The sequence below is a fragment of the Camellia sinensis genome, chromosome 9, assembly GCF_055761805.1.
Source record: "Camellia sinensis isolate YWXY chromosome 9, ASM5576180v1, whole genome shotgun sequence".
Taxonomy (NCBI): domain Eukaryota; kingdom Viridiplantae; phylum Streptophyta; class Magnoliopsida; order Ericales; family Theaceae; genus Camellia; species Camellia sinensis.
In genome coordinates, this window is record NC_138969.1 from 165,441,306 (window position 1) to 165,585,484 (window position 144,179).

The window sequence follows — 144,179 nt, forward strand, 5'->3', positions numbered from 1 at the left end:
ATGATCCTGGACACATATATGTATATATGTCTGAAATGATTGTCTGGTGTGAGTTATTATATACATAAAAAAAAGTTTTTGTTATGGCATGTACGCACAGCTCATTGGACAATCTTTGCATTTTGCTTCCACACTTTAGCCCCTTATTATTAAATATGATTTGATTTCTGTTTGAGAACGTAGGTAATCTCATCATTACTGGTCGGTTATGATCCTAATCCATAGGAACAGGTTCGGGTCATGACAGAGTGGTATTAGAGCTTGAGTTAATAACTCACACACTTGTCCAAATGAGCAATAGATTGTCTAGAAAAGACTTAAGTTGCATTCATGTGATAAATATATACTCGAATGCATTAAGAATATGCTGAAGTGTTCTGGAATATGTGACAATGTGATATATGAACTGTTGCCTATCTGCATATGTGTGCTCTTTCTACCTATGGATATTGTGTACATTGTTTTTGTATGAAATGTAATGCAAGTCTCATCAGATAATGGCGGGAACAAGAGTCGATGAGATAGAGGAATCCTCTACTGCTAGAATGAATAAAATTAAAATGTTGACACAAGACATGGCAGAAACATTGAGGCAACAATAGTGGCAACAACCGCCACCCCCACCTCCAGTACAGCCTGTGCAAGATTTGCAAAATGATGATCGAACAATAGTTCTTACCAAGGAGTTTAAAAAGATAAAACCGCCGTCATTCCCCAAGGGAGTGGACCCATTGTAGGCAAAGGCTTGGGTCCTCGACATAGAAAAGCTATTTGAAGTATTTCCATGCCTTGAAGCACAAAAGGTACAGTTGGCAACAATTACGCTTGAAGACGATGCGAGGAGGTGGTGGATGTTAATTCGTGATAATAACAAAGGAATTGATTGGGCTCGGTTTTTGGAGATCTTCTACGACAAATACTTTCCGCAATTTTCCTGTGATAGAAAAGTGGTTAAATTTGAGATGCTTAAACAAGGCAATTTTTTAAACAAAAGTTTCAAAAAATATAGAAATAAATTTTAGGGACATTGTAACGCCCTAAAAAATATAGATGTTGAACAACTCTCTATAATTCTCATTAAACATGCAGGAGCTTAAATAATCATAAACATGAGTTCCAAAGCATGTGAACGAAAAGAAAACAATATCTAAATCAACACAAACTAATGCCTTAAAGGTTATAAATTTCCAAGGCCTTGCCCGGTTACAACAAAAGTGGAACATAAGTCCAATACACAAAAGCCCAAGGCTATACGAGAGAAAATAAAAAAAATAAATAAAATAAATAAACAAATAACAAAACGAGCATTTAGCTCCAAGGTCCTCTCAAGTTGTCTCCTTGGCAGAGACATACCATCAACACTTGAAAAATTGTTTCTACATAGGATGAGCATAAAGCCCAATAAAGATAACTTAATGACATGTATGATAGTTAACAATGCCATATGGTGAATGCATATGAATGTTATGCCCAAAAGCATGAGTTTTATCCATTTGAAATGATGCCATGCGAGAGTCCAAAACCACATCCCAAACACCTCTTTTGAATCAGAAACCAGGATAGTACATACAATGTCGTAAGCACTACCAAAGGCACTTTATCGACTCTTGATCGGAAGGAACGCATCCAATCGCATGAGTCATTAACCATAACGACACCCCCTTATATAGATTCACTATCATATTTACCCCTTTCTCAAAACAAAATCATTTCAAAAACATAATGTTTGAAGTTCACAATTTCATGATATGATTCCATGAGATGCATAATTAATAAATTGTTTAATTACCTAAACGGCATGCAATTTCTAACACATAGCAATGATATCCTCTGCCGATAGCCAAAACAATTATCTCTAAATTTAGAGCATAACAACAATGATATTAAAATCCAACATGATATAAAAATCCAAAATCTCCATGATTTCCCAAATCTCAACGATTCCCAATAAACAACACCCATTAACGTTGTATTTGGTTGCGGGATTTGAAAAAGGAAAGGGAAAAGGTGGGTGAAATTAGGTGAAATATAAGTATATTTTATTCACATTTCACCTACATTTTCCCTTTCCCTTTCCCTTTCCAAATTCCTTTCTAAATCTCCCAATCAAATGCAGTGTAAGAGTCTCATGAATCTCAACATTTCAAAACCAATTTCCCAAAAAGTAATATAGTTTTCCCAACAAGCTCAATATTTCAAAAAAAGTAATCAATACCCATCGTTTCCAAAGATTGCACAAATCTTTCCAACCAAACCTCTTTTCAAAAGCTTCAAAATCAAACTATATTTTCATAGGAAAGTTGGGGTTTCTTTCTCAAAATATCATTTTCTTCCGAAACTACGTCACAAGTTAACGAAAAGAACATTTATTCACTAACAAACAAAACCCAAGAGAAAACCTCCTTTTTATGCACTAATACATAACTTAAATCAGACCATAGTGTGCGTGTTGATTTTTGACCTCACAACCAAATCAGATCTCTTCGTCGAGATCCTTGAAACTTAGTTGTAGAGCACATAGAAGAATAGAGAAGCCCAATACCTGCACGTAGGAAGACAAACCCCAATGGCTCGTGTACCAGGGGTACTCCGATGATCAAGTCAATCAACTTATCTCACAAGATATCAGCACAAGTAAACAACTCTCAATTAAAGTGTACCTCAGACCCATGAGAGTGCCTTACTTTTATAGTTAGTAGTGCCCATGCCCCCTAGAAGTATCACTTCATAGGATTCTATCCTTTGCAAGGATATCATCTATCTTGGACACTTCTTATTCAGATTAGAATGAACTCCCCTTAGAGTCTCATTCCTATCCAAACAGAGATCCTGAAACCATCTAGGATTCTTGTCTTCCATTCTAATATCTCAGACTCCGATATGATCATATTATATCTCGGTAACTTGGTCCACCCACAAGGCACCACGGCTAGGGCTATGCAAAATACTGCCAAAGCCTCCAACACTGTCGAAACTGCACTGAACCGAGCCGAACAGTGCTTTTTTTTTTTCTTTGTTCTGGCGGGCCGAGTTGGGCGGGTGGAGATTCTGGTTGTGGTAAGTCGGCACTGTCATGACCCAAACCCGCCCATATGGATTAAGGTCATAACCAGCCAGTAACCAAGAGATTACTTACGGCCCCAAACGATACTTAATTATATCTCAATAGAGTTAAGGGGCCAAAACGGAAGCAACCTTAAAAGTTTTGTCCATAGAGCTGTGCTTACATGGCACATCATAACATTTCACATATATTCGTTAATAACCTACATCAAAAGGAAGTTAACATATAAGTTTTACAGAATAGGATCATTGAAGTCATAGTCAGCCGAACCAAAAGTTTATGTACATGGTGATCTAACATTTTCACCAAAGTAACAAAAGAAAGACAAAAGAAACAACCAAGTCTCGTGCGTGAGACGTTTGGGCTGACTCCACAAAACCTTGACCTTTCTCACATAACTTCACTGAGACTGGGTTTGAACATCTTTTTGCTCACCTACATACTCATGAATGAGAGTAAGCGAAAGCCCAATGAATAATATCAAATAGAGAAGGTACATGAATGAAATTCGAAATAGATATACATATATCAGACGGCCTTGGGCCCATTTATGGTTCTATCTAGTACATTAGACGGCCTCAAGCCCGAACATATCAAATAGCCTCTGGCCCACTTTGTCCTTAACAGACGGCCTCGGGCCCAATTCATTCATGTCAAACAGCCCTTGGCCCAATCAATCATGTCCGACGGCCTTTGGCCCAATCATTCATGTCCGACGACCTTTGGCCCAATCATTCATGTCCAACAGACTTTGGCCCAAGCAATCATGTCCAACGGCCTTTGACCCAATCATTCATGTCCGATGGCCTTTGGCACAAACAATCATGTCCAACGGCCTTTGGCCCAATCATTCATGTCAAACAGCCTTTGGCCCAGTCAATCATATCCGACAGCCTTTGGCCCAACCAATGGCATAACGAATATTTGTCCATAATTCAAATTGACAAACTTATGAAACTCAAATAGGAGTAAGTATTTGGACAAATAGCATACTTCAAAATATCTTTACCAAGATAGTACCCACAGTGTTCTGCCAGTGGATTCGTCCTTGTGCTCGACCCTACATAAATCATAACACATATTGGATCACAAATAATTCAATCCGTTCTTTATTCATTCACTCCCCTTAAGCCTCTTTCTTATCTTCTTAATCCATTCACAATGCTCAATGCATGCCTAAGAGTGCTTAGAAATGAAAGAGAACAGAAAATAAAACACAAAACATCCTTTCAAAATTTCAGAAACAGGTCTCCCCTCTCGAGCGCAACTTTCGCCGCTCGAGCGGACCCCTTTGGTCTGTAAAAGTACTGGTTGCCTCATTTTTATGCTCGAGCGTGACATCGGACGCTCGAGCTGAGAGTCAAAACACGTGGTTGGGCGCTCGAGCGTAACTCTCCCCCACTCGAGCAAACATCAATGTCTGCAAAACTTCTGGAAACTAACATTTCACGCTCGAGCGGCGCTTTTCCCGCTCGAGCGGACATGCCATATTCTGGAATTTCCAGAACTATTCTTGAAGCTCAAACTTGCATTCAAATTGATGCAACTTGCATGTTGTGATCCATAACTCACTTTTACATCTTCTAGCATGATACAAACACTATATTTACAACATTATGAAACTTAATTCCCATGAATCAATCACAAGAATACGCAAATTATATCAAACTTATTCCCAACACATCAAATTCATGCAACCAAAACTCATACCTCTATGAATTGTGCTTGCATGTGGAATATAACTTCCATTCTCAACTCAACTGATGCAAATGATGATCAAGGCATGAATCTTCACCAAAATTCAACATGGATCATACGTTTCATGCTCAAATACACAAATTTATAGCAATCTTTTACATGCATGCCTATAATGACTTCAAATTCACCAAATTCAACTCAATTCATGCCCTTGATTATAAATTGTCTTTGAGTTCACATAATTACAACTCAAGCTCATGATTTAATGTCTAATTACTCACCTATAAGCTCCAATCTTCTAATTTATAGTTAATTCTTTAGTTAATCTTCAAGATCTCCAAGCTTCTTGATCAATTCTCTAACTTGAGCTCTTTCTCTCTCTATAATCGGCACTCTCTCTCTCTCTAGAGTGCAATCTCAACAAATATGAGTTCATAAGAGAGGAATTAAGTGTATATAAGCCTATTTATAGGCTTAGCTAATCAAATTGGTTAAGGCTAAGTACTTGAGCCTAATTTAATCGATCTGAATCTAATTATTTTGATTCGAATAACTTTTCAATTAAATTTCACCGTAGGCTCTAAAAATTACGTCAATCACAATGGCGTAGTCAATTTCAGTTTCTGATGCCTCTATGGCCTTCAATTTAAATTCTAAAGCAAAAAATCAAACAGATTTGCCTACGGTGAACAGATAGAAATACCAAAAATACATATAATCATGTAATTATCACTCAAAACCATATCAAGCATATAATTACAATCATAATTAAGATCAATTAGCATAACACGGAACAGGGTTATCACAATCTTCCCCCCTTTAGGAAGTTTGGTCCTCCAAACTTATTTTATCCTCGTCTGGAAACAAATGTGGATAACGTAGTCACATCTCATCCTATTTTTCCCATGTAGCGTCTGTCTCATAGTGTTCCTTCCATTCTACTTTCACCATCAGGACGGACTTGCTTCCCAACTGTTTCACTTGCCGGTCAATGATTCGTTCCGGCCATTCTGTGTATTCTATATTTTCATTAAGAGTTACCCAATGTTAATCGATCACATGAAACGGATCTCGAAGATTACCCCTCAACATTGATACGTGAAATACATTATGAATTTGTTTAAATCCTGGCGGTAAAGCAACTGTATAAGCAACAGGACCAAGTTTTTCTAGAATTTGAAATGGCCCAATATAATGGGGCGACAATTTTCCTTTCTTACCGAATCTTACTTGGCCCTTCATTGGAGTCACGTGAATAAACACATGGTCACCAACCTCATACTCAAGAGGTCTTTTTCGAACATCCGCATAATTCTTTTGCCGACTCTGAGCTGTCTTGAGCCTTTGCTGAGAAGTGTCTTGCACAATATCAGGCCCAAGTAAAGCTCTAACCCCGACTTCTGTCCAACAAATTGGTGATCTACACTTTCTACCATACAAAGCCTCGTATGGTGCCATACCGATGCTGGAGTGGAAGTTGTTATTGTATGCAAACTCTGCTAGTGGCAAATAATCTTCCCAACTCCCTTGAAAATCCAAGGCACGCGTTCTTAGCATATCCTCCAAGGTCTGTATTGTCCGTTCTGATTGCCCATCTGTCTGTGGGTGGAATGCGATACTAAACCTCAATTCTGTTCCCAAAGCTCTTTGTAAACTTTTCCACAACCTAGATACAAATTTCAGATCTCTATCCGAGACAATAGATACCGAAACTCCGTGTAAACGAACAATCTCATCAACATATATGGTAGCCAGTCTATAATCATCAAATGTAATTCTAACAGGCAGAAAATGTGCAGAGTTAGTCAGTCTATCAACTACAACCCAAATAGAATCCATACCTCGAGGAGTTCGAGGTAGACCAACAACGAAATCCATGGTTACATGCTCATATTTCCATTTCGGAATAGGATGAGGTTGAAGTAGACCGCCTGATTTCTGATGTTCAACTTTAATTTGCTGGCACTGAAGGCACTTGGATACATGCTCTATAATTTCTTTCTTCATTCTGGGCCACCAATAGCTCTACTTCAACTCCCGATACATTTTGTTATTACCGAGATGCATAGCAAATACTGACTTATGAGCTTCATCGAGAATCCTCCTCTTTAGCTCGGAAATGTTTAGAACGCACAATCTCTCTTGGAATTTCAGCACCTCATTTACCACACTATATCTCAGTCTCAAATTCATTTCAAATTCATCAACTATCTTTTTAAGGAATTCATCCTCCCTCTGTTTCTGTTTATTCTCATTAATGATTGCTGGTTTGGCTAAAATGGTGGCTATCAATTTGCCCTATTCACACAATACCACTTCAATTCCGAACTTCTCAAAATCTTGCAAGATCTCTTTCTGTTCAGTAAGTAAACAAGCCAAACTCCCCATCGATTTTCTGCTCAAGGCATCAGCAACTGTATTGGCTTTCCTAGGGTGATATCAAATCTGAAGGTCGTAGTCTTTTATCAGTTCAAGCCACCTTCTCTGTCGCATATTCAACTCTTTCTGAGTGACGAAGTACTTTAGACTCTTATGATCTATGTAAACCTCACATTTTGCCCCATACAAGTAATGCCGCCAAATTTTTAGAGCAAACACAACTGCGGCTAATTCCAGGTCATGTGTTGGGTAGTTCTTCTCATGTGGCCTCAACTGTCGAGAGGCATAGGCAATCACCTTTCCATTCTGCATTAATACACAATCCAAACCTTTATAAGATGCATCACTAAAAATTACAAAGTTTTTCGTACCTGTGGGCAATGTCAACACTGCTGCAGCGGTCAGTCTCGTTTTCAGTTCATGAAAGGCAGATTTTCTTTCGTCATTCTACTCAAATGGTTGTCCTTTGCGTATCAGTTGCGTAAGCGGCACAGCTATTTTCGAAAAGTCCTTCACAGAGCTTCTGTAGTACCCAGCCAAGCCCATGAAACTACAAACTTCTGTTACATTAGTCGGTGTAGGCCAATTCACAATTGCCTCTATCTTCTGCGGGTCCACTGAAATCCTATCTCTGTTGATGACATGCCCTAAGCAAATAACTCCATCCAACCAAAATTCATATTTCTTTAGTTTAGAAAATAATTTCTTTTCTTTAAGTGTTTGCAAGACAGTTCTCAAGTGGTATTCGTATTTAAGTCTACTCTTTGAATATATCAAGATATCATCAGTAAAAAGCACAACAAATTCATGAAGGTAAGTCTTAAAGATTCAGTTCATTAGGTCCATAAATGCTACAGGAGCATTAGTCACCCCAAATAGCATAACAAGAAATTCATAATGGCCATACCTTGTCTGAAACACAATTTTTTCAACATCTTCTGCTTTTACTTTCAACTGGTGGTACCCGGATCTTAAATCAATTTTCGAAAACACTTGTGATCCCTGCAACTGGTCAAACAAAACATCAATGCGAGGTAAGGGAAATTTATTCTTTATTGTCACCTTGTTCAATTCTCGGTAGTCAATACACAAGCGTAAGGTTTCGTCTTTCTTTTTCACAAACAACACCGGTGCACCCCAAGGCGAAGTATTAGGTCGAATAAACCTTTTGTCAAGTAGGTCATGCAATTGTTCTTTCAATTCTTTCATTTCAGCAGTAGCCATTCTATAGGGAGTTTTAGAAATTGGCTGAGTGTCTGGCATAACCTCAATAGTAAACTCTATCTCCCTATCTACCAATTCCCCTAGCAACTCATCTGAAAATACGTCGGGAAATTCACTAACAATAGGAATACTACTCAATTGAACATTCACACTTTGTTCAGATAGCACACAACACAAGTAACCCTGGCACCCTTTCTTGATTAATTTACATGCTTTCATTGCCGATATCAAGTAAGGTGGAGGCACTACCCCATTACCCACAAACACAATTTCTTTCTGTTCTGGTGGTTTAAATACAACCCGTTTCGTTACACAATCAATGGTGGCACAATATATAGTTAACCAATCCATGCCCAGAATTATATCAAAATGTCTGAAGTCCAAGGGTAATAAATCTACATATAGAATAGCATTCCCAATACGCATGTCACAAAATCGATATATGGATGTACACAACACAGATTCCCTGGATAGAGCAGATACACATAGCAAATATGGCAATGATTCTAGAGGTCTACTCAGTCTAGATGCAAATGCACAAGTTATGAAAGAGTGTGTTGATCTGGAGTCAATTAATACAAAAGCATCTTGATTGCCTATAGACATAGTACCTGAGACAACGGCTTCGGCATTCCGTGTATCGCTCAAAACAAGCACAAAAACTCTCCCTTGCCTCACGGTATCTCCAGTGGTAGCAGGTCTTGTAGCATTTCCCGGTTTTGGGATCGATGTAGTTGAGCTAGTAGCTAACTTTCCACTATTCTGATTGCAATCTCTAGCTATATGCCCAGTTTTACCACATTTAAAACAAGCTCCTGACACATGGTAACAAACTTCGAGATGCCTTTTACTACAAATATTGCACATTGGAGATGTATCTCGGGAAGTATTCGAACTACTTGAGGAGCCCGTATTCTGCTTCTTTAAAAATCTCTTCTGCAAAAAGAAGCCCTATCTTTTACTATCTTTCCAGTCAATTATTGATTTGGCCTGTCTGGCTATGTTAGCTTATGATATTATGGCTCGGTCCAGCACCCCAATATAGGTTTCCAGCTTAAGACCATTCACCCTCTCTAAGATATCATCCCGAAGTCCACCTTCAAAATGCCTCGCTTTCTTGTAGTCGATATCGACCGCATGTGGTGCAAATTTGGCCAACTCAGGGAACTTGGCCTTATACTCAGCTACTGTCATGCTATTTTGTTTAAGTTCCATAAACTCCGGCACCTTTCTATCATGGACACACTATGGAAAGTATTTGTCGTAGAAAATGAAAATCTCCAAAAATCGTGCCTAACCAATATCTTTATGATCCTCACGCATTAACATCCACCATCTTCTTGCCTCATCTTCGAGAGTAAAAGTGGCTAGAAGTACCTTCTGTGTTTCTAGACAAGGAAACACTTCAAACAGTTTCTCTATGCCGAGGGCCCATGCTTCAGCCTTTAGTGGATCAAATCCCCCATGAAACTGTGGTAGTTTCATTTTCTTAAACTCTTTGGTGACAGCTATTATTCGGTCATCATTCTGATGGTCTTGAACAGGTGGCACTGGATAAGGAGGCGAAGGATGTGGTTGTTGCCACTGTTGTTGCCACTGTTGTTGTTGCCACAATGTTTCTACCATTTATTGAATCAATCTTTCCATCTTATCCATTCTGGCAGTAGAAAACTCCTCTATCTCATCACCTCTTGTTCTCACCATCATATTAGACTTGCATTATTCTTTATACAAAAGGTTCACAAGTATGCATATACCAAAGAGCATACATATTCAAATAATTCGCAATGCATGTAAATCACAATATATAGCATATAATCATTCATCTTGAAGCAGTTAAGCATGTTCTCGATACTTTCAAATTCATACTCATCACATGAATGCATCCTACATCTTTTCCAGATGCTTATTGCTCTTTTGGACAAGTGTGTGAGTTATTAACTCGTGCTCTAATACCACTCTGTCATGACCCAAACCCGCCCTTATGGATTAAGGTTATAACCGACCAGTAACCAAGAGATTACCTATGGCCTCAAACGATACTTAATTATATCTCAACAGTGTTAAGGGGCCAAAACGAAAACAACCTTAAAACTTTTGTCTATAGAGTTGTGCTTACATGGCACATCATAACATTTCACATATATTCGTTAATAACCCACATCAAAAGGAAGTTAACATATAAGTTTTACACAACAGGATCATTGAAGTCATAGTCAGCGAAACCAAAAGTTTATGTACATAGTGATCTAACATTTTCACCAAAGTAACAAAAGAAACAACCAAGCCTCATGCGTGAGACGTTTGGGCTAACTCCACAAAACCTTGACTTTTCTCATATAACTTCACCGAGGCTAGGTTTGAACATCTCTTTGCTCACCTACATACATATGAATGAGAGTGAGTGAAAGCCTAGTGAATAATATCAAATAAAGAAGGTACATGAATGAAATTCGAAACAGATATACATATATCAGACGGCCTTGGGGCCATTTATGGTTCTATCTAGTACATTAGACGACTTCAAGCCCAAACATATCGAACGGCCTCTGGCCTACTTTGTCCTTAACAGATGGCCTCAGGCCCAATTCATTCATGTCAAACGGTCTTTGGCCCAATAAATCATGTCCAACGGCCTTTGGTCCAATCATTCATGTCTGACGGCCTTTGGCCCAAACAATCATGTCCAACGGCCTTTGGCCCAATCATTCATGTCTGATGGCCTTTGGCCCAATCATTCATGTCCAACGGCCTTTGGCCCAATCATTCATGTGAAAAAGCCTTTGGCCCAGTCAATCATCTCCGACAGCCTTTGGCCCAACCAATGGCATAACGAACAATTTCCATAATTCAAATTGACAAACTTATGAAACTCAAATAGGAGTTAGTAATTGGACAAATAGCATACTTCAAAATATCTTTACTAAGATATTACTCACAATGTTCTACCGGTGGATTCGTCCTTGTGCTCGACCCTACATAAATCATAACACATATTGTGTCACAAACAATTGAATCCATTCTTTATTCATTCACTCCCCTTAGGCCTCTTTCTTATCTTCTTAATCCATTCACAATGCTCAATGCATGCCTAAGAGTGCTTACAAATGAAAGAGAATGGAAAATGAAACACAAAACATCCTTTCAAAATTTCAGAAACAGGGCTCCCCGCTTGAGCGCAACTTTCGCGGCTCGAGCGGCCCCCTTTGGTCTGCAAAAGTACTAGTTGCCTCATTTTTATGCTCGAGCGTGACATCGGACACTCAAGCTGAGACTCCAAACACGTGGCTAGGCGCTCGAGCGTAACTCTCCCCCACTCGAGCAAACATCAATGTCTGCAAATCTTTTGGGAACAAACATTTCACGCTTGAGCGGCGCTTTTCCCGCTCGAGCAGACATGCCAAATTCTGGAATTTCCAGAACTGTTCTTGAAGCTCAAACTTGCATTCAAATTGATGCAACTTGCATGTTGTGATCCATAACTCACTTTTACATCTTCTAGCATGATACAAACACTATATTTACAACATTATGAAACTTAATTCCCATGGATCAATCACAAGCATACTCAAATTATATCAAACTTATTCCCAACACATGAAATTCATGCAACCAAAACTCATACCTCTATGAATTATGCTTGCATGTGGAATATAACTTCCATTCTCAACTCAAATGATGCAAATGATAATCAAGGCATGAATCTTCACCAAAATTCAACATGGATCATATGTTTCATGCTCAAATACACAAATTTATAGCTATCTTTTACATGCATGCCTATTGTAGACGTCCTCGAACGCCCCCGGGAGGGTGAGTCCCGTTTTGTTCATTTGGGGTCACTACAGCTCAGGATTCTCAAATTGTCACGGTTCTAAATCTGAACCAAAGAGTCCAAATCCGGCAAATCGTTTTGAGAAAACAGATTTTTGAAAGAAGTGCCAAACATGGACTGCTTTGCCAGATACAGAGTCGCCACCTAAATATTTTATTTTGGGAAATTTAGGAAACCCTGACTTGTTGCCTAAGGCCACATGTCCGTCATCACCAAAGTTACCTCGGCTCGGGAACTTGGGTACGATTGGGGAAGGTCACTTCGTGAGCACCCCCGCTCGCCCGATCAAAGATCGGCCTCTACTAACCATGATATCTATTTTTGAAAACATTATGTGTTCTTATTCCGGTTATTAGCCTAGATTACTATGTGATGCGCGCAGCGTACAAGTATAGTCTGGATTGCCTGAATTGGAACAAAACATTTCATGTTTGTTTATTTAAAAATGGTTTGATGGTGCTACCCGCAAGTAGGCTAAGACGTGGATTTGCCACCCTCAGGTGGGCTTAGAAAACATGATTTTGCCACTATCTAGTGGGCTTTAAAACACACATTTGATGAATTGTTCCAATTCAAATAACCCAACCTTCACCCACAGGCATTCAGGTAGTTATATCACATAAGCATATAGCCTCATGGTAAGCATGCTATTCATGGCAGTCACTCACATGCATGCAAGGATGCTAAAGCATAAAACTTACCGAGTACTCCAAGCCAAAACAGAAACTAATTAGAAATCCATGCATGATCCTAATTATACGGAAATGCCTAATGCAACACATGCAAAAATGCAACTATAGCAGGCTCGGCTATTCTAAACATGGCATATGAAATGCTACAGCTAACATGTATTCAACTTGGAATTGAAAATACAATGCAGTTAGTATGATGCGCCGAGCCCGGTGCATGCAAAACAGATGAATGAATGCAAACATGCTATCATACTGTATGCTAATTGAAACATGCCCTAATCTAACCATCATAAGCTGGTAAATAAAATGGAGAAAGACGTGGGGTTGGAAGACATGCATCCCACACACGCACACTTATTACAGTTGTGCCCTCGCTCGGAGGGTCCGAATAAAATAATATACAATCCCAAATGAATAAATAATACACTCCCGAATAAATACAAAAAATCCTAATTAATTTACAAATTTAACTAAGAAAATAATAAAACTGGCATGCAAGCCAGGGACTGCCTTGACTCCTCTCCGGATGATGAATGATGCATGCTCGGGTTGCCTTTGCACGGAAATCCACTGCGATGCCCCAATTAGCCTCTGTTTTGCAATGATTTCTTGGAAAACGCGCCAAGCCCCGGAAGACTGTTGATTCTTGATTTGCTGTAACAGAGAGCAGGAAAAGGGGCATGGCAATGTATTTTCACAAATGTATGCATGCCTCGATCCTCGTGCCACCAATCACGCATCTCGATGCATGATGGCCGAGGAGTCGAATTGTGCAACTTAATATAGAATGAATGCACATGAAAACAAAACAAAACCTAGACTCCATCATGGATAATCCGGAGTGTCGGCGACTGGGAATTGAGACACGTTCCGTCACTCGAAGTACGAAACGTACCTCGTTTCCCATGTTCAGGCTAACTCCTATCCCAAGCACAATGCAATATGCATGACATGCATGAATGCAACTAATATACAACCTAGCATGCGCAATGCTATGAAATGGCATACACGATGCACGAGATAACATGGCATACACAATGCGCTAACATACGGCCTAGCATACACAATGCTATGAAATGAAATGGCATACACAATGCATAATGGACTTACACCAACATGAGTGGACCTCAGCCGCACTCACATAGGAGGCCATTAGATGAAAATGAGACAACTCAAGATGCGTGCACGCATGCACGCAAACCGAGGACCGACCCTAAGGCACCAAATGCCACTCTAACAAGACATGGCAAGGCATGAAATATGATATGCAAACATGCAAATTTCAGAAGCGAAATATGATTCAAAAAAACCCCGAATCATGGAAACATGGCACCCGATGCATGAAATGGTACCCGAAATGCAAAATTAGGCATACGCAATGACCTATAGCTATACAAAGCATGCATTATTTGTACATGACATGTGAAGACAGGTTCAAGCCAGTCCCAAAACAAGCATGTTTCCAGTTTATAGAAAAGCCAAACAATGAACACAAATGGGGCAAAACTAGCATGCAAAAATGGCCCTAAATGTGAGATAAAGAAGCAAGTCACAGCTGCTGACCCCAAAAAAGAGAGGGCCCTTAAACAAACATGAAGAGGGGCCCAAAACATGATATTTTCCAGTTCGTGGACAGACCCAAAACATTGTACAAGAATGCTCAAAATGCTATGCAAAATAAGGCCAAAAAGAGAGTTATAACACAAAGTATAAAAAGGATGCCTCAAAAAGTAAAATATCCTTAATTAAACATGAATAAGGGGTCAAAATAAGACCATTTCCAGTTCGGATTAGAGTCCAAAAACAGAAGCACAAGAGGCTAATAAATCATGCAAAAATGGAGCCAAAAAAGGGATATAAAGGCAAGTAGAAGATAGAAGCCTCAAACAGTAATGAGCCCTTCAACAATGTTTAATAAGGGCTCAAAATAAGCCCTTTTACAGTTTATGACATGCCTCAAAACAGTTTATACATAGGTCAAAAATACTACACAAGAAGATGGCATACAAGGGAGATAATGAAGCAAGTGCAACAAGGAGACCTCAAACAGGTAAATACCCTTAAACAAACATGAAAAATAGCTCAAAATAAGCCTAGTTCCAGTTAGGGTCGGAACCCAAAACAGCAAGCAAGTATGGCTTATAAACAAATCAAGAAAAGGCTAGAAAAGGGAAAAAGGAAGCTCACCCTTGAAGACTATGCCTTTGGCAACTTTTGGATCAAAATGCAGCACTCTTAGGCTCTGGAGAACACCCTCAAACTGATGGAATGGAGGATGGAAGGGTGGGGCTATGGGTTGATGAAGAAAGGGGTGTAGGACTTGAAAGGTTTTGAGCTTGGAATAGAGAGGGAGAGAGATATAATGCAAGAGGCTTGGAGGCAAATTTTTTCACCCTAAACATGCAGCTGGAGGGCCTGCTATATAGGGAAAAGAGGGGGGAAAAAGGAGGGGAAAAATGGAGGGAAATGAATCAAGTTTCCCCCCAAAAGGCCAAACCCTCGGACATAAGGCCTAGAGGAAAACAAAATTCACTTCTAGGACACACTTGGGGAGGGGGTTATGGCCGGCTAGCTAAAAAGGGTAAAAACGTCATTTCACCAGCTAGGTGGCCGGCCTGCTAGATTTTCTGGCCGGCCAGCTACTTTCAAGACAAAAAAATGGGCTTCCGGAAAGAAAAGTGGCCGGTGGGTGATTGGGAAGTCCAATGGTGACCATTCAAGTGTCCAAATTGAAGCCTGGAAGTTATCTTTCCAATGGCGCAAACCTTGCATTAAAATTCCTCCTGTGGAAAAAGTTATGCCAGTTTCCGTGAAGCCGCGCAGATTCGGTCTCAACCGATGTGATGCCCTACTTCAATCAACTGTATCTCCCTCGTCCGGAATTGGATTTAGGAGATTCTTGAGTGAAAAATGAAGCCCCAGAAGTATTATTTCCAACGGTGGTGGCCTCATAGCTTGATTCCAAGTGTGCAAATGAATAGGCCCGATTTGGTGAGGGCTACTCGACTCTTTCTTAACGGTTCATGCCCATTTTCTCCCCCAACTGGATTTCTTCCCTCTTCTCCTCTTTTCTTCAAATTCAAACCCCTAAGCAAGGTGTTTTGAAAGATTATTTCAAAGATTTCATCTCTCTTTCGTTCTTTTCCACTTTGCCCTTGCTCGATTTACCGAAAAACGCAACATTTGACAAAATGCGAGCCTCGGAACATCGTAAAAACTTTATTTCAAAAACGTTTTGAAAGAGAGGGTTTTACGGCTAAAATATTTTGATCAAGATTGGTTTGGTCCAAAAAGGGGTATGAAGTTGAGCTTTGACTCTCTCCTTGCTGAAGAAATTGAACCTTTGCCCTGCACATCTTCCAAAATCATCAGTCGCGTCCGAGTCTTAAAGGCGGTCAAAAATGGGGTGTCTACACCTATAATGACTTCAAATTCACCAAATTCAACTCAATTCATGCCCTTGATTACAAATTATCTTTGAGTTCACATAATTACACCTCAAGCTCATGATTTCATGTCCAATTACTCACCTATGAGCTCCAATCTTCTAATTTATAGTTAATTCTTTTGTTAATCTTCAAGATCTCCAAGCTTCTTGATCAATTCTCTAACTTGAGCTCCCTATCTCTCTATAATCAGCACACACACTCTCTCTAGAGTGTAATCTCAGCAAATATGAGTTCATAAGAGAGGAATTGAGTGTATATAAGCCTATTTACATGCTTGGCTAATCAAATTGATTAAGACTAAGTACTTGAGCCTAATTTAATCGTTTTGAATCTAATTATTTTGATCCGAATAACTTTTCAATTAAATTTCACCGTAGGCTCTAAAAATTATGCCAATTACAATGGCGTAGTTAATTCTGGTTTCTGATGTCTCTACGACCTTCAATTTAAATTCTAAAGCAGAAAATCAAACAGATTTTCCTATGGTGAACAGATAGAAATACCAAAAAATACATATAATCATGTAATTATCACTCAAAACCATATCAAGCATATAATTACAATCATAATTAAAATCAATTAGCATAACATGGAACAGGATTATCACAGGCGCGGTTGGCGGTTCCAAATGGTCAACCCACTGGTCTAACCGAACCGACCTACCAGTATATATATATAACAACTTAGCAAGCTACCAAACTAATTGTAAATACTTCACATACACAATCAATTCCCAACTAAACCTAATTCACACCACAAAACATCTCATTCAACTCTCTGTCTCTCTCTTGCTGCTCCTGTGACAACCCCATTCTATGTTATGCCGTTAATCTTTAATTACACTTGTGATTATGTGCTTAGTATGTGATTATATGCATATTTGAATTTATATCTTTCCATTGTAGAGAAATATGTTTGGTATTCTATAATAAAATGAAATTGAGGGCCGTAGAGGAGACAGAGACCAAAATTGATTGTACCTTTGCGATTAGTATAATTTTTGAAGCCTATGGTGAAGTTTATTTAAAAATTGATTCAAATCAAATTGATTAGATTAAATTGATTAAACTTAAGTAAGATTGCTTGGTCTTAATCAAGTTTAATTAGCCTGGGCTAATCACCCACTATATATATGATAAGATTAGTGCTTAGGCTCATACAATTGAGCTTTTCTTCATCAATGTGTTGAGATTATACACTGCACACACACACACACACACACACACACACACACACACATACACACAGAGGCGCAAGAACTTGAAGAAATTGACTTGGAGATTGAAGATTTGGTAAGCTAGGCTGAAGAACTTGCTAGGATTGGAAGAATTAAAGGCTCTAAGTAAGTGATTGAACTCTAAATTCACGAACTTAAGTCATATAAATGTGACTTCAAGAAGGATGTGTAGTTAAGTAAGTGATTTGAGCAAAGATTGCAGGAATTGCGATCAACTTGGACATGCATGCATGGATTTGTGTTGATTCTTCATTTTTTAGCATAAGCCTTGTAAATTATGATGAATTGGAAATTATATCTTACATGCATGCATGAATTATCAGGTTTTAGTGTCATGACCCGAACCCGCCCCTATGGATTAGGATCATAACCGGCCGGTAATCGTGAGATTACCTACGGCCTCAGATAGAAATCAAGTCATAGTTAATAATAGGGACCCAAAGATACGGAAGCAGAACTTCTAAAGATTGTCCAATGAGATGTGCATACATGGTATAACAAAAACTTTTCTCATTTATGCTATAACTCACACCATTCAAACATTCAGAGTATTTAAATACATATATCCAGGATCATTCTAAATTTAGTCTTAACAAAAACCAAGGTTCTACACAAACTTGGTCACATATGACCACAAAAGAACAAAAGGAAAAACAAAACAAAAGTAAGGCCTCTTGCGTGAGGCGACTTTGGTTGACTTCTAAAAACTGGGTACTCCTGCATACTTTCACTAAGGCTGGGGTGGGACATCCCTTTGCTCACCTACATACATATAAATTAAGAGTGAAAATATACTTCCAATGTCGTATTTGAATAAAATTAACACCGATCTTCGTAAAACAAAATCAAATATTCTTCAAATAAAATAAATAAAAAATATATATGTTAAATAAAATAAAATAAAATAAACTTCAAATTTAGTATTGCCATGGTAAATAATTTAAAAGGACAAAATGATCTTTTGATAAGTTATCATTCTTCATAATTTTTAAATTAAACATGAGATTCACTAAAACAGTCATTTTCAAATATCTAATCCTATGAGAATACAAACATGAGACACATATTATCTCTAACCAAATAATCTAGGGATTATATATCACATGACTATTAACCTATTGCATTATAATCCCCCCCCCCTTATCTAGTCCATCCAAACAAACATGACTTAAAAGCAATGGGCAAATTACATCGATGGTCCCTATATTTTGTGTCATTCCAGTTCCTATAATTTTAATTAGCTCGATTTTGACCTTAATTTTAGAGTTTGTGTCAATTTGGTCCATTTGATAACACCACCAATTATGATTTTTGAAAGAAAATAGTCATTGAGTTTGTAAAAATTAACTTACTGAGTTAAACAAATTTATAATTTTACCTACAAATTATAATCAATTGGGCCAATTGAGATAAAATCATAAATTCATGGTCAAAATGAAATTAATTGAAATTATATGGACTCAAATGATATAAGAGCATCTGTAGTGGACTAGTTAGAGCACCCACTAATGTTAGATGTTAATATTGAAGCTAGTCAATGTGATTTTGGTTAGGGAAATTAGTGAAACATCTCTCTCCAACTTTTGATAATAGGAGAGGTCCAATATGTTTTTTTGATTTATTTATTAGTTAAGGTCCCTCAATAATATTATTAGAGAAATTTCAACTCGCCACAGAGAAATTTCAAATTTCTCTGTGAAATTTCTCTTTACCAAAATTTCTCTGTGAAAATGTTGAGGGACCCCAACTACTATGAAAAATTGCATGTCATTTATCTTATACAATCTTAATATCAGAGACCTTAATCTAAAAATCCCATTTTTGTTCTCACAGTGGAGCTGTTAATGATAATTGGGCGAATTACACTAACAATTCCTGTAGTTTGAGGATTTTGACACTTTGGTCCCTGATTTTTCAATTATGATACATTTAAACCTGAATTTTGAATTTTGCTCCACACAAAGACAATCAAAGATGTTTCCTTTGCAAATGGTCCATTTCAGATGTCGAGTAGTTTTTTAATCTTCACAACAAAGCCAGTGTAGATGTTTTAGGAATGAACTTACTATTACAATTGTTGATGGCCAGTAACATCTCAGATGTTGAGATGATTATTTTTATTTTTTATTTTTTTTTTCCAATTTCATGTACATAGGGACTTTCCATTGTAAACCACTCGCATCAAGTGGTTCACTGATAGACCTATCCACAACTATTTTTGGTGTTCTGTTAGCGCTTATTGAACAAACAATTACAATTCAAATCTTTGTGTGAACACTTCTATTTTAAGATTTTTTTTTTCTTAATCTGGAATTTACTTGGTGTTGAATGAGGGTTCGTAAACATATTGGAAAAAATCATTGATCTTATTAGTTGAATGACTTTCAGTACCACCACACCCTTCCAACTCAGGTTCATATAGTATTTATTTAGCAGTGTCCACTTAATAATTTTTCATTTTTAATTTTTCATTTTTAAAGCCAATCAGAAATTAGGTAATTGATTTGATACAGAAGATGGGTGAATAAAAAAAAAATGTGAACTGTCATCTGCATTGACATTGCATAGTATTGCAACTAACTCACACTCCAAACACAGATCTAGACTATCAAAAATTAAAAACTATGATGGATTTAAAATACAAGTGCACGAGAAATTTGTTTTTTCTGGTCAATTCTTCATGTTCATCCTTAACTAATGACAGCTGACTTCAGCATGAATTCAACTCATGCCTTCGGTGACAACTGATAAAATTGTAAAGAAGCAGAGAACTTGAGTTTAAACTAATATAGTTTTCCAAGTTTATGAATTAGATTACACGGTAACACTAAAATGCAATCTCGTTATAAGACCTTAATTTAAACAGAAAATGTATATAATCACATGTTGAATTATCTGTATTGATGTCTCAGATATCAGTTGACTTATTATTAATATTTTTTTTTTGGTTAGGTAATCAACTCACTTTAATACTTCAATAGAGTGGAAATAATTTTTTGTGGAGGAAACTTCATTCCCCCCCTTCGGCCCAAAACTATACCCCACTGATTAATTTCACACCCTAACATTTGATATTTTCAATTTGCTCACTACAATCACATTTAAATGGAAAAAATTAAAATAAAATTACATTTTTACCCCAAATTTCAAATTATAGATTCAAACTCACCCTTTATATTCTCATCTCTCACCCAAACTACCCTCTCTCCTCTCTCAACCAAACAACCATCACCACCACCGACACCTTCTATTAGTTAACGGAAGCTAACAACCATCAGCCCTCACGTCATCTTCCTCCTTCTAATGGCTGTCATCACCCAGCGACCCTCCGGTAGCTTGCAGCAGTGACGTTGCCAGATTGCTTCAATTTTTTCTTTCGTCAACTCATTTGTGGTTTTTCTCTCTAAACCCTTCTCTGTCTACAATTCACGCACAATGGACACATCATTTGCAACCTCTAAAACCCTTGTGATGTGTTTTGTCCTTGAAGACTTCTTCTAGGTTTGGTTTATATATTTATTTTGCTAGGTCTTTAACAATTAGCAATTCAATTTAACAATTAACCACACATGCAAGCTTACCCATCATCAAATAACTCAATTTAACAATTCCTTTATCAGAGAAGAAAAATGTTATCAAATAACTCAATTAATGCCTTTATTGTTGTGAGCTCACATAACCAGGTCTCTCTCTCTCTCTCTCAGTTTAAAGATTTGATCTAGATTTGGGTAGGGTGGTAGAGGGAAGTAAGGGGTCGTCGATGTTTGGAAAGGATGGAGGAGGGGTGGTGGTAGTGGTAGCGTAGAAGGGAACCAAAAGGGTTAGGTCAGGGCTATGGTAGCTAGTATAGTGAAGGATGGTCTTGGGGTAGTGAAGAGGGGTTGGGACAACAAAAAGGGGGTGACTAGGGGCAGAAAGGGAGGATTAGGGGAGGGGTTGAAGTAGTGGAAGGAAAAGATGGGCTAGTCGACTGCAGTGGTAGCCAGCAGAGTTATGGAGGTGCAGAGAGGGAAAATGGTGAGCTTGGGTGGGATGTGAGAATTAAAAGGGTGAGTTTGGATCTAAATTTGAAATTTGAGACCAACATGTCATTTTTTTAACTTTTTCAATAGAAATTTAACAGTAGGGGGAAAATTAATCACAACTTAAATAGGTTAGGGCTAAATTGACAACATTAAAAGTTCAGGTGTGAAATTGATCAGCGAGGTACAATTTGGAGGAGGTTTTGGGGAGGAAGGGAATAGAATTTCCTTTATTTTGTGAGGTTGGCAAAAGAATAATCTAAGTTGGAATCTAGAAGTACCTACCCTAGCTAGATATTTGAAGAAATGAAATTGACTTTGTCACATGGAATCACCCAAATTACATTTCTTCCATCAATAGGTCAAAATTAATTTCAGCATGACATTTTAGTAATTAAGCTAGCTTTGGAGATGCTACTATAGGAAGTATTTTATGTAACCGGAATATTATGTGATTGAGTTGACATGATATATTTTTTACTTCTCGTTTGCTATGTGATAAAAAGTAATGCTATAGTTTGATCTAGTTGAACACTCACTATCTTAGACTGAGAACGAATGACTATGTGGTGTACTCATTGTCCATTTCATGCTTATGGTTTCTCAATTAATTTGTTGGTGTAAACCATATTTCAATAATTCCAAGAGGTCGGTTAAGCCATAAAAACTTGATAAAAACATGCACGATCTGGAGTTCAAATCTCCCAAAGAGTCACTAGATATTTGTTTGGTCGTTAACTTCAAGCCTCTAAGGATTTGTTCTCAATCCTCTAGATACAAGATAACTGGGGTCCATTTGAGCTAGGGTGAACAAGAGATACCCTGAATTAAAAATAAAATAAAACTTATTTTCAATTTGTTTAAGTGATTCAAACCTACATAAAAATGCGATTCAGATATATAGTTACTGATGTCAAATCATTCTAATTTTTTGTATGAGTATTCTACCTAACAAGTCTTAAAAAATTAACAGTTTGAATTATCGAGGTCAGCTCCAGAATAAACCTATTAAGTTGAAATGCTCTTTCAAGTTGAATGGTGAGAGAATCCATTCCCAAATCATAAATACATTGATTATGTGAATGGATGGAAACTAATAGATTGTAGTTTCAACTTGACCATGAGGATTTATTCAATGTGAAAAAATATAACTCAAATGTTGCCATGTTTTAGAGAGGAAGATTCATTTTCCATTTAACATCATTTAAATGATGTAAAATAAAGGGCACTCGGTTTAAAAGTCCAAAATTAGATTTTATTTGTCTAACGATTCATGCATTAAAACATTATGTCCATAAGGATAAGGCTTTATCATATGACCAAACTACCCTCATATATATACATATTATATCTGCATATCCCAAACCAAACCAAACCCACCACTCTCTCTCTCTCTCTCTCTCTCTCTCTCTCTCTCTCTCGCTTTTTCTCTTTCTCTCTCCCCTCGATCTCCACTCGAGAGCAAGCATAACGAGGCTTCGTTGAGCGAAACTACACCATCGATTATGCTTCGTCATTGAGTTCACCGCCGTCAAGTTCGTCTTCATCGTCGTTTGTACAAACAAGGATTGCTCGGGTTCTTAGATTTCAATTAAAAGAGTTACAGTTCCATGCTAGAGCTTTGAACCTAGTTTCTTCAAGGTAAAATCTATGGTGATGGGGCTTTAAAGTGGTTGTATGTTTTTTTAAGTGATTGTAAAATCTATAAGTGGAGTTTTAGTTTTTTGTTTTTAGGCGAATCGACAATGAGCTTCATCTGGCGCATCGTCGCCATGTCTCATAACAAGGTCATAAGCACAGTTGATCTAGAGTCACTACTGCTAGATCTGGTATTCCAATCACCCAATACCTTCGAATAGAGTCCAAATCACATCTAGGGCTACAAAACTCGCCTCACCAAGCTCCTCTAAAACCAAACCTTCCAAATTTGCACCACCAACACCCTGGTCGTCTGCTTCGCCAATGCCGCCGTCATTGGTGGTGGTGGTTTCAAGTTTGGAGGTTTGAATTGGAGAGAGATTAGGGTTAGTCTTAGGTCATGATATGAAACTTTACCTCCAGGTAATGCTACACTCATGGCATCAGATTCAATGGCAATTTTATCAGCCAAACCCTTCATCCTACGAGGTTCTTTATGTATCTATGTATGAGTGGTGAAATCAATAAAACTACTAAGACATATATATATATATGTATGCATAAGTGTGTGGTGAAATCAATAAAACTAGCTAGGCATACATATGTCTATGTGGGAGCTATGTTCAGCCCATGATTATATTATAAGGTGATGGGAGAATGACAACTAGGAATTCAACCTCCAGTGTCTTGGTGCCTGCCCCCATCGGTAACATGATCTTTCCCAGAGGGTATCTGAGCCATAAGGTTGAGCCGAGTGTATCAGGGAAGTCAACTCCACTAGGTTAGATGAATACGGATTGTCCTTTCTTTTAATAAAATCTTTTAAGAAAAATATGATAGGGAGATGGGCCCTAACAGAGTAATGATAGAAGGCTAGGTTGCGTGGAGAAAAGATCAAGAAGAATAATGATATAAAAGAAAGAGGGAAGCCCAAGAAGGAGGTATGTGCAAAAACACATGAACCTCAAGAAACAAGAAAACACCAACCTTTCTACAGAGACTAACTTATTCGTAGAAGTGCTAATTTTGGCACCACCATTCGGAGTTTTATTTCTATTTCAGGTGGCAGAAGGGAGGATTATCCAAAAGCTTGTTTGGATCAGAGGAGTATTCTATATCTTGTGGGAGCCCAATGGGTATCCATCACATATCGCTCCGTGAGGAAATCACACTCCACTACTTAAGTTGACTAACTCCTTCAAATTAGCACAAGGCCTTTTCCTAAGAGAAGAACAAAGATGTGAGGGTACGCCCAAAGTAGAGAATATTGTGCCAATGGGGGGTTGATTGCTTCATTTGGTGCCATCTGTGAGAACTCCCTTCTCAAGAAACCAGTCAACTAGGGACCTAACTAGGAGCTTGATGGGTGTCCATCCCACATCGCTCCGTGAGGAAACCACACTCCACTACATAAGTTAACTAACTCCTTCAAATTAGCACAAAGCATGTTCCTAAGAGAAGAACAAAGTCGTGAGGGTACACCCAAAGCGGACAATATTGTGCTAATGCGGGGCTGGCTGCTTCATTTGGCGTTGTCTATGGGAACTCCACTCTCAGGAAGCTAGTCAACTGGGGACCTATGTGGGAGCTCAATGGGTGTCCATCCCACATCGCTCCATGAGAAAACCACACTCTATTACATCAGTTGACTAACTTCTTCAAATTAGCACAAGGCCTTTTCCTAAGGGAAGAACAAAGCCATGAGGGTACGCCTAAAGCGGACAATATTGTGCTAATACGGGGTTGGCTGTGTAGTTTCCTCATAGAGTGATGTGGAATGGACACCCAATGGGCTCCCACATAGGTCCCTAGTTGAATGGCTTCTTGAGAAGGGAGTTCCCATAGACGGCAGCAAATGAAGAAGCCAATCTCTCATTAGCACAATATTGTCCACATTGGGCGTACCGTTACGGCTTTGTTTTTCCCTTAGGAAAACGCCTTGGCAATATGACGTATGGAAGGATCATGCTTGTCCTCTGAATCTGAATCATCGTCTCTCTTTTTTCGTCACGATGCTCTTACGGAGGATTTCCCCCATCTAACGAGCTAGATGCGTCTACTCGGCCTTGCTTTCTGGATTTTTCCCATAAGGAATCTGACGTACTACTACCGTGCCTCTGAGGTTGACGTTGTCGACTCTTTTACACTTTTGTGATCGACCAGGCTCACGGGGAGGTGGTGTAGCTCGACTTTTTCACGCCCCTTTTCAGAAGTTTGATAGAAACCCTACACTTCAAACTCCCATGGTTCTGAACCTAATCTCATAAGTGCAATGTGAGATTGATAAACACCAAAGAGTCCAAATCAGGCAAATCGTTTTGGAAAATTAATTTTGAATCAAGAATGCCAAAATTGGGCTGCTTTCCCAGATACAAAGTCGCCACTTAAATATTTTGTTTTGAGGAAATTTAGGAAACCCATGACTTGTGCCAAAGGCCACGTGTCTGTCATCACTAAGATTGTCTTGGCTCAGGAACTTAGGTACGAGAGGGGAAGGTCATGAATTGAGCACCCTCGCTCACCCGATCAAAGATCGGCCTCTACTAATCATGATATGATTTTTATCAACATTATATGCTCTTGTTCCAGTTTATTAGGGTAGCATTTACTATGTAATGCGCACACAAAAGGTATAAACTAGTTTGCCCGAATTGGAACAATTCAATTTCATGTTTGCTTTTCGAAAAAGGTTTGATTTTGCCACTTAACAAAGTGGGCTTAAAGTTTGTGAATTTGCCACTTGACAAAGTGGGCTTAAACGTACGTTCATGAAATCATTCCAATTCAAGTAACAAGCCTTCATCCACAGGCATTCAAACAGTTTAACAAGTAAGCACTTAGCCTCATGGCAAGTATGCTAATCATGGAAGTCACTCACACTCATGCAATTATGCTAAAGCACTAAAAACTTACTTAGTACTCCAGGCTAAGATAAAACAAAAGAGTTAGAAAAATATGCATGATACCTAACTATACAAGATGGCTAATGCAACACATGCAAAAATGCAACTAAAATAGGCTCGGCTACTTAACATGTTATTTGCAACAATTTCACAGCATGCGTTCAAACACGTATTCAATGAGGTAATAAACGATAATGCAAGTTTGAATGATGAATCGAGCCTCAATGTATGCAAGACAAATGAGTGGATGAAAACATGCGATATGTTAATTGAAACGTGATGCCCCTAATCTAACCATCAAAGGCGAATAAATAAAATGGAGAAAGTCGTGGGGTTAGAAGACATACACATTATTACAACATTGATGCCCTCGCACAGGAGGGTCTGAATGAATAAACCAGCTAAGCTAAACTACTTAACTAATTATTACTAACCAAATGAAATTAACTAGCTATCTAAGCTAATTAAATAGTACAACAATTAAATAATCAATTACGCTAAGCCAATTGATTAAATAACAATAATGAACTAATTTAATTAACTACTTTAAGCTAATTAAATAACTACAATACGAAACCAATTAGCTAACTATATTAACTAATTAATTACAAAGCAACTAATTAAACTTGTTAACTAATTAATTACAACATGAATTAACTATGGCTAACTAATCAATTAAACTAATTAACTAGTCCCGGGAACGAGGGAGGCCCAATGCATGCTCGGTTTCCACCAGAAGAACGTCCACTGTTTGCTCCCGAAAGCCTCTGTTGCATAACCATTGCACTGGTTTTCCTCTTCCAGATCAACTTTGATCTGCTTCATAAACATTCTGCTCAAAATTCACTGGTGGCCGGTAGGCCAGAAGTGGTGGCCAGCCGGCCACCACTAGGGGCTTGCCATCCAACAGTGATGGCCTGCCAGCCAAAAATAGTGGCCGGCCGACCACTAATGATGCACCACTTCTTGCTACAACAGAGAGCAAACAGAAGGTATTCTCACATGTTGTTTGTACTGTGTATCCCTCCTTATCATCAACACAAGCTCAAAGCGAGTGATAAACTTGGTTTAAAGATCATCAATCAAGCAATTTCATTGCATGATGGCTAAATAACCAAGCTGTACAAGTTTAATCAATGCACAAACAAGACTCACAACCTTCACCCTATCACACATGATCGAGGGCAATGGTGACCTTAGAAAAGTTGGCACATTTCATCACTTTGAGTATGAAATGCCCCAATTTTCCTTGTGTTTAAATTAATGTCTAATTGAACACACCAAAATACAACCAAATTCTTAACTTGCACAATTTTAGTTTCCATTTTTGTTTACCCATTTTAACTTACCAATCATTCTTTAAAAAATTAAGTCCATTGATGAGAAGTCCTATAAAGAGAAGGAAGTGTCAAATAACGGGTAGTTTAAGACAAGAGAGAGGTGTCATGCCGTTGATAATGAACCCCCAAAAGAGGATTGAACCATTAAGCATGGACCTCGATCTCAAGCTTAAACAATCCTAAGGTTGAAACAACCCTCAAAGAAAACAAAGAGTCAAGAAATGAGGGAGGTTGTACAGATTATGCTTGCTGAAATTGAAGGACTAAAACAATGCAATCAACTCAAAAAAGTGGTGTCCAAAGGCCTAAAACACCAAGCTTGTGAGGACACTTACACTAGAAGCACGTAAAACAAAACTCAAATGATTTAAACAGCCAAAAACACAGACAAAACAGTCCAAAACAGAGGTTAAAACATACTGGAATTAAGCTATAAAAGGCTAGAAAAATAAGCTAACACATAGAGCTAACTAGGCTAGCAAACCAGGCACAAGGAGGGGAGGCTAACCCCTCCAAATTTGGGCTTCAAAACATGATTTTCACCACTGAAATTACTCTAAAATTTAGTGTTCAAAAGCCCAAAAAAAGATAGTTTGAAACTGGGAAACAAAAGTAGAAAGGCCTTACAAATAAGGAAGAAGGAAGGGTGAACCACCCCTACCTTTAAATGGCCTAAAGCCACCAATTTCAGCCCACAAAAACAAAGTTTTTATAGCCCAAAATTAGTGGGAAAAAGATAGAAAAACAAGTATGCAAAGTAAGGTAAAAAGGCAAGTGTTATACCTCTTGAAGCAAAGATCAATTTTAGACAACAATTCAAGCCAAAACCAACTTCAAGAGCTCCAAGAAGGCCTCAAGGAACCTTAGCTCAAAGATGAACAACTTTGGTTAAGGAGGAGTAGGCAAAAGTGTAGTGTATGTAGGCTAATATGCACAAATTTGTGAGAGAGAGAGAAATGTAAAGAAAGAGAGAGATATATATATATATATATAATTTTTGTTCCAAAAATTCTAACCCTCAAAAATGGGGGAGGAGAACCCCTATATATAGAAAAACATGCATTTGGCTGAGATATATCCCTCCAAACACGTGTAGGGAGATGCCGCCAATTGTGGTAACAGTTGGAACAGTTGTCAACAAAATATCTGAAAGAAGACACTGATGGTCGACAGGCCACTAATGTGGCCGATAGGCCACCAATAATGGCAGGCAGGCCACACCATTGGCCGGCAAGGCACAAGGGTGGCTAGCAACCCACAAAAGGTGGCTGGCAAACCACTAGAGAAGGTCTGCAGGTCCTAGGGTCTTGAGGTTTGAAGCACTAAGGTTTTGGTCCAAAACAAGGCATTGAATGGATAGGGTTTAAAGGCTCAAAGATAAGGCATTCCGGCGAAGACTTCGGGCACTAAAACGAGCACATGCAGTCATAATCATCGAGTGCACAAGCGATGACGTCCAAGTGTTGAGGTCGGTCAAAAATGGGGTGTCTACAGGTTGTAATTATTGGACTTTACCAACTCCTGACGCAGGTGCTCGTTTTCCACTGCCATGTCTTTGAGACGCTATTCACTACATTGCATCTGACTCATCAATGTTTGCATTGCATCCTTTGTGGATGTTAAAGGCTGAAATGAGGCTAGTGGGTCAAACTTCAAAGACCGCCTTGCGGGGGTTTCTTCTGGGCATAAAATTGCTCCTGGTGTAGTATTTTCGACTCCGATGACTGGAGGGTCTTGGTTTGGGCTCGCCATGGATGAGTTTGATTATTCCCACAGATGGCGCCAAATGAAGCAGCCAACTCCCCATTAACACAATATTTTCCGCTTTGAGCATACCCTCACGACTTTGTTCTTCCCTTACGAAAATGCCTTGTGCAAATTTGAAGAAGTTAGTCAACTTATATAGTGTAGCGTGGTTTCCTCACGGAGAGATGTGGAATGGACACCCATTGGGCTCCCACATATGTCGCTAGTTGACTGGCTTTTTGAGAAGGGAGTTCCCACAGACGGCGCCAAATAAAGCAACTAACCCCACATTAGCACAATATTGTCCGCTTTGGGCGTACCCTTTTGGCTTTGTTATTCCCTTAGGAAAAGACCTTGGGCTAATTTGAAGAAGTTAGTCAACTTATGTAGTGGAGTGTGGTTTCCTTACGAAGTGTAGCGACCCTAAACTTTCTTCAGTCATTATTTATTATTATTAATTTTAAACCTAAAATAAATTCATAGTGATGAAGGTCTTTAATTTAGAGGTAAGATTTATTATTAAATATATATATATGTAAGGGACAAATTAGTTAGTATATTTTGATCTAGTAATAGTGGTATTTTACTTAAATTAATTGAGAGAGAAAATAAAATAAAAGATAATAATAATTTAGAGACTTTTTATTTAAATACATATATAGAAACCCTAGGTTGCCTATACAATTTATAGTAGCAATAGCAGCCACAGAAAAAAATAAATAAACAAATAAATAAATAAAATTTTAAAAAAAAGTGATCTAAGAGAGAGAGAGAGAGAGAGAGAGAGAGAGAGAGGTGTTGGAAAAAAAGGGTTAGGGTTTTGTTTTGGTGGCTTCATTAACTCTCCAAGTATTTCCTTGATCTTCAAAAAATAATTGTGAGCGCAAAACCCACTTTCCTTGATTTATGTTCATTTTGTTGTTATTATTTATTTATTTTTATTTATTTGATGTTGGTTTGATATTGTATTTACATGAAGATGATGGATTGATTTTATTTATTTTAGTTAGTTCTGTATGCAAGGTTTAGGGTTTTTATATATATTTATTTTATGGATGTAATCACACTCATGGATATATTAAATTAAAATAAACTAGGAACCCATAGATAAATTCTGAATACTCCACCACGGCTCCATGAATTGTTGTTTTATTTGAGTGCTAGTGAGAAAAGGTTTGTAAAAAAAAAAAAAAAAAAAAAAAAAAAAAAAAAAAAAAAAAACTGAGGATTTTGAGATTTATTTGAATGCCTTAGGCTCAACATTGTTATGTTTGTTCTCATGAGTAGATGAGGGGTTGTGTATACATAGATTGTTGTCTCGTTCTGGAGTAGACAAGTGCTTTGATTTGCGTGCATATGTATATGCTAACCGTCCAGAGAGTGTGGGACAAACGCGGGACGATATTCCTATACAAGTTTGGCTTCGGAGTGGTGTTACATATAAGGGAGGCATATGGGATATATGTATAGGCCAGAAGTGAAGGGCCGAAGTGGTGGAGTTAAGGTATAAAGAATTAAATATAAGCTTAATGGTATAGTTTGAATTGTATTGATTTGTACATCTTGAAAAACAATAAACGATCTAGATAAATTACGAAATTTGGACAGAGGCATGTATACGTAATTCTAGACAACTTTTGTGTTTTAACTTGTTACTAAAAAAATCAATTATAACTTGTAATCGGATGATCTTTGTTACAATAGTTTTTATACATTTTAGCAATGCGGACTTTAGATGCTATTTTAACCTATGAAACGAGCTCATTTTCATTGATTTCTCATAAACTGAAGTAAAACATTATTCTAAACACTTTTTGTGTTTTGAACTTTTCTGAGAAAAATCATTTTGGGGCAGTTTATTTTTGTTTTTCACTTCAAGTTTTTCGTTCGATTCCCGTCTAGTTTCTTCTATCAAGTTTTTCTCTCAATTTGTTCAGATTCTACTAAATTCTTCCGCTAGGCCTTTTAGGAAATTTGATTATGTACAACTTTTGCTTTGAGTTTTGGTCAATTCGAATGATTTAAGCATGAAACCGTGCATTTTTTATATTTCTTCAGGAATTTACTTATGATTAAATTATACTAACTTTATTTTTTGCAGAATGGTGGGTCTTACTAACTTTTTATGCTGGGCTAATCCACCATATTTATTATTATTTTTATTTTTTTATACTCAATTTATATTTAGTTGTGTACGGGCAAGAAATTAAATGCTACCATATCTCGGGAAACTACCCCTTTGTCTCAGTGTGGGTGGAACTACTCGTCTTGTCTCGTAATAAGAATTAAATGTACTTTTGTTTGTGTCTGGTGGACACGTAGGTGTCGAATCTTGTACTCATATCAATATACTTGTATACTGACCCGTTTTGTCTTTTGGCATCTTGGGTGTGTTTTGTTTGAGTGCAGCTGAGCTCCCTTTGCAAGATTAGTTGGGACTACGGTGGTGATAAGAAATAACTATGGTTGCAGGACATGTCTCTTAGACTTCTTTTGTTTTCTTGAGTTTAGGGTTGATATTAGTTTAGTTATTTATTTATTTATATATTTTTTATGACCTTACTATTTTGATAAATTGGCATTGTGGGTTATTTTCTAACTTTACATTATTTAAGTTGTTTTGACTATTTGTTGCTACTTTAATGTTGGAGGAATTGGATAGTTATAAATTTATGATGGATAGTTTGGTTGGCATTTGTTAATTATTTTTTTTTAATCCCTTGTAATTTTACTTTCTTTTTTTCTTTTTTTCCTTTTTAGCATTGAAATTACTTAAACCAAATTGAGGCAAAAACATTTAGATTTTGTTTCACCCTTAAGATTTGGATGATAAAATATTAATTGGGATTTCATCCTAATTTAATATTTAATTGTCTAAATTTTGGGACATGACAATTTGGTATTAGAGCTCTAGGTTACCCTAGACTTGTAAGAGTTTAGGTGATCCTCGGATTATAGAAACATGGGTTAGCTGGTTTAATTTGGTGGTAGAATTTATTCTAAGTATTTATGAATGAATATTTTTATTTTTATTTTTTTTTTTGTGTGTGTGTGTGTATGTGTTTAACTTGAAGGTGATGGCTGGAAAGTATAATTTGAGAAATGCTTATCCCAGTGGCACAGGGGAAGAAACAACTGCTAACATGGCGGCGGCCGCAACAGCTGCTACCGGGGCAACCAATACTATGTAGGTTAATGTGGGGGAGATGATGGCTTAGTTACTTCAAGTTATGCAAAACAATAATCAAGGCCAGCAGGGAGATCTCTTTGCGAAGAGAAACAAAGACTTTGGTTCTTTGGGAAGTCAGAAATTCTCCAAAGACGGAGGACCCACTACAGCTGACGCTTGGGTCTAGAAATGTGAGATGGTGTTATGTCGTATGCAGCTCACCGAGGTTCAAAAATAGGAGTTGGCTACACATCAGGTTAAGGGAGCAGCCCTATTTTGGTAAAACTCGTGTAAAGAGAGTATAGATTTGACGACTTTGGCTTGGATAGATTTTAAGACTCGTTTTTACTAGAAGTTTGTTCCTACTGCTATTCGGTCTCAGCTGAGTGATGAATTTTTTAAGTTGACTCAAGAGGGTAGAACAATGATCGAGTATGTCACCAAGTTTAATGAGTTGTCTCGTTATGCCCCTTACTTGGTTGACACACAGGAGAAGAAGAATGAGAAGTTTATTAAGGGATTAAATCATTACCTACCTAAGTTCATTATTCCCTTTGATGCTGAACCATTTGACAGAGTTCTTGGCTTGGCACTAAAGTATGAAAAAAATGAGAAACGGTTTAAGGAATAGAAGGCCAGGGTCGAAGAGACTTCCACAGGGAGTCATTTCCAATAGCTTGATGGGAACAGATACCGACCCTATGATCAAAGGCGTAGGGGTCAGCAATTTCAGGGGCTACAGCAATAGGATAGTTAGGGAAATTTCTGGCCTCAAGGTAATTTCCAACCCTAGGGGCACTATTATCAGAGATAGGGTGGTCCACGGCCACAGTGTTATCAAAGATAGCAGTAGTAGGTGCCATAAATGGGTTATCGTCCTCTCGTACCTCAGTTGGAGGGACCTCCACCTATCAGAGAAGTAACACCTCAACTAATCAATAGGAAATATTGGGTGTCAGCAGTTGGGACAAGTAGTCAAGGATTGCCCTCAGAAACAACAGGCGTGGTAGGGTCAGACAGCTCCAGCCAGGGCATTTGTAGTGATACTAAGAAATGACAAAGTGCCAGGTACTTTTAATCTTTTTCAAGAACCCATTAGAGTACTTTTTGATACTAGTGCCTCTCATTCTTTCATATCTAGACAGTTTGCAGAAAGAGAACACCTTGTAACTACCTCCTTGTCTAGACCTATTCGTGTTGAGACCCCTTGGTAGGGGAAATTACTCTTTATGAGATGTATAATGATTTTGAGGTTGATTTTGTAGGAAGAGTCTTGTATACAGTCCTAATTGCGTTAAGGTTTGAGGGCTTTGTAATTATTTTGGGTATGGATTGGCTGCGAAAACACTTTGTGACTCTAGATTGTGCTGGGAGGACTGCGACTATAGATATTCCCAGTATGCCACTTCTTACCCACACTTATAATGATGGAGGAGAGTCGGTCATGACGAGTTTTCTATGCTCGGTAGAAATCCCTAAGCAGGATATTAGTGAGGTAGATGTGGTACGCGAGTTTGAGAATGTATTCCAAGAGATATACAGACTTCCACCTCGACGTGTAGTAAAATTTCGCATTGACTTAGTGTCAGGAACTGCATCGATTTCTAAGGCGGCATATAGAATGGCGCCTAAAGAGCTTGTAGAGATAAAGAAGCAACTGGAAGAGATGCTTCAGAAAGGGTTCATACGTTCAAGTAACTCCTCGTGGGGAGCACCCGCGATCTTTGTCTCCAAAAAAGATTGTATTCTCCGCATGTGCATAAATTACAAAGAGTTGAACAAGGTGACTATCAAAAACAAGTATCCGCTACCTAGAATTGATAACTTGTTGGATTAGTTGAAGGGGGAAGCCATGTTCTCTCAGTTTGATCTCAGAATGGGTTACCATCTGATGGGTGTATTGGAGGAAAGTATACCGCTTACTACTTTTCAGATTTGATATGGGTTGTACGAATTTCTTATAATGCCTTTTGGTTTCACCAATGCTCCTGCCTATTTCATGGACTTGATGAACATAATTTTTCAACCGTGTCTAGATAAGATTGTGATTATCTTCATAAATGATATCCTGGTCTATTCTAAGAATGAGGAAGAACGCAGAGAACACTTGAAAGTCATATTGCAAACTTTGAGGAAGTAGCAGTTATACACTAAGTTCAGTAAGTGTCACTTTTGGGAGAAAGAAGTTCTATTTTTGGGGTATGTTGTGTCCAATCAGGGGATAGCGGCAAATCCTGAGAAAGTTGTTGCAGTCAAGGAATGAAAGCAGCCCACAAACCCTTCAAAGGTAAGGAGTTTTTTAGGACTAGCAGGTTATTATAGGAATTTATAGAGAAGTTTTCCACTATTGTAGCACCCATGACCAAGTTAACCCGCAAGAATGTGAAGTTCTTATGGATAGATGATTGTGAGAGAGCTTTCCACGAATTAAAACAATGTTTGAATACAGCTCTGGTGTTAACTATACTAGTACAAGGGGAAAAGTTAGTAGTGTTTACTAATACGAGTGGAACTAGTTTGGGATGTGCGTTGATGTAGCATCAAAAGGTTGTATCTTATGCCTCGCGACAGTTAAAACCTCATGAGAGACATTACATTACTTATGACTTGGAGTTGGCAGCAGTTGTTTTTGCGTTGAAAGTGTGGCAACACTACTTGTTTGGGAAGTGCTTTGAGTTATACATAGATCACATGAGCCTCAAATATTTTTTTTTTCTCAAAAAGACTTGAACATGAGGGAACAAAGGTAGGTTGAATTCATCAGTAGTTATGATTTCGAGATCCTTTACCACCCATGGAAAGGAAATGTGGTCGCAGATGCACTTAGTCGATAGCATGGGATAATAGTTTCTTTGATGATTCAGGAATTAAAGTCCTTGGAGTTAGTTTCGATGCATGATGTTCAACCAATAGAGAGTGTCGAGAGGGCATACATTGGTAGCTTGACCATGCAGCCGACATTACTGGTTAAAGTTCATCAAATATAGTATTTAGATGGGTTCCTCGTCAGTAAGCTCGATAACCTTGTAGTGGATTTGATCGCTGATTGTCCTACTAATTGGTCTGTGGACTCAGGGGGGATTGCGATTCAAGGGCATGTTGTATGTACCTAACATCGTTGAATTTAGGAAAGAGATTATGGATGATGCCCATAGGTCTTGATATACCATTCACCCTGGTGGAACTAAGATGTATCAAGACCTGTAGAGGAAGTTTTGGTGGGAAAGTATGAAGAAGGACGTATGAGAGTATGTTTCTTGATGTTATGTGTGTCAACAGGTTAAGGCAGAACACCAACCACAATTTGGACTTTTGCAGCCTCTCAAGATCCCTACTTGGAAATAAGAGTGCATCTCTATGGACTTCATGGATGGGCGACAATGAATCTATTTGGGTGATAGTGGATCAACTCACCAAAGCTGCTCATTTTATTCCTATTAGTGTTCACCGAACTACGGATAAACTAGCTAGGCTGCATATTCGAGAGGTGGTGCGACTTCATGGCGTACCAGTGTAACAACCCTGACCTGTGATTAGCTTATAATCTTTGATTAAGAATTCCTAACAAGTAATTAAGAAGAAATTCTGAATTAATTATATGTCTATTGTATTACTTATGTCTATATCTATCTGTGATAGGAATATATGTTGGTAATTTTGTTTCGGTATAGGAATTGAAGGTTTCATCAGCATTCAAACACGGAATTGACTCCATTTATTTTTTATTTAGAATTTTTAGAATTTTATGGTAGGTTTAATTGGATTTCGATTCAGAACCAAATAATCAGAATAAATTAGATTAAATTAAGTTAAGTCTAGTTTCATTAAATCCACTAGAGGCACCTATATAAGCTCAATGTTGTCTCATACCACTATACACACACTTCATCATCCTTTTAACATCAAAAATGTGAAAAGAGAGGGAGAGGAAGGGATTGAGGCTAAAGGAAGAGAAAAGAGAGGGATTGCTAGACAATAGAAGGAAATTGGAAAATTTGTGCAAGAAATTCCTAGAATTCAAAGAATTGAGTCTTCAACGTAAGAATCGAGTCTTCAACGTAAGAATCCAACCTAGGAACTAAGTGTTTGAGTTATCTAGAGCATGAAACCAAGAGAATCAAGTTGATCAATGCAAGAATTAAGTTAACGAATTAGGAAGGAAGGACATATAATGCATGCATGTATATTTTCTTACATTTTGAGCTTAATTTTCTAGAATTCTCACATGCATGTAACAATTCTAACTTAGTGTTGGGAATTCACCATGTTTTCCATCATTTCACTTTATTTGATCATGATTTGGAGGCTTTGAATTCAATTTATTACATACATGTTATGTTTTAAAAGTTTCTAGTTTTGTTTTGTACAATTGGCAAAGTTTTTAGGCTTGATTTTGCGAAATGATTTGTAATTCATCATGTACTATGATTTTCTCAATGTTCTACTAAGTTTTGGCCCAAAAGGATGTGTTTTGAAGCCTTGAAATCAAGTTTTGAACTTGGGAAGCAAATCTAGAAATTCTAGAATTTGCACTCTCCACTTGAATGATGAAGTCTACGCTCGAGTGAAGAATTCGAGCTCCCAGTACTTTTGCAGAGTTTCGGGGTTAGCTCAAGTGGCAAAACCTAGAGCTTCCACCCTTATTTTTGAGCCTCTGCTCAAGCGTACGAAGTTGCACCCAAGCGTAAAATGAGAGCTCCCAGAAGTTTTGCAGAATTTTACAAACCGCTCGAGTGTAGGAAGTTTCACTCGAGCAGAGACCCTGTTTACTCAGTCTTTGGCTTGAGCGACTGTCGAGTGTCTGTCAAGCATAAAAATCAAGCAATCAGTACTTTTATAGACTTTGCAGACTACTCGAGCGACCAAAGTTACGCTTGAGTGAATTACCCTATTTTTGAAAATTTAACTAAGTGTTTCAAATCACATTTTGGCGTCCTCATTGTATCCTAGCTATTCCTAAGCCTTAATTAAGACACACCAAGATAGAAAATAAATGAGTTAATTGTTTTTCGAGTGTGTGTTTCAATGTGTATCCGTTATGTGTTTGTGTAGGTCACACGCCGTCATCCGTCTGATCTATCTGCTCTATTTATTCTGCTACTGGAGCTGTCTGTGAGTAATAACTTTGTAAAGTTATGTTTAACTTTAATTATTTTCTGAATGATATGAAATGATCTATTTTCTGAAATGCTATTTTCTATATGGATGAATGATTGTTCAGATTTCTGAAATGTATTCGTGGTACCCTTAGCATCATGTGATATATGTTATCTACTCTGTATACATCTTGTGTAATCATGAGTCAACTGAACGTCTCATGTAATCATGAGTCAACTGAACGTCCCATATGATCATGGGTCAACTGTTATGAATCCTTATGAACGTTTTTGTGCACATGAGTCAACTCTTTACGTCCCATATAAATGGGTCAACTATTCTGTTAGCGCTAATGGATGTACCACGTATGTTTATCTGTGAACTTTGAATATGAATATGAATTTGTTTCTGACTGTGCACCCTGATTTCTGAATCTACTATGGACTTCATTCATTAAAACCTTTACTTTGTTATTATTCACTGGGCTCCAGCTCTCTGTATTATTAGATCTTGGAGGACATGTTAAGAGCTTATGTCCTCAATCTTGGTGGTAGTTGGGAAAAACATTTGCCATTAGTGGAGTTTGCTTATGATAATAGCTATCACTCAAGTATCGAGATGGCACGTTTTGAGGCTTTGTATGGAAGGCCATGTCGATCACCTGGTTGTTGGATGGAGGTAGGAGATACGCCGTTGTTAGGGCTAGAGTTGGTGAGAGAGACCACAGAGAAGGTGAACATTATTAGGAACGTATTAAGACTACATAAAGTCATCAGAAGAGTTATGCTGATAGAAAACGTAAGGGGGTTGAGTTGAATGTTGAAGATTTTGTGTTTTTGAAGGTCTCACCGATGAAGGGTATCATGCGGTTCGGAAAGAAGGGAAAGTTGGCACCTAGATTTGTGGGCCCATACAAGATAACTAAGAGGATTGGTAATGTGGCTTACAAACTAGCCCTACCACCTGCTTTAGTTATGATTCACAACGTGTTCCATGCAATTTCATTGCAAAAGTGTGTGCAAGACCCTTCCCAAGTAGTATCACCAGAAGTGTTGGAGATTAGTGACGATCTAACGTATGTGGTGCGACCGGTTACTATTCTAGACCAGGATGTAAAGCAGTTGCGGCGCAAGAAAGTGAACTTGGTGAAGGTGCAATGGAGCGAGGATGAGAATGATATCACTTAGGAATTGGAAGAAAAAGTTTGGTGTATGCACCTGGAGCTTTTTGCTTAGTACTCTCTCCTATCGAATCTCGGGATGAGATTCTTTTGAGGTGTGTATATTGTAGCGACCCTAAATTTTCTTAAGTCATTATTTATTATTTTTAATTTTAAACCTAAAATAAATTTATGGCGAAAGTCTCTAATTTAGAGGTAAAATTTATTATTAAAAAAATATATATAGGGGACAAATTAGTTAGTGTATTTTGATCTAGTAATAGTGGTATTTTATTTAAATTAATGGAGAGATAAAATAAAATAAAACAAAAGATAATAATAATTTAGAGCCTTTTTGCTTAGATACATATATAGGAACCCTAGGTTGCCTATCAAATTTATAGTAGCAACAACAGCCACAGGAAAAAATAAATAAATAAGTGCTCTGTGTGTTTGTGTGTGTGTGTGTGTGTGGTGAGAGAGAGAGAGAGAGAGAGAGAGAGAGAGGTGTTGAAAAAAAGGTTTAGGGTTTTGTTTTGGTGGCGTCATTAATTCCTCAAGTATTTCTTTGATCTTCAAAAAATAATTGTGAGTGCAAAACCCACTTTCCTTGATTTATGTTTATTTTGTTGTTATTATTTATTTATTTGATGTTGGTTTGATATTGTATTTACATGAAGATGATGGATTGATTTTAATTATTTTGGTTAGTTGTGTATGCAAGGTTTAGGATTTTTATGTATATTTATTTTATGGATGTAATCACACTCATGGATATTTGAAATTAAAATAAACTAGGCACCCATAGATAAATTCCGAATACTCTACCATAACTCCATGAAATGTTGTTTAATTTGAGTGCTGGTGAGAAAAAGTGTATAAAAAAAATGAGAATTATGAGATTTATTTGAACGCCTTAGGCTCGGCATTGTTATGTTTATTCTCATAAATAGATGAGGGTTTGGGTATATATATTGTTGCCTTGTTCTCAAGAGTAGACGAGTGCTTTGATTTACGCGTGTACATATATGCTAACCGTTCGAGGAGTGTGGGTCAAACTTGGGACAATATCCCCATGCAAGCTTGGCTTTGAATTGTGTTCATTTATACATCTTGAACAATAGTAAACGATCTCGATAATTTATGAAATTTGGGCAGTGGCATGTATACGTAATTCTAGACAACTTTTGTATTTTAACTTGTTACTAAAAAGATCAATTAGAACTTGTAATCGAACAAATCTTGGTTACAATAGTTTTTATACATTTTAGCAATGCAAACTTCGATGTCGTTTTAACCCACGCAATGAGCTCATTTTCATTGATTTCTCATAAATGAAAGTAAAACATTATTCTGAACATTTTTTGTGTTTTGAACTTTTCTGAGAAAAATCATTCTGGGGCAATTTATTTTCGTTTTCCGCTTCAGGTTTTTTGTTCAATTCCCATCTAGATTCTTCTATCAAGTTTTTCTCTCAACCTGTTCAGATTCTACTAAATTCTTCCGCTTGGCCTTTTACGAAATTTGATTATGTACAACTTTTGTTCTTTGAGTTTTGGTTAATTCGAATGATTATGCATGAAACGGTGCATTTTTTATACTTCTTCAGGAATTTACTTATGATTAAATTGTACTAACTTTATTTTTTGTAGAATGGTGGATGTTACTAACTTTTTATGTTGGGCTAGCCCACCATATTTATTTTTATTTTTATTTTTTTATACTCGATTTATATTTAGTTGTGTACGGGAAAGAAACTAAATGTCACCATATCTCGGGAAACTACCCCTTCCTCTCGGTGCAGATGGAACTACTTGTCTTGTCCTTTAACAAGAATTAAATGTACTTTTGTTTGTGTCTGGTGGACACGTGAGTGTCAAATCTTGTACTCATACTAGTATACTTGTATACTGACCCGTTTTGTCTTTCGGCATCTCAGGTGCGCCCTGTTTGAGTGTAACCAAGCTTCTATAGTAGGATTAGTTGAGACTACGGTGGTGACGAGAAATAACTATGGTTGTAGGATATGTCTGGTGGACTTCTTTTGTTTTCTTGAGTTTAGGGTTGATATTAGTTTATTTATTTATTTATTTAATCTTTTCTTTATGACCTTAGTATTTTGATAAATTAGCATTGTGGGTTACTTTTTAACTTTACATTATTTAAGTTGTTTTAACTATTTGTTGCTACTTTAATGTGGAGGAATTGAATAGTTATTAATTTATGATGGATGACTTGATTGGTGTTTGTTAATTTTTATTTTTTTTATCCCCTGTAATTTTTATTTTTTATTATTATTATTTTTTTTTTTTGAGCATTGAAATTTACTTAAACTAGATTGAAGCGAAAACATTTAGATTTTGTTTCACCCTTAGGATTTGGGTGATGCAATATTGATTGGGATTTAGTCCTAATTTAATATTTAATTGTCCAAATTTTGAGACGTGACACAAAGCAATGTGGGATGGACACCCATTGGGCTTTTGCACCATGTATTTTTTTTTTATAGCAGATAGCATTTTTGTTCTCTCTTTTTTTCTAGTAGTTGATTGTTGATTGTTGTTCTTGTTTATAATGATAATGAATCTTGTTGATGAAGAAATCGATTTGTAATGGACAGCTATTACAATGGATAGGGAGATGGAGAGAGAAAAGAAATATTTCAATGGATAGGGGTTTCGTTTTTCAACAAATACAAAAAAAATGAACAGATATGTTATTGATGATGATGACAGTGAAACATATTGCAATAGATAGGGAGACTGAGAGAGAAAAGAAATATTTGAACAAATAGGGCTTTGTATTTCAACAGAGAGAAAAAGAATGAACATAATAAAATTTGGACAGATGTTTGAATCGATAAAGGGAAAAAATTGAATTGATAAGAAAAAAAAAATTGAGCAGCTAGATATAAATTTGAACAGATAGGCAAAATTTTGAACATATATGAAATTTTTTAAATAGAGAGTCAACGAAGGTCAACATGTAATAAAAAGTCAACAAATAAATTAAGGGGTAAAATCGAAAAAAAAATGTCTTTCAAAACACGAAAAATAACTTCTCACCAAACTATTTCTCAAATGATAAACCTCACGCTAATAAAACTAAATAGGAAAATTTGGCTATAAATCCCCTTTTCCTTCCTTTCAATGTTAAAAGGACTAAGAAAAAAATTATATTTTCTAAACCCCCTCGTAATTATAAAGTCCTTCATAAAGGACAAAATTTATTATTTAAATATTCAAAAATGCTTCAGAGTTTGAAAATGCTGAGGCTCGATTGGCCCAAATTCAAAACAATGTTGTAGACACCCCATTTTTTACTACCTTTGAGACTTGGGTGCCACTGATCATTTACTTGGTGATGAAAGGTGTGCAGTGCAAAGGTTCGATTTCTTTGGCAAGGAGAGAGTAAAATCCCAACTTTACACCCTATTTTTGGACCAAAACATTTTTGACAAAAAGATTTTAGACCTTAAAACCCTTTATTTCAAAATATTTTTGAAAAAGGTTTCTACGATGTTTCAAGGCTCACATTTCGTTAAATGTTGCGCTTTTCGATAAACCGAGTAAGGACAAAGTGGAAATGAATGAAAGAGAGGTGAGCTCATTGAAAAATCTTTAAAACATCTTGTTTAGAGGTTTGAAGTTGAAGAAAAGAGGAGAGAATGGAAGAAACCTAGTTGGGGAAGAAGTTGGGCATGAACCGTTAAGAGAGAGTCAAGCAGCCCTTACTAAATTGAGCCTATCCATTTCTATATTTGGATTTCAGATATGAGACCACCACCATTGGAAAGAGGACTTCCGGGGCTTTATTTTACACTCAAGAATCTTCTAAGGCCGAGTTTGGATGAGGGAGATATGGTTGTTTGAAGTTAGGCATCAATCCGATTAGGACCGAAACTAAGCAGTCTTCACTAAAAGAGGGATATCTCTCAACACAGTTGGAATTTTGATATGAGGTTGACACCATAGGAAAGCTTACCTCTGGGGCTTCAATTGGACACAAGAATGACCTGAAACGTAGTCCATATGAAGGAGATATGCCCATTTGAAGTTTGACCTACAAAGCAGATTTTTGCGGTCAGCCAGAAAAGTAGCCGGTCGGCCACTTGAGGTGGCCGGCCGGCCAGGAAAGGTAGCCGACCGGCCACTTATGTCCAAACCTCATATATTTTGCAGATCTTTTCCCTTCAGCTATCCCAATTTAGATATTTCGACCAAGGCTTGCATTTTTGCTATATATGGAGGCCATATCTCTCATTTTGGGAGGCTGGCAAGTTTGGGAGGCTCTCTCTCTAAAATCCCTCTCTCTCTACAAAATTTTGTGAGCAAAATTTCAGCTTCTCTCTCTAGGAGCCTCTCTCTCTCTTCTTGTTTTGTGCCTTAAGCTTAGAATTCTCTACACTTTTGCAAAGAGACCCTTAATCAAACATTCTCATCTTGGAGTTAAGGTTCTTTGAGGCTTATTTGGAGCTCCTAAGGTTGGTTTAAGCTCGAATTTATACCTGTTTTGCAGCTGTGCTTCAAGGGTAAGAACCTGTCCCTTTTAAGCTTTGTTTTAGCTAAGTGCTTGGCCATCTTTTTACACTACTTTGAAACTGGTTTTGACCTCTAAAAAGTCTAATTTTAGGTTTTAAAATTGAGGTTTGAACCTTTTTTGGTTAGGGTTCCGCCCTTTTGCTCTTTGGCTTGCAAAGCCTTTTGAGCCACTCCTTCAAAGCCTTTCGAAGCATTTTTTTTTTTATTTTTTTTGCCTTTTAACCATCGAAATCCAGGGAAATTTTAATAGTAGAAAGTTGGTTTTGAGGTCCCAAATAGGAGGGGGTGGCCTCCCCTCCTTGTGTCTTGTTTGCATTTGTTGATGGCCTAACATGTGAGCATGTATTTCTACCTTTTTGTAGCTTTCTTCAAGCATGTTTTAGGCCTTATTTTCACCTGCTTTAACTCTATTTTTGGCAGGTTTGGTCACTTGTTGCTTGCATCTTGCACTTGTAGTGTAATTTTGCTTACTAGCCTAGCATGCCTAATGAGTTAGCCTATCATTCTAGCTTGTGTTAGCTTGGCTCCAGCATATTTTTGCTAATGTTTGGACATGCTTTAACTCTGTTTTGAGTGGTCTTGGTCATATGAGCCATGTATTGCATAGCTATAGTGCAAGTGCCTTCACTAGCTTTGTGTTTTAAGGCCTCTAACATGCTTTGCTTTAGATGATTGCATGATGTAGCATCATTTTACATGTGATTTTAGTGCATATTACTCTGTCACACTCTCACTTAGTTCACTCTTTCATTGCTTTTGAGAGTTGTGCTTTGTGCCTTTTTTGTGAGCCAACACATGAGCATGTTTTTCTTGCCATCTATGCTTCAATTCCAGCATGTTTTAGCTACTGATTTAGCATTATTAAGCTCTGTTTTGAGTTGGTTTGATCACATGAGCTTTGCTTTGTATGCTTGTGGTGAAATTGTGCTAAATTACCTAGCATAGGCTATTGTTTTGGCCTCTTAATATAGCTATTCTTAGCTTATTTCAAGCATGTTTTAGAACTCTATTTAGGGTGTTTTATGACTATTTTGGACTGTTGGTCCCTTTTGAGCTTTGTATTGCATGCTCATAGTGTTATGCTCTTCACTAGTTGAATGCCTTTGGCTTTTGAACATGTTGCTCATGAATTGCTTGCATGATTTAGTGTCTTTAGCATGCCATATCAACACTAAAAGTCTGCAACCTCCCTCTGTTTTTCACTTTTTAATTTGCTTTTGAAAGTGGTCTTGAGCCCTTTGTTGGCTTGAGCATGAAATTGAGGCACTCATGCCTAATGGTTTTAATCCTCTCTTGCGGGTTTCTACTAACCAACAGCATGAGACTTCTTTCATGCTCAAGGCGCTTGTGGCTTAGGCCACCTTTCAAATTAGACGACTATTCACATTGGACTTAACCCGTTAATGGACCAATTGGTAAGCTAAAATGTGTAAACAAGAATTAAACTAAGTAAAACTTGTGAAAGATAAGCATTTGTGTTGCATTGCGTGTGTTTGGATCGGACATTAATCCAAACATAAGAAATGTGGGATGTTTCGTACTCAAAGTGATGAAACGTGTCACATTTCTTGGTCGCCAACTCCCTTGATCATGCATGATAGGGTGGAGGCTCTTTGTGTATTGTTTGTGCATTCACTAAGCTTGTACAAGCTTGGTTTTTGGGCCATCATGCATTGAGATGCTTGGTTGGTAGCTTAAAAGCCGAGTGCCATTCTCCTTTGAGCTTAAGACATGATGAGGAGGGTGGAAGTACAAACTTTTCGTTGCAAATTCCTTGTCTTGGCTCTATTTTTCTCTGTTGCAGCAAAACCAGGAGTTTGGGAAAGGAGGTGGCCGACCAGCCACATACAGTGGTCGACCAGCCACTTGTACTAGCCGACTGGCCAGTTGGAGTGGCTGGAAGCCACTTTTGGTGACCAACCGGCCACCAGTCTGTTTTGGTGTAAAAAAGTCCCTGTTTTGAGGCAAAGGCAGTCTGAAGTTGGCACAATGTTCAGAAAACAGAGACGAGTGAAAACAGAGACAACCGATGGCAAGGCATTGGATTTCCGGGATGACGCCAATCAAGCATGCATGTCTCCCTCGCCCGCGAGGCCATTTAATTGCTTTAATTAATCAGAATAGCTAATTAATTCCTTTGTTTTGTAATATTTTAATTATCTTAGATTAGTTGGCTATTCAATTCAGTTTGTAATAATTAATTAGCTAAGTTAGTTAATTAGTTTTGTTTTGTAATAATTAGCTTAGCTTAGCATAGCTTAGCTTATTTATTCGAACCCTCCTTCGTGAGGGCACAATGTTGTAATAAGCGTGCGTGCGTGTGTGCATGTCTTCCAACCCCACATCTTTCTCTCTTTTATTTATCCACTTTCAATGGTTAGATTAGGGTCATTTTCGATTAGCATACCTTATGCTCGCATGCGTGCATCATTCATTTGTATTGCATGCACCGGGCTTGGCACATCATTCAAACTGCATTGTAATTCAATACAGTTACTTGAATACATGTTTCAAAGCATGTTATCAAATTGTTGAATTCATATACCATGATTAAATAGCCGAGCCTATTAATTGCATTATTGCATGTGTTGCATTAGACATCTGGTATAGTTAGGATCATGCATATTTCTAACTAGCTTTTGTTTTGGCTTGGAGCACACTGTAAGTATTTAGGCTTTAGCATACTTGCATGAGTGTAAGTGTTGCCATGTTTCACATGCTTGCCATGAGGCTATTTGCTTAAGTGATTAACTGCATGAATGCCTATGGATGAAGGCTTGATTGCCTGAATTGGGATAATTCATCGAATGTGAGTTTTAAGCCCACTTTGCAAAGTGGCAAAATCATGTTTTAAAGCCCACTTGAGGGTGGCAAATCCGCGCTTTAGCCTACTTGCGAGTAGCACTTTCAAACCATTTTCAAAAGCAAACATGAGTTGTTTTATTCCAATTTGCGTGGTCGAGTCTATACTTGTATGCTGTGCGCATCACATAGTAAGTTAGCTAATAATCGGAATAAGAACACATGTGTTTATCAGACAACATATCATGTTAGTAGAGGCCGATCTTTGATCGGACGAGCGGGGGTGCTCATTTCAGGACATTCCCCTCTCGTACCCAAGTTCCCGAGTCGAGGCAACTTTGGTGATGACGGGCACGTGGCCTTTGGCATGAGTCAGGGTTTCCTAAATTTCACAAAATAAAATATTTAGGTGGCGACTTTGTAATCTGGCAAAGCAGTCCATGTTTGGCGCTTTTTGATTCAAAATCGATTTTCCAAAACCAATTGCCAGATTTGGACTCTTTGGTGTTTATCAGTTTCGCATTGCACTTTGTAAGATTAGATTCAGAACCGTGATGGGAGTCCAAACTGTAGTAAGACCAATTCGCGCCTTCTCCGAAAGGGAGGCGCGCGGAGAAATTCGAGTGCTACAGTTTCTAGCGACTCTATTGGGGATTTAGAGAACTTGACTCGAAACTCATGATATGTTGTTTCAGCTACACTTATGTGTTTCTTTGCATTGCATTTGCATTGGTGTGCCTAAGTCACAGTGTTTTCCATCTGCTATTCCTGAGCAGTTTGCCAGAGGTGTGCTTAGAAAAACGTGCCATAAGCTGACCAGTTGTGGGCTTTACCACGATGGGAACACAAACCTTGGATCTGGATCATCGCTGTACCGTTTGATCCACCTTTCACTTCTCGGTGTTAGGTGCGAAAGGTATATTAGGTGGGCTTGCTGAGGCACCCTTTTTGACCATTCGACCTAGTTGCATATCGGAAGCCATAGAGACTGTTCCAAACTAGGACGGGTTGCTCACCCGAATGTAGGATTGTATAAAACTGCATGCATGCATAATGAACCCCTAGTTCCTGATGAAAATAGGACAGGGAAACCCTACCCCATCATAAGGGTGTTTTGGCTCTCACTTGCTTGATATGTTTTGTTAGGGTGTGTCTCTGCAAGAATGTATGTATCAGTTGCAAGTCTGAGTATCAGTTTGAGGATATCAGTTTTCAGGAAGAATTTTGGGGCAGAATTCAGTAGAGAGCATAGTCATTCAGCTATGCTCATATATGTTCTAGTGAAACCAGGCTGAGATGGTGTCTGTTTTCTCTTTTGCAAGGTAGTCCTAGAACCATAGCTTCAGAAGGCTCCAATATGTCCCGGGTACATTGGACTTGTATCGATAGACTTTGTCAGGTCAGAATTGGTTCAGAAGTAACTTGTGTTTACCTCACCTCCACCAGTTACAAGACGAAGGAGGTTTAGGTAGAATTCACCAGTGCAGGTTCTACAGCACTCACCCCTCAATTCACCCAGGTTTAGTCTGGTTTGGGAACAGTTGTCTACATTCAACTCAGCACGAGATCAATCACCCATTCCCATGGCTCAGTATCCCACAACCAGTGTGGAAGAACAAATACAGCACCTGTAACAGACAATCGAGGCACTGCAGTAGGACGCAGTCCATCAGGCTGAAGTCACGGCTCGTCAAGGATGAAGTGATAATCCGGCTACAACAACAACAGCCACGGCTGGCTGCGACTTCTGCATCTCATGCACCTCCCACGGGGTAACCCGACACCCGGAGCCACTACCCATACTGCTAATGTCCAAGAGACTCAAGGCAATCCAGCGGAGCCAATCCCAAAACAGGCCTTGAAAGCTCCTGTCTATCAAACCGAAGCTCCGTTTGAATTTGAGGTTGACCTAACTGCACTTAAGGTCAATAAACTGGAGAAGTTATTCAAACGAGCACAATGAGTGAACTCCATCTTGGATTTAGAGGACAGGTATACTGAATCTATAGTTACCTTACTAGAGCGGTTCAAAATGCCGTATATTGACCGCTTCGACGGCTCTAGAGATCCAATGGTGCACCTCCACCTATTTTCTGATATCTTGAGACCAATGGGTCTAACCCCAACCCAGAAGTTGTCTCTCTTTGGCCAAACCATGTCTGGGATAGCCGCAATCTGGTGTGCGAAATTGGAGAACTTTGCGAAACAGAATTGGGAAGAGCTGGCTGAGGCCTTCCTTGCTCAATACTCCTACAACACAAAGATCGAGGTCACAACTCAAGATCTCAAAGTCACCAGCCAAGAGCCAAATGAGGGTTTTTCAGTGTTCGTGACGAGATGGAGAGCAAAGGCCTCAATGATGACTACAAGGCCTTCTGACAAAGATCAGATCAGGATGATTGTTTGGAATCTGCATGGCAAGTTGCTGCAGTGGATGATCGTTCTACCTTTGTTTACCTTTCCAGACCTTCATGAAATGGGGGTTCAAATAGAGGATACCCTCAGACAAGGGATCTTTGTAGAAGACAATGAGCCTGTGAAGAAGAATGTTGGTCACAGTTCCAATGCTACTACTGATGGTAGCACAGCTGCGAAATGCTCAGAAGTAGACACTGTCACCACTTCCCTCAATGGCCAAAAACCAACTATTTCAACTCGGCCCCAAGCCCAAAACTTCCATCCTTTTTACATGAGTCTCTCTCAAGCTTTGAAAATGTTGCGAGAAGAAGGGTACCTAGAGCTCCTAGAACCTCAACCCCTTCCAAATCCTCTTCCACCAAGATATGACCCAGCTAAATATTGTGCCTATCATCAACAGCACGGTCATGATACAAACCGTTGCATCCGCCTCCATCATAAGATTCAGGATCTTATTGACGAAGAGATCATAGCTCCACCAAAAAGACCTCAGGCTAGTACTAACCCGTCACCTCTACATCTCAATCTAATCCATATACTTTCATCCACCTATGACCCCAGTATATACATCACCCCGGCCCATTTACCTAAACCTGAGGTGTTCATTCCAGACAGCATGGACTTATGTATGATGGATGCATTTGAACTCCAATCATCTCAAACTCTTGAACCCACTACTTCTAAGCTAGTGAGCATGATTGAAGATCTTCATAGAACAGTGGCAGATTTAGCCTTTGGGGTTTTGGCCCCATCATCAACCACATCACATACCAGGGATTTTATTTCAAAAGGCTCCCCAACCTTGGGACGGGCTGCACTGGAAGAAGGCCAATCTCTTAGCAAAGTGGAGGCCAGTGATAAGAACAAGGCAAGGGCAGGCATTGATCCCTATGAACATCTTCTGTGGGCTGTTGAGGCTTTAAAAGCCAAAGGACTAAACAAACAATAAGTGCTTGCAGTTGTTACAAAGACTGTGGATGACGCTTTTGCTACTCAGAATGAGGGCAGTTTGAATCAAGCGGCAAGCCGGGAGAAGGGCCGCCGTACCAGAAATGTTCCTTTCAGCTCTAATCCTGCACTCGAAAGAGATCAGCAAACCCAGTCAGCGCCCACCAATCCCTTTGCTGGTACGTCCAACACAACTCCACAAACTTCGATGTACCCACCCCAAGGCCAGAGGGTCTTCAATCCCCTCTACATAACTTTGGCCAAAGCTCTCCAAATCCTCATTGGACAAGGCCATCTCAAACCCCTTGAGCCTCGGCCTCTACCGAATCCCCTTCCGACCAAGCATGATGCTGCCAAGTATTGTAACTTCCATCAGCAAACCGGCCATGACACTGGCCTTTGCTTTCGTCATCACCATAAAAAATAAGATTTAATTAACAATGGGGTCATCACTGCACCAGGTCCTGCAAAGTCTATTGGCACTGGATTAGTGAACTTGGGGGATAATGTAATTATATGATCAGGGGATGAACCACCTGCGGATGGCGCTCAGTTTACTCCAGATGTGATGGATGGCACGCACTGTTTTGAGCAATCTGTAAATGCTGTTTTTGTACTTTCTGACTTGGGTATTGGGTCAGTCTTGTTATATTGTATTGAGTCAGTCTTTTTGTACTGAGTCAGTTGAGTCTGTCTTGTTGTATCGGGTCAATCCTGTTGTGTTAGAGTCGGGTGATTTCGGGGGTGTTACTTCGGACATCACTTGCTTGTTTTATGTTTGTCTTTTACACTCTTTCTTTTGAGTCTGTTCCTGCCTTGGAGCTAGTTGTGCCAGAAGATTTAAATGAAACAGCAGAGTTTCTCACCTACTTTTCTGTGCCTTGAAATCATTGCATTGACCTAAGTTTTTCAAAACTTTTTTAACGCTGTGATAAAAACAAAGAGAGAGGAATTCCTTTGGATTTGCAAAAATTTGACCAATTGAGAGGAAGAGAGGCATGCTAAGCCCTTAATAAATGAGATCATATTTGTTAATGTGAGTACTGAGAAGGATCCTAGTTTAGTCCAGATTGGTGCTACATTGTCTTCACGAGCAACTAGTCGCTTTCTTAAAAGATTTCAAAAAATGTTTTGCGTGGTTCTGCGAAGACAAGCGTAGAATTGATTTTGAGATTGTGCAGCATAGAATCATTCTCAGCTTCAAGATTCAACTCCTTTCGCTTTCAAACCTTGAACTTGGATTCAGAACGTTCAATGGTCAACCATAAAGGAGGCCCGCCAGGCCAGATTTGAAGCAACCCATGAACTAGGGGCAATAAGGTCATGTGACATCAAAGGAGGCCCGTCAAGACGGATTTGAAGCAGCCCTCGAACTAGGGGCAAGAAGGTCAGATCAAGAAAATCAGATGTTATCAAAGGAAGCTTGCAAAGCTAGATTAGAAGTAGCCCCTGAACTAGGGGCAAAAAGGTCAGTTGTGCTCAAAGATTCAAAGGATGGGTTATTCCGCAAACCAGTGAAGTCGGGCAGAAAACTAAATTCCAAAATAGAGAGAAGAAAGTTTATTTCTGAAGGACAATCAAGTTCCTATCCGCAACATTAGGGGCAAATTCAGCCCCCATTGGATGGACTTCTACATCATCAGCGAACAACAGCCATTCTCCTGGATTCAGATGGCTTGGAGATCTCAAAACCATTCAACATGGACCAAGTTAAACTTTTTTATCCTTGAGAGCCTCGCTGGGCCGAAAACCCAGAAGGGCGACCCAGGAAAAAGTTAGAGCAAATGAAAAAGAAAAGAAGAAAAAGAAAAGAAAAGATGAAAAGAAAAGAAAATGAAGAAAATGCAAAGAGAAAAAAATAAAGAAAAAGAAAAGAATGAAAAGAAATGAAAACAAAAGAAAAACATAGCTCGCAAGGGTGAAAACCCGAAAGGGCGATTTTGGCAAAAGTTAGAGTGCAAAATGAGAGTGTCAACACCCGAGTGCACCCCAACCTAGAACTACGTATGGCCTGATTCCCATGTTTGGGATACGTAGACAACTTCATCCTGAAGTCCGGCCCCAATCATTTTCAGCCTGATTAGCTCATCCATGTTGATTAGTTTATCCTTGTTCAAACTCAACTATCTCATCCATGTGCGAATTGACTTGTCTTCGTTCAAATTCGGACTATCCTATTCTGTTAGAAAGATTCAGCTGCAAGATGATTCAAAGTTTAGATTTGAGGTTGCACATCTCAAGAGTAGATTCTGTGTTTGTTAAGCAGTGGCCATTTGCAAAAACAGTTTTGAGGATTTTTAATGAGTTAACTAATTTTCTCGAAAATTACTCCATTTTCCCACAACTGGACCTTTCCTTGGACCCAAAAAAGGAAAATTTTCAATGCTCACAACCTGACTTGCATGATTTCGAATCAGAAAATCGAACAAGTATGTTAATCAAACTCTCATATTGGTCAAAATTGTTTTAGTAGAAAGCCAAAAAACAAAAAATGGTCAAAATGATAAACTAGGGGCACAGTTGAGTAATGTTTTATGTCTTTTCCCTGTTATCAACGTACTTGCCGAAAAGGGCATCATACTTGCCAGAAAGGGCACCGTACTTACTGGAAAAGGAACCATACTTGCCGGAAAGGGCACCTTGTTCGCCAGAAAAGGGCACAACTGAAGCTAACAACAGAGGGCCGAAAGCTCTCACATCCTCCAAGCAGCGAGGTATCAAGCTAAGTGTGAAGCACGAACTGGAATAGAGCAGGATATTCCGCTCCCTCATGTAGACAGGTTTGATCACACCCAAATTGGCGTCTAACCCGAAATGGGGATGTAGAAAATGCAATGTGTGAGACCAATCAATTGCATTCCTGGCCGGTAGGACATGCTGTAACTCACCTCGATCAAGCTAAGCCAGGGGCATCGTCAACCAATATCAGTTGCAGATCTGCTGCATATCCTGTCGCACCGCAACCCCTCTGTTAGAAAGCTCACTGTTGTGAGCAGAAGAATGAGAATCTGGCAGAATACCAGGGGCAAGTGCCAACAACTTCCAGTTTATCCATCAACCACCCGGGAAAGGGATAAAAAAATAAGAGAGATTAAAGAATAGAGAGATGTGCGCTGAGAGAAAAGTGAGGAAAGGGATTTTTTAGAGAAAAAGAGATTGAGTGCCAGAGTGACATGAGAATCACAAATGAGAAAGGGACGGAAACACTATCCAGAGAAGTAGGCTCCTCGTGAACTGAGAGGTCTCTTGCCATTGGAATGCATCTGAGTGTTGTGTGTGTGTTTTTATTTGTCTCAATTCTTGTTTTGAGTAGTTTCGAGTGTCAATAGATGTGTTTAGGTTGTTTTACCTTTGTTTCTCTTTGTTGAGTCGTTTTGACTATGGTCGGTCATAGGCTCGATACCCGGTTGAGAACTTATACTCATTCTCAATTTCAATTTCAAATCGTTTTGTGCTCAGAGAGTTGTGTCGTTCTCCACATTTGTGCAAAATAGGATTTGTTCTTTCATAAAACTGCAGGGTTCAACCCAGGTCATGTGAGAACAGTAAAACCAGGACCTATCTGAAGCTATATGGGTTCCAGACTGCAAGACAAAAGAAAAGAGGGAAAATCGAAGCATCTGAGTTTGTTTCAACCTCAGAAAGTTCCGAGATTGCATTCCGGATGTACCTCTTCAAGCCTTATCAATGCTCCGAAGTATGAGTGTGCCTCGACTTCAAGCTCAAGATCAAGCTTGCTTCAAGCCAAAATGGCGATCAGAAGTGCTCTCCCTGAGTACCATTCCCTGCCATAGGCATCTTGGCTGTGTTTGTAATGAGTTCCTAGGAGACCAACTGCGACAGTGGAAACTAGAGTTTGAATGGCCGATGCATAGAATGCAAAGGTTTGGGATTTCTGAGACTAAAGTCTGGTTTAAATACCCAGGGGCGTATCCTCAGCTTGAAATCTGTATGGCAGCCCCATAGATTGAGATAGCATGTGTGCGCCTCGATTCTGGATACTAAACCAACCTAGTCTGTCACCCCGTTGGAGAATAGGGAAAGTTGTGAATATGATCAGGAAGAAAAGCGGCATCTGTGGCTTCTACATACAGATGTCACTCCTTGTCAGTATTTCAGGACCTTTGCACTGTGTGTTGAAGGTAAGAGTTCGAAGAATACAAGGTAAGAGTTCGAGAAGAACACAAGGGGGAGATCCCCGTCAGAATAGAGTAGTTCATCGCCACTCACCCCGTGAGGTGCTTTCTAAAGCATCGCTCTGTTTGTTTATTCCATTCCCTAAGCATCATGCACCACATTGCTTGTAACATGTATCGTATCATCACACTTATTGCATTTATTTGCATCTTGTGTTATCTTGTATCATTTATCCTTTTACGCTGAGCAGCGTTTAGGATCGTTGTCCCACGGGGCTTTCTCAGGTTGCGTCGAGCGCGCTCCTAAGCAGTTGTTTTCGAACCTCTTCTCACGATTTCAACGTGGTTAGAGTGTTCTTTTCCTCACATCATTTTAGCGTGTTTGGAATTTATCTCAGGTTACGTCGGGCGCGCTCCTGAGCAGTTGTTTTCGGACCTCTTCTCACGATTTCAGCATGGTCAGAGTGTTCCTTTCCTCGCACAATTTCAGCATGTTTGGAAGTTATCTCAGGTTGCGTCGAGCTCGCCCCTGAGCGGTTGTTTTCGGACCTCTTCTCACGATTTCAGCGTGGTTAGAGTGTTCCTTTCCTCACACAATTTTAGCGTGTTTGGAAGCTATCTCAGGTGGCATCAAGTGCGCCCCTGAACGGTTGTTTTTGGACCTCTTCTCACGATTTCAGCGTGGTTAGAGTGTTCCTTTCCTCACACGATTTCAGCGTGTTTGGAAGTTATCTCAGGTTGCGTCAAGCGCGCCCCTAAGCGGTTGTTTTCGAACCTCTTCTCACGATTTCAGCGTGGTTAGAGTGTTCCTTTCCTCACACGATTTCAGTGTGTTTGGAAGCTATCTCAAGTTGCATCGAGCGCGCCCCTAAGCGGTTGTTTTCAGACCTCTTCTCACGATTTCAGCGTGGTTAGAGTGTTCTTTTCCTCACACAATTTCAGCGTGTTTGAAATTTATCTCAGGTTGCGTCGGGCGCACTCCTGAGCGGTTGTTTTTGGACCTGTTCTCACGATTTCAGCATGGTTAGAGTGTTCCTTTTCTCGCACAATTTCAACTTGTTTGGAAGTTATCTCAGGTTGCGTCGAGCACGCCCCTGAGCGGTTGTTTTCGGTCCTCTTCTCACGATTTCAGCCTGGTTAGAGTGTTCCTTTCCTCACACAATTTCAGCGTGTTTTGGAAGCTATCTCAGGTTGCGTTAAGCGCGCTCCTAAGCTGTTGTTTTTGGACCACTTCTAACGATTTCAGCGTGGTTAGAGTGTTCCTTTCCTCACACGATTTCAGCGTGTTTGGAAGTTATCTCAGGTTGCGTCAAGCGCTCCCCTGAGCGGTTGTTTTCGAACCTCTTCTCACGATTTTAGCATGGTTAGAGTGTTCCTTTCCTCACACGATTTCAGCGTGTTTGGAAGCTATCTCAGGTTGCGTCGAGCGTGCCCCTGAGCGGTTGTTTTTAGACCTCTTCTCACGATTTTCAGTGTGGTTAGAGTGTTCCTTTCCTCACACGATTTCAGCGTGTTTGGAAGTTATCTCAGGTTGCGTAGAACGCACCTGAGTGGTTATCTTCAGACCTCTTCTCACGATTTCAGCGTGGTTTGAGTGTCCCCTTCCTCACACGATTTTGGCGTGTTTGGAATTTATCTCAGGTTGCGTGGAATGCGCTCCTGATTAGTTTTCCTTTGGACCTCTTCTTATGATTTCAGCATGGTTTGAGTGTTCCTTTCCTCACACAATTTCATCATGTTTGGGATTTGTTCTTCCTCCTCTCACGATTCTAGTGTGATTGGAGTATGTCACCCCTTTTGCATCTACTGCACTATCTGTTACATCTGCTGCATTATCTATTTTATCACCTGCGTCCTTTCCACGTTAAGCTTGGTTTGGCATGCGCTCATACTTTCCTTCGTTGAAGCATGGTTCTGCAATAATGTGTACGTGCCTATTCCACTAAGAGAGTTGTGGTCTGAGGGTGTCGGCGCCTTCTCTGTGTTAAGCGTGGTCTGTTTTGTGTCCAGGCCTTTTCTAGGTAGAAATGTGGTTTGGCCGCGTGCCTTATTCACTTCATCCATTGCATCTATTGCATTGTAGTTTGCTATGTTGCATTTAGCATTTAGGATCACGATCTTTCCTCAGCAGATCATTCCTCGCTTATGTTATCCTACCCAATTACTTTTATTTTGTATTCTTTCTGCGAAACACATAGTTCTGCATGTGTGCACACCTATTCCACTAAGAGAATTGTGGTTTGAGGGTTCCGGCACCTTTTTTATGTTAAACGTAGTTTGATTTTGCATCTCCATCCCTTTATGATATATGTGTGGTTTTGCACTGCTTGTGGTTTGATTATGTCATTTACACTGTTTCGTTATATTATGTATCATTTTGCATTCTGCCCCCTCAACTACGCTGGTTTGATTCCTTACAAAGGGATATGTAGGCAGCCTACGGGCGCAACCATTTGTTTATGTATCTTTATTTTCTTTGTTTGTACAAGTTTTTGGCCTTGTCAAAAATGGGTCATCTCTGGGCTTTGACATTCACTCACGTCATTTCATGACTTCGAGCTCTGTCAAAGAGGGATAACTATAGACACCCCATTTTTTACCACCCTTGAGACTTGGGCTCCACTAATCATTTACTTGGTGATGAAAGGTGTGCAGTGCAAAGGTTCGATTTCTTTGGCAAGGAGAGAGTCAAATCCTAACCTTACACCCTATTTTTGGACCAAAACATTTTTGACAAAAAGATTTTAGACCTTAAAACCCTTTCTTTCAAAATATTTTTTAAAAAAGGTTTCTACGATGTTCCGAGGCTCACATTTCGTTAAATGTTGCGCTTTTCGATAAATCAAGTAAGGACAAAGTGGAAATGAATGAAAGAGAGGTGAGATCACTGAAAAATCCTTAAAACATCTTGTTTAGAGGTTTGAAGTTGAAGAAAAGAGGAGAGAAAGGAAGAAACCTAGTTGGGGAAGAAGTTAGGCATGAACCGTTAAGAGAGAGTTGAGCAGCCCTCACTAAATCGGGCCTATCCATTTTTACATTTGGATTTCATCTATGAGGCCACCACTGTTGGAAAGAGGACTTTTGGGGCTTTATTTTACACTCAAGAATCTCCTAAAGCCGAGTCCGGATGAGGGAGATATGGTTGGTCGAAGTTGGGCATCAATCTGGTTAGGACCAAAACTGAGCAGTCTTCACTAAAAGAGTGATATCTCTCAGCACAGTTGGAATGTTGATGTGAGGCTTCCACCATTGGAAAGCTTACTTTCGGGGCTTCAATTGGACACAAGAATGACCTAAAAAGGAGTCCATATGAAGGAGATATGCCCATTTGAAGTTTGACCTACAAAGCAGATTTTTACTGTCGGCCAGAAAAGTAGCCGGTCGACCACTTGAGGTGGCCGGCCGGCCAGGAAAGGTAGCCGACCAGCCATTTATGTCCAAAACTCATATATTTTGCAGATCTTTTCCCTCCAACTGTTCTACACAACCTCTAGTTGTCCCAATTTAAATATTTCGGCCAAGGTTTGCATTTTTGCTATATATGGAGGCCATGTCTCTCATTTTGGGAGGCTGGCAAGTTTGGGAGGCTTTCTCTCTAAAATCCCTCTCTCTCTACAAAATTTTGTGAGCAAAATTTCAGCCTCTCTCTCTAGGTGCCTCTCTCTCTTCTTGTTTTGTGCCTTAAGCTTAGAATTCTCTACACTTTTGCAAAGAGACCCTTAATCAAACATCCTCATCTTGGAGCTGAGGTTCTTTGAGGCTTATTTGGAGCTCCTAAGGTTGGTATGGGCTCAGATTTATACCTGTTTTGCAGCTGTGCTTCAAGGGTACGAACTTGTCCCTTTTAAGCTTTGTTTTAGCTAAGTGCTTGGCCATCTTTTTACACTACTTTGAGGCTGGTTTTGACCTCTAAAAACTCTAATTTTAATGTTTTAAAATTGAGGCTTGAACCTTTTTTGGTTAGGGGGTGGTTCCCCCCTTTTGCTTTTTGGCTTGCAAAGCCTTTTGAGCCACCCTTTCAAAGCCTTTTGAAGCTTTTTTTTTTTTTTTTTTTTTGGCCTTTTAACCACTCAAATCCAGGGGAATTTCAATGGTAGAAAGTTCGTTTTGAGGTCCCAAATATGAGCGGGTGGCCTCCCCTCCTTGTGTCTTGTTTGCATGTGTTGATGGCCTAACATGTGAGCATGTATTTCTACCTTTTTGTAGCTTTCTTCAAGCATGTTTTAGGCCTTATTTTCACCTGCTTTAACTCTATTTTTGGCAGGTTTGGTCACTTGTTGCTTGCATCTTGCGCTTGTAGTGTAATTTTGCTTACTAGCCTAGCATGCCTAATGAGTTAGCCTATCATTCTAGCTTGTGTTATCTTGGCTCCAGCATATTTTTGCTAATGTTTGGACATGCTTTAACTCTGTTTTGAGTGGTCTTGGTCATATGAGCCATGTATTGCATAGCTATAGTGCAAGTGCCTTCACTAGCTTTGTGTTTTAAGGCCTCTAACATGCTTTGCTTTAGATGATTGCATGATGTAGCATCATTTTACATGTGATTTTAGTGCATATTACTCTGTCACACTCTCACTTAGTTCACTCTTTCATTGCTTTTGAGAGTTGTGCTTTGTGCCTTTTTTGTGAGCCAGCACATGAGCATGTTTTTCTTGCCATCTATGCTTCAATTCCAGCATGTTTTAGCTACTGATTTGGCATGATTAAGCTCTGTTTTGAGTTGGTTTGATCACATGAGCTTTGTTTTGTATGCTTGTGGTGAAATTGTGCTAAATTGCCTAGCATGGGCTATTGTTTTGGCCTCTTAATATAGCTATTCTTAGCTTATTTCAAGCATGTTTTAGAACTCTATTTAGGGTGTTTTAGGACTATTTTGGACTGTTGGTCCCTTTTGAGCTTTGTATTGCATGCTGATAGTGTTATGCTCTTCACTAGTTTAATGCCTTTGGCTTTTGAACATGTTGCGCATGAATTGCTTGCATGATTTAGTGTCTTTAGCATGCCATATCTGCACTAAAAGTCTGCAACCTCTCTATGTTCTTCACTTTTTAATTTGCTTTTGAAAGTGGTCTTGAGCCCCTTGTTGACTTGAGCAAGAAATTGAGGCACTCATGCCTAATGGTTTTAATCCTCTCTTGTGGGTTTCTACTAACCAACAGCATGAGACTTTTTTCATTCTCGAGGCGCTTGTGGCTTAGGCCACCTTTCAAATTAGAGTACTTTTCACATTGGACTTAACCAGTTAATGGACTAATTGATAAGCTAAAATGTGTAAACAAGAATTGAACTAAGTAAAACTTGTGAAAGATAAGCATTTGTGTTGCATTGCATGTGTTTGGATCGGACGTTAATCCAAACATAAGAAATATGGATGTTTCATACTCAAAGTGATGAAATGATGAAACGTGTCACATTTCTTGGTCGCTAACTCCCTTGATCATGCATGATAGGGTGGAGGCTCTTTGTGTATTGTTTGTGCATTCACTAAGCTTGTACAAGCTTGGTTTTTGGGCCATCATGCATTGAGATGCTTGGTTGGTAGCTTGAGAGCCGAGTGCCATTCTCCTTTGAGCTTAAGACATGATGAGGAGGGTGGAAGTACATACATTTCCTTGCAAATACCTTGTCTTGGCTCTATTGTTCTCTATTGCAACAAAACCAGGAGTTTGGGAAAGGAGGTGGCCGACCAGCCACATAAAGTAGCTGTAATAACCCAACCCTCGTACATGTTTTCTGATATATTTTTAGTCCCTTGTCCTGCGCATTTAAATGCTGATTGTGAAATTCCATGTTAAATTAAGTTAAGTAAGTGAATCCTATGTTTATGAATGTGTATTTGTTCAATAAGGAAAAAAATCTGTTACAAGTAGAATGTTTGAATCAGAAATTGAGAGCCTTAGAGTCTTGATAATCCGGAATTGATTTGACATTTGGAATCTGCATGATTTTTAAGCTATAATGAGATTTTCTGTGAATTTTCAATTTGGGATGATTAAATGATTGAATTTTGTCCTTATTTGCCTTTAGATATATATATATTTATGTTCCTTACATGTTTGAGTCAAGAACCTTGCCTAAAAATATCTCCTGGAGAGAAAAACGTAGAGAAGAAGAGGGTTGAAGGGAAGAGGAGAAATTCATCAAGAAGAAGGGAGATTGAGAGGAAATTAAGAGAATCAAGCTCAAGATAAATTTAATTCATCTTGTGTAACCTTAGTCATGGAGTGGGGTAAGAATTTTCTTTTGATTCATCTCATTTAGGGTTTGTAATTGTGGCCTTGTGTGTGTGTGCTTGGGGTTAATTGATTGTTTAAATTTAACTTGAATCATCTACTGAGAATTGCATTCTTAAGCTTGAATTCCTTTCATGACCAATTGGTTATATATATGTGTGTGTGTGTGTGAGAAAGTTAGAAATTCCATAGAATTGGATTATGATTGATTATAATTATGAATTCAAAGTGATTAAGAACTTAAGTTGATTTATGATTAAGTTTCCATGTGATTTTGAGCTTTAGTTTGTGTTAGATTAATCAAAGTTGGGTTTTGTGTGAATTTCGGACTGGTTTTTTTGCCCAGACTGCACGAGCGGCCATGGACACCGCACGAGCAGACATGAAGAACAAAAAGAGGTTTTCATTCTGTTTTTGGGCGCTCGAGCGGCCGGGTTCTTCCGTTCAAGCGGAATCGGAGCGCATGAGCGGCCAAAGTGGGCGCACGAGCAGCCGACTCTATTTCAGCTTTTACCTTGTAACTTTGAACAAGCATATCTTTTGCATCCGGACTCCGTTTTGAGTGATTCTTGAGCCTAAAATCAAACCCCAGAAGTCTAGTTTCCAATGGAAGTGGTCTCACTCTCAAATTCTAAATACAAAAATAGTTATTCCCAAATTAGTGATGATTGTTTACTTTCTATCAACCATTTTTGTACCATTTTCCACCGATTTCTCCTATTTTCTGAGACATGGATTATAACTTAGTAAGGAATAATGAGCTTGGTACCACCATGGCTAATTGATTGAATGATCAAAGAGAATAAGTAAAGGATCGAGTATAATCTCATATTATGTGTTGTGCATTGTACTTGTAGGTCGAGATGAGGACATCGTCCTATTACTGCCGGGAGCTGATCACTGTGAGTAGTAGTACGGTAGTCGTACATTCAATTATCGTTAATGATTTTTATCGTTAATATGTTGTTCCTTGCAAGTAATTAAGTTAACAATGTGTTGATTGGAAAATCTAGAGGCATTATTGAGCGGTATTACTGTTGACAATGAAGACTAACATTCTGTTATTTGCAAGATAGCTATAGTGATTCATGATGAACAAAGGGAACGTATAAGCACTATGGAACCATGGTATTCACGTATCTCTGAAATCATTCAATCTGTAAATGTGCTTATCTCTCATTAATAATTATCAGGAATGTCCTGTTAAACTTAAGTTAACTATGTTAACTCATGTGAATGATGTAACGGCTACCATTAGTACTCTGTTAAGTACAAGTCAACTATGGTAACATATATGAACGATCAAACAAAGGTGTATGCTTCTATATGCTATTAATAGATCAAGTGAATTACGTCATTTCTTAATGAATAATTAGTTAAGACCACGGATTTTTTTATACATTAATACCTACTAAGCATTATGATAAACAACGGATTGACTTACGGATGACTCAACCTGAAGACAGAATTAAATATCAATGACCTTGTCATGTGACCCACGTTATGATGTAAACTGTTTTCTCTTTGTCAAGTGTACTGTAATGACATGATATAACAAGAAATGCTCTATGTTCTGATATGTTACGTTTTGACTTAATGAACAGTTGTCCATATATGTAAAGTACTCATCACATCCGTAGCACACGGCCCTTACCCGGGGGTAATAATACCATGGTTCAAGGATGTTACAAGGTTACGTATGTTACAAGTTTACATATGTTACAAGTTCAAGTAAGCACAAGTTTAGGTATGTTACAAGTTCATGTATGTTATAAGTTCTCAGTATCGGGGGATTCCTTTATGGAACTAACAAGAATGCTTTATATTGATTTGTTAGCGCTAGCGAAGTGCCAAGTATAATCAAGTATGAATTCTGATTTCTGTTTATGATTCAAGTATAATGCATATGTATGAATTTGTTTCCGTTTATGGTTTGACATGATATGTATGGTTTGGTCTGTAAGACCTATTAATTACTGGTATGGAACAAAGTGCTACTTGGAACTAAGTGCTACATTGTGAGCCACCTCTAGAGTCCATGTGAGACACCTCTCGAATCCATACATATATGAACTAGGCTTAAAGTCAATCTGGGCCTATGGCCATTCTATATGATCTATTAGGCCAGAGTCCATTCTGTATTTTTGGTATGGAGCAACGTGCTGTACGGAACTAAGTGTTGCAGTGCGAGTTACCTCTAGAATCCGTACGAGCCACCTCTTGAGTCCATACATATGTGAAAGTTATGAGGCTGAAAGCTGTTTTGTGAAAGTTATGAGGCCTATGGCCATTTTGTATGATCTGTAAGATCTGTTAGTATGAAACAAAGTGTTGTACGGGACTAAGTGCTGCAATGCGAGTCACCTCTAGAATCCTTGCGAGCCACCTCTTGAGTTCATTCACACAAGTTCAAGGGCTCAATGCCAACAAGTTCAAGGGCTCAATGCCAACACGTTCAAGGGCTTAATGCCAATATGTTCAAGGGCCTATTGCCACTCTGTTCAAGGGCTTAAAGCCATTATGTTTCAAGATATTATGTTTTAAGTCATTATGTTTCAAGACTGGGCCCAAGGCCGTTATGAGATTAGTGCAGAATCAATTAACCTTATGCCCTCTTTATTTATGTATGCATTGATATGTATTATACTTCAAGTTGAGCATTGAATCATTTATGTACTATTATTCACTAAGGTTCGCTCACTTTGTGTTATGTCTGTTCTGTAGGTAATTACTTTGGAAGTCCGTCTTAACCCTTGATGCTCACCCTTCAATTGTCAACCTTAGTATGCCCAGACTCCCAGACCAAGCCCATGCATTTATGTGAAGTTTTGTTAAGATTTTGGCTTGCACTTTAATTATTTACTTAAGGTTAAAATGTATGTATATACCCCCTTCTTTACCAATGTTCGGATATACGCTCATTTATATGTATGGGTATGTACATAGACAAATGGCTCTCACGTATGTGATCCTGGCATGTTAGTTTTAGCTCAATGGATGTTATTCAATGTTACTTTGTAATATTAAATGCTTCCGTTCAGGCGCCATATATTATGTATATCAGGTTATGTGTTCGTATCTGCATAGGTCATGCCCGAACTTGTAGGGGTGAGTTTGGGGTGTGACAGTAGTCGACCAGCCACTTGCACTAGTCGACCAGCCAGTTGGAGTGGCTGGCAGCCACTTTTGGTGGCCGACTGGCCACCAGTCTGTTTTTGTGTAAAAAAGTTCCTATTTTGAGGCAAAGGCAGTTTGCAGTTGGCACAATGTTCAGAAAATAGAGCCGAGTGCAAACAGAGACAACCGACAGTAAGGCATTGGATTTCCGTGATGACGCCAATCGAGCATGCATGTTTCCCTTACCCGCGAGGCCGTTTAATTGCTTTAATTAATTAGAGTAGCTAATTAATTCATTTGTTTTGTAATATTTTAATTAGCTTAGATTAGCTGGTTATTCAATTCGGTTTGTAATAATTAATTAGCTAAGTTAGTTAATTAGTTTCGTTTTGTAATAATTAGCTTAGCTTAGCGTAGCTTAGCTTATTTATTCGGACCCTCCTTCGCGAGGGTGCAATGTTGTAATAAGCGTCCGTGTGTGTGTGCATGTCTTCCAACCCCACCTCTTTCTCCCTTTTATTTATCCGCTTTCAATGTTTAGATTAGGGTCATTTTCAATTAGCATACCTTATGCTCGCATGTGTGCATCATTCATTTGTATTGCATGCACCGGGCTTGGTACATCATTCAAACTGCATTGTATTTCAATACACTTACTTGAATACATGTTTCAAAGCATGTTATCAAATTGTTGCATTCATATACCATGAATAAATAGTCGAGCCTATTAATTGCATTATTGCATGTGTTGCATTAGACATCTGGTATAGCTAGGATCGTGCATATTTCTAACTAGCTTTTGTTTTGGCTTGAAGTACACTGTAAGTATTTACACTTTAGCATACTTGCATGAGTGTAAGTGTTGCCATGTTTCACATGCTTGCCATGAGGCTATTTGCTTAAGTGATTAATTGCATGAATGCCTGTGGATGAAGGCTTGATTGCCTGAATTGGGACAATTTATCGAATGTGAGTTTTAAGCCCACTTTGTGAAGTGGCAAAATCATGTTTTAAAGTTCACTTGAGGGTGGCAAATCCGCGCTTTAGCCTACTTGCGAGTAGTACTTTCAAACCATCTTCAAAAGCAAACATGAGTTATTTTGTTCTAATTCTCGTGGTCGAGTCTATACTTGTATGTTGTGCGCATCACATAGTAAGTTAGCTAATAATCGGAATAAGAACACATGTGTTTATCAAACGACATATCATGTTAGTAGAGGCCGATCTTTGATCGGGCGAGCGGGGGTGCTCATTTCAGGACTTTTCCCTCTCGTACACAAGTTCCCGAGCCGAGGCAACTTTGGTGATGTCGAACGCGTGGCCTTTAGCACAAGTTAGGGTTTCCTAAATTTTTCAAAATAAAATATTTAGGTGGCGACTCTATAATCTGGCAAAGTAGTCCATGTTTGGCGCTTTTTGATTCAAAATCGATTTTCCAAAACCAATTGCCAGATTTGGACTCTTTGGTGTTTATCAGTCTCGCATTGCACTTTGTGAGATTAGATTCAGAACCGTGACGGGAGTCTGAACTGTAGTAAGACCAATTCGCGCCTTCTCCGAAAGGGGGGTGCACGGAGAAATTCGGGTGCTACAGATGTCGTTTTGAATTTTTTTTTCTCTCCTCTTTTTTATCTGTGAAGCAGATAGAGGAAGAGAGAAAGAGAGAAGAGAAAGAAAGAGAGAAGAAGAGGGAGGAAGGAAGAAGAAAGGAAGAGAGAAGTGCCATCACCGACGCCACCACCGGCCATCCACGCCATCGCCGGCCATCCTCTACACACAAATCTATTGATATGTATCTCTTTCTATCTCTCTTTATTCTGTGTATTGATTTTTGGTTTGATTTTTGTTTTGATTTTTGGTTTGATTTGTGGGTTTGATTTCTGGTTTGATTTTTGTTTTGATTTTTGGATTTGATTTGTTTTGATTTACGGGATTTTGGGGGTTGATTTGTATTGGGTTTGATTTTTGATATATATATATAGGTCATCAGAGGTTGATTCTATAGGTCATCAAAAATATTTGATTCTAGGTTCAAAAATATGTAGGTCATCACAGTTTGATTCTGTAGTCATTAGAGTTTCAATAAAAAAATATTCACTAAAATATACCAAACCAAACAACTGCGTTCAGAATATCCTTCCTCTCCTCTCTCTTTTTTTTTTTTTGATTATGTGGAAGAGGAAAAGAAAAGAAAAAAAATACTGAGGAAGAACAGATACAGACAGAGGAGGGAAAAAAAAAGAGGTGCCAAAACGACAGCCATTCGAGCCTCGGAAGATTCAGGCTACCTCGCGGGACTATTAAATATTTTATCAGACTATTATACCCTCAACTAATAATCTTCCCACCTTCTCCACCCATTCTTTCCCCACCTTCTCTGTCTCTCTCCTCCCCCGTTAAACACAGTTTCTCTTCATAGCCATGTCAGAGGCCACCTCAGCCCTGGAGCACAGTCCGCCAATGTATTCCGGCCACCAACCGCCATGATTCCCGGCGCCACTCCCTCCTCCTCATCCAATGTCAGTCAAGACTTCCATTTCTCCTCTGGAAACACTAGAATTAAAGAAACCAGAGGTGGTATTCTAGGAGGCAACGATGGAGTTTGAATTGCTTGAGATCTCAAAGAACTCAAGTTGCACGCCGTTGACGCCATTACAGCGGTTCAAGCTGTTGGTGTGGTTTTTGGAGTCGGTGAAGAAAAGGAAATACCTTGCTTAGTCGTAAGTTTCTCTCTTGGTAGGTAGCATCTTCTCTTTCTTGATGCAAACACATAACACACACATAGAGAAAAAAAGATAGCGTTGAGGTTGCAAACATAGATGATTTTGTAGACGATTGAACTTTGGTATTCATCGTTTTTTTTTTTTTTTTTAATCTGGCTAGTTGTCAATCTAATTTTTTTTATTTGTTGTTGTTGACTGGAACATGTAAATGTTGTTGGAAAGAGAAATAAAGAAAGAAAACTCAGATTATGATCTGTATAATTTCAACAGATAAATGTTGATGTAGAGTAAAATTTGACTCTAGTTCATTCATTTAGTATGTATTTTATATTTTGTAACAGTAAAATTTTACTCTGGTTAAAAATATGTTGATTTGCTTAACAATATAAAATTTTACTTTGAATCATAGTAAACTTCACTCTGATTCAGGGTAAAATTGTACTTTTAGAGTAAAATTTTACTCTGAATCAGAGTAAAGTTTACTATGATTCAAAGTAAAATTTTACTCTGAAATTTTACTCTGGTTAAAAATATGTTGATTTGCTCAACGATATAAAATTTTTCTTTGAATCATAGTAAACTTTACTCTGATTCAGAGTAAAATTTTATTTTGAATCAAAGTAAAATTTACTATGATTCAAAGTAAAATTTTACTTTGAAATTTTACTCTGGTTAAAAACATGTTGATTTGCTTAATGATATAAAATTTTACTTTGAATCATAGTAAATTTTACTTTGAATCATAGTAAACTCTACTCTGATTCAGAGTAAAACGATTCAAAGTAAAATTTTACTTTGAAATACACTGTGAGTATGGTTTAATAGGAGAGCTGATAGATATGAGGGTAATACAATAAAAGAAACAAGTTTTAAAATATTAGGGGGTTTTGAGAGTACCAATATAATTCTTGTCCTTTTGAAAGATAAATTAAACAGTGAGGGGTCTATCACCAAATCCCCCTAAAAAATATCTATTGGACCTAATGCTTTACAACCTCATTAAATTGAATTTATTACCAATTTACTCTAAAATAAAATTATTTATCCTAAATAAGATCGTAGAATTGTAAAATTTTACATATGTACCAGGATTTGATGTTTCATGGGGACAACATTCTAATGCTAATGTCCATATCATAACTAGAAAGTGCAGATCACCTTAATTTTATTACAATGTGTGACAAATTCTATTTTAAAAACGTAACAAATGAAAACTAGTAGTAATTAAGAGCGCGCGCGCGCAAGAGAGAGAGAGAGAGAGAGAGAGAGAGAGAGAGAGAGAGAGAGAGAGACAACAGTCAAACCAAGGCGTTGCTATTTCTGACCTTGGATGCATTCTGGTAAGGTCTCCGTTTTCAGATAAATTCACACACACTATCCTTTTGGATGACTTTTCTTCTGTCTTCTTTCTCCTTTCCTAACTTGCCTTCATTCTTATTCCTAGAGGAAGTTTCTACCAATTTTGTAAAACATGATATCATCATCCTATATATATATAGTAATGTTATGATACACACTCTCAAACTAGCATGACCCACTTTTTTAATATATAAAATGGACAATGTTATTATGGTATTTGTGGGGTTAAATATCAAAAATATCATAATTCAATCTTATAAAACTCATAATTAAAAAAAATTATAATTCAATACCAACGAGCTCAACAAATGAGTCATAACTAACACCTACCATAACTAAAGACCACGAAGGTTGTTACTAAGGAGGCATATGGTACACACCAAAAACAATTTCCCATATCATTATGGATGATGGAGAGAATTCTATCATACAAACCCCATTCTATATGCATCTTTAGTTAGAACCCATTTTTTTCTTTAGTTATAATATTATTTTGAAATTTTTTATTATGCCTCATTTGTGTTTGGTTATGACCTTTGTTTGTTTGTTTTGTTTTTGTTTTTTTTTAAGAATCATAAAGTATAGAGTTATTTCATTTTCTTCTGTAGTTATATTATGCATATGGTATACATTCTTTGAGGGGTGTGTTCCATATTCACTCCCTATATATATATATATATATATTAATATATGGGTCATGCTATGGTGCATACCATATACAAATCATGACATTTGTGATGTTGATTATCATCCGTAACTAAATTCCTTTCAGTTAAAAATTTAAAAAAAATTTAAAAAAAAACAATGATAACTAAATACTACATATGGTATAAGTAAAGACCTTTTAGATTACAACCAAAATAATGTCACAACGAACACCACAATGAGTCATAACCATAGACCACAAATGTCATTATTGAAACATATGATACACACGTTTTCCTAATGTTAATATGGTACACACATTTCCCTTATGCCATTTTGATTTCTATAATTTAAATTAACTTGATTTTGACCTTTAATTTTAAATTTTGTGTCAATTTGTTCATTTGATAATGCTGATTAGGATTTTTGAAAGAAAATAGTCATTGAGTTGGTTGAGAGTAACTCACTGAGTTGAACAAGTTTACAATTTTACCTAAAAACATAACACATATCGTTCATGTGCACATTTTCCATGAAAAACACTAACAATTGTAATCAATTAGATCAAACTGAGATAAAGTTATAAATTCAAGGTCAAAATCAAACTAATTGAAATTATAAATTCACCCAATTCCCACTTTGGCCCTTTAAGTTTGATTTTTTTCACTATGGCCCTTCATGTTTGCAATCCTTCCCACTTTGGCCCTTTAAGTTTGATTTTTTCCACTTTGACCCTTCATATTTGCCATCATTTCACTTTGACCCTAGATGAACATCCATACAAAAAACCTAATAGAATCTGCCACATCACCAATACATTAGCTCCGTGTGTGATGCAAAAAATTCACTAAAAATGCAAAAAATGAAAAATAGAAAACAAAAAAATTGGAATTTTTTTTGAGTCTTTAGTGAACTTTTTTTTAAAAAAATTTATTCGTAAACATTATTACATTATAGATGCATCTAGATTAGATGCACCTAAAAAAATAAAAAATAAAATTTAACTAAAAAAAGAAAAAAGTTTACTAAAACCAAAAGAAAAATGAAAATATATTGACTCAAACACCTTTATTGTCAATTCTGAAATGAAAAGTTTACTATCATTTTTTTTTTTGTCTTCAGTGAACTTTTTTCTTTTTTTAGTTAAATTTGTTTTTATTTTTTTAGGTGCATCTAAGCTAGATGAATCTATAATGTAACAATGTTTATGAATAAATTTGAAAAAAAAGTTCACTAAAGACTAAAAAAAAAAATCAATTTTTTTGTTTTCTATTTTTCATTTTTTGCATCTTTAATGAATTTTTTATATCACACGTGGAGCTGATGTGTTGGTAATATGGCAAATTCTTTTAGTTTTTTGGATGGAAGTTAGTCTAAGAGTAAAGTGGGAAGGATTGCAAACATGAAGGGCCAAAGTGGGAAGGATTGCAAACATGAAGGGCCAAAATGGAAAAAATCAAACTTAAAGGCCAAAGTGGGAAAAATCAAACTTAAAGGGCTAAAGTAGGAAATAGGTGAAACTTTAAGACGACAAAGTGCAATTTATCCTAAGCCAAAATATAAGGATTACCTTACCCAAAAGAATTTGGACATGTATAATTTTTCAAATAGACTTCATTTTTTAAAAATAAATATGATAAAATCATGTTACTATAATTATCAAGTCAATATGATATATTTCATATATGATTTCCACACAAAGGCCTGCGAAATAAAAGTAAGTCATTGAAGTGGAACTTGGGATGGGCTCGGACTGGATGTGTTTGTTGGACAATCTTCACTGTATTTAAAAAGATTTAATTCTGTTGTGTACAAAACAACAACCAGAATATAAAGAAATAAAGAAAATGAGAGAATATGTTTGATTACAAAAATCAAACTCAAAATAAAAATAAATAAATAAAAAACAGATTTTATTTTGTTACAAAAACAAAATTAAAATCTGAATAAATAAATAAATAAAAACAACACTGATAGTAATTAAATAACTTACTTGATTTAATTTCTTCGAATTATTTTTCTGATCAAGTCCAGTGTTTAACACTGTCTCTTTAAGACAGATTCGTCCTCTCCACGGTGCTTTCAGAATTCGGACGTCTATCTCCCAGGATGAAATGATCTTCCACAAACAATAGCAGCACTACTAATTGTTTGCCTTACGAACACACTAAGTGTTTACACTCTTTCTTTTGAAAATAAAATGCAGCAAGATGAAGAATAGAAAACAGAAGTGAAATACGAAATTTCTGAATGCAAACATCAAATGAGGGTGGTCCTATTTATAGATGTGAAGGTGGCTCTTCATTTTGAATTAAACAGGTATGTAACTCTTGGTTTTGAATTGAACAGGTATCATACCTGTTGGGTTTTGAATTCAAACAGATAGTAAAACGGGAAGGGCCCTGTTTGGGTGTGCATTAATTCCAAAACAGTTTATTTCTGTTTGAAACCGGGAAGGGCCCTGTTTGGATGAACAAATAATCCAAACCAATTTAATTTGAATTATGGATTTTATTTTAAAAAATAAAATTAAATTCAAATGTTTTTGGCCCAAAAAGATTAGAAGCCCAACCCAACCACACACCACGCACCCGCGCCCAAGCCCAGCCCGCCCGACCGACCGGACGGACGGCGGCGGCGGCGCGCGCGCGTGTGTGGTGATTTTTGGGTCCAATGGGTCTAGCCCATTTTGCCCATAACCTCTCCCTCTAAAACACTTGGGTACCCCTTGGGGCACACCCCAAGTATCTCACCCTAAGCCTTATAAACCCTTTCAAAACCTCCCACCAAATCAATGTGGGACAAGCCAATTTACAACCTTAAGGAATTTCCACCAAAACTCCATTTCCATGGAGCACACTTTGGCTTCAATTTCCCATTCACTCGGTAATGGTTTTGAGCAACCAAATATACCACGTGAATCACAACGCGGCATAGAACGCGTTACCACTTTGACCCGAGTAAATCGACACTCGGGGCCCACCTAAAAAATAGACCGAACTTAGGAAAAATTAACCATTTCCAACAATCCCCCACATGAATGGAATTTGATGACAACGGAAATGCAACAATATGCAGACTTAACGAAAGAGTATAAGTCGAAAATATCTTGCATCAGGATAGGTAGTTTTCGGCTTTGAACCTTCCCTAGTGATAACCTATCGGACTTACTGGCTAACCAATGGACGCGATGCCTTGAATTGTTCAGCCGTTTGTGTAAGCCAAGACAACAGATTTCACACAAAATATCTTCTAACACATCGTGGTTCTCACTGTTGTGTTCATTTTGGCCTTGAACGCACCTGGTTTTCATAAGTGTTTCTAGAGAATTTAGCCTCTTCATTCTCATAGAACCGGCCCCAGTTCAACACTCATATAGGTGATTCTTATTGTGAGTATCTCCTTATACTCGTCTTGATTTTATGTCTTAATCAAGATATAAGTAATCATTAAAAGCAAAGCTTATCCTTATACCTCTGCATACAACATATGTTGCAGATATCACTCTCACCATAGAAATGGGTAGGAATTTTAATCCCTTGGTGATTTCTGGCGAGCCATACATAACTTAGTTGTCCCTTTGAACTTAGTTCTTGGGATCTCCAGTCATATAAGTAGGGTTACCATTATGACGACTCTTATGTAATAGGCTTTAATCCCATCCCCTTCGATGAACTATACACTAGCTCTTTTGTCAAACCTTTTGTTAACGGATCCGCAATATTCTCTTTAGATTTTATATAATCTATTGAGATTATTCCGTTTGACAACAATTGCCTTACGGTATTATGTCGACGACGAATATGTCGTGACTTACCATTATACATATGATTCTGTGCCCTGCCTATTGCAGATTGACTATCACAATGAATGCAAATAGCTGGCACAGGTTTTGGCCACATTGGAATGTCTTCTAAGAAGTGACGAAGCCATTCTGCTTCTTCACCTGCTTTGTCTAAAGCAATGAACTCGGATTCCATTGTGGATCGTGCGATGCAAGTTTGTTTCGTGGACTTCCAAGAAACAGCAGCGCCTCCTAGAGTAAAGACATATCCACTAGTGGATTTTGAATCTTTAGTATCCGATATCCAATTGGCATCACAATAGCCTTCGAGTACTGCTGGATATCGAGTAAAGTTCAAACCATGATCACGAGTAAATCTTAGATATCTAAGAACACGAATGATCGCTTTCCAATGGTCTTCTCCAGGGTTACTAGTGTACCTACTCAATTTACTTATAGCATAAGCTATATCAGGACGAGTACAATTCATTAGGTACATTAGGCTTCCAATGATTTGGGAGTATTTTAACTGAGACACTGCATCACCTTTATTTTTCGATAAATAAAGACTGATGTCTACAGGTGTTCTAGCTAAATTCAAATCATCCTTGATAAATTTATCAAGAATTTTCTCAATATAATGAGATTGAGATAATGCATATCCGTCAGATGTTTTAGTAATTTTCATTCCTAATATAACATCTGCGACCCCCATATCTTTCATATCAAATCTTTTGTTAAGCATCTGCTTAGTTGATTTGATCATGTTTTGACTGCTTCCAATGATAAGCATGTCATCCACATAAAGACAAACTATGACATACCCTTGGTCAGTGTTCTTAACATAGACGCATTTGTTACATTCATTTATCTTAAACCCATTAGTAAGCATTGCATGATCAAATTTTTCATGCCATTGCTTAGGTGCTTGTTTTAATCCATAAAGGGATTTTACAAGTCGACAAACTTTCTTTTCTTGCCCTGATACTACAAACCCTTCGGGTTGTTCCATATAGATCTCTTCATTTAGATCACCGTTTAAGAAAGCTGTCTTAACATCCATTTGATGTATTTCTAAATTAAACAACGCTGCTATAGCAATAAGCATGCGAATGGATGTTATTCTTGTCACAGGGGAATATGTGTCAAAATAGTCCAGACCTTCCTTTTGTCTGTAACCTTTAACAACAAGTCTTGCTTTATACTTGTCAATTGAACCATCTGCTTTCATTTTTCTCTTGAATATCCATTTATATCCAAGAGGTTTAGAACCTGGTGGAAGATTCACCAATTCCCAAGTATGATTTTGCATAATGGATTCAATTTCATTATTAACAGCCTCTTTCCACAAAGGTGCTTCAGGACCTGTCATTGCTGCCTTAAAGCTTTGAGGTTCATTTTCTAACAAGTATGTCAGAAAATCTGGACCAAAGGATTTTGATGTTCTCGCTCTTTTACTTCGTCTTGGTTCATCATTAGTTAAATCCTGTTGGTCAAGACTATTACTAGTCTCTTGTGTTTGATTGTCATTAGTCTCTTGACTTTGTGTACAATCATAAGTTCTTTTCTGTGAACTTAATTCCTGTCCTTTCTTGTAAGGAAAGACATGTTCAAAAAATACAGCATTCCTTGACTCTATAATAGTGTTCACATTTATATCAGGTATATCTGATTTATAAGTCAGAAACCGATATGCACTACTATTCTGAGCATAACCAATAAACACACAATCTACTGTTTTTGGTCCAATCTTAGTTTTTTTAGGAACAGGTACTTCAACTTTTGCCAAACACCCCCACACTTTTAAGTATTTGTAGGAAGGTGGTCGACCTTTCCACAATTCATAAGGAATGCTTTTGGTTTTCTTGTGGGGTATTCTATTAAGAACATAATTAGCAGACAATATTGCTTCCCCCCACAAGTTCTGTGGTAAGCCTGAACTTAGTAACATGGCATTCATCATTTCTTTTAGGGTTCTATTCTTCCTTTCAGCAATTCCATTTTGCTGTGGAGAATAAGGGGCTGTAGTTTGGTGAATAATGCCATGTTGTGCACAAAATTCATTTAATGGTGCATCATATTCACCACCCCTATCACTTCTAACCATTTTAATGGTTTTACCAAGTTGATTTTCAACTTCTGTTTTGTAGAGTTTAAACATTTCTAAGGCTTCATCTTTACTTCTAAGTAAATAAACATAACAATATCTTGTGCAATCATCGATAAATGTTATGAAATACTTTTTGCCACCTCTAGTTTGAATAAACTTTAAATCACATACATCAGTGTGAATTAATTCTAGAGGTTCGGTTTTTCTTTCAACCGATTTAAATGGAGCCTTAGTTAGTTTCGCTTCTACACAAATTTCACATTTATGATTAGGATTAATTTCAAACTTTGGTATATAATCTAAACCAATTAATCTACGCAAAGCATCAAAATTCACATGTCCTAATCTACCATGCCATAAATTTGACTCAAGAATATAAACAAAAGATGTGTTATTCTTATTCATAGCAACTTTCGGTACAACTGTCATTACATTTAACTTAAAGAGACCATCACTCATGTATCCCTTACCAACATACATACCACTCTTTGTTAATACAAACTTATCAGACTCAAATACAAGCCTAAAACCATTTTTACTTAACAAAGACCCAGAAACTAAATTCTTCCGGATGTCAGGTACATGTAGTACGTTGTTGAGGGTCAGTTCTTTCCCTGATGTCATCTTCAAGATTACTTTCCCTTGTCCAGCCACAGCAGAAGTAGAAGAATTTCCCATGAAAAGTTGTTCACCATTTGCAGCCTCATTGTAGGTAGTGAACATCTTCTTGTCCGCACATATGTGACGAGTTGCTCCAGTGTCAACCCACCACTCTTTGGGATTTCCAACCAAGTTAGCCTCAGACACCACAGCAGAGAGGTTGATGTCATTCACTCCGTCAGAGATGTAATCCAATTCTGTTACATTGGCCTGATTGGTGGTCTTCTTACTTGTACTTCCATGATTCTTTTTAGGGCGGCGGCAGTCAGAAGCTCGATGTCCAGTTTTGCCACAGTTATAGCATTTTCCTTTGAACTTCTTGCTACTATCGCCTTGTTTAGGACCATCTCCAGTAAACTTTCTCTTTTTGTTATGTGGTTTATGAACTTGTTCAACCACATTTGCCTTGGACTCAATGGGATTTTTCCCATTCCTCTTTTCAGCCTTTCGGTTATCTTCTTCAATTCTTAATCTTACAATCAATTCATCCATAGTCATCTCTTTGCGTTTATGTTTTAAATAATTTTTGAAATCTTTCCAAGCCGGTGGTAACTTTTCCACTAAAGCAGCGACTTGGAATGACTCGCTAAGAGACATACCTTCTGAATGAATATCATGCAAAATTATTTGAAAACTTTGAACTTGAGATATTACCGTTTGGGAGTCTACCATAACAAAGTCCAGAAATTTACCGACGACAAATTTCTTCGTGCCGGCATCTTCTGTCTTGTATTTCTTCTCCAAAGAATCCCACAATTCTTTTGCTGTTTTCAGAGGACTGTATACATTATACAGCATATTGTCAAGGCCATTTAGGATGTAGTTTCTGCACAGGAAATCTGAATGTTTCCAAGCATCTACAGCGGCAACAACTTGCCGATCACTTTCACCCTCTTTAAGTGCTGGAGCCTCTTCATGGAGAAACCGGGCCAAATTAAGAGTTGTAAGGTAGAACAGCATCTTCTGCTGCCATCTCTTAAACTCGGTACCATTAAATTTTTCCGGTTTTTCTCCATGATGAACATGGTTCTGGATAGGGACCGATGTAGGTGTAACAATAGGAGTACCACTGCCAGATGCAGTTTCAATTGTAGTAGCCATAATCTCTGATTACAAAAATCAGAAAATATTAAAACACAAATTAATTTTCTAGTTACTAAAACCAGAAAATAATTATAACAACAAAATAATTTTATTTTCCTTGTTACTAAAACTTGAAAAATAAAATATCACAAGAATTTTCTGTAATACCAAATAATATTCTGAATTGTTAATGACACCAGTATCGTACTACTAGTAGTTGTCAAAGAAAAGAGACAGTATATTACTACTATCTGTCAAATAGCATAAATCACTATTTGTTTTTCCAACCAGAATATTAATTTGAAAACACAGAAAATTAAATACAATGAAGATACCTAAAAAGGATTCTGTCTTAAGATTGTTGGACAATCTTCACTGTATTTAAAAAGATTTAATTCTGTTGTGTACAAAACAACAACCAGAATATAAAGAAATAAAGAAAAGGAGAGAATATGTTTGATTACAAAAATCAAACTCAAAATAAAAATAAATAAATAAAAAACAGATTTTATTTTGTTACAAAAACAAAATTAAAATCTGAATAAATAAATAAATAAAAACAACACTGATAGTAATTAAATAACTTACTTGATTTAATTTCTTCGAATTATTTTTCTGATCAAGTCCAGTGTTTAACACTGTCTCTTTAAGACAGATTCGTCCTCTCCACGGTGCTTTCAGAATTCGGACGTCTATCTCCCAGGATGAAATGATCTTCCACAAACAATAGGAGCACTACTAATTGTTTGTCTTACGAACACACTAAGTGTTTACACTCTTTCTTTTGAAAATAAAATGCAGCAAGATGAAGAATAGAAAACAGAAGTGAAATACGAAATTTCTGAATGCAAACATCAAATGAGGGTGGTCCTATTTATAGATGTGAAGGTGGCTCTTCATTTTGAATTAAACAGGTATGTAACTCTTGGTTTTGAATTGAACAGGTATCATACCTGTTGGGTTTTGAATTCAAACAGATAGTAAAACGAGAAGGGCCCTGTTTGGGTGTGCATTAATTCCAAAACAGTTTATTTCTGTTTGAAACCGGGAAGGGCCCTGTTTGGATGAACAAATAATCCAAACCAATTTAATTTGAATTATGGATTTTATTTTAAAAAATAAAATTAAATTCAAATGTTTTTGGCCCAAAAAGATTAGAAGCCCAACCCAACACCACGCACCCAAGCCCAGCCCCGCCCGCCCGACCGGCCGGCGGCGCGCGCGTGTGTGGTGATTTTTGGGTCCAATGGGTCTAGCCCATTTTGCCCATAACCTCTCCCTCTAAAACACTTGGGTACCCCTTGGGGCACACCCCAAGTATCTCACCCTAAGCCTTATAAACCCTTTCAAAACCTCCCACCAAATCAATGTGGGACAAGCCAATTTACAACCTTAAGGAATTTCCACCAAAACTCCATTTCCATGGAGCACACTTTGGCTTCAATTTCCCATTCACTCGGTAATGGTTTTGAGCAACCAAATATACCACGTGAATCACAACGCGGCATAGAACACGTTACCACTTTGACCCGAGTAAATCGACACTCGGGGCCCACCTAAAAAATAGACCGAACTTAGGAAAAATTAACCATTTCCAACAGTGTTTTCAAATGATCAATCTCAATCAACTATTCATCTCTCTCTCTCTCTCTCTCTCTCTCTTATTTTTATTTTTATATATTTTTTTCTCTTTTTTCAGTGTTGGAATTCTTCAAAAGTTGTGAAAACATTAGAAAAATATCAACCATGCTAAATTGCTATTTATTTTTTAATCATGTATGAACAAAGTCTTTCTTTTGACAATTATGCAATTGAATGTTGAATGAAGTTATCCACACACCTTGCACCTAGAAATTTCTCTCTTGCTGAATAGTATGAAGAATAAAAAGAGATCAAAATGCAAAGAGTCCACACATTGTATCCAATACCCACCAAGAAGCACAAAACAAGTTATGAGACTCATCATTTGTAAAGGTGCAATTCAAAGGAAAGTCTATAGTACATTTTGTTAAAAAAATGTACGGTACATAGAAAATCAATGGCTAAGATTGAACCACATCATTAGAAGTGATCTACTAAACAGATCACTTTTTATAGTTATGAGCCAAAATCATATTTCTTCATAACTATAATCAAATTTAGCATAATTTAGTCATAGCCACATCCCATAACCAAAACCATTTTATTCATAACTAATATCACATATTTCATAACCATGTCTCATAACCAACACCATTTTGTTCATAACTAATATCACAAATTTCATAACCATAATTACATATCTCATAACCACATCTCATAACTAACCCCTTTGAGTCATAACCAACATTACATATCTCATAACCACTAGTCATATATCTCATAGCCAACACATTTTTTTTCATAACCAACGTCACATATCTCATAACCACTAGTCACATATCTCATAACTAACACTCTTTCGTTCATAACCACACCACTTTGATCATAACCAATATCACATATCTCATAACTATTACCTGCATGAATCATAACCACATCTCACAACCAACTCCTTTGAGTCATAACCAACATCACATATCTCATAGCCACTAGTCACATATCTCATAACTAACAACCTTTTTTTCTCATAAACACACCACTTTGATCATAACCAATATCTCATATCTCATAACCACAAACACATATAGCATAACCAAACACCCTTTGACACCACTTTGCTCATAAACAAAATTACATATCTTATAATCACTAATCAAATATCTCATAAACATTACCCATATATCTCATAACCAACATCACATATATCATAACCACACCACTTTGATCATAACCAACATTACATATCTCATAACCACTAATCACATCTCTGATAACCAAACACCTTTTGACTTATAACTACACCACTCTACTCATAACCAAAATCACGTATCTAATAATCACTAATCATATATTTCATAACCTTTATCCACTTATGTCATAACTATATCTTATAACCAACACCATTTGCCTCATAACCAACATCACATATATCATAACCACTAATCACATATCTCATAACCACTACCCACATATACGGGTGTAAATTGGGCCCATGAGCTCATGACACATCCCAAGTCCAGTCGCGCCGTGGGTGGGCCCAACCAAGCCTGAGCCTAAGCCCAACCTAAGACCCTAGGCTATGTGTTCTAGAGCCAAGCTCGACTCTGGTGTGTTATGGAGGGTGACCCATCTCGTGAGCTCGACTCGAAAAATTTTTCCCTATCTGGCGTGACCCAACCCGAACGGCTCCCTGCCCCCCTGTTAGTGCAACGGTCAAAATTTTTAAAAATAAATAAATAAATAATTGAAACAATCATATAACCATTAATTCCACCAACAGCCAAATTTTTTTTTTTTTTATTTTTCTATATATAAATTAACCCCTCCCTCCCAAGTCCTATAAATATTACCCATCTCTCATTTTATTTCTCACAAACAAATATGTCTCTCAAACTCTCATTATCTCTCAATTAATTTTGAAGTGTCACCCCTAAATGACAATTACAATTGATCACCTATCTCTATTTTAGATTTATTTTTAGTCATAGTATCTTCATTAGATATAATAGAAATAGTAATATACAAACGATATACTTTTTAAAATAGCTATATACACTTATAGACATATATATATATATATATATAATATAACTAAATTTTAATAAAAAAAATGTTGAAACAAATTATCTATGACATGATTTTATTTTGTTCTACTAAATAATTTTTCTCCTAAATTATTTTCCCCAACTTTTCTTCGTTTTTTTCTCCACTCTATTTTCTTTCCCCTGATTTGTCCTAGTTGTTCCTGAGCTCTCTCTATTTCTTACTCAGACTTCTCTATTTCGCTTAAATTATCGAACGACCATTGTTGATAGTTCTCCTCACTGGATTCTTCCTCTCTCTACTCTTGTGTCTCTGTAATAAATCCTTGAACTCGTCACTACTCTCTTTGTCTATTTCAACACTATTCATTCTTGTGATATTTCTCTATCTAATAAATGCATCTATCTCGAAACTCTAGCTCTTTCACATTAATATGTCATACATACACAAACCTTTGGCCGTAGTTATGATTTGAAGGGTTTTGTTATCATCAATTTGTACATGTGTTATAGAACTGTTGAAAAATGAATATTACGCATTTTGTTGTACTGTTCTGCTATTTCAGTCATCTTCATCCCTCAAGCATCTCTCTTATTCTTTACTGTCATTGTAGATATCTTCGATGTTCCTTATCGAAAATGACTGCACCTTTAATGTCATTTTCACAGACGATAAACCTGTTCAGTCTCTCTTTCTCATATTCCCTTTCCTCTCGCTCTACTAGCTAATCTTTCTCTAACTCTCATTTTCTATTCCATGGCTTTAAGCCGTTGATTAAATTATTTAATGATTGTCATTACATTTTGTTTTCTCTATATTATGAGAGATCCGGTTTGGTGATTCTAAGATTTTTAGTGATTTCTTTAGTCATTTTATGATAATTGTTATGAAACTTTGTTGCTTGATTACAATATTTGTGATTTATAAAAAAATTGAATATTTTTGCTACATCAATTAGTTGTGTTGTTACGCATTTTGTGATTGATGTTATGAAATTTTTTGGATTGGTTATGACATTTGTGATTTGTAAAATTTTTGATTATTTTTATTATGACAATTAGTAGTGTAGTTAAGCATTTTGTAGTTGATGTTATTAAATTTTTTGAGTTGGTTATGATATGGTTTTTAAAAATTTTAGATGTTTTTGATACACTAATTAGTGGATCGTTACATAATTTTTGGTTAATGCTACGAAATTTTGGGAATTAGTTACAACATTTGTGATTTTCTATAATTTTAAACTATTTTGTTATGCCAATTAGTGATGGCGTTAGGTATTTTGTATTTTATATTACAAAACTTTGTGACTTGATTATGATATTTATGGTTTCTAAAATTTTAAATATTTTTATTACGCAAATTAATGGTGTGATTATACATTTTGTAGTTGATGAGTAAAATAGTCTTTTTTATTTATTTTACTTAATAAAAATAGATGAAGGATTTATATAAAAAAATTTAAGTATAAATTGACAAAATTATAAATTAATAATTTATTTTAGAGTTAATTACCAAAAAGTCCTGTTTACATATTTGGTGGTAGCTTAGGTCCCGTCAAAAAGTTTTTGAACCAATAAGTCCCATTTATAGGTAAAAAGACATTTTGCCCTTTAATCCCAAAACTGAGAATGTTCTCAATTTCAAAACTGAGAATATTCTCAATTTTCAAACAGAGAATGATTTCAGTATATAATTATCAAAATTAAAAAATTTCTGTTTAGCTTCTGAGAAAAGTATAGGATTGAAAAGAAAGATAATTCTGTGAATATTCTAAGAAATTTATAATTATCAATTTTGAGAAATTTCTCAATTTTTTCATGATTAAAATTGAGAATATTATAAACTGAGAAGGTTCTCAATTTTAAAAAACTCTCTCTCTCTCTCTCTCTCTCTCTCTCTCTCTCTCTCTCTCTCTCTCTCTGCAATCTGTCTCAATCTCCTAATTGGTTCTCTCATCTCAACTATTCACTTTCTCTCTCCGATTGAAAAACAAAATCTGGAGCTTCTAATTGAAGCAATGGTAATCCAAACTGGGTCAGGGAGAATGGCTCCGGTGCGGGAAAAGAGCTATCCCAAGCGACGACGTTAAGAGGAGGTGCGGCGACGGTAGCGTCTACTACACAACACGCCAGGGCAGGCATCTCTTCACCGTCTGTTTTTTGAGTACAAAAAGAATAAAAAAATTGAGATTTGTATTTAGATTTTTGGGTGTATAGCTGGGGGCTTTAGAACCCGCCGAGGCCATAACTCACCCTTACAATCACCTACAATCCCCACACCTACCTCTCAGAAGCAATAAAATCAAATTAATTGATAGTAAAAAAAAAACACCAAACCAACACCGAATTCAAATCTAAGCACCGAACACGAATCTCACCATACAGATCGAAAATGAAAAGACAGAGAGGCGGAGGGAGTAGTAACTGACAGAAACAAGAACACCGTCGGATCAAGAAAACGCGAAAAAAGATCCAAAAATTAGCAGGAATGGCCGATGGATTTGGTGGAGAGGGAAGGGGGTTTGGATGGGTAAATTGGTCTATTAAAAATTAATGGGACTTGAAGGAGCAAATAATTTTATCTAGGACCTAATGGAGTATAAGTTCACAAAATGGACTTGTATGTAAATGCCCCTTCATTTTATTATAAGACTCTACTCATAAATTTTTAATTTGGTTTTTTATAATGATTATTACATAATTCCGGCCCCATTTTCTCCAAAATTTTGGAACAAACATCCAAATTTTGTCAAAATCAAAATTCCCTCATTAATTGTTTTTGACAAATCCCTAGACCCTTTCTTTAGCCCAAACGAGAGAGAGAGAGAGAGAGAGAGAGAGAGAGAGAGAGAGAGAGAGTGTGTGTGTGTAATTTCTAGACTTGGGGTGTGTCGCGAGCTCGTGGGCCAAATTTACACCCCTATATGTGAGCAATGGTTATGAGATATGTACTTAGTGGTTATGATATATGTGATGTTGGTTATGAGACAAATGGTGTTGGTTATGGATGTGGTTATGACATAAGTGGGTAAAGGTTATGAGATATATGATTAGTGATTGTTAGCTATGTGATTTTGGTTATGAGTAGAGTGATGTAGTTATAAGTCAAAGGGTGTTTGGTTATGAGATATGTGATTAGTAGTTATGAGATATGTGGGTAATGGTTATGAGATATTTTATTAGTGATTGTAAGATATGTGATTTTGGTTATGAGCAAAGTGGTGTCAAAGGGTGTTTGGTTATGCTATATGTGTTAGTGGTTATAAGACATGAGATATTGGTTATGATCAAAGTGGTGTAGTTATAAGAAAAAGGGTTATTAGTTATGAGATATATGATTAGTGGTTATGAGATGTGTGATGTTGGTTATGACTCAAAGGGATTGGTTATGAGATGTGGTTATGATTCATGTGGGTAACAGTTATGAGATATGTGATATTGGTTATGATCAAAGTGGTGTGGTTATGAGCAAAATGGTGTTAGTTATGTGATATGTGACTAGTGGTTATGAGATATGTGATGTTAGTTATAAAAAAAAAGGTGATGGTTATGAGATATGTGACTAATGGTTATGAGATATGCTATGTTGGTTATGAGATATGTGACTAGTGGTTATGGGATATGTGATGTTGGGACCCCTGGACTCCTCTGATTTTCTTTGCTTTCTTTTTGGTAACCGGTTACACCGGTTGCCAATTCAAAATTAAATTATTAAAATAATTTAGTTATATGGTAGTTATGAGATAATACGATATGCGTGAATAACTAAATATAACTAAGTTATGAGTTAATATGATAATGGTTATGATCTATATGATATTAGTTATAATTTAAAATCACATATCCTCATAACTGATGTATAGTACATCCAAATGTATCACTCTTTCTTATTCTCTTCTTTTCTTGTTTTTGTTTCAAGTTTAGCATTGCCATAGACACCATTACTCTCACTCAACCCATCAATGACTCTGAAAGTATAATCTCAAGCAACAAAGTTTTTCAATTGGGATTTTTCAACCCTGTTAATACTACCAATCGCTATGTCGGTATTTGGTACAACAACATCCCTGTCACGACTATGGTATGGGTAGCTAATAGAGACAGGCCTTTAATAGATTCTTATAGGACTTTGATATCCAAAGATGGCAATCTAGTGGTTTTCAATAGGCAAAAAGAGATTACTTGGTCATCTAATGTTTCAAATTCTATGGTGAATTCAAGTGCCCGCTTGTTAGACTCTGGGAATCTTGTTTTGGTAGATAACTCAAATGGAATGACAATATGAGGGAGTTATCAAAACCCTTCAGACTCATTCTTAGAGAACATGATACTTGGTAGTGATAGAAGTACCAGTGAGAAGATATTGTTGAAATCATGGAAAAGCCCTTCTAATCCATCCGTTGGAAGCTTCCCTGCCGGTATTAGTCTTTCAACCATTCCAGAATTCGTTGTATGGAATGGCAGCCATCCATATTGGCGCAGTGGTCCTTGGAACGGTTAGATCTTTGTCGGAGTGCAATACATGACTTCACTGTATGATGATGGTTTAAATGTGGTAGATAACAAAGAAAAAACTGTATATATGTCTTTCAGTAATGCAAATCAGTCTATGTTAACATACGCTTTCCTGAATCACAAAGGAGCTCTAATGGAGATGGGTTAAACTCAAGGGAAGCAAGAACCCGAGGTTGATTGGTCAGCTCCAGAAACTAACTGTGGTGTTTATGGCAAGTGTGGGTCATTTGGAAGCTGCAATCACTACAAGAAATTTGACTTTTAACGGCGTTTCAAAAACGCCACAATAGGATTTTGCAACGTTTAATATTTTCGTCGTAGATACGGCCGCCACAATAGCTTAGTAGCGTTTCAAAAGCGTCGCTAAAAACATAAGATGTCGTTTTTTAAAACGTCGCAAAATATCTGACAACCACTTACTTTTCCGTTAATGATGTAATGATGATGTCATTCAGCGACGTTTTTCTGAAAAATGCCACCTTTCTTCATTTTTAGTACTTGTGTCAGATGTGATGTCATGATGACATCATTTAGTGGCATTTTTTTCAAAAAGTCAATTTTTTTTTTTTTTTTTTGGTTTTAAGAACACAACCCAATTAATTGAGAATCTCACTAGGCATAGAAATTGAAAATTAACTAAGAATTTATATAAATTTTACTAGGAACAGAGATTGTGAATTAACTAATAATTAATATAAAAGAACACAGATTGGCTCAAATTTGAATTACAATGCCAAATTAAAGACCATAAAAATTTTAGTTTATCTCCTTTGGAGATTTAACCCTACAACTTTCCAAATCTCAATCATATACTGTCAAACAGTTTGAATTTTCTTCAAATCAGCCCCCCATGTTTAGTGCAAACCTAAGGTGAGAATCTTTATTTTCTCCATGAGAATACTGATCAGGTCTCTTGTACCTACACCACATACAATCTTCATAAAATTAAATAAGGAAGAAATTGGTTACCAATAGGAACCATCTGAAATGAACAAGCAACACGCTTGAAATCCTCCAAAAAATACCCACAGAGTGATTTGCCAACTTCCTCGTAGCATCTATAGCACCCTTGATATTACTCCGTTCCGAAAAATGGCGCACCACCTACATTCATTAGAATTTTATATTATCTGCATCCTTACATAAAACAAGATGCTTGACTGCAATTCACATAAGAGAGAATACCAATTTTCTTCAAAACGGAAAATCAGAGGCAAAAGTTTGTCAGTTATTACAAACATCCAGTAATTTTCCATGCAAGAAAACTGCTTAATAGATGAGATAATTTCAGCAATCAGCAATAATGCCAAAATAGTAATAAATGAGATCCACAGACCTGTAATTTTGTCAAGTGAGACCGAAGGGTACTTAAGAATACATCATGATTCTGCATCAGATCTTCAGCAACATTACCATCATTTACAGATGTCAACTCCCTTTCAGTAATTTATAGATGTCCATTCTGTAAGTTTCCAAGTAGCGTGATAAACATTCAAAAGACTACTTGACAAAATCTAAGAATATGTCTACATTATATAAGAGAAAAACCCTGAAATTAAAAAAAAAAAAATCTAAAGTACAAGGTTTTATTTTAAATAGTCCAGAATAGAACACCATTCTCATTACAACTGGATATTAACATTGGCCAATTTATCTATCAGTACTGTTTTATCTTTACACAGTCAATCCTTTTAATGTATAACTTTGGTGAAATGGCTTAATAGGATCCATGCCAACCCCAAGTAATTGGGAGAAAGGCTTAGTTCAATTGAGTTGTAGCCTATGGTTTCATTATATCTACAGATATGTAAGTTGAGGATTGATTAAATATTTTGCAATGGAGTTGATTGATTAGAGCTATGAATGGTAGATATGAAAGCTAGTGTTGGTTTGTCTTGGGTGAGGGAACTAGTGTGAGATGGTGGTTATCTGTAACAGAGGGGGTTGCAAAGGGAATGATGGTGCTTTCCTAGTTGATGGAGGTTCGGGTCCAACAAAGGGATGAGAGAAAGAGAAAGGTATTTGTTAGAAAATGTATAAATATTTCATTAAAGGTTGATTTTGTTGATATCTTGTAATAATTATGGTTTAGTGACCAGTTCTTTATGGTGATAATTAACAGCAACTAGACACGGTAGAGGTGAAGGTAGCTGGATTTGGACTATTAGGATCTGCATATAACAAAATAATGTAGTCTACTAATTCAAAATATCCTGTGTGAGTGAGAGGTCATATAAATTGAAACCAAATTACATATCAATTTATCTATGCATAATAGCCATAGAAGATAACTATTTTAGGAGGGAAAACCATACCAACACGGGGGATATTTTAGCCATCTCAGGTATTATTTGAGGGGTTGTATCAGGTGCCTGAACTTCATCACTATTTAATCTCCCTCTCTCTCCTTTCAAACACTACAACAAAAAAAGGCCTTTGGTGACAGACTGATTTTGTCTCCAAACATCAAAATTTCATCACTAAAGTGATTTGTGATGAAAAATATTTGTCACCACGTTCGTGGTCTATACGTCGTCACAAAAAGTACCTGGTGACGAAAAACAGTTTCGTCACCTATTTTTCATTTTTGGCGACGAAATGTTTCGTCTCCAAATGTTGAATTTTTCGTCCTCTAAAACACCAATTTCGTCACCATAACTAAATAATATTTTATTTTAATTATTTTTTGCGACAAAATATTTCGTCACCAAATATATTTTAGTGACGAAAGTTTTCCTCACCAATGATATGGATTAAGGTGACAAAAAAATTTGTCACTAAAATGAGCAAAAAAGAAAAACATTCAATGACAAAAAACATTTTGTCACCAAATATTTCAATTTAGCGACGAAATATTCAGCAAATGTGACGAAATTATTTGTTTCGTACTATATCGTTAGTGACAAAATTATTTGTCATGTTTTTTGAAAACTAATAGCGACATTTTTTATTTCGTCACTAATAAAAATTAAAAATTTTGAAAATGGGGGTACTATTTTCTTCCGAAATTTTTTCTTTTCAGTAACAATTCCCTGCGCATTTCAATAACCTGTTCAATAAAATATCTATTACAAATCAATACAAAAATCTGTTCATTTTCATAAACATCACAATCGAATTTTAGCACTATCCACAAAAATACAATATGAACTGCATGTGGATTATAAACATGTCTCTTAATATCCACAAAAAATGTCTACAAATATCCACAAAAATATAATATCAACCGTATGCAGATGTAGACGCGCCCTCGGGCCTCATGCTACAGTTTGGACTCAATTGGTGTCACGGTCCTGTATCTAACCTCGCTGAGTGCAATACAAGACCGATGAATCATCAAGGAGTCCAGATCTGGAAAATCGTTTTGGAAAACAGATTTGTAGAAAAGAAGTGCCAAACATGGACTGCTTTGCCAGATACAGAGTCGCCACCTAAATATTTTTTATGGGGAATTTAGGAAACCCTGACTCGGTGCCAAAGGCCACGTGTCCGTCATCACCAAAGTTGCCTCAGCTCGAGAGCTTGGTTACGATTGGGGAAGGTCAGCTATGAGCACCCCCTCTCGCCCGATCCGAAGATCGGCCTCTACTAACCGTGATATCCGTTTTTGAAAACGTTATGTGTTCTTATTCCGGTTATTAGTCTAGAATTTCTATGTTATGCGCACAGCAAACAAGTATAGACCAAATCGCCTAAATTGGAACAAAACATTTCATGCTTGTTTCGAAAATGGTTTGCTACTCGTAAGTAGGCTAAAATGCAGGTTTTGCCACCCTCAAGTGGGCTTTAGAAAAGATGGTTTTGCCACTATCTAGTGGGCTTAAAACTCACGGTTTTAATGCATTATTCCAATTTAGGTAATTCAACCTCCATCCACAAGCACTCAAGCAGTTATATCACATAAGCAGCTAGCCTCATGATAATCATGCTATTATGGCAACACTCACACGCATGCGGTATGCTAAAGCATAAAGAGCTCACCTAGTACTCCGTGCCAAAACAAGAACATGTTAGCAATCATGCATGATCCAAGTCCATGTTTAAATGCCTAATGCAACGCATACGGTATGTCACTAGAATAGGCTCGGCTAGTCTATAAATGACATGTGAAAATGCACAAGTAGCATGTATTCAAGTTAGATTTGAAATACTTATGCAGTTAGTATGATGCGCCGAGCCTGGTGCATGCAATACTGATGAATGATGCACTCATGCATAGCATAAGATATGCTAAAGTAAACATGTCCTAATGCTAATCACCAAAGCAGGTAAGTAAAAAGGAGAAAGAAGTGGGGGTTGGAAAACATGCACACACGCACCCACACTTATTACAAATTTGCCCTTGCTCGGAGGGACCAAAAGAATAATACAATTTAATTAACCTACAAGCTAATTAAATATTACAAATCAATTAAATTAGCTAAGCAAATTAACTAATCTAATTAAGCAGTAAACAACAGCCTCGGGAAGAGGGTCCAATGCATGCGCGCTCGGTTCCACTCAGAAAGTCACTACCATGCACAAAATGCCTCTGCTTTGGCTGTTATCCTCCTCTGAAGACTGCACAAGTCCCAAGGTTGCTTCTCTGAGTGCTGTAGAACACCACCGGCTGAAGGGATTGGTCACCGGCCATGTATGATGGTCACCGGCCACAAAATGGATGGCCGGTCGGCACTTAAGATGGCCGACCGGCCAAATCTTCCTGCAAAAACTGGTTTGACAGCAGCAGAGGACAGAACTTGGCATGGCAATGCATTTCAAGCAATGTATGCACCAACCACATTCCTTATCATATTTATGACTCAAAGGAGGATGGGCCTCGATTCTCGGGCCACCAATCATGCATTTCCATGCATGATGGCCCAAAGAATCAAGTGTGCATGTTGATATGGAATGCAATGCACATAATCAAGCAAATTGAACTCAACCTCTATCACAAGCAATTCAAGAGGCGAAGCATGCATGCCAATGCAATGCAATCCTAAGCATGTCGACTAGTATGCAACATGGACAATGCTAAGAAGCATACAAGGCATATAATGGTCATGCAAGACATAGGGCATGAGACAATGCAACTAACAAGTATGCAAGGCGCAATGTGGGTGTTCGAGCATGCAAGCAAGCATGTGACTTCATTCAATCATGCAACTCCAATCATGCAACAATACACAGATATGCAACAACATACAAGGTGGGCATACAACAACATGCAAAGGGGTGGGCATAAACTAACATGGGTAGCTTGCAAGCTTGCCAAAATCAGTGGCCAATACTATGGAAGTGAGGTCCAACACACACACACGCATGCATGCAAATATGGTCCAACACTTAAGCATATGAAGACAACTTGTAAGCACAAAAAACATGGACTAATGACATGCAACATAAGCTCTGAAAATCATGTTAAAATGGTGCCAAACCAAGCCAACAAGACAAGCATATTGATCTCTTTCAAGCATTTAAATTGATACTCACATCACTAATTGAACTCACAAATAAAGCTAAGCAGAGTTTACAACAAAAACATTTGTTTCATAAGCTAAGAGAGAGGACATGCTAAATAAAAAGATAAGTGCAGTACATACCTGCACAGCTCTTTGTCTCCTCTTGAACTTTATCAATAACCTAGAAAACCGACGAATAACAACGCATTAGGTCAATTCAAACATTTAAAATGGATAACAATAAAATGGAGATAGCTAGAGTTAAGACTAAGAGGAGCATGCCAAAACGATAATAAATTATGACAATCAAGCAAATGCCTTCATGGGAAGCAAATACAACAGTATTGGATAGTACACCAAAATTAAAAGAGATTCTCAGATCTTGTACCAAAAAAATTACATATTCATCCAATAAATTTCATAATTTTCCATAATATAAAACAATAGAGTATCATTGCAATTTGCATGCATCAGCCACCAGTTACAGTATCAGCTACATTATCCTATCTTGTCTCTATCCAAAACACCTACCACAGACCACTGGAGAGGGAATAACAAAGGTCTATCTGGTATCAGCAGGATTGAATGCCAGTACTAATATGCAGCCCCTTCTTCTCTTTAGGTAAAAGAAGAGAACTTCAGTGAACTCCTAGTTGAATCATAGTCATTCGCCAACTGCCATTCAGCTGAACAATACAGCATACCAACCAGTCCTTGTAACATAACTACCGAAGCCATAACATTTCTCATAACAAAGGAATAATAAGAGAAGACTCAAAAATTGAGAATGGATCAGGAGATGTGCTCAAACTTGGTTTGACAGGTTCAATGAGCTTCAAGGTCAACTTAAGTTGTTCCACCTGTAGAAAATGACTACTTATATGGATGGTTATGAAGTGCCTGTGAGTTTTCACACCATTTTAGGACTCTTGTTGGTTGAGACATTTTAGGAGAGTACAGGATTGAACCAGATTTTAGCCACTGTCAAAAATATTATCTATGAAAAGTAAAAGTAAAAGTAAAAGTAAAATACAGGTCAATTTTAAAGTGACCTAAAAAAATCATAACTGTCTCTTTTTTTGATGGGGAGGGGCATCATCACTCTAGAGATTTAAAATTAAATAAAACAGAAAATGCCATTGCAAGAGATGCTAACACAGCTCAATGACCTTCTCACATGCCAAAAATGCCTTAAGCTTCAACTAGCTGATTTTATTTTGCTGTCCATCAGCCAAACAAGTTACAGAAAGAATACATGCACACGTAACAAAAATAAATTGACGTGTACTTAGCAATAATAACATGACCTTGGGGATGTGCCAAAAACCCTCCATGCACTGCCTCTATTGGTATGGGCTTGGGAAGAACCTATTGGGTGGAGAAAGGTTTTTGGCATATTTCCTAAGAAACCTACCACCAAAGCTCAGGTGGACCTCTCTTAAAATTTCAGTTTCTAGTAATAAAGAAAAGCATATATTCAATGAACATGTGGCAAGTCACGTGCCATCACACATTGTGGAAATACAATATGTTTGCTTCTTAAACATTTGGGAAACAATTTTCTCAATGTTTCCATGACAGTAATGGAAGTCCAAAAATGTACTAGACAGTTAATTATCTTTTATAGATTATGAAGAACTGAACCTGCTACATAATCTGTGGGAGTTCAGAGAAGAGGGTTTTTTTTCCATGGTCATCAAGAATCCTCTCCAAAGTAATGTCTTGAAGTGCTACCAGAGTTGTCTCAAGAAGATCAAGTCTTGCTTGATTTGCAAATGTAAAAACTGGCAATGCCTGCATTAACCATTTTTAAGGTTAGAATAGCCTATTCACAAGCATACTTAACGCTACTTGTGTACTCCTAGAAACTAGCACACTCCTTAGATTTGTGCCCCAATTTAAAATTGAAACTTCATGGGAAAATGCTTCTAAGTTCTAAGACTCTCCTCACTATAACCAATATAGCGAATATCTTAACAAGAGTGATGTCCGAATTTCTTGATAATGTGACTCACACACCCCAGATGTGTCTAATGGACTTCACTAAAGAAAGATATGACATGCATTATCAACAAAACTGAAGTATGAGAAAATTTCTAATACAAAAAAAGGACACAGTAATAGAGAATTAACAACAATAGACATGGTAATATGGTTCATATACATGACATGATGGAGCTTCTTCCATATTTTGCAATTGCAAATACAAAAATCCAGATAATTAACTTTATTTTCATCTTTTCTTTTGTAATGCACATAAACAAGACACATAAATTTATAATACAGTGCCATGCATGTGTCCTACTTCAAAATGTGTTTGGTCAATGCGTTTATGTTGTGATGTGTCCTTCCCGTATCTATGTTACAAGGCACATAGGAACAAGTTCAAAGAAAATTGAAAAATAACCAAAGATTAAATTACTTTGGAGAGGCAACATTTTACACATATCAATCAAACAATAGCATATTTAAAAGAAATGTATTCAAAACCAAGTTTAAAAAGAAAATGATAAGGTGGAAGAAAGTAACAATAATCATAGTTTCAAATGGAACATGGAATTCAGTCTAGATGTATTATGATTTAATATTAGATTTATAATATTCAAAAGAAGATACTTATGTAGATGGCACACACACACAAATGTGAGATATTTATGAAATTTAAATAGTAGAAGGATAGCAAAGAGAAAGTTCTTAAGTAGTAGTTGTGTCTCAACTAAAATTTTCCCCCCATGTAGTGAAATTACTTGTGACCCTGTGGTCCAAACACCCTAATCCTCTTAATTTTATCTGTCCAAATCAAACAAGATCTTAAGTCAGATGCATATACTTTGAGCTTACTCTTCCAAGTAGAAATCCTTCATGAAGAATGGAATATGACTCAATTGAAATAAGATAAATTGTTAGTGGCCACTACTTGCATATTATAGCTTTGTTGTTGACTTCAAATGGAATTGAAAAAACAAGAGTAATCAACCCAAATGCATAGCAGTGTATCAATTGTCTAAGCTAGTGTGTTTTCAAAGTGACAAAAACAGGCAAGGTTCTAAATAACACAGAACATATTGTTGTACATGTTTACATTGTTCCCATCCTCGATATTCACAATCACACAATTCAGCAGGTAAAGAAAGAATTATGTTTTAACTGGTTGACAGATAAATAAATGTTAGACAGCAAGGATTATTTCTATAAAATCATAAATGAAGAACATTCAGACTTCTGCAAATACAGAGAACAGAAATTTGTTATAAAAATGAGAAGTTAAACAATCAAAATAATACCTTCAAAGAGCAACATATCACAGCAACTGAGTGATGCCAAAGTGTCTTGAGAATCGATTCACGTCCTTCATTAACAAACCTAAAAAGCACCTATCAAAGAAGCAATCAATGAACCTAGAATGTAAGAAATTTGTTAACTGGCGTCCTTAACTATCATGTACACTAACACCTGTCATGTACATCGAATGTCCAAAGTGCTTCTATAACTTAAGTATCAGAAGATATGTTGCTAGTAAGTCCAGTTAACTCACAAATAATAAGTTGCATCAGAGGTGGTCAAATGTACTAAAGCAGTGTTGTCCAAGCTTCTAAGAAAAACTACGGAGATTTGATAAGGATGGTCTAAACAATCCTATATTATTTTAATGTTACCTTAACAACATATTTTCTTAACCACAGATTACCAATTCAAATTAAAACATACTGGAATATTTTTCTAAAGAAAATTATCATTGCTTCCACATAAAAACCAAACCAGCCTCTTCACGTATACATGTATATATCCATTATAGAAGTACCAAAAAATAATCAATAAACTCCAAAGAAAGGAACTTTATAACCAAAAAATAGATTTGATCTAATCTTTCCTTATTGAATCTAGCATGACTCAACTTAATTACGAAAGTCAAACTAAAATTCTCATCACCATAAAATAGCTTCCATGCATGATTTTATAAAGGACTGAATATCAGTTTCCTTATGGTAAATTTCACTATTCTGGCCAGCATGCAGAATGTCAATTGTAAGCAATGTTTCTCACCTCACACTCATAGGAAAATGCATTCAAATATGAATTATAATTATGACATGGACTCCAACATGTTGCACTCAAGTAAGAACCATTTCTAAGTTGCAAAATAAATGATCTGAAAACACACTTGTAGCTGAGACAGATCCAACGAGCAAGTGTGGGTGCTTCTGGAGGGACTGGGGGTGGCCGCAAACTAACATCAGAAATAAAACGAGAAGGGTAGAGTGCTGTGGGAGCCAAAAAAAATATATATATCAACTTATTGGGCTAATCCAAACAAGGCCTGTCAAGGGCCCAACTATTGGGCTTATTCGGCCCACCACCGTCTATAAAAAGAAAGGCACCTCAAGGCATATGGTATGATCTTTTTCTGCTCCACACAACACAAAAACACACTTTACTATTCTTGATTCTTCATTCATGGATTCTAACTTCATCATCGGAGTGTCCCCAGCCAGTAACCCCGGTTGGGTGGCATCAACCAGATTTATCTCTTGTAGGTTCATGGAGCTTTCTTCGTTGAATCTCACCAACAACATCCATGTGAGAGGATATTTCATGATCTCACAATTGGCGCCATCTGTGGGAATGACTGCATGAGATCAACGAAGAACACAACAAACATGTTCTTGTAAGTACAAATTTAACAACAAATTTGATTTATTTGCCCTCTGAAAATTATTTTAAGATTGGTTCTTGGATTGGATATACATATGTTTGTGCTTACAAAATAGAGCTTTTTGTTTACTGTGAATCTTTTGTATCTCCTTTTTCTCTCTCTACAAATGGGTTTCACTTTTCTTGAAGAGAGCATCTTTTTGGCATATTAAAGCTGAGTGATGAAATTTTCTTGTTGAATCTGTTAAAGCTGTTAATCGGCATTTTACCAACTTATGCAAGTGCACTTCACACTGTTCATATTGATTGGTGAAATTTCATCTTTTCTTGGAATATACATACATATATATCTATACTAACAATTTCTATGGACTCCAAACTTGGGTCTTTACTTTCTCTCTCTAAAAATTGGGAACTAACTTTTATCACCTACCTTTCCATGGAGCACTCTAGTGGTACAATCAATTCGGCTATTAAAATAAACTTTATATATATAATGATATTAGAAGTTTGCCAAAAACATTGTTTCCCTTATAACCCTTACCTTTCTGCCGAGACCATGCTTATGAATTTTATATATATCAGTTTGTAGAGAACACTATTGGGAATTATATATATATATATATATATATAAATTGCTTAGTCAACATTATTCAAAAATTGCTTAGTCAACACATTATATATATATATATATATTTCAATTTGGCAACTTTATCTAGTTAGTCAACATTATTAAAAAATTCCCATTTCCTACATCACATCACTGGGCCAAGCATAAGTTCTTCGGCCACCACCTTGTTAAATTCGAGCAGCCGTTTAACCATTCCCTCGCTGAGTTCCAATCCGATCAAGAGTTATTACATTGGCACTTCTCGACCACTTAAGCAGTTTGGGAACCTTGTTAAATTCGAGCAGCCGTTTAACCATTCCCTCGCTGAGTTCCAATCCGATCAAGAGTTATTACATTGGCACTTCTCGACCACTTAAGCAGTTTGGGAACCTGCCTTACTCGGCGTTGCCATTGGCCTATCAACTCTTGTTCCTCTGCCTCCACAATTCGGTGATGCCACTCTAATTAAATCATTCGGCAATAGCAAATAGCCGACCGACCGCGTTGCCAAAATAAAGTCGAAGACCAAATAGTATAAGGAAATATTTTCGGCACAATCAAAGATGAATTACTAAGCTAGCTTTCGGCAACCGAAATGTACTAGCCTAGCTCGGCACAGCCAACACACACTATTCGGAAACCACCAAAACCAACTTACATCCACCGGCCCAATGAACAAGTCGGCAACTTATCAGCTTATTCGGCAACTTTTATTTTCATTCACTTTGCATAGTATCACTCATCGGCATATTATCAACAAAGTTTCGACGACTTAATTGTTTTATTTGCATTACCTCTGCATGTTATCAACTTACTCGGCTTGTTCGCCAACTTACTTGGCATATTATCATGAGCAAATTAATATCAACTTTGCATTTTGTCATGGACAATTTGTTTGGCTCTACGCTCTCGGCATAAAACTAGCACCGCGACTTACTGAAATCCATATCTAACAATACCAGAAGATTCACGTCGACTCAGGGAGTCCAAAGCCACTAACTAGAGGAGCAAAAAAGTAACCGATGCTTGCCGATAGTTGCGCAACAGCCCATATTTTCAAAACCTGCAATTTTCAACATTGTCGAAATTAAGTTTTGATTACACCAATGTAAAGTACTCATCGAGACGAGTCCAACACAAAAAATCGCATCAAAATGGGAACTAAAATGAAGTCGTATGAGCCAATTGAAATTTGCCCAAAAAATCACATATATTGCCGAAGAAGACGACCCAGGAGTTGGCAAAACGTAAGAAATTATTCGGTGGATTGCAGTTAAGTTACATCTTGTAATAAGCAAATAATTAAGCTCAAATATATATAATGCACAAAATATGGACACAAGGGATGTCATGGCAGAGTGGTTAGGTGTTAATCTTTTATCACAAGAGCGCAGGTTCAACTCTTGCCAGCCACACTAATTTTCTTTTATTTTTTGCAATATAAGAGCAATTATCCAGTGGATCGCACAGCACCAGTCTCCATCAATCTGAGTCGTCGAAATCATTTTGGCTACAACTACGCTATCAGGAGTCCGATTACAACGATCCAATAGTCCTTTCCAACTATTTGACGCATTCTGGATCCATCCATAAGGTCAGAATTTTCAAACTCAACTATTAAAAAAAAAAAAAAAAAAAAAATAATAATTAATTACAGATTTTATTCAAAAATTGAGCGCCATGGCTCACTTCACATATCACCAAGCACCCTACTTTGTCTCGGCTTCATTCCGATATCACTACGGCACCAGATAGGGGCACGGAATCCGTTTCAAATTGTTATTGGCCTACTCGGCAATTTTGGCCCAAGTTAATTTTATTCCTTCCGAATAACAAATCTTATTCAAAAGCAATGCGGCAAATACACGTTGGACAAGAAACTCAACTTCAATAAATTGGCAACCATTGCCAACCAAGTTCTTAGCAAATCCAACTCTGAAGGGATGCCGACACACCACGAAGCTAAGAAAAATTGCCGACCAAAAGATCGGCACAATCACCGACCCAAGTGTAGCCAACCAACTTTTTGGCAAAATCACATTATATATGAAACGGACACCGATGTTTTGACACTAGTTACTTGGCAGTGCATCAATTTTACTCGGCAAGATTATTCGGCACCACTATTAATTCAACATTATGTATGATCATTATTCGGTCGTGCATCAACTTTCTTCGGCTAAACAACATTATTGGTCAACTTTATGCATTGTCAAACTTTATGCAGCAACATTGGCCACAGTATTTGGCAACTTTATTCGCCTAACAACATTATTTGGCAAAACAATTGTCCACTGGGACATCAGTCAATTTTTCGCTTTCCAATTGGGGCACATCAGTCGATCATCATCTCGGAACCTTTGATATGCATGCATACTCGGCCAACTTGGTACAAACATTACAACATTTACTTGAGTTACACACTCTCGCTCCTTTTTCACACCACTCCAAGCAAGCGCCAGTTTTGGGGCAATAAATTACACACTTGGCAGTCGGCCGCTAGCACTTGGCAGTCAGCAATTCGCATTTGGCAGTCGACAATTTGCATATTTTTGTACGCCATCATTTTACCAAAGCCGAATCTTCCCTGCAACATAGGGCAACAGGAATCTGCATTCTTTCCGACTAACACCTGTCATTCGAAAGCAATGGAGCAAGTCTGCCATGGACTAAACGCAAACGGAGCAACTCAGCAATTAAATAGTCGGCCCAATATCTACTTGGCAATTCCATATAAGCGGAGCAATATTATTGGTGATTAAAACGTCCACCTTATTCGGTACATGATGCATTATTCAAAGTCCTTTCCATATTGGCACTCGGTCGCCACTTAAAATCAGTAAAAGTCGCCGAGTACAGTGTAATCTCCGCACTCGACATGGAGCACCATCAGCAAAGGCCTACACCCATACCCGGGGGTTAGAATACTGCAGCCTATATCTATGCCCGGAGGTTAGAATACTGTGGCCTATACCTACGCCCGGAGGTTAGAATACCGCAGCCTACACCTACGCCCAGAGGTTAGAATACCGCGGCCTACACCCTCAGCCGGGGGTTATAATACCACAGGTCTACACCCTTACCCGGGGATAATAATACCGTGGTCCATTTTTTGGCTGATATATCTACCTTATTTAATCTGTCTTATTTGGTTCAGGCAATCATTTTCGTGCTCGGCATATAGAAATATTTCTAGATTGGCATGAAAGTCCATATTTGGAAGCAATCTTTGCACTCAACAATATATTACACCCTTGCCCGAGGTTATAATACCGCGGCCTACACCCTTACCCGGGGGTTATAATACCGTGGCCCATCGTTGTAGAGATAGTATTACTCACTGGGCTTTAGCTCACCTCTCTCCTCTATATGCATACATTTGTGCATACATTCATACATACATGCATTCATCCATCCATTCATTCATTTATGTTATTCATTTATCAAATGTATTTTTTGTCAAAGGACCTAACATCTATTTGAACAGCATAACTTGGCAATAAAAACTTTAATTCCTTCTACCGAAGACAATGAAAGTTTTGGGGTAATTGGGGGAGCCAGAAAAAAATATATATCAACTTATTGTGCTAATCCAAACAAGGCCTGTCAAGGGCCCAACTATTGGGCTTATTCGGCCCACCCCCGTCTATAAAAGAAAGGCGCCTCAAGGCATATGGTATGATCTTTTTCTGCTCCACACAACACAAAAACACACTTTACTATTCTTGATTCTTCATTCATGGATTCTAACTTCATCATCGGAGTGTCCCTAGCCGGTAACCCCGATTAGGTGGCATCAACCAGATTTATCTCTTGCATGTTCATGGAGCTGTCTTCGTTGAATCTCACCAACAACATCCATGTGAGAGGATATTTCATGATCTCACAAGTGACAATGCCACCCTCTGTACAGATGCTATGAGTGAATATAAAGGACGGAAAGGTGTCCTCAAAGTCGAAGACCAAATGGAATCTAGAGAAATTAAGAAATGGATAAAATAAAAAATTTAAAAAAAAATTAAAAATCCTAGATAAAAAGCAGAGTATACGGGTGTAGTGAATACCTTCACGAGTAATCAATGGTCCAAGAGAGCCCGACGAGCATGTGAACTCAACCACCACAACCATGGATGAGAGGACAATAATCAAGATAACTAGTTAGTTGTGCAAGGTCATCAAAGTTACGGAAAAGAACATATGATTTAAATTTCTCAAATACTAGATGTCGATAAACGTGTACAGAATTTGAACCACCATAAAAAGTATTTGGCTGTCCATCATATTAACAATCATTCAGCCTCACAATAGTAAAACCAAGCAACACCAGTAACAAACTAGCCTCACCAAACTTGGCATATGGAGACCAACCAGTTGCATTCCCATTTTCTACATAAAATCAAGCAACACCAACAACAACAGAGATAACCACCAAGCCTCACAACAACTAATCAATTAAACCACAACCTCAAATCAGAGCATACCAGCATACCACAACCTCAAAACAGAGTAGGAACAAATCGCATTCAACAATTTACCCAATTGGAAATCGAAAAAAAAGATGAGGGAAATCGCATACAAATCTTTATTCACAAAAAGTGTACATATATATATAGAAAAGAAGATACCTGGAGCGAAATGGATGGAGAAGAGCGCTTCCAGTGGTGCCGCATCAGTGAAGAAAAACGAACGGAGAAGAGGGCTTTCGGTGGTGCGATTCGAACGAAGAGAAAGGGCTTCCGGTGGTGCGATCCGGACAGAGAGAGAGGGTTTTCGACAGTGCTCGTGTGCAGGTGAGAGGGCAAGGAAGAGATCGGTGAGAGGGTTTCACGAGCTCAGACCAGAGAGAGAGAGAGACAGACTGGGTGAGAGAGTGAGAGAAATAACGTGAGAGAGAAGAGTGATTTGGGAAGACAAAACGGCGTCATTTTGTCTCCTTGAATTATAGGTGACGAAAATATGTTGTCTCTCAAAATTTTTATAATGGTGACACAACTTTTCATCTCTAATATGGGCGCCGAAATTTTCCACCAAATTTCTAAGGGCGGGAATTTGTTTTGTGACGAAAAATAAAATTTAGCAATGAAAAAAAATTTCGTCACCTATTATTTTATTTATTTTATGCACTTGGTGACGAAATTTTGTTTTCGTCTCTAAAAATAGTATAATTAGAGACAAAATCTTATTTTCATCACTAAAACATGTATATTTGGAGACGAAATATTTTTTCGTCATGAGTTTTCGTCACCATAGACCTTTTTTGTTGTAGTAACCTCTCAACTAGAGTGCGTGTCCTTCCTTGTACAACTACCACTGCCAAAAGAAAATTTCTAAATGAATTAGATTCTATCAAACGCATGTTTAAAAACTATGTAGATAGCATTTGATAGCAGACCTCCATTCAACACTTTAACTGAATTTGTCCCTTCAGTGCCATTGAGGGACTCATTACCTGCAAATAATTGAAAACAAATCAATATTGTGAGCAACAGATTATTATTATAATAACATATATATGTAATCAAAAGCTCATAGGTTGTGTATCTATTGTTGAACTCATAGGATTTAACATGAGGAAGGAGAAATCAAATTTAAAATGTATGTAGGGAACAATGTTTAAAATTCTATATAAGGCTTGAATATAAATGGCATTGATCTGCCAAATATTCAAATATGGAAAATAGTAAGAGAATTCAGGAAATATTGGAATGACATGGAGTTTAAGAACATGTTGTTTCACTATATTAGTCTTTCTTTTGAAGAATTTCAAACTGGAAAGGAAATGAAGTTTTCAAAAAACTTTTTGACAAACAGTTTTCAGAAATTAATTTAGAAAGAAGTTTCATCAAGTAATCTCCCCTTTCTTTCTGAAAAAATTAAACAACTTCCAGAAATAGAACCAATATGCTGAAATTATAAGCAAAGTTTCAATCTCAAAATATAGGTTTATTAACACAATTGGTAAAGAATCCCTAGATTTCATTTTCCAGAGGAAAATCTCACAAATCAACAATGTAAATATAATGGAATGAGCAAAAAGTTCAGCTAAAGGTGCTATCAGTTTAGAACAGGTCAGCTTCGAATCTGATACTGGTTGATCAAGTTGACAGACAAAAAGATCAAGTATGTCTCTGAAGTCAGCAAAGATCAATACCCAAACATAAGAGACTGAGGCAGAAATAAATCATACAGGAAAAGCATATAATGGAGGAATATTGCTTCAAGGAAGAAATTAAAACTAGATGCCAATAATTCCAAGGGCAGAAACACTTGATGTTAAAAATCCAACGAATGGAAAGATGCAAAAAATTTATGTAGAGATTTTTTTTTTTTTTTTCTCTGTAAGTGTGGCCCCAAGGAATATAATATCATAATGAAGATTTATCACTATCATAAAGATACAGTAACATCAATGGACATGTAAAATATTGATATCGGTTCAGAACAATTAGAGACATTAATGTAAATTTATAAACACCAAACAGAAGATTCGATCATTATGTTTCCAACCTCTCAATCAACACCATATTGCCAATAGATGAATTCAAATAAATGAAAATGAAATCCAAATATAAAGACATTTTTGGCTAAACCCCAATTAGCAACTTCCATGTAAAAATAAATACCTTCTGTCCACGTATATATTATTTATTTCTTTAGTCTCATAATCTGGGACGGGCAGCGGAAATTTGAAGCATTCCTTCTTTGACTCCCAACTTTTGCCAAAGAACTTTCTTGGAGATCACATTTCTGCTCAGAGCGGTTAAGTTGACCCAAAAAAAAAAAATAATTTTAAGGCTATTTCATTTACCAAAAAAAATCAAATGAGTTAAAAAGAACTAGATAAAGGAAGCTACTGAATAATCCTGCAGTACATGGAGCATGGATGTGTAAACGCTATTTCATTTACCAAAACCAATTCATAAATTTTTAAAATGGAAGAGATCATAACCTTTAAACTATCATCCAATCCACAAAACAGGGCTCGTATCTCTGCAAATGTGTTGGAACAAGCAATTCTGAAATTGGAAATCATAGTTGCATGATGTAAAGAAAAATAAGAAGTCAATTCTTATGTAATTTTGATGAATGAAGGCTTTGATGAACGAAAGATTCAAAGATCCAGGAGTGGAGCCAAATTCACAACTGTCTCGAGGGCATTTGTGACAAGTTCCTCATCCTCTACAAATATTGAGATTATTTTTCAAGCACTTGCATTCAAGGAAAATACAAAGTAAATAAGCACTTACATTCTAGGAAAATACAATGTACCATTCATTCCAGGTATGTCAAACTATTTTACAATAATCATCCATATCTTATAAACATCATGGAATATGTCAAAATCACACTAAAGGAAGTCAGAAATTCCCTTAGATGTTTACAAAGTCAGTGAACCTCTTTCATTCATAATCAAGTTGATTTTGAATGTGGTCATTCATTTTCCTGCTTTTTCATGCAGTGCAGTCTTGGTTCATACATAACATGTTCAGGGAATGGAAAATTTAAGATAAATAGAAAAAATGATGCAATACCCAATTTATACTAATAGGACTAACTCTTCATACTAGTAATCAATTTATCATCTTCTCATGGCTCCCACATCAACTGGGCTAAATCCCATTCTCACCCTTAATCTGAATTTAAAAAAAATAAAATAAAAAATCAAGGATTCTAATGTTCTTCCTTCAAGACAAAAAGGAATAACATAGTCTAATTACCTATGTTCATTAGAAATACATAAAATTATGTTCTACCAATATACAAACATAGATTGAAAAAATTGAAAATAATGAGATTGAAAAACAGAAAGATCAAAGTGAATGAGATTCTATTGAAAAGAGAGTAGACCAAAAATAGCAATTGAAAAGATTAAAAAGAGTACAATTCGACTGAAGAGAGGCCAGATCGAAGCGCGAGGAAGATAGTAAATCATGTGATTGAGACCAGATCTGGTGGAGCAATAGAGAGAGAGAGAGGACGAGACCAGAGGTACGGTAGCGACGAGAGGACTAACCTTAGGAGGAGCTTCAACAAGTAGGGCGTATCCAACGCCATCGCACTCAAAACCCTAGATAGAATCCCTCCAAAAACCCAGTGTTCATGATCTCGTCTCCTCCTCTTGCTTCGACTCAACCAGTTTCAGTCCCGATCCCTATCTTGATCCCGATCTATGATCTCGATCCTTTTTCACTCCTCGGTCTCGTAACCTCGCGTTCATGCAACTCAACCGGTCCATCTTCCTCTGCAAAAAAATCAGAATCAGAATCAAGAAAAACAAAAAATCATCAAGAAATTTCAACTAAATCGATTCAAGAATCGATGGATTTAGAATTAGATTTGAACAAGTAATCAAAATCGAACCTGATGAATCTCTCAAGGAGCATGAGGAGAGACAGAGAAAACCCTAGATCTAGACAAAATGATAGAGAGAGAATGACAGAGACGGAAAGAAAAATGGAGACGGAGCACCATTATAAAGTGAAACGCGTGCTTAAAAGAGGATAATGCGTGTTTTTAATTTCACTTTACACCTTCCACAGCGTTTGTCAAAAAACATTGTCTAAAAAACGTGGTTATAGGCAACTTTTGTTGTAGTGAATTCAAAGGACTCACCAATTTGTTCTTGTTTGAGAGGGTTTGAGCCAAATCGCATAGATGAATGGCTAAGTGAAAATTTTACTGGCAGGTGTGTAAGGAGGACAAATTTGCAGTGTGAAAGGAACGATAGTAGTAGCCAGGAGAGTAAAAAAGATGGGTTTTTGAAGCTGACGACAATGAAAGTGCTAGTGTTTCCCGAGTGGTCGCCAATTCTAGCTAATGATTGTGAAAACCAGTGTTTGAAGAATTGTTCGTGCACTGCGTATGCATATTATAAGGGCATTGGTTGCATGTTATGGAGTGGAACCTTAATTGACATACAAAAATTTTCCAACAATGGCACAGATCTTTACATTCGTGTGGCATATTCAGAGCTCGGTAATAAATTGCCTATCCATATTCTTCTGTAACTTAAATTCAACCCTTTCACATTCATATTCTTCAGATGTTAGCTACATGGAACTTGTAGTCAATTCTCAAGAAACTTGAGTACTTTATTACTAAACTTGGTGATCTAAACAAAAAGAAAAAAGAAAGATGAATGATAAACTTGTGATTGCGTGGTCCAGTTTACTTCAACGATTTTGATGATTGTTCTATTTTATAGATAAAAGGAGGGATATGGAACTAGTCATTGCAATATCTGTGATTGTAGGGTCAATAATCATTCCATATGTGCATACTTTTTGTGGATGGGGATGGTTAAACAAAGAGGTACATTTAACTTAGAAATTGAGAAAGGTTTTCTTTTATTATGTAGTAGCTAGCTAACCGACAACTATTTTTTCAATCAGGATTGAAAAAGAAGAGCAACAAGATGCTACCATTTAAGAAACTAACTCCAGAATATTCAACTGTAATGGCATTTGAAGATAATTTGAACCAAGTTAAACTTGAAGAACTACCACTCTTCAAGTTTGAGAAACTTGCAATTGCAACTAACAAATTTCACGAGACCAACAAGCCTGGACAGGGTGGTTTTGGTCCAATGTACAAGGTAATAATGATTGTTCATTCTGATCTTGATGTTGTTTTGTCGACAAGTGAAATAATTTGGTGTCTGTTTTAGGGGAAATTATTGGATGGACAAGAAATAGCTATGAAAAGGCTTTCAAGATCCTCTGAACAAGGGCTAGAGGAGTTCATGAATAAAGTTGTGATGATTTCTAAACTCCAACACCGTAATCTGGTTAGACTCCTTGGCTGCTGTGTTGAAGCAAATGAAAAGGTGTTGGTCTATGAACACATGCCAAATAAAAGCTTGGATGCATTTCTCTTTGGTTAGTACTATTATTCTGAACTTACTGTTTTATCAAAAATTAGAACTTTTGTCTCGAAATCAGTTTCATTTACCTTTTTCTCACACTCATACTTTCTTTTGAACGGCATTCTTTTAGATCCACAAAAACAGAAGCTCCTAGATTGGAGTAAACGCTTCGACATCATTGAAGGGATAGGCAGAGGCCTCCTCTACCTTCATAGGGATTCTAGATTAAGGATCAATCATCGAGATTTAAAGGCAAGTAACATTTTGTTGGATGAAGAACTAAACCCTAAAATTTCAGATTTTGGAATGGCAAGGATTTTTTGTGGCGATGAACACCAAGCCAATACAAGAAGGGTTGTAGAAACATAGTAAGGACATGTCTCTTTCTCCAAAATCTTTATTCTTTCAATGTGGAACCACTTAATGTAATGCAATAAAATGAATTTTGACTTGATGCAGTGGCTATATGGCTCCGAAATATGCAATGCAAGGGAGCTTTTCAGAGAAATCTGATGTATTCAGTTTTGGCGTACTGTTACTAGAGATTGTAGGTGGAAGATGAAACACTAGTTTTTATAATGATGAGCAATTTTTGAGCCTTTTAGGATATGTAAGTCCACTTGATTCATTTGCACTTCCAAGTTCTCTTATACTCCAAGGTTTATTCATTGTCGAGACCTAACTTTCACATGTCATATCGCTGTTAATTTTTTCAGGCATGGAAATTGTGGAATGAAGATAACATTGTGACTTTAATAGATCCAATGATATCTTATCAATACTTCAGACAGGATATCTTGAGATGCGTACATGTTGGACTACTGTGTGTACAAGAATTTGCTGTAGATAGGCCTACCATATCAACGGTTCTTTCTATGTTAAAGAGTGAAATTTCATATCTTCCAACGCCAAAGCAGCCTGCGTTTACTCAAAGACCAAAGAGACGGTCTTCGCAACAAAGCCAGAGTGGACATTATAGGAATGAACTTACTATTACAATTGTTGATGGCCGGTAACATCTAAAATGTCGAGATGATTACATTTATTTTTTCCACTTTCATGTACATAAGGACTTGCCATTCTAATTTTCATCATGATGTCAAGTGGTTTATCAATAGACCTATCCACAACTATTTTTATTTTTCTATTAGCGCTTACTAGACAAATTACAATTCAAATCTTTGTGTGAACACTACTATTTTAAGATTTTTTTTCTTAATCTGGAGTTTACTTGGTGTTAAATGAGGCCGGTTCGTAAACATATGGGAAAAAATCATTAATCTTATTAGTTGAATGGCATTCAGCAACTCAGGTTCATTTGTTTTTTTTTATTAACATGAGTTATACACAGAGACAAAAGAATTAGTGCGAACATTAATTATGTATTTAGTTGTGTTATGTTTTAATTTTTGAAGTCAACTAGAAATTAGGTAACTGACTTGACACAGAAGTTGGGTGAACAGGAAAATAAAAAATAAAAGGAAAAGAAAAGAAAAAAGTGCATTATTATCTACATTAACATTACCTTTTGCTGCAACTGATCCACATTCCACCAGGGTGTTCAAATATGAAACTATAACGGATTTTAACATACAAATGCACGAGAAATTTGCTTTTTATGGTCAATTTTTTGTGTTCATACTTAACTAATGATAGCTCACTTCAGCTTGAATTCAACTCGTGCCTTCACTGACGACTTATAAAATTGGAAAGAGTCACAGAACATCATGTTAAACTAATATAGTTTTCTAAGTCTATGAATTAGGTTACAAGATAACAGTAAATGCCATCTCATTTTAAGACCTTAATTTAAACAGAACATGTATACAATCACATGTTGAATTATCCGTATTGATGTTTCATATATTAGTTGACTTAATTTTAGTAATTTTAATATTTGATGATGTTGGCAAAAGAACAATCTAACTTGGGATCTAGATGTACCTGCCCTAGCTGGATATTTGAAGAAAAGAAGTGGACTTTGTCACATTGAAACACCTGAAATAAGTCACTGAAATTTATGTTACTTTCATTTTACAAGAAAGGAAATATTTTATATATAACTTATTGTTGATTTTGAACAACAATAATAAACATATGGTTGGTGAAATAATTGTGTATATGTATAGATGTGAGTGCAAAAATACTCAGATTATCTCAGTACTTTGGCAAATTTCTTGTTTTGATCATTCTATTTTCAACTTAGACCCTTTTAACATCATCTTCTGTTATTTTCTTTTATATTGCAAGTTCTGCCCAAAGCATGGCAGCCCAAGACCAACCAATCACTGAGGCTTCTATGAATATTTCTCTGGCCAAGTGCTTGGAACTGCCTCAGTTTAATCAATTTAGAACGCAGCGTGCAGGCTCTGATCCAATATCAAATCACACTCCCACTGTCCAATCCATTGTTGATGAACGCTACAAAAAGGCTATCAGAGAGCTGGAGTCCATAAGGGAAGATCTTAAGTTCATCAAGAATGCCTCTGAGCAGCTCAAGGAGTACAAGGCTCATTTTGCTGATGAGATTGAAACAGCCTCAAAAAAATTTAAAAGCCTTGAAGATGAGTTCAATCACACGGCTAGAATTTCTCCTAGGGATACTAACAAAATGGTTGGAATATACAAAGATATTAGCGAGATTCAGAAGGAGGTCAAGAAACTGAAGCTGCAAATTGCTGATGAAGCTGCGAAAAGGCTGACAGGCAGCTTAAGTTGGTCAGACAAAATATCAAGTACATCCAGAAAGCCTCCAAGCAGCTTAAGCAGTTCAAGGCTCATGTTGGCGATCAGATCGAAACCACCTTAAAAGAGCTTGAAAGACTTGAAGTTCACTTCAATCCGACGAATGGAATTTCTCATCTAGATACCGATAAAATGGTTGGAATATGCAAAGATATTAGCAAGTTTCAGAAGATAGTCACAAAACTGAAGCTGAAAATCCTATCCAAGCACCAGAATCGGTCTGCCGCCAATTCTGATGCCCATCAGAATCAAAGTTCTAATGGTTCTACACACACCGTAGGGCAAGATAGTGCCAGCAGGGAGTCGAGCATGCCCAACTTGTGCGAGAATGAAACGTTTGGGCATAACTCAGAATTTAAAGATTTCAAAGCACTCTATGATGGCCTTGACATCACACACAAGGTTTGTCTATTATCATTTTCAGTCTTCCCAGAAAATGAAATCATAAGCAGAAGGTTTATGACGTACTAGTGGATTGGAGAGGGCTTCGTATGCCCATCTCCAGGGAATCAAAAAACAGCAGAGGCCTCAGCCAATGAGGTATTCAAGCAGCTTGTGAAGAAGGACTTCCTCGTGCCTGTACACAAAAAGCGCAGCTTGGAAGCAAACAGATGCAGGATGCACCCTTTTATCCAGGCAGCAGTAATCATGCTCGCGAACAAGGCTCAATTCTTTCATTTTGATCCCAGTGGAAAACTCACTGCGGGCTTCCCTTTTTCTCACCAAGTATGCATATTAACGGGGCAACAGTTAGACAGTTTGGATTTGGATAAAGTTCATTCGGTGTTCAATGTTCGTGAGTCTGATTTTGAGAAGCTTGAGATGCTATCAAGGTTTAAAAATGCCAATAAGGGTTTGGATTTGGATAAAGTTCATATTGTTTTCAACGTTGATGAGACTATTCTTGATTTTGATAAGCTTGAGCTGTTTTCGAGGATGAGACATGCCAATGTTCTCTGTTTAGGAAGGTGGCAGAACTCCCCCAAACATCACATTGAGGTGGAGGACACCAAATTCTTGGATAACTTGAAGCACATGAGGCATCTAAGGTTTCTCAGCCTCCAAGGGATGTCTAGAATTTTTGAGCTTCCCGGTTCTATTTCAAAACTCACAAGGTTGATGATCATGGACCTCCGAACCTGTCACAACCTTGAAATTCTTCCGGATGGGATTGATTCACTAAAGTGTTTGAGTCACTTGGACATGTCGAGTACTACTTGCTAGGTAACGTGCCCAAGGGGCTTTCATCCCTTTTATAACTTGAAGTTCTTAAGGGGTTTGTATTTGGCAATTCAACTGGCAAAAAATTGTGAAGTCTTGATGATTTGGTGAACTTGCAAAAGTTGAGAAAATTAAGCATTTGCGCAAGCATGGAGGACTTCTCTCAGAAGACAGAATTGGAATCCCTGAGCAAATTTGAAAATCTTTGGACGCTGACAATAGCGTGAGGAGGGGGTTCAGAAGGTAAATCACATAAAAATAATGCCAAACAAGAGAAAGTTGGAGGGAAATCAACGTCAGAAAACTTAACAAAGCCAGAAAATAAAAGGCATGGAAAAACACGATAAGAAGTAGCCACAGAAGACGCTAAGCAAGAGAACCTTGAAGTGATATCCACAGACGCAGATGTCCAGTACCCAGAGAATAGAGGTAATAATAGCATAAAGACACACAGTACTACTTCTGCATCGGATTCACCAGCAGCACCAACAGCTTTCGCAAGAAGCATCAGTAGAAAACTATCCACCCTAAGAGGAGACAGGGCCGTGCATTTTCAAGAGATAATAGCAGAAGAAAATAAAAGGGATGGCAAAATAGGAGACAATAGTGGAGGAGAAGTAGCCACAGGAGCAGACGCGAAACAAGAGAACTGTGCAGTGAGATTCATAGACACGGATATCCAAAACCCAGAAAATGGAGGTAATAATAACATAAAGACTCAAAATTCTGCTTCTGCAGCGGATTCACCAGCACCAACAGCTGTCACAAGAAGCAGTAGTAGAAAATCACCGGTGGTTTTTCCATAGTTTCTAACCCAACTGGAGAAACTCGATCTTCAGTGTTTTCCTCAGTCCAATGCACCTAATTGGCTCAAAGCTAGCAAGCTGACAAAGCTAAAAAAACTTTACATCAGAGGAGGGACTCTTTGTGATCTAGGTCAATTCCAGGAAGTAAAAGATGAGTGGAAAGTTGAGAGATTGCATCTAAAGTTGTTGAATGATTTAGAGATGGATTAGAGAGAATTTAAGGTGATATTTCCAAGTGTTAGGACCCTTGCTGTCAAAATCCATGTAAAAACTAAGTTTGTAATCAGATGGTAATTTTCCAGTTTTGTTCTTCCTGCTCGAGCGAGGAAAGGGCCGCTTGAGCGGAGTTTACACTCTCACAGTATTTTGCGTGTCTGAAAAAATACTGAGTGTTGTGTTTCTACGCTCGAGCGTGGGATCTTCCTCTCAAGTGTGAACACTGGGTTGGAGCACGCGATATAGAGTCCCCGCTCGAGCGGACTGCGCGATCTCTGTTTCTATAAATTCACTTGTTTGTCCAACTCTAGGGTTATTTTTCCTAGATCTTCTTTAAGAGTCTTAGGGTTTCATTTGAGGTTTTCTTCTGAAGGTTTTTATGAGTTTTCCTTGATGATTTGAGTGAGTATTGAACTCATGTATTGATAAGCACATATCAAGGAAGTTGATTGGTTATATACAAGAGAGTTTTTCTTCGGTGGAATCCAGATATTCAAGCGTGGAGTTTCAAAGGAGTTTGATTATGTACGTAATCGTTGATTCGACAAATGAAGTTGTGGATTCAACTTCAGGTTAGTCAATTCCGAGATGAATGTTGTAGTGAAAGATATATAGAAGATTTGAAGACAAATTGAATGCATTTAGTAATTTGTTAGTTTTCTTTGTAATCTTTCTTTCTTCAGTAGTGGATTGATTTATGGCGTTTTGCCCGTGATTTTTTTATCACAATTGAAAGTGCTACAATTATGGTTTTTCCATGTAAAAGTCGTTTGTGTCGATTTATTGTTTTTCGAAAACAACAATCTAAATCACTTTCGTACGTGCTTGATGATTTAGATTGTGTGTTTTGAATGATTGGGAATTAGAATAATTAAATCTTGATCTAATCATGAATCACTTAGGATTTTCAATTGGTATCAGAGCAGGTCACTCTTTGTTTTTATCAATACTATAGGAGTGTGATTTTGTGTGATTGGTGATATGGATTCAATTCGTGAAGGTAACTCGACCCATAGACCTCCATTACTTGATGGTACAAACTATTCTTATTGGAAAGCTCGTATGAGAGCATTTTTAAAATCCATCGATGAGAAAGTTTGGCACTGTGTGATCTATGGGTGGAGTGAACCTATTGTCACCATTGATGGTATTGATATTCCCAAACCCCTTGATAAATGGGACACAACCGATTATCAAAACTCGAGTTGAAACAGTAAGGCTCTCAATTTCCTTTTTTGAAGAGTTTCGTCATATCTGCACATGTGAGGTAGCAAAAGAGGCTTGGGACATTTTTGAAATGATCCACGAAGGTACTACTTCTATTAAAAGGTCAAAACTTCAACGTCTCACCTCTGCCTTTGAAACCCTTTTTATGCGTAATGATGAGACATTTGATGATTTCTATGCTAAACTTAGTGACATCGTGAATTCCTGTTTCACACTCAGTGAAAAAATCCCTGAAGCTAAAGTTGTTGGTAAAATTTTAAGGTCATTACCCGAGAGGTTCCAATCAAAAGTGACAACCATTGAGGAGGCTCAAAATGTTGATACCTTCAAGCTTGATCAGTTGGTTGGAAACCTACAAACTTATGAAGCCCACCAGATTTCTAAGAAAAAACAAAAAGATAGTGTGGCTTTCACTAGTGCTCATGAGACCACAAAAACTCCTAAGACTGAGTTTGATTTAGAGTCTGAGATGATGGCTATGTTTTCTAAACAATTCAAAAAAAATTTAAAGAAAAAGAAGCCTAATTTCAAAGACCCTATTTCAAAAGACAAGAGTAATGATAAACTCAAAACTTTTCCACCAAAACTTGCTCCAAAAACTGAAAAGAAGATTGTAAAGGGGCAAGGGGTCAAATGTTATGAATGTCAAGGGTTTGGCCATATTGCCCTTGAATGTCCTTCGAAAACGAATCGGAAGAAAATCTACACAGTGACTTGGGATGATAAAAGGCGAGGATAGTGCTTTCATGGCATTTTGGTCCACTTTCACACAACCTCTTCCGAAGCTAGTGGAATTTGCTCGTGGTCAGAATCTGCATCATGCTCCCGTCTTTGATGAGAGTAATTACTTGTATTGGAAAATCAGAATGAGGGCGTTTTTGAGAGCTTTTGACCCAGAAGGCTGGCAAGCCATTAAAGAGGATGTTGAAAGTGTTGACAATCCGAGCAATCAAAGAGTCCTGATTACTATTCATGGAGCAATTTCTGATTACTATTCACTGCACAAAGGCTAAAGATGCATAGGACATACTGAGCCAATATCATGAAAGTGGAGATTCATCATCACCACCATCAGTCACCTTTCCTGCCTTAGTTGCTCGACTGGATGAGGTCAAGGAGAATGAAGAGCAAAAGGAAAATGATGAAACATCAGAAGACAATGATGAGATTAGTGGTGATGACCTACAACAAGCTTACGAAAAACTTTCCGATGAATCTCTGCATTTGTCCAAGATTAATGACAAACTCACTATCAAGCTCAAAGCATGTGAAAGCGAGAATGTCAAGCTAAAAGGAGAACTTGTAATAGCAAAACAGAATGTCATCAAGATCTCTAGTGACAGGCAAGACCTACGTGGGAAACTTTTATCCTGTGAAACTGAAAGGAATGAACTCCTGAAAGTGTATTCCACATATGATGAGAAGCTTGAAAGCCTTAAGATGTCACAAGCTACATTGGAAGAGATGGTTTGTCATAAAGATGAAGAACTCTGAATTGCTAGAGCCATAATTGCCATGTGAAACAAAGGTTCCAAATCATTAGAATACATCCTCAGGTCTCAACAAATGGTTGTGACAAAAGCGGGCTAGGCTATGGTGCGACAGCTCACAAGAGACAGGCCTCTACATCACATGACCTAAAGACTCAAGCAAAGGGAAAGTTGAAGGTACACTAGGGTGATCCCTCTCTTCATCTACCTAATGGGGGTAAGATCAACAAAAAGAAGGTAAAACTTATTTTTATTTGTCATCATTGTGGTAGGTATGGCCACATTCGTCCTTATTGCTTTGAATTGTTTGGTAAGGTGTCTCAAAAGGGTAGAAATTCGAATACTTTTTGGGTTAGGAGACAACCTTACATGTCTAGGCGGAATACCAAGATTCATGAGGGTGTTCACAATGCCAAGACATTTACCAAGTCCACCAGACCCGATTTTGTTAAGACCAAAAAGATTTGGGTGAGAAAAGATGATTTGACTTGTTTAGTTGTTCACACTACTCTAAAAGCACATGACACACACGTGGTATCTTGATAGTGGGTGCTCTCGTCACATGTCAAGTGACAAATCCTACTTCACCTCCCTTGAAAAATATGAAGGTGGAATTGTTACCTTTGGAGATAGTAGCACTTCTAGAGTCATTGGTAAGGGCTCTATAAGTGTTGTTGGCCTTCCCAAGCTTGAAAATGCTTTACTTGTTGATGGTCTTAAAGAAAATCTTTTGAGCATCAGTCAAATGTGTGATTCCCACCATGAAGTATTATTTTCAAAAAACAAATGTGAAATTTTGGATAAAAAAGAAAATACTGTCTCGCATGGGGTTCACACATCTGACAACTACTTTAGGATTGTTACTACTAATGATCTCACTTGCCACTCAGCCATCATAAGTAACATTGATTTGTGGCATCAAAGATTAGGTCACATGAATTTCGAAGACCTAACTAAGATAACCAACAAAGAGCTTGTGAGTGAAGTACCTAAACTGGGTAAGAATCTGAATCATGTGTGTGGACCATGTCAACTTGGAAAACAAACTCGTGCCCCTCATAAAAAGGTGAACAACTTTACAACCAAACGTCCTCTTGAATTGGTTCACATGGCCTTAATGGGACCTACTCGCATTGAAAGCATCAGAAGTAAAAGATACATTTTTTTTAACTGTTGATGATTTTACTCAATTTTCGTGGGTAAATTTTTTAAAGGAAAAATCTGATACGTTTGATGCTTTCTAGGCCTTAGTCTTTAAAATCCAAAATAAACAGGGTGTCTCCATTGGGCGTATCATAAGAATCTGAACTGATCATGGTCGTGAGTTTGAAAACAGTTCATTTTTGGATTTTTGTGATATGCATGGGATTAAACATGAATTTTCAGCACCTATTACTCCACAACAAAATGAAGTGGTTGAGAGGAAGAACAGGGTTGTTCAAGAGATGGCTAGGGTCATGCTCCTCAGTAAGAAACTTCTTCTAAAGTTTTGGCTGAAGCCCTAAATACTGCTGTTTATGTCATAAATCGCGTGTATTTAAGGCCCGACACTTTACAAACTCCATATGAATTATGGAAGAGATTGAAACCTAATGTAAAATACTTCAAAACGTTTGGGAGTAAGTGTTACATTTTCAAAGATAGAGAGCCTTTGGGAAAATTTGACTCCCGAAGTGATGAAGGTATTTTTCTAGGGTATTCAACCACTAATAGGGCTTTTCGAGTCTATAACCTACGAACTTCTTCCTTAATGGAATCAATCAATGTGGTTATAGATGACACAGGTTCACCTACTCCAGCAACAAATGAGGATGACAATTGTGAGTCTCTAATCTTGGATACTGAACCACAAAGTCAAAGAGAAGCTGAGGTCCAATCTCAAGAACATGTGACAGCACCATCATCTCAGGTAAGTTAGAGTCCAAAGAGTGCACAGAGAGACACCACTTCTGATGCTTCTGGCACCACAAGTCTTGAGTTCAAGCCATCAGTAAGGGTGAAACTGAATCATCCAGCTCAACAGGTGATTGGAAGTGTATCGGATCGCATGAAAACCCGAAGACAAATTCAGGATGAGGTATCACATATGTGTTATGTTTCATTAATTGAACCTAAGAATATTAAAGAGGCCTTACTAGATGATAGTTGGGTGAATGCTATGCATGAAGAATTAGGTCAATTTGAACGTAACAATGTTTGGACTCTAGTTCCTAGACCTAGAGACATGAATGTGATAGGTACCAAGTGGATCTTTAAAAATAAATCTGATGAGAATGGTACTGTGGTTAGAAATAAAGCCAGGTTGGTTGCTCAAGGCTACACACAAGTAGAGGGTGTTAACTATGATGAAACGTTTGCCCCAGTTGCACGTCTCAAATCTATTCGTATTTTACTTGGTGTTGCATGTTTTCTTGGTTTCAAATTGTATCAAATGAATGTGAAATGTGCCTTTCTAAATGGGTACTTGAAAGAAGAGGCTTATGTTAAGCAACCAAAAGGGTTTGAGGACCCTAAATGTCCAAATCATGTCTACAAGTTAGACAAGGCTTTGTATGGGTTGAAACAAGCCCCTCGGGCTTGGTATGATAGGCTTACTACCTTTCTTCTTGATAATGACTTTCAAAGGGGTAGTGTGGATAAGACCTTATTTGTGAAACATACTAAGTCTCATATTCTTGTTGCTCAGATTTATGTTGATGATATTGTGTTTGGATCCACTGCTGATCATCTTGTGAAATATTTTTCGGATTATATGACACATGAGTTTGAGATGAGTATGATAGGAGAGTTGTCTTATTTTTTGGGTATTCAAATTAAACAGTCTCCTTCAGGTATGTTTGTTTCTCAGACTAAGTATGCCAAAATTCTTGTGTCAAAGTTTGGTCTTGAGTCTGCCAAACATGCATGCACTCCCATGAGCACCAATCTTCACCTTTCCAAAGATTCATCTGGTATTGATGTTGATCATACCCTTTATAGGAGAATGATAGGAAGTCTTCTTTACCTCACAGCCAGTCATCTTGATATTGCATTCAGTGTAGGTGTTTGTGCCCATTACCAAGCCAGTCCTAAAGAGTCTCATCTTCTTGCTGTCGAACGCATCATTAAATATGTTAATGGGACATTAGGGTATGGGGTTTGGTTTTCTACTGATACTACAGCTGAAATTACTGGTTTTTCTGATGCCAACTGGACAGGATGTGCTGATGATAGAAAAGTACATCCAGGGGGTGTTTTTACCTTGGGAATAATTTGGTTGCCTGGCATAGGAAAAAGCAAAATGCCATCTCTTTTTTGACTGCTGAGGCTGAATACATTGTTGCAGGGAGTTGTTGTGCACAAATATTGTGGATGAAGCAAATGCTTCATGATTATGGGATAGATCAGAACACACTCACTCTTTTCTGTAACAACACAAGAGCCATAAACATTTCAAAAAATCCTATCCAACACTCTCGTACCAAACACATTGACATTCATCATCATTTTATTTGAGAGTTAGTAGAAGAGGGCCTTGTTGTTCTTGAACATGTTCCCACTAAGCATCAAAAAGTTGATACTTTTACAAAACCCCTTGATCTTCTTAGGTTTGTTCCTTAGAAAGACTTTGGGTGCAATGCTCAGTTGTTAGGATGTTATCTGTTCTGGAGGGGGTGTGTATGATTGTTTTTTTGTATACTTGGATGTTATAATCTCATTCTCCTTAATTCCTGTCATCATTGCATTTAGAAAAATATGAACTCCTCTTATGCTGCAAGCTAGACTTCTTTTTTCATTGTTCATAGCTCATTCTGAATACCCATACTCATTAACTTCATGATCTCATTTTGCACACATCCTTGAGATAAATTGTTACAGGGGTTTCCGCACAAGTGATCAAAGTTCTCTATGGACCACTAACAGTGTTTCTTGTACTTTTTCAGAGGAATTGACCTATACTAGTATACCATGGGTGATGTTGAGTCTCTTAACCATCTACCATCATTTTTCACTTCCACGGTTTCTCTCTCAGTTCATTGAAGTCCGGGCATGAGGAATAGGCTACCTCAGAGGCACCAACCAGGCCATCCTTTTTTATTTCATTCTTCTCTGGTTTGCTCTCCATACTCTTGAGCGTATATGCCACCAGTGAGTGCCCACAAGAAAGAGAAGTTGAAAAAAAAATAACAATAATTAAAAAAAACTAAAAAAAAAAAAGAAGGGACTCATTGATTGAGGGGGAGCCTGTCACGACCCGAACCCGCCCCTATGGGTTAAGGCCATAACCGACCAGTAATCACGAGATTACCTGTGGCCTCAAACCAAATAAGACAAAACTCATCAGTGTAAAGGGGCCAAACGGAAGCAAATTTAAAACTTTGTCCATAGAGCCGTGCTTATATGCACATCATAACATTCCATACATACATATGTTAATAACTCACAACAGAAAGTATAGTAACATAAAGTTCTATACAGACAGGATCATTCGAATCTAAGTCATCCAAACAAAACCACACATAGACGTAAACCAAAGTCCTCGTTAACATGACAAAATAACATAGAATGGTAGAAGGGCGAAGACGTGTCTCGTACGTGAGACGCAAGGGCTAACTCTTTAAAACCTTTGTTGTTCCATACAGACTTCACTGAGGCTGGGTCTGGACCTCTCTTGGCTCACCTACAAACACATGAATGAGCGTGAGCGAAAGCCCAGTGAATAATATCAAATAAAGAAAATACATTGGAACAATATACATCAGACGGCCTTAGGCCCAATTCATATTTCTATCTAGCATATAAATAGATATAGATCATACTGGCCTCTGGCCCATTCATTCTATCATGTCAGACTGGCCTTTGGCCCATTCACACTTTCATGTCAAACTGGCCTTTGGCCCATTCAAACTTTCAATCATGTCAGGCTGGCCTTTGGCCCATTTATACTTTCGTATCAAACTGGCCTTTGGCCCACTTATACTTTCGTATCAAACTGGCCTTTGGCCTAATCATTTATGTCAATCGGCCTCCGGCCCAATCATTCATGTCAATCGGCCTCTGGCCCATTCATTCATGTCAAAACAGCCTTTGGCCCAATCATTTATTCATATCAAACATTTGTCCATAATTCCAATTGGCAAACTCATAAGGCTTATAAGGAAATAATCAATTGGACAAATGACAAGTTTCAAATATCGATATTACTCAAAGTGATCGGTTGGTTGGTTTGCCCTGGAGCTCGACCCTACACATTCCATGAACACAAAAGGGTCACAAACAATTCAATCCGTTCTAAATTCACATTTTCCTCTTTAGGCTTCATTCTTATTTCTTTAACTCAATTACAATGCTCAATGCATGCCTAAGAGTGTTTACAAGTGAAAGAGGACGGAAAACGAAACACAGAATGCATAAACAAAATTTCAAAAAACGGGGTCCCCGCTCGAGCGTGGACTTCCCCGCTCGAGCGGACCCAAGAGATTTGCAAAAGTGCTGGATACATCAAATTCACACTCGATCATGAACTCTGGCGCTCGAGCGGAAGAACTCACTACATGGCTCCCCGCTCGAGCGTCAATTTCCCCACTTGAGCGGGTACCCAAGTCTGCAAAAATGCTGGGAACACGAATTCCCCGCTCGAGCGGCACTTCCCCCGCTCGGGCGGACGTCAAAAATTCTAGGTTTTCCAGAATGTGTTGTTGAGTCCTAATTCGACCTTCAAAGGTCCAAAACCCACAATTCTGGTCTCAAAACATGCAAACACAATATATATCATATGGATGTAACCAATCATGAAGTCAATCATTCAAAATCATGGCCCAACCTTCAAAATTAATCAACATTCCTTTTGCATGATCAAAATCCATACATTCAAACTTCATACCAATTTCATGATCTCTTCAATCATGCATGCATGTCAATTTTGACTTCGTTTTTGTTACAAATGGTATAAATGATGCTCCAAATCACGAAGCTACATAGAACTACTCATGCATGTAAGATTTGGTGCTCCCTTCTTCATTTTCAACATGCTACATGCTAGAACACCCAAGATTGTAACAATTATGCACATGCATGTTCATTCTAACTTCAAATTCATTTTAATTCTTGCTCTTGATTACCCAACTAACTTGAATACACAATTTACAAACTTATACCCATGAATTCATGCTCAAATGCTCACCTAGAGGTTCAATCTTCCAAATAGTAGCAAGTTCTTAAGCCTAGCCCTTCAAAGCTTGAGTTCCTTTGCAAAATCTTCAAAATTGAACCCTCTCTCTCTCTCTCTAAATCCGGTTCTCCCTCTCTCTAAAGTGGAATTTCGGATGATGAGCTCAAAAAGGAACAAAGTGAGGGTGTATAATGGCCTCTAAAAGCCCCCTCTCAAATACATTATTTCAATACAAAGTAATTGGGCACTTAATCCATTAATTTAATCAATTTAATCTGATCCGAATAAATTTTCAATCAAATTTCACCGTAGGCTCTAAAAATTATGCCAATCACAATGACGCAATCAATTTCGATTTTTACGGTCGATAAGGCCTTCAATTTAATTTCCAAAGTAGATAATCGAACAGATATTCCTACGGTGAATAGATAGAAATTTAAAACCATATATTTTCACATAATGGCACACAAAATCATATCAAAGGCATAATCACATTCATAATAAGGACCAATTAGCATAATACGGAACAGGGTTATCAGAGAGCCTCCGCGTTTACTCAACAAATATCACATGATTCCTAGTGGTTTAACTTTTCTCTGTGATGTTTAGTTACTCTTGCCAAGGTCCAGCCATCCGATCACTATGAGGATCAACTCTAGCTTTGTGGCCTCTCAAGGATCACACACACACACATTTTGCATGTGAGCTCTCATGGTTGTTTTTTAGTTATGCATTCTCATGTTGCTTATGATCATTGATTGAATATTATCTGACTTGCTCGTGATTTTGTGGTTCATAGTTTTTCTTTTAATAAACAAGTTTACAGGCTGCTTGGAGTGTGGATCATTTCATCCTAGTGTTACAGTCTTCCAATTATACTCTCCTTTGTTTTACAATTCACCATTCTCTGATTAAGTTGTTTTTGTTTTTATTTTCATTTAAAAAGGGGGGGATTTGAAGTTTCATGGTGTTTTGTCCCCGCTCGAGCGGAATTTATCACACTCGAGCGTGAATTTCAGTCATTCAACATTTAGTGTAGGGTTTTGCAGTTCTGGGAGGGTGTTTTTGGCGGTCGAGCGTCCTTTTTCGAGCTCGAGCGTATCCATGCGTGTTTCGGTTCCCGCTCAAGCGTCAAATCTCACGCTCGAGCGGACTAGTTTGGTTTAAATACTTCCTTCCTCGACTCTTTAGTTCATCTTTTCCCCCAATTTCATTCTCTCTCCGAAGGCACCTTGGCGATTCCGTGCATTGTCTTCCTTGGTGTTTTTCTTTGCTGATTCCTGTTCTTCTCGCCCACCTAAGGTATGTTTCACATCGATTTCAGTTTTTTTTTTTACTCTGTTTTTGTTTTAACCTTCACTCTTGTTCGTAATATTTGGGTCTTGTTGTTTTTTTTTTTTTTATGTAATGTTGGGCTTTGTTATATTAGGTTGAGTTCTAACTTATCACTGTTTTCTAGTCTAGTTTTTTTTGGTTGTTCTTTAAGTTGTTACTCTCGTTTTGGATTACTGAGCTTTGTCATATTAGTTATGTGATTTATCTGGTTAATTGATCATTTTGTTTACTGGGTTACAATGTGTTCTATTCTTCTATTGATTGGTTAATTTGCTAGATTTACTGTCTCTTACTAATATTTTGTTTTCTTCTTTCGGTTTAATTTTTGCTTTGGGTTGGGGGTGTTCTATTTTTTTTTCTCTTTGGTCTTTTACTTGGTTTAGTCATGTCTTCTTTCAAGAGAAGGAAGTCCACTACCTCTCGACCTATCTTTAACTCCGACTGGTTTCCCTCGGCTGAGAAAGCCAAATTGTTTTGAGAGTCCTATCTGTCCTGAACCATTCATCTCGAACTCAATGTTTAACCTAACACCTTTGAGTCTATCCATATCCGTCCTCTTTTTGATCCCTTAGGTGGGGATTATGTCCTCTCTTTCTCAGGACCTCAAAACCTCAGCTGGGTTCGTAAATTTTACTGCAACATGGAGAGTCTTGATGATATTGGTCCATCATTCAAGACTTGGGTCCAGTCCAAGTCAATCACAGTCACCACTGATCTTATTAGAGTGTTGTTAGGGATTAGTAAAGTCTTCCCTATCTTCTATCATTTTCCTATGCGTCCGACTTGCGATTTCAATGAGGTGGCCACTGTTCTTTGTGGTACCTCTCGTCCTTGGCTTTCTGGGGCACTGATCAAACAAAATGAGCTTCTACCCCATTTTCGGTTACTCAATCTAATCGCGTGTGCCAACATTATAGTGACTACCCGCAGCTCAGAAATCAATCAAGAACAAGGGTTTGTTCTACAGTGTATAGCTCTCAATCGCTCCATTGATCTTGCTACTTTGATTATCCAAAAGATGGTTGATGCATTTGAACATAACAACCTTGGTCTGCCTTATGGATGCCTCATTAACAGGCTTCTCGCAAAATTTGAGGTTCCCCCATATGACGAGGATGAATTTGCTTCACCATCCTTGCCTTTCACTAAGAAAACTGTCTACCAGAGTCAGTCACATGTTCGCGGGGTTTCTACTGGGGTGGGTCATTCTAGTACAAATACAGGTGATGCTGCTGCTATGGCAGAAGAGGCTGAGTTCGATGCGGCGGTTGTTGCCGGTGATGCTGTTGGTAAGGGGGAGCAGCCGCCTCCGGTTCGTACTGTCCGTAGCCAGCTTCAGCATTTCGAGCAGTCTGTTGTTTCGCGTTTTGATCGACTCAAGGGGCGGATGGATATTTTTGAGGCCCAGCTCACGGATCTAGAGACTGCTACTAATGCTCGACTCACTGCATTGGAGGCCTCTTTCCGGCGCATTAAGGAGTCCGTGGCACAGTCTTCAACTCAGTTGTCTCAAATCCTGTCTATTCTTCAGATGCAGTCCTCGTCCCAGTCTCCACCTCCTGCTCAGTGATACTTGATGTTCAGACATGCTTTTGGCTAGTTCTTCTCTTGCACAGATCTCTTTTCTCAGACTCTTCATTATCTTGTTTTTGTTCTCTCCCGGACAAAAAGGGGGAGTGGGTATATTGTTATTTGTTATTTGTTATCTTGGATATATTGTTATCTTGGCTTTTATACTTTGGTGCATTGTGTTTTGGGAATATTTTAGATACTGATACTTGGTGCATGCATATTGGATATTATACATTGGATATTATTTTTGGAATTAGGAATGTGTTGGGTATATTTTAGTTCTTTTGATGGATGGGTTTTATGTTTCTCAAATGTTTTATATTTGGTTATTTGTACAGTTCCACAGTTTTGGTTGGTTTGTGTGGTTGTTTTTTTTAGGTGGATTGATCAAAGAAATTATTCAAGAATTGCATCGTTTTTTTATTTTGTTTCTTTTTGTTAGGATTTTTGTTGGTGGTTTTGTTAGGAAAATTGTTTAGAATGGTTTTGTCCGGGATTTGACAAAATGGGAGATTGTTAGGACCCTTGTTGTCAAAATCTATGGAAAAACTGAGTTTGTAATCAGATTGTAATTTTCCAGTTTTGTTCTTCCCGCTCTAGCAGAGTTTACACTCTCACTGTATTTCGCGTGTCTGCAAAAATATTGATGATGTGTTTCTACGCTCGAGAGTGGGATCTTCCACTCGAGCATGAACACTGGGTTGGAACACACGATATAGAGTCCCCGCTCAAGCGTCCATTCCCATGCTTGAGCGGACTGCACGATCTCTCCTTCTATAAATTCGCTTATTTGTCCAACTCCAAGGTTACTTTTCCTAGATCTTCTTTAAGAGTCTTAGGGTTTCGTTTGAAGTTTTCTTCTAAATGTTTTTATGAGTTTTCCTTGATGATTTGAGTGAGTATTGAACTCATGTATTGATAAGCACATATCAAGGATGTTGATTGGTTATATACAAGAGTGTTCTTCTTCGATGGAATCCGGAGATTCAGGCGTGGAGTTTCAAAGGAGTTTGATTCTGTACGTAGTCGTTGATTCGACAAGTGAAGTTGTGGATTCAACTTCAGGTTAATCAATTTCGAGACGAAGGTTGCAGTGAAAGATATATAGAAGAGTTGAAGACAAATTGAATGCGTTTGGTAATTTGTTAGTTTTCTTTGTAATCTTTCTTTCTTCAGTAGTAGATTGATTTATGGTGTTTCGCCCGTGGTTTTTTTATCACAATTGAAGGTGCTTCAATTGTGGTTTTTTCATGTAAAAATCGTTTGTGTCGATTTATTGTTTTTCGAAAACAATAATCTAATCACTTTCGTAAGTGCTTGATGATTTAGATTGTGTGTTTTGAATGATTGGGAATTAGAATAATTAAATCTTAATCTAATCACGAATCACTAGGATTTTCACCATGATTAATTTACTTGGAGAAAGTCAGATGCGCGAAGCTCACATTGTTCCCTTGCGATGAGCTCGGTGTCTGGATGAGCAAAACAGAGAACTCAGAGTAATTGTAATATGATTTGCTGCTTCCTCAAAAAAAAAAAATTTCCTCCTTCTTTATCTGTGTAATTCCTATTGATTTTTTGTGTAATCAAATTTATTGTATCAATTGCTAATTTCGGCAAGTAAAATGCCTCAAAGTAGTGTGATGACAGGTTTTTATACTTGAGCATGACAGTTTGTCACTACAAGAAATAGAAGGCATGAAAACAAGATTGCTGAAGTAGCTCCTTACCAAACTCTACGCCGTTTGGATGGCAGGGTTTGGTAAGAAAAAAAAAAAAAGAAATGGTGAGAATAGGAACCTTTCACTTTTTTGTATGGTTAAGTAGATGAGAAATAGTGAGAGATGGTGAAAAAAATATTGCCACCAAATCTAGACTATGTTTCGTTTTTCATCAAAAGTGGTGAGATTTGGTAAGAAAATAATTGGCTTTAATAAAAAAATAAATAAATAGTTTATTAATATGGAAGGTTATTTTGGTAAAATGAAACACAATATTTTCCTTTCTTTTCTCTTATTTACTCTATCTAAACAAGACTTATGATAAATTACATTCTCTTCTCTTGTGTTCATCCAAACATAATACTAAAAAATCATAATATTTTTTTTCTTTTAAATCACATTCATTTCTTTTCTCATCTCTTCTTACGATCCAAACGGAAGGTAAGATATTAAACTCAATTGTTTGAGATGGATTTATTGTGTAAACAAATCAAGTTTAAACACAATTTTAAGCTTGTTAAATTTTTATTTTAAACTTGAACAATCTGCCATTCAATTTGGCTCAATAAGCTTATATGCATTACAAACAATCAAGCTATTTAGACTCGTTAAAAGCTCTTGAGATCAACTCATTATATAAATACTCAAACTTAAAAAAATAATTTTAGGAGTTAATAAATCAAACTTAAACAACTGTTTTATTCGGCTCAGCTCGACTCGGCTCGGCTCGGCTCGACTCGTTGATCTAGGCAGCTCAGCTCGATTCGCCTAGCCTAGTTTTCAATCCTATGTATAGGTCCTTTTTATATTATAGTCTTAATAGTGAATAAAGAAACCCTAGAATTTGGGTCTTCCAGAAGGTGAGTAAGGGGCCCTCTGAAGAAGTTGCCCAAACATTTCAATGGTAAAGCTAAGGAAGGACCCATCTCTTTTTCTACCCAAAGTCGTTGCAACTATGATTAGCGCGTTTTATCTGCCTGAATTTTACAGTTATATATGATTTGAGTTTATGAAAATGCTGTGGGTTAAAACCACGATTTACAAGCCATAAAAACTCGATTTGCCTCTGGATTGATGAAAGAATTGTCACTTGTGGTTTTTTGACTGTGTCAATCTTGTTGAATTGGTTTCATTTGTTGATTTGTTGTGATTATTCATTCCATAGGCAATCATCATTTTCCTTTACGTGGAAAATTTTAAATGTGGTTTGGATGAATTTGCAGAGGAAAAAGAGAAGGAAAGTGAAAACTGGGAAAAGTGAAAGGAAAAGGGTAAATTATACATTTATTTAAAATACAAATTACTCTGTGATTTTGAAAATTATATTATGCTCCTTCAAATTTTTAATCGTATAAAAAATTACGCATTTTATTAATAAATCAGTAAATCAATTAACAATTTGTAATGATTTCAAAAATATATTTCAATTATAATTTTGAAAATTTTAATGTTGGGCAATTTGTATTTAACTAAACCTCAAGGCGCGTATTTGTAATTTATCCAAAAGAAAAAGATGAGGGAAAGAAAAGGAAAAAGGAAAAGGCAAGAAGTGGATAGGTAAACATATGCTAAATTTTTTGAATAATACTAGGGATCATGAAATGCTTCATGAAATTTTTTTATCCTTTGATTAGTGTGGTGCTTTATTATATGTATAATCTAACAGTGGAAAAGTTTTCATGATCATCTTCATGATATTTTTTTCAGGATCCTTAACATTACTCAAATTTTTTTACTTTTCTCTTTTCTTTCTCTGCACAAATCACTCCCTCAATCTTGATCCAAACACAGCTTTAAGGTAACATAACCAGCAACGCTACGCACCCTGAAAAATATCATGAAAATGAAATGTCAATCAGATTTATTTTGGGTATGATTTACAATTGTACCAAGTTTAAATCTAGACTCTACAATTCATTTTTCAGGTTGTACATTTTTTTCATAACACATCACAATCTAAGAACTTCCAAGGAAATGGTAGGTAGTGAACTGTCAACATTTTTTTGTGTTCTGTACTGTGGTGTGAAGAGAGAAAGAGCATGGGTAGTAGACTTACAAAAATGAACTTTCATTGACGTTTGCTTATTGATTCATTTCTATATTCCAATTACTTAATGTATGGTAAAATTAAAATTTTAAATTGTTTGTTTGCGTTCATTGACTTGTGTGCCAGCATACGTAAACCCACTTGGTTAATAATTTATTAGAAAGAATTATGAAGAGTTACATAATCATTGTAAGTTATAGCAACTTGGCCATTTTGTTAATTTGATAGTCAATCATAATTAAATTAATGTTTCTTGATAAAATATAAATCAAAGTTAAATGCCTGCATATTTAGATATCAGTTCATTTACCTCTCAATTAATGAGGTCATTCTAGAGAGGTTCAGATGGAAAGTGTTACATGGCATGAGATCCTTTGTCCCAAATACCTCTATTCCCTTCTCAAAATATTCACAGTTGTTAGATTATGTCTTGAGATTTTCATAACTCAACTGTGAGGATCCTTGACTGTGTTCCGTAGTGCTGATAGTAGATATAACTGCACGACTTATTACTTCATTGATCAGATTTTCTGTTAATTTGCTGAACTTATTTCTTCAACTCATCTTAGTCAATTATCGCATACTAGTCATTGTTATTGTCTTTGTCAAGTGCAGCAACCCTCCCCAGAAACCCCTTGCTTAAGTTACAACGTGATTAAGGGTTCTATTAAAATGTCGTTGTAGCCTATTAAGGATTCTCTTAACCACCTGCAAAAGTTGAAATTTTGCATAATTTATTTATTCAGTGAATGCCTTATTTATTTATTTATTTATTTTATTAGTAATTTATTAAGTCAATACTAATTGCAACGATTGTAGTTCAATTATTAAAATTGTAACAACCATTAATGAATTGTTTTATAGAGTACAGTTATTGTATGTGCTTTCTTTTAAATTTCTTGGTAGTTGTGTCACAAATTCTTGGTTAGCAACAATATGGCTTTGTGTAAGAACCAGGAAATTGATACCTAGTTTAGACTTCACTTGACCATGAGCTTAACCATTCACACCCAAATGGATGGCAGGGTTTGGTAAGAAAAGAAAAGAAAAGAAATGGTGAGAACACGAACCTTTCACTTGTTTGTATGGTTAAGTAGATGAGAAATAGTGAGAGATGGCGAAAAAAAGATTGTTACCATATCTAGACTATGTTTTGTTTTTCACCAAAAGTTGTGAGATTTGGTAAGAAAATAATTGGCTTTAATAAAAAATTTCTAAAATATCAAAATTACCCTTATAAAAAAAATATACTTTATTAATATGAAAAGTTATTTTGATAAAATGAAACACAATATTTTCCTTTCTTTTCTCTTATTTACTCTATCTAAACAAGATAAATGAGAAATTACATTCTCTTCTCATTTGTTCATCCAAAAAAACATAATAGTGAAAAATCATAATATTTTTTTTTCCTTTTAAATCATGATCATTTCTGAGAGGGCAATTTATGTGGAAATTAGGCCGAGCTAAGACCATCTGTTGGATGGACCGAGCTAGGTATACACTCTTGGTCATTGGGCTGCGCTATGGGTGGAAATGAGAATGGAGTAAGCTCGGTCATGGATTGGGCGAATATTCGGCCTAAGGCTTGGACCGAGGTGATTGTGTTTGACCCAAGCAGGACCGAGGTATCGAATTGGTTATCTCGATTGAATATTCCTGGTTCTGTCTGGCATGGGGCAAGGCCATGCTAGCTCGGTTGAGATGCTACCGAGCCGAGGTGTGAGGTTTGAACCATCTCACTTGGTTAGCAGTGAGTCAAGTGTTATCAGGATAGGCATTTTTCCTTGGGAGTGTGATTCCTAGAAGGACTCTTATAAGGAGAGTTGAAGTCCTACTAGGATTATGTTAGATGGAAACTATAAAAGCTCATAACAAGACCTATACAGGTATCACAACAGGTATCACAATTCTTACTCTAGAATACACAGAGCTTTTGTGTCTATTGTTTATTTGCTAACTTAGGCATCGGAGAGGTTACCGGCACACACCCGCCGGCTACCTCACACTTGTGTTTTCAGGTGGCAAAGCGACGACATTTGGAAGTGTGCAAACTTGATCAACAGGATTATACGAAAAGGTTATTTCTGCGCTCGTACAATTGGCGCCATCTGTGGAAAAAGCAATTACAAAGAACGAACCTCTTAATTAAGTTTTCTTTCAACTTATTTCAATGGCGCACAATGAAAACTTGCCACACTCTACTATTGATGGGCAAACCCCGGAGGGGGGTGGAAAGCGCGAAGGCTTACCTTTTATCCGGCCCATGGCAGAGTTAGATCCCCAGCAACGAAACCCACGGATGGATACCCGTGAAATACGGGGCTCCAGTCCTCGTCGCTCCCAAAGCCCTGAAAGGCAGAGGCGAAGGTTGGACCCTCAGGTTCTTGAAGATCGGGTAAGGGAGCAAGATGAATTGATACGGAGGATGGCAGCAGACATGGAGATAATGAAGCGCCAGATAAAAGGCAAAGGGGTGGCAACAGAAGAGGGGCGCGAAGGCAACATACGCTTTTACCACTCAGAAGATCATGACAGACAAGTCACACCATCACAAGCTGAAAGTAGAAGCCTCAGGTCGGGCGATACACAATCAAGGACTTCCAGGACTCGTTACTCCATGTCTGAGAGAACAAGGACTGAAAGGTCTTACATAAAGGGAAGCAATTATCGACCCTCGCATTCGCACCAAATGACATCTAGGCAGACGGAGTTGCCTAGGTCGGCGGACCTGCGAACAGTGCTTGAGGAAAGGGCTCGAATGAGAGAAGACACTCAGGCTCGCAACCCCCGCAGAGTCTCCACACTACAACGGTTAGCTCCTAGAACACATAGGAGTGTCAAGGTAGGAATGCCAAAGCCGCGCCTTGCCTACGAACTAATAGACAAAGCGTTAACAAGGTTACAGAGCTCGTCATTCGTTCCGACGATAAAGAACGCACCATTACCCTCTGGCTTCCACCACCCCAAATTCACTATTTATGAGGGTAAGTCAGACCCCTACATGCACTTGAGCCACTTTCGCCAGGTTATGGCGGTGTATCGGTGAAACATGGTTTGAAAGGTTGCCAGCCTTGGTGACCTGGGACTAACATGGTTTAAAAGGTTGCCAAAAGGTAGCATAGCTTCATGGGTGCAACTAGTAGAGGCATTTGTGACCAGATTTAGAACAAACACCAAGATGCCTGTGGAGATTGACCAGCTTCTCTCCATTGACATAGGTGAGAAGGAAACATTGATGTCTTACAATAATCGGTATTGGGAGACTTTTAATCAGATTGGAGATTGCCCCACAAACCTAGTTATCGCCCAGTACAAACGAGGTTTGCTTGCCAGCAATAAATTGAGGGATTCAATGACGATGACTTTACCCCTCACAATGGAGGCCCTAATGGAAAGAGTGCATCAACACATCAGGGTAGAAGAAGATGTCGCACGCACCAAAGCAAAAGCTGGTACAATAGCTATGTCAGACAGAAAACCTGTGGCAAAAGTAAACACAGTCGGGCAAGAAGAACAATCGAGCAAGAATGGGCGAGGCAGACGAGCCAACAGAGAGGACCCCCAAGCAAGAAAGTTGAGAGTCCATACTACCATCACCACGGTATTCAACAAACCTATCTACCAGATTCTTAGCAAGATACGCGATGAACCCTTTGTTTAGCGGCCAGCCAAGTTAGGAGAAGCACAGAAGGGCTACGATGATAGGTACCGTTGCACCTTCTATGATGAAAAGGGCACCGAATTGAAAATTGTACGCCATTGAGGCAACATTTGGAGGAGTTAGTGGCCGCTGGTCACTTGGACTAGTATATAGAGGGAGGAACACAGTCGGCCCCCCAGGACCGCAACAGGTCGAATGGGATGTCAGTCGACGGTCCACCCCAAGGCATAATCAACGTGATACATGGAATCGTCGAACCCAAGCGGGTATGTGAGCTCAGAGGGATGATCAAAAAGGCTAAGCACTTGAGAGAGGTACTAAGTGCACAACCTATCGTCAAAAGGGAAAAAACGGAGGCAAACCTTCAAACAACTAAAATTGGAGGACAGAGACTTGGCACTCGCAACATCCCCCCTGGTCAGCTTCAACTCAATGCCAGAATGGGCGATAGACAAGATAATTTTGCCAGTCAAGGTAGGAACGATGATGAAATAGGTAAAATTTTGGGTATTGAAAGTCCCTTCAACTTACAACATAATCTTGGGAAGAGCATGGTTGCACGCCATGCGATCAGTGGCATCAACCTAATATCAGGTGCTATGGTTCCCTAAAAAAACTAGAGTGATTGAAGAGGTCTTAGGGGACCAAATCATGTCGAAACAGTGAACAGCCGGGCTGCAAAAGGGTTTGTACAGATGGTAGAAGAGCTAAAAAATAGCAAACTGTTTGCAGACGTCGGCAAAGCAGCTGAACAGAAGGCAGTGGAAGATTTGGTAGAGGTGAGGATAGATGAAAAGAACCCAGAAAAATTCTTTTTGCTCGGCTAGTCTCTGTCTAGCACCGAAAAAATAGAGATCATGGAATTTTTGACCTCTAACATCGAAGTATTCGCCTGGACACCGTATGACATGCCTGGGATTGACCCTAATTTCATCTGCCATCAACTTAATGTCCATCCAACCGCCAGACCAATTATACAGCGAACTCACTGATCGACACTCCACCATGCAGAGATAGTGGCAGAAGAAGTGGAAAATTTGCTGGAAGCAGGGGCAATCAGAGAAGTACACAATCCCAGGTGGATTTCCAACACTGTAGTGGTGCCAAAAAAGAACGGCAAATGGTGCGTTTGTGTGGACTACAAAACGGTTAACAAAGCATGCCCAAAAGACAGCTTTTCCCTACCAACTAGTGGACCTAATAGCAGGGCATAACCGACTTAGCTTTCTTAATACATATCGCAGTTACCATCAAATCACTATGTATGAGCCAGATCAGGAGGTCACGTCGTTTACAACACCCAAAAGACTATACTGTTATAAGGTCATACCCTTTGGCCTAAAAAATGCAGGGGCTACATTCCAATAGATGATCACCAAAATGTTTGAACCATTGTTAGACTGAACAATAAAGGCTTACATAGATGATATGGTGGTCAAGAGCAGAGATGAGGGGGACCATCTCAAGGACCTAGATGAGATGTTTCAAATTTTGAAGTCCCACAAGTTGCGTCTGAACGCATCTAAGTGCATATTCGGCGTAGAGTCAGGCAAATTCCTGGCTTTCTAGTGACCAACCGGGGTATAGAAGCTGATCCCTCTCAAATCAAAGCCATCCAAGATCTCGAGAGGCCTAACACGGTCAAGGAGGTGCAACATCTCATTGGTCCAGTAGCCGCACTAAACCGGTTCATAAGTCGGTCGTCAGACAAGTGTCGACCATTCTTCCAAGCATTGAAGGCCAAGTTTGAGTGGGATGATGAATGCGACCGTTCCCTGGAAAGCTTGAAAGACTACATGACCTCTCCTCCGTTGTTAGTAACCCCAGTACCAGGAGATGAGCTCTTTTTGTACTTAGCAGTTTCCCAGCATGTAGTTAGCGCAGTGTTGGTAAAAGCTGAAGAAATACAACACCTACCTATCTTTTATGTGAACAAGACATTGCTGGGCGCTGAAACAAGGTACCTGCCATTAGAAAAGTTGGCCTTAGCTTTGATGATGGCGTCAAGAAAGTTGTTGCACTACTTCCCATGCCCACACCGTGGTTGTCTTAACAACCTTCCCCTTAAAAGTCTTATTTGAGAGAGGGGATTTTTCTGGATGAATTTTGAAGTAGGTAGAGGAGTTTGGGGCAGTTCGACATTAAGTTTCAACCAAGAACCGCGATAAAAGCCCAAGCTCTAGCAGACTTTGTGGCCGAGTTCGCACCAGGCAGTCATCATGTTAACCTAATCGATTTGATCGAAGCAACCGAAAGAATAAAGGATAGTGCCACAGGAATAGCGCAGCCCCCAAAGCAGGATGCTCAATTAAACAGCAAGCCATTCAACCCTGAAGAATAGGAAGAAGGAACAGACCGCAGCACCGCCAGCAAGGACTCACCCAAAAGTAAAATCTTGAGATAGTCAGACAATGAGGATCAAAGCCCAAAAGAAGGCATCAGCAGTGCCTCTGATCCCAAGACATCGTCAGATCCCTACACTTGTTAGAGGCTTTTCGTCAGAGAGATGTGAAAACTTTTTGTTGACGGAGCACACGATGCAGGGCTAGGCATAGTCCTCATCTCGCCGGACAACCTGACAATTGAACAAGCAGTCAACCTTGGCTTCCCAACATCCAACAACGAGGCAAAATATGACGCATTATTAGCGGATTTGAAGTCAGCACTTCACATAAAGGCCACCGAGCTGATGGTATACAGTGACTCCCAACTGGTAGTCAACCAGATTTTGGGCGACTACGAGGCAAAGGATGATAGAATGGCTAAATACTAGGAGTTGGTCAGAAAGGAGATTCTGAAGTTTGAAGTAGTTCGGATAGAGCAAATTGGCCGAGAGAAAAATAGTAGAGCAGATGATGGCCGGTTTTGCGTCAATGACGGATACATCTACCCCACACCCATTGTTGATTGACTTCCTACTCAGACCGAGTATTGAAGAGCCTGAAGCAGCCAAAGCATGTTGTGCCGAGCTAGGCCCTTCCTGGATGGATCCCATCATAGTATTTTTAAAAAATGGCATCTTACCTGAAGAAAAGAAAGAAGCCAACAAAATTTGAGCAAAGTCACAGCAATTTTGGCTCTCTCCATCACTAGCACTATACAAAAAATCCTTCACAGGACCTTACTTGAAATGTGTCCATCCAAGCAAGGTCGAGGCATTTTTGTTCGAAATACACAAAGGCGTCTGTGGAAGCCACCAAAGGGGAAGATCGCTGGCCTACCAAGCAATTTTACAAGGGTATTGGTGGCCGTACATGCAAGTAGATTCAGAGAAATATGTCAAGAAGTGTGAGAAATGTCAGAAGTACGCACACCAAATACATCAACCAACCAAAGAGCTTCTACCATTGACCAGCCCATGGCCCTTTGCAATGTGGGGCCTGGATATAGTAGGACCACTCCCAACTGCCCGGCAACAGAAAGTTCTTTCTCGTAGCAACAGACTATTTCACAAAGTGTGTGAAGGTAGAAGCACTCGCAACCATAAAAGAAAAAAACGTCAAAAAATTCGTCTGGTAGAACATCATAACTCGGTTCGGCATACCCAAGGCTTTAATATCCGACAACGGCACTCAGTTCGATGGAAAAATCTCTAGGGGCTTTTGCAGAGAATATAAAATAGAATTCTACAACTCTACACTAGCGTACCCCAAGCTAATGTCCAGACTGAGGCTTCCAACAAAGTAGTCCTAGACGGTCTGAAAAAAAGGCTGGAAAAAGCAAAAGGCAAGCGGGCTGAGGAACTTCCCCATGTTTTATGGGCTTACCGTACTACACCTCGACGATTAACTAGCGAAACACCTTTTTCCTTGGCCTATGACATGGAGGTGGTAATTCCACTGGAAGTAGGCCTCCCCACTATTAGAAGCAAAAATTTTGATCCTAACTTGAATGGTGAGGCCATAACCCTGGAACTCGACCTTGCAGAAGAAAGAAAAGAAAGGGCTTTAGTACACATTGCCTCATACCAAGAAGAGTTATTCAGGAAATATAACAAAATAGTGCACCCAAGGCAATTCAAGATTGGAGATTGGGTACTGCGCAAAGTAATGGGCAACACTTTGGTACCTAGAGATAGCAAGTTAGGACCTAACTGGATACAAAGTGATTGGTTTAGCGGGAAAATGGGCATATCACTTAGAAGATGTGGACAACAAAGCTATTCCCAGGCCATGGAACACTGCCAATCTCAAAGTATTTTATTTTTAGCTTTTTCTTATAACACTTGTAATTTTTCTTTTTCAATAAAACAAGTAGATTTTTTCGGGTAAATATTCTCTCCTCTGTTTGTAAAAGTTGTCCATATTTATTGTCGATGGGGGCAATCAAGGAGGTTGGTAGGTTTGACCAACACTTTTTCTTCTTCAGCCAAGATAAGGATCTAGGCTTAAGAAGGTTAGCAGGTTTGACCAACACCAATCTTTCTTCTTCAGCTGAGATAAGGATCTAAGCTCAAGAAGGTTGGTAGATATGACCAACACTTTTTCTTCTTCAGCCGAGATAAGGATCTACGCCCAAGAAGGTTGGCAGGTTTGACCAACACTTTTTCTTCTTTAGCCGATATAAGGATCTAAGCTTAAGAAGGTTTGCAGGTTTGACCAACACTTTTTCTTCTTCAGCGAGGTAAGGATCTTGGCTCAAGAAAATTGGAAGGTTTGACCAACACTTATCTTTCTTCAGCCAAGGTAAGGGTCTTGGCTCAAGAAAGTTGGCAAGTTTTTGACCAAATCTCTTCTTTCATCAGCTGGGATAAAAATCTCAGTTATAAAAGTTTTATAGTTTCCCAAATTGTTCTTCTACAGAGATAAGTATCTCGGCCGAAAAATGGAAAGGATAGGGAAAGGACAACCTAACTAAGCTGGCCGTTCTAGCAATAAATATGATACACTGAAGTAGAAAAATACTGTGACCAAACAAATAGATGGCAAAAGGGCAAACCAAAGACAATTCCATTCACTAGAAAAGTAAGTACAATAGAAGGGGCTTGTAGCCTGGTTACATTTTCGTAAAAAAAAAAAAAAAGAAATCAGGCAAATAGGTCATCTAGCTCAGCTTCCAAATCGACCTGAATTTTGCCCATAGGCAAGTCGGTTCCGGCATCAGCCCTCTGGGAGGTCTCGGTCACGAGCACCTTGTCAATCGTGCTGAGCAAGACTTGGCTTGAGTCCACCGGAGTTGGAGATGAAGACTGGCAACTGAGATGAGTGTTAGAAAGAGGGGCATTAAGTAAAGTAAGGACCTCATCCTCCTCCCCCTCCTAAAGGAACTTCTGTTGGACCGCATTAGCATAGTCCGTCATATATCCCGGTATGAAGTGGGAAGGGGGGTTCAGGAAGATCTCGGAGTCATGTCATTGACCGAGCTGTTCAGCAGCAGCTTTCCAACCACATTTAAAGAAAATGTCCTTGACTGCTTCACATTGTTGAACATAGGTCTCCCCTCCTTCCTTGAAGCCTCGGTCCTCTACGTCCTCCATCTTTTTCCTCATCTCCTTCAGCTCGGCATTCTTTTTCCTCTTCAAATTAGCCAGCTCCCGTAGGTAGCGATCTTTTTTCTCAGCTAAAGCTTTTCGTTTGTCAGCCTCTACCATGCTGACCAGTTCGACTAGCCTTGCGTTCTCGGATTCTAGCTCGATCAGCTTGGCCTTAGTTTCCTTTAGTTCGGCTGCCTTGGCATCTGTATTAGCCACAACTGATCGTGCCGTCTTCCGCAGCTCAAGCACACGTTTGTGAGCCACTTGGCTCTTTTGTTGGGCTTGCACAACATTCAGAGCTATTATAGGAAAACCGAGCATTGGGTCCATAATGATATCAATTATTGAGTTACAGGGATTTCAAAGTTTACCAGTATCATAGACTTGGACGCCGAGTAGATGGCCTTCAGCTCGGTCAAACCCTCGTGCTGCTCTATGTCGGTGGGAAGGCAGACGCTCTTCGCTAAGTTGAAGGCTAGAAGGTGATCCTTCTCAGCACTAACAGAGTCGGAGGTTGTTACTGCACGACCCCTGAAGGACACGGTTGGTGCCCATACCGGAGGGGATGAAGGATTGGAAGGGCCTGGCCGGTTGCGACCTTGGGGCAGACTAGCTTCTGGTAGCTCAGTTTCCGGCAGCTCGGTGTCATCTTCGTCTGTCAGGCGCTGTGGCACAGAACTAGTACGAGGCCGCTTGTTTGGCCGAGAGGACGTAGCTCGGGTAGTTGGAAGGGCCACCATAGCGTCGCGTGATTGACTAGCCTGTGGTATCTCAGTTTGAACTTTGGCAGTGGAAGCTGAGGTTTGCTCGGTGATAAGGGCACGAGTGGCTCGTCGCTTGACCATTTCTTGCTCTTCAGGCAGAGGAATGAGGTTGATTTTGGGTAGGTTTGGGTCTGGTTCAGGTGATGGTTCGAGAAAAAAGTAGGTAACCTTAGTCTTTCTCCTTCTGCTATACCGATAGGTTGGCTCGAAGTTTAGTAGCTCAATCCAATCTCGGTGGCGGTATCGAAGTGTGGCACGAAGGGCGTCTTGATTGGCGTAAGCATAATGTGATTTAAGCTGGTTTAAATATGCAAAAAATACAAGGAACGTAATGGGTTAGCACGGTGGTTATTGGAACAGCAAAGAAAGTTGAACCGAAATGTTCTTACCAGTAGTTCCTTTATTCCAGTTTATATTGTAGCCTGGTATCTGGGCTTCCTAATCTTCAAAATGGCCAAAATCCCAAAATAAATCATCATCGTTTAAATCTTTGTCTGGTGTGTTTTTGATAATTTTTTCTCGGCCTCTTCTTACTCTGAGGTAGTACACCCAATCGTCGTCATTTTGGCTGAGTGAATATTGATGAAATAGCTCGGCCAATCAGAGGTTGAGGCCGAGCTGGTGGTTTAGCTCGGCGATACCATTTATTATTCTGTAAGTGTTTGTGGATAGTTGGGTTGGACAAAATCTTGTTTGCCTAAGGAACTCGCATATAAGGGGTGTACAGGGAACCGAAGCCCGGCTTCTACGATCGATATCACTGTAAAAGGGACGAAGCCCGATTTGCCCTAAGGTGTGGTATCTAGCTCGGCTGAGGAGAGGTGGACGTCATTAGGAATATGGCAGTCTCTACGGAATTCGGCCATGGCCCCAGGCGAGTCTACCACGAATCGGTATTTACCCATTAAACTTAAAGATTGTTATGTAAAAATGAGCACGGCAGCCTAGCTCGACACTGATGTGACTTTGGATGGCTCGGTTAAGCAAAATTGCCCTGGGGCAAGGTGCAAGGGTGTGCCTGGCCAACTTAGTCAAGTTTGCAAAGTGAAAATAAAAAGTGTTATGCCCAGATAACTGAACCGGGCTAAGTAAATAGGCAAAGTAAAATAAGCCTAGTTCGGCTGCATCTGGGTTATAGACAGTTTCCAGTTCGGGCGTGAAATAGGGCCAACTCAAGGTTTATAGCACGGTTGGTGATTAATGCACAAGGTTATAGCGCGCTTCTAGTTTGGTCCAGTACAAGCCTAAGGGTCACAAACAAGTTCCTAGTTCGGTCACAGCACAATTTTGGATCGAAAACCATGTTTTAAACTGATTTAAAATCCAACTAGTGTGTTTTTTGAGTGTGAGGTTTTGGGTTTAAACTCAACACTCTAGTGTATATAATAAGCATATATGGGGATTAAGTGTTGGAATTGTAGAAATTAATAAAAAGGAACACCAGCAAAAGCAAGAAAGAGGCATTAGCAACTTATATGAAGGCAGAATCCAACCAGCAATAGGGCAAGTGGAGCGGATGATATGGCTACTTGGTTTGGGACTAAAGCACAGGGGGCACAGATATGGAACTCAGAAATGTAAGGGAGAGAAGATGAACAGTAAGAGTGCTTGGTTCAAGGAATGGGTTTTGTATATGCACGAAAACGGCGAGACTTTTTCGAACGTTTTTTGATAAATGTGAGACGTCTGTCACTGTATGAAGAAGCAATGAACGTGTGCCACGTGTCCCAGTAAGGACCCGATGTAAGATACGCGAACGACAGGCTGTGTGACAGGCACGGTTCTGGTAAACCAAGCTACCTAGAGATGAACGTGTCTATAGTTCTGATAGGAGTATTTTAGTTCGGTTGGGTTGCTTTTGGTTTGGTTGGTTGAAATATATTAGCACGGCTTGAGAAGAATAATCCTAATCATGCACTGCAAATGGAATTAAGGGGGCAATTGAGAGGGCAATTTATGTGGAAATTAGGCCGAGCTAAGACCATCTGTTGGATAGACCAAGCTAGATATACACTCTTGGTCATTGCGCTGCGCTATGGGTGGAAATGAGAATGGAGTAAGCTCAGTCATGGATTGGGCAGATATTCGGCCCAAGGCTTGGACTGAGGTGATTGTGTTTGACCCGTATAGGACCGAGGTATCGAACTGGTTATCTCGGTTGAATATTCCTGGTTTTGTCTAGCGTGGGGCAAGGCCATGGTAGCTCGGTTGAGCTGCTACCAAGCCGAGGTATGAGGTTTGAACCATCTCACTTAGTTAGCAGTGAGTCGGGTGTTATCAGGATAGGCATTTATCCTTGGGAGTGTGATTCCAAGGAGGACTCTTATAAGGAGAGTTGAAGTCCTACTAGGATTATGCTAGGTGGAAACTATAAAAGCTCATAACAAGACCTAAGTACAGGTATCACAATTCTTACTCTGGAATACACAGAGCTTTTGTGTCTATTGTTTATTTGCTAACTTAGGCATCAAAGAGGTTACCGGTACACACTCGCCGGCTAGCTCACGTTTGTGTTTTCAGGTGGCAAAGCGATGACGTTTAGAGGAGTGCAAACTTGATCACCAAGATTATACGAGAAGGTTATTTCTGTGCTTGTACAATTTCTTTTCTCATCTCTTCTTACAATCCAAACGGAAGGTAAGATATTAAACTCTCATGATCAAGGCAGCAAATAAGTATACAGAATAAAATCTTTAATGGATGGAAAATTGTTATGATGGGAATTAGCAATTGAGTAAGAAAAATTATAAAATTGTAGAGCACCTAAATGACTTAATAAATATAAGGATCTGAATAATAACAAATTCTGTAAAGACCAAAATAAAAAGAGAAAATTAGTGTAAGATCTCTCTCATATTTTTAGTAATAGAAGAGATCCACAATATTATTTTATGATGTCTAAAGTCCCTCAACCCCACACTCATATATCATAGAGAAATTCACTCTCTCTCTCTCTGCGATCATCATTCTAAGGCGAGTTCATTTCTCTCTCTCTCTCTCTCTCTCTCTCTCTCTCTCTCTCTCTCCTTCCCTCTCTCTCGCTCCAAACCATTCATCTCTCTCTCTCTCTGCTCATTTCTCCTCTCTTGGTCTTCAACTCCAATAGCACCACCACCACCCAACATTACCGTCCCGCCGCCGCCTCGTAAAGATTGTTGCAGACGGAGGAGCAAGAGCGTCATTGACGAGGACCTCGACGAGCTCGAACTCGAATTCCGGTTTGATCAATTCAGCAATGGTATGCTGTCGTTGTACTCGTTATCTTATTCGAATGGATCAATTTCTACCCATGAATTTTGGTCAAAGCATCACGGCGATGTTAGCTACAATCAGCTCCAAAAAGCACTGGCTTTATCTGTATGTATGTATGTATGTGGTTGGGTCTATGTTTATTATTTGTCCAAATTGGAATTGCAGTAGATCATTCTGTTAAAACATAGATAAATTTCTAAACAAATCAAATAAATTTGAAAACACAGAGAAAATTGTTGCTGGAGATTCAATAGTGAGTAAAATCTGACTTTGTGTTCATGAGCTTGATTAGTGTATTTCCATGCCTAAACCAAAGAAATTCTCTTATCTGTTTTTTTGTTTTTGTTCAATTTTCTCTGGATTGGAAATTTCTCTGGTTTGGAGAGAATTTCTCTGTGAAGTATAGAGAAAACTAGAGAAACTTGCAAACCAGAGAAATTTGTGCAAAGCAAAGAAATTTGCAAGCTAGAGAAACTTGGAGAGAATTTCTCTGCAGAGTGGGAAATCCAGAGAAATTTGGAGAGAATTTCTCTAGACAGTAATTTGAAGAGAATTTCTCTGGATAGAAGAGAAATTCTTCGAATTGAAATTTCTCTGGATCGATGTGTGAGAGACCTTAAATATTATGAAAATATTAGATGTTCTTTATACTATAAAATTTTAATATCAAGAACATTAAAAAAAATCCCCAAATCAAATACCATGTCGAACTATTCAGTGGATTAGGTTGTCGAAGGGACAATGAATATCATCGAGGTTGAATTCAAAACTCACAAAATAAATGTGGAGAAATCGAAAATAAAATAAAAAATAAAAAAATAAAATTAGTGTATCTAGTGAATTTTGAAAATGTTTTTTTTTTTATTGTAAATATTTTATTTTTTAAGTTTATTTAGAAATACATTTAAAAAGTAAAATAATAATATAATAAAACTATAAAAAGAGTAAAAACACAAAAGTACTTCGTAACATTTCGAATCATGTTAAATGAATCAAACTATTTGAATTTGAATCTTATTCGATTTATGAAAAGTTTGTTTGAGATGGATTTATTGTGTAAACAAATCAAGTTTAAACACAATTTTCAGTTTGTTAAATTTTTATTTTAAACTTGAACAATTTGCTATTCAGTTCGGCTCAATAAACTTATATGCATTACAAACAATCAAGCTATTTAGACTCACTAAAAGCTCTTGAGATCAACTCATTATATAAATAAGTCAAACTTAAAAATAATTTTAAGAGTTAATAAATCAAACTTAAACAACTGCTCTATTCGACTCAGCTCGACTCGCTGTTCTAGGCAACTCAGCTCGATTTGCCTAGCCTAGTTTTCAATCCTATGTATAGGCCCTTTTTATATTATAGTCGTAATAGTGAAGAAAGAAACCCTAGAATTTGGGTCTTCCAGAAGGTGAGTAAGGGGCCCTCTAAAGAAGTTGCCCAGACATTTCAATGGTAAAGATAAGGAAGGACCCAACTCTTTTTCTACCCAAAGTCGTCGCAACTATGATTAGCGCGTTTTATCTATGTACGGGGAGGAAATGGTAGGTAGTGAACTGTCAGCATTATTTCGTGTTCTGTACTGCCGTGTGAGGTGAGAAAGAGCATGGGTAGTAGACTTACAAAAAAGTCTTGACTTATGAAGTTTCATTGACGTTTGCTTATTGATTCATTTCTATATTCCAATTACTTACTTAATGTATGGTAAAATTAAAATTTTAAATTGTTTGTTTGCGTTCATTGACTTGTGTGCCAGCATACGTAAACCCACTTGGTTAATAATTTATTAGAGAGAATTATGAAGAGTTATATAATCATTGTAAGTTATAGCAACTTGACCATGTTGTTAATTTGATAGTCAGACATAATTAAATTAATGTTTCTTGATAAAAAAATAAATCAAAGTTAAATGCCTGCATATTTAGATATCAGTTCATTTACCTTTCAATTAATAAGGTCATTGTAGAGAGGTTCAGATGGGAAGTGTTACATGGCATGAGATCCTTTGTCCCAAATATCTCTATTCCCGTCTCAAAATAGTTACAGTTGTGGGATTATGTCTTGAGATTTTCATAGCTCAGCTATGAGGATCCTTGACTGTGTTCCGTAGTGCTGATAGTATATATAACTGCATGACTTATTACTTCATTGATCAGATTTTCTGTTAATTTGCTGAACTTATTTCCTCAACTCATCTTAATTAATTATCGCATACTAGTCATTGTTAATTTGTTATTGTCTTTGTCAATGCAGCAACCCTCCTCAGAAACTCCTTGCTTAAGCTACAACGTGATTAGGGGTTCTATTAAAATTTCGTTATAGCGTATTAAGGATTCTCTTATCCACTTGCAAAAGTTGAAATTTCAAATAATTTATTTATTCAGTGAATGTCTTATTTATTTATTTATTCATTTTATTAGTAATTTATTAAGTCAATGTTGACTGAATACTAAATGCAACAATTGTAGTTCAATTATTAAAATTGTAACAACCATTAATGAATTGTTTCATAGAGTACAGTTATTGTATGTGCTTTCTTTTAAATTTCTTGGTAGTTGTGTCACAAATTCTTGGTTAGCAACAATATGGCTTTATGTAAGAACCAGGAAATTGATACCTAGTCTAGACTTCACTTGACCATGAGCTTAACCATTCACACCCAAATTCCAAAAACAAATCTCAAATTTCTCAAATCAAAAATATCATGAGAGCCTTACCCCTTAGTAACAGTCTTCAACATAGGGGTGAGCATGGTCCGGATTGGACCGGATTGGGATAAAATCAGGACCAATCCATTATCTACGGTTTCTAAAAAATCAGAACCAATCCGATCCGTTTAAATCTTGGAACCAATCCGAACCAATCCATTTCAACACGGATTGGATCGGTTTAGGACCACGGATTCACATAATTAAATAACAAAAAATATATATATATATATAATACTTTAATTTTATAAAAATATAAACATAGCGCTATATTAGTTCTACAATAGCAACATGTTTTTTTTATAATAGCGACATAATGTTCTAGAATTTAAACAATCATAAAAAAACTAGTTTCATCATAAGTATTTAGACCATTACAAATTAAAACTAAAAACTAAAAAACAAAAGTAATAAAAGAAGATATTATACGAGGTTTAGGTTTGAGTTTAGATTTTATATAGAATAAGAGAAGATGCTATGGGGGAGGATGTATAATAAAAATATAGACTATTTGTATACGGTCCGGATCGGTTCCAATCCGGAACCGTGAGGTTCAATCCGGAACCAATCCGTGGACTACGGATTTTTAATTCTTCAATCCGGAACCGAACCACGGATTCGAAAAACCAATCCAAACCTATCGGATTGGACTGGACTGGATCAGATTACGGATTTTACGGATTTCTTGCTCAGCCCTACTTCAACAGAGCCTGAGCATGTTCATGTTTCTTACCATGTCCAAATTGTGTGCTTCTGATCTGTAGCATCTCCCCAAACAAAACTGAGAGAGAGAGAGAGAGAGAGAGAGAGAAGTTAGCCAAATGGATGGTTTAAGCAAACGAATCATTGAACATTGGAAGAAGCTCTGGGAAATATGGGATGTCCGGGTAGTCATCCTTGTTAGCCTCTTCTTGCAAATCTTACTAATCTTCTGTGCGCCTTTGAGAAAGCGAATGTCTAGTGCTTTTGTAACCACGCCCTTGTGGTGGGCATACTTGCTTGCAGACATTACTGCTAACTTTGCAGTGGGACTCATCTCCAAAAGCCAATGGAGCACCTCTGGCTCTGAGACTTCTCCAGATCTTCTGGCATTTTGGGCACCCTTTCTCTTGGTTCACCTTGGAGGTCCCGACACCATAACCGCTTTTGCCCTCGAGGATAATGAACTGTGGCTCAGGCACTTTCTTGGCCTGGGATTCCAGTGTTCGGCTGTTATCTATGCATTCGTTCAATCATATCCCTTTAAAGAGCTTTGGCGCCCCACCATGCTCATGTTTTTTGCAGGCCTCATCAAGTACACTGAGCGCACTCGGTCTCTCTATCTCGCTAGCACGCGTAGATTCAGAGACTCTCTGCTCACAGCACCTGATCCTGGGCCTAACTATGCCAAGCTCATGGATGAATACACTTCAAAGATCAAAGCAAAACTTCCCACAAGGATAGAAATGCTTCCAGAGCCTAATCGGGTAATCAAAACTGAAAGTGCTGGAGACAGAGACGACTTGTCCGATTTGGAGGTGGTGCGACGTGCTTATGGATTTTTTGTAACTTTCAAGGGGCTGATTGCCGATCTGATCTTCAGCTTCCGTGAACGCAGCCTGAGCCGAGACTTCTTCCTCAAGAGAACGGCAAGAGACGCCTTCAGAGTCGTGGAGGTAGAACTTAATTTCATCTATGATATCCTCTACACAAAGGTGGTGGTGGTGCAAAGTTTCTGGGGATACTTTTTTCGGTTTGCTTCATTTATGTTAACTTGTGCAGCCCTTTTGCTCTTCTGTTTTATGAGAAAGAAGGAATTTCATAATTTTGATATTGGAGTTACCTACACCTTGCTAATCGGTGCCATTGCCCTTGATGCAACAGCTTTCGCAATGGTCCTTTCCTCTGACTGGACTGCTGTGACCCTCACCGAGCCTGACTATCCATCCTGTTTCTTTAGGTTCCTTATATCGATACTCAGGGTTAAAAGAAATAGATGGCCAGAAAAGCAATGGAAGTCTATGCAAATGTTGCGCCGCAGGTGGTCTGAATCGATTTCTCAATACAACTTGATACAATATTGTCTGAACCCACGTATGAAATGGTGGGAAAAATTTATAGGCTGGTTTGGCCTTACCAACATGCTGGATGGGCTGAAATATGTGGAAACTGTCAGCTTCACCAATGAATTAAGAGACCATATCTTTGAGGAGTTGAAGATGAAATCTGTGATGGCGGATGATTTAGAAACTGCCAAGGAGATATATTCAGCCAGAGGTGATTGGGTTCTTCGGTTTGAAAGTTGCAATGACTTGCTCCCTTGGATCAATGAGGTCGATTTTGATGAGAGCCTTGTGTTGTGGCACATAGCCACTGAACTCTGCTTGAATGCTGAGGACTCAGGCAATGCTGCTAATGCTGAGGATGTCAATGTTAAGAAGTCGGAAAATGCTGCTGAAAATAATGCTGAGAACTCAGGCAATGCTGCTGAAAACAATGCCGAGAACTCAGGCAATGCTGCTAATGCTGAGGGTTTCAATGCTAAGAGCTCAGAAAATGCTGCTCAAAACAATGCTAAGAACTCAGGCAATGCTGCTAATGCTAAGGGTGTCAATGCTAAGAAGTCAGAAAGTGCTGCTAAAAAGAAGGATTACCGTGAATTGTCTAAGCTCCTGTCTAATTACATGTTATACCTTCTAATCATGCAGGCAACAATGATGTCCACTGTGGCAGGTATTGGGCAAATAAGATTCCGAGACACCTGTGCTGAGGCCAAGAAATTCTTTCGTGGAAGAAAAATAAAGAAGGACAAGAAGAATTTGTGTCTCTACAAGTGCTTCTGTGGCAGTGAATCGGAACACAAGCAGCAAAATCAAACCAGCCCAAAAGCCCCCACTGCCCAAGAGCAACGAGGAGAGGAAACGACATGCTCATGCTTGAATATCTTTTGCTGCTTTAAGATATGCTGTTGCAAAGGGGATTCAGTACCAGATAAAGTACAGAAACATGCCTGCAATAGTATCCTTGGTGTTAATACAGCAGTAAAACCAGTTGCTGTTAAAGGAGATAGAAGCAAATCTGTGTTGTTTGATGCATCCATGTTGGCCAAAGAGATGAATAAATTAGGAGAGGAAAAAAAATGGGAGATAATGAGCAAAGTTTGGGTCGAATTGCTGTCCTATGCAGCGTGTCGTTGCAGAGCCATTACCCATGCCTCACAACTCAACAAAGGTGGGCAGCTCATCACTTTGGTTTGGCTGTTGATGGCTCATTTTGGGTTAGGGAGTCAATTTCAAATAAGTGAAGGGCATGCAAGGGCAAAGCTGATTGTGGGGAAGTAACTGAATTTGATTTCTTGTATGTCAATTGAAGATTGTGTGCTTGTTTGTTGTAGTCCTCTTTGGAAAATATAGTTTTCAGTGATGTAAGGAACATATTTTGCAGTTTGAATGTGTAATTTATTTTGGCCTCTTATTAAGGGTTTATCGTGATTTTACTCATTTGATACCTAAATCTTCTTTCTTACCCGTGTAGTAAACAGAGTAATTGCAGGTAATATGCGCTCCCCTTCATCCCTTTCCCCGCTTGCTAATATATATAAACTAATTTCTATTCTTTTCTGTAATTTAAGCTTAACTGACATGTGGATAATCGATGTTTCATTTCTTGAATCTATTGGCATTCTCTAAGATCATGAAGAAGTATGACATGGTTTCACAATTTTGTTTTCATGATAATTGAACTGAACTGTAAAGTTATTAAATTTTGTTGCTAGATCACTTCAAGGAATGCATCGAAAGTTTTATTAGAGATGATAGACAAATCTTATATCGGCAGCTCTGATGAGGTTTGATGCACTTCACAAGTTTCTGTCTAATCTCA

At 37.9% G+C, this 144,179-nt stretch overlaps 1 protein-coding gene and 1 pseudogene across 1 annotated transcript; both read left to right on the forward strand.

Annotated features, from left to right (window-relative positions):
- Window positions 1-33,840: 33,840 nt before the first annotated feature.
- Window positions 33,841-106,732, forward strand: LOC114304164 (G-type lectin S-receptor-like serine/threonine-protein kinase At1g11300; annotated as a pseudogene).
- Window positions 106,733-141,022: 34,290 nt separating this feature from the next.
- LOC114304163 (uncharacterized) lies at window positions 141,023-143,810 on the forward strand. The gene has a single exon (XM_082887941.1). The coding sequence runs from the start codon at window positions 141,140-141,142 to the stop codon at window positions 143,636-143,638; it is 2,499 nt and encodes an 832-aa protein (XP_082744067.1). The 5' UTR covers window positions 141,023-141,139; the 3' UTR covers window positions 143,639-143,810.
- Window positions 143,811-144,179: the final 369 nt, after the last annotated feature.

Excerpts from the sequence above, each read along its gene's own strand:
- LOC114304163 (XM_082887941.1), top strand. The coding sequence starts at position 141,140 with ATGGATGGTTTAAGCAAACGAATCATTGAACATTGGAAGAAGCTCTGG.